The 142,326-nt window shown below is 45.0% G+C and overlaps 5 protein-coding genes across 17 annotated transcripts in view; 3 read left to right on the top strand and 2 right to left on the bottom strand.

The window, feature by feature from the left end:
* Positions 1-3,838: 3,838 nt before the first annotated feature.
* On the bottom strand, positions 3,839-28,592 carry PALB2 (partner and localizer of BRCA2). 8 transcript variants are annotated; one of them, XM_061401426.1, is made up of 13 exons: positions 28,377-28,592; positions 26,172-26,231; positions 25,934-26,036; positions 22,148-23,638; positions 19,160-19,974; positions 18,735-18,806; positions 16,647-16,808; positions 15,502-15,587; positions 15,083-15,244; positions 13,851-13,967; positions 9,635-9,722; positions 7,483-7,631; positions 3,839-4,346 (listed from the first exon to the last, which is right to left on the bottom strand). In XM_061401426.1, the coding sequence occupies exons 1-13, from the start codon at positions 28,449-28,451 to the stop codon at positions 4,139-4,141; spliced, it is 3,588 nt and encodes a 1,195-aa protein (XP_061257410.1). In that variant the 5' UTR covers positions 28,452-28,592; the 3' UTR covers positions 3,839-4,138. The 8 variants fall into 8 exon arrangements, with proteins under 8 accessions (XP_061257410.1, XP_061257414.1, XP_061257413.1 ...); XM_061401430.1 differs by having other exon boundaries at positions 28,357-28,380; XM_061401429.1 differs by lacking the exon at positions 28,377-28,592 and adding an exon at positions 27,185-27,267.
* An 83-nt stretch (positions 28,593-28,675) lies between these two features.
* DCTN5 (dynactin subunit 5) lies at positions 28,676-69,645 on the top strand. Of its 2 annotated transcripts, none has more exons than XM_061401443.1 (6): positions 28,676-28,856; positions 29,649-29,717; positions 45,529-45,647; positions 48,574-48,685; positions 54,508-54,610; positions 57,708-59,059. In XM_061401443.1, exons 1-6 carry the CDS (start codon positions 28,809-28,811, stop codon positions 57,803-57,805), a joined length of 549 nt encoding a protein of 182 aa, XP_061257427.1. In that variant the 5' UTR covers positions 28,676-28,808; the 3' UTR covers positions 57,806-59,059. The 2 variants fall into 2 exon arrangements, with proteins under 2 accessions (XP_061257427.1, XP_061257426.1); XM_061401442.1 differs by lacking the exon at positions 57,708-59,059 and adding an exon at positions 68,209-69,645 and having other exon boundaries at positions 28,700-28,856.
* Positions 69,646-69,747: 102 nt separating this feature from the next.
* PLK1 (polo like kinase 1) lies at positions 69,748-81,858 on the top strand. Its single transcript, XM_061401441.1, has 10 exons — positions 69,748-71,786; positions 72,458-72,626; positions 73,728-73,872; positions 75,109-75,202; positions 76,455-76,674; positions 79,259-79,414; positions 80,425-80,502; positions 80,692-80,846; positions 80,944-81,126; positions 81,365-81,858. The coding sequence occupies exons 1-10, from the start codon at positions 71,385-71,387 to the stop codon at positions 81,569-81,571; spliced, it is 1,809 nt and encodes a 602-aa protein (XP_061257425.1). The 5' UTR covers positions 69,748-71,384; the 3' UTR covers positions 81,572-81,858.
* On the bottom strand, positions 79,937-105,086 carry ERN2 (endoplasmic reticulum to nucleus signaling 2). 5 transcript variants are annotated; one of them, XM_061401436.1, is made up of 22 exons: positions 104,959-105,084; positions 102,661-102,766; positions 102,289-102,322; positions 101,991-102,063; positions 96,874-96,946; positions 96,627-96,734; positions 96,203-96,304; positions 94,402-94,666; positions 92,272-92,350; positions 92,032-92,179; positions 91,808-91,929; positions 90,970-91,125; positions 90,537-90,705; positions 85,676-85,760; positions 85,357-85,546; positions 85,176-85,275; positions 84,901-85,100; positions 83,254-83,401; positions 83,037-83,164; positions 82,403-82,526; positions 82,252-82,319; positions 79,937-82,161 (listed from the first exon to the last, which is right to left on the bottom strand). In XM_061401436.1, exons 1-22 carry the CDS (start codon positions 105,040-105,042, stop codon positions 81,949-81,951), a joined length of 2,775 nt encoding a protein of 924 aa, XP_061257420.1. In that variant the 5' UTR covers positions 105,043-105,084; the 3' UTR covers positions 79,937-81,948. The 5 variants fall into 5 exon arrangements, with proteins under 5 accessions (XP_061257420.1, XP_061257419.1, XP_061257421.1 ...); XM_061401435.1 differs by having other exon boundaries at positions 90,537-90,708; XM_061401437.1 differs by lacking the exon at positions 96,203-96,304 and having other exon boundaries at positions 90,537-90,708.
* A 33,065-nt stretch (positions 105,087-138,151) lies between these two features.
* CHP2 (calcineurin like EF-hand protein 2) overlaps positions 138,152-142,326 on the top strand; it is a 4,226-nt gene continuing 51 nt past the window's right edge. Inside the window, exons 1-7 of the mRNA XM_061401444.1 lie at positions 138,152-138,454; positions 138,879-138,951; positions 139,043-139,123; positions 139,250-139,380; positions 139,567-139,628; positions 140,592-140,714; positions 140,915-142,326. The exon at positions 140,915-142,326 is cut by the window's right edge and continues 51 nt beyond it. Of these exons, the coding sequence (XP_061257428.1) occupies positions 138,388-138,454; positions 138,879-138,951; positions 139,043-139,123; positions 139,250-139,380; positions 139,567-139,628; positions 140,592-140,714; positions 140,915-140,968 (591 nt within the window). The 5' untranslated portion in view covers positions 138,152-138,387 and the 3' untranslated portion in view covers positions 140,969-142,326. The remainder of the gene's footprint in view (positions 138,455-138,878; positions 138,952-139,042; positions 139,124-139,249; positions 139,381-139,566; positions 139,629-140,591; positions 140,715-140,914) is intronic.

A 142,326-nucleotide genomic window follows, 5' to 3' on the forward strand; every position in this document is an offset into this window, starting at 1 on the left:
TATTCATTCTTTTTTAAAATTAATTTTCATTGGAGTACAGTTGATTTACAGTGTTGCATTAGTTTCTGTTGTCAAGCAAAGTGAATCAGTTATACACACATATACACTCTCTTAGATTCTTTTTGATACTTTACAGAGTACTAAGTAGAGTTCCCTGTGTTATACAGTAGGTCCCCATTAGTTATCTATTTTATATACAGTAAGTATTCCCAATTTGTCCCTCCCCACCTCCTTTCCCCCTTGGTAGCCACAAGTTTTTCTACATCTGTGGCTCTATTTCTGTTTTGTAAGTAAGTTCATTTGTCCTATTCACCCTTGCATCCACTCTAATCTAGATTATACTTGACCCCCTACTCTCACCAGTGAAACTTCACAAACCTCACCACTGCATCTTAATTGAAGTCCAGTAGATACAACCTCTCTGACCATTCCTTTTCTGCCATCTTCATGGCCCTAATTCCTCTGCTCATTATTTACATATTGATCCCTGTGGGGGGTTTGTCCTTGACCCATTCTTGCCTTTAAATATATATGTTTTCAGAATTGATTCACTCTAGAGGCTTTAATTGCCACCTCCATCCATCCTGGCCTCTTCTTTGGGCTTCGTAGTCCTAGATCCAAATGCCTGTTGCCAGATGATCTAAAAGCACTCTTTCCCTCCTCTTAAACTTAGGGTGTCATGTTTCTCAGGGTTCCTGAGTAAATTAAATCTTTATGAAAATCCCTCTATTATCCATGATGTGCCTGCAAAGTTATTAACTCATTTGAGGTTACAGACCGTGAGGACAGAATTAGTATAGCAGAGAAAGTGAAATCTTTTATGCAAAGGTATTAAAGGGTTCATGGGGGTCGCAGAGTCGGACACGACTGAGCGACTGAACTGAACTGACTAAAGGGTAGTAATGAAATTAGCAAAACCCACCATAGATATATCCTAAAAAGGCATCTTTAAAAGAGAAGTAATGGTGCATGGGACTGCCCTGGTAGTCCAGTGGTTAAGACTCCATGCTTCCACTGCAGGGGATGCAGGTTCCATCTATGTTAAGGGAACTAAGATCCTGCATGCTGCATGTGGTGTAGCCCAAAAAAAGAGAGATCATGCATATATATTCTCAATATACTCGTTAGGAAAATAAATACTCGTAGACTGGGATGAAGTTTCCAGTGATACTACCAGATTCAGTTCAGTTCAGTTCAGTCGCTCAGTCGTGTCTGACTCTGTGACCCCATAAACCTCAGCACACCAGGCCTCCCTGTCCATCACCAACTCCCAGAGCCCACCCAAACCCATGTCCATCGAGTCAGTGATGCCATCCAACCATCTCATCCTCTGTCGTCCCCTTCTCGTCCTGCCCTCAATCTTTCCCAGCATCAGGGTCTTTTCAAATGAGTCAGCTCTTCACATGAGGTGGCCAAAGTATTGGAGTTTCAGCTTTAGCATCAGTCCTTCCAATGAACACCCAGGACTGATCTCCTGTAGGATGGACTGGCTGGATCTCCTTGCAGTCCAAGGGACCATCAAGAGTCTTCTCCAATACCACAGTTCAAAAGCATCAATTCTTCGGTGCTCAGCTTTCTTTATAGTCCAACTCTCACATCCATACATGACCACTGGAAAAACCATAGCCTTGACTAGATGGACCGTTGTTGACAAAGTAATTTCTCTGCTTTTTAATATGCCATCTAGGTTGGTCATAACTTTCCTTCTAAGGATTAGCGTCTTTTAATTTCATGGCAGCAATTACCATCTGCAGTGATTATGGAGCCCAGAAAAATAAAGTCTGACACTGTTTCCCCATCTATTTCCCATGAAGTGATGGGACCAGATGCCATGATCTTCATTTTCTGAATGCTGAGCTTTAAGCCAACTTTTTCACTCTCCACTTTCACTTTCATCAAGAGGCTCTTTAGTTCTTCACTTTCTGCCATAAGGGTGGTGTCATCTGCATATCTGAGATTATTGATATTTATCATGGCAATATTAATTCCAGCTTGTGCTTCATCCAGCCCAGCGTTTCTCATGATGTACTCTGCATATAAGTCAAATAAACAGGGTGACAATATACAGCCTTGATGTACTCCTTTTCCTATTTGGAACCAGTCTGTTGTTCCATGTCAAGTTCTAACTGTTGCTTCCTGACCTGCATACAAATTTCTCAAGAGGCAGATCAGGTGGTCTGGTATTCCCATCTCTTTCAGAATTTTCCACAGTTTATTGTGATCCACACAGTCAAAGGCTTTGGCATAGTCAATAAAGCAGAAATAGATGTTTTTCTGGAACTCTCTTGCTTTTTTGATGATCCAGCAGATGTTTGCAATTTGATCTCTGGTTCCTCTGCCTTTTCTAAAACCAGCTTGAACATCTGGAAGTTCACGGTTCACGTATTGCTGAAGCCTGGCTTGGAGAATTTTAAGCATCACTTTACTAGCATGTGAGATGAGTGCAATTGTGTGGTAGTTTGAGCATTCTTTGGCATTGCCTTTCTTTGGGATTGGAATGAAAACTGACCTTTTCCAGTCCTGTGGCCACTGCTGAGTTTTCCAAATTTGCTGGCATATTGAGAACAGATTATGGCTTTAAAAATTGTCATCTCTAGGGCTTCCCTGCTGGTCTAGTGGTTAAGAATCCAATGCAAGGGACATTGGTTCGATCCTTGGTCCGGGAAAATCCCACATGCCCTGGAGCAACTATGCCCCAGTGCCACAGTTACTGAGCTTAGCAGCTGCAACTACTGAAGCCCACACGCCCTAGATCCTGTGTTCCACCACAAGACAAGTCACCACGATGAGAAGCCCACGGTCTGAAATGAAGAGTAGCCCCGGCTCATTGCAACTACAGAAAGCCTGCAGAGCAACGAAGACCCATCACAGCCAGTAAATAATCTTGAAAAAAAAATTGCTGTCTCTCAAACCACTTAGGGAAAGGTGAAGATGATGTCCTCAGTAGTTGTGCTGTTGACTAAGTGACTCTTGTGAAAATGCAGGTACTGGTATCCCGGATGCATGTGAGAATGCAAATGAACAACTGCATTTCTAAATTAGCATTTGAAATAGGCTTTGTGTTACTTTTTGTAGGTATGTGAAAATATTACAAATTTCATAAAAGTATATTGCAGGACTTCCCTGATAGCTCAGTTGGTAAAGAATCCACCTGCAATGCAAGAGATCCAGGTTCGCTTCCTGCGTTGGGAAGATACACCTAGAGAAGGGATAGGCTACCCACTCCAGTATTCTTGGGCTTCCTTTGTGGCTCAGCTGGTAAAGAATCTGCCTGCAATGTGGGAGACCTGGGTTCAATCCCTGGGTTGGGAAGATCCCCTGGAGAAGGGAAAGGCTACCCACGCTAGTATTCTGGCCTGGAGAATTCCATGGACTGTATATAGTCCATAGGGTTACAAAGAGTTGGACACAACTGAGTGACTTTCACTTTGTTCCCTGGCAGTCCAGTCATTAAGAATCCATGTGCCAATGCAGGGGAAACGGCTCTGATCCCTGATCTGAGAAGACTTCACCTGCTGTGGGGCAACCAAGCCCATGCACCACAACTAGTGAAGGCTGAGAGCCCTAGAGCTTGTGCTCTACAATAAGAGAAGCCACACGGACGAAAAGCCCAAGTGCCATAACCAGAGAGTAGCCCTTGCTTGCCACAACTAAAGAAAACCCGTGTGTAGCAACGAAGACTTAGTGCAGTGAACAAAAGTATATTGCCTATTAGTACACTGAGTTAACTGAGATTTACTGTGCAAGTGTCACTGACTAAATATTCTAGCTGTAAAATAATTAGTTCTTGTTTCTGAAAATCATCTTTACAGGAGAGGAAAAAATATGCCAAACAGGATGTATCAAAATAAATATTTATTAACATTTCAAGCTTTATGTACATATGCCTTTAAAAGGAAATGTGCAAATGTGAGGAATCACAAAAATCCACTTATATACCCTCTCTCCCAACATAAGTACAAATGAGCATTCAAGATCAGTAGTGCCCCACCATCAGAACACAGTCTGTCAGAATGAACAGAGGTAAATACGTGTTTTAAAACTCTTTCAAATAGTCTCCTTTAAAGCAGCAACTCCAAAGAGTACTAAGAGGCCAAAAATACCCAGAACACTGTGTTTTCCAAGTTACCCTAACTTTTTAGAAGCGGTATACAAATATATTTCCATCTTTTTGTCCAGCCAACAAATGAGAATCTGTACGTGACCATTTAACAAAAGACCAATTCTGGCCAGAGACAGGAGGAAGGAGAGCAGTGCAGTGACCCAAGAGTAAGTCCCACACGGCAATGGTTCCAGAAGTCAATACTGCTGCTGCGAAATGGTCTTTCACGTCGCCTTCCAGGAACCTAGCAGCAAGCAGAGAAGAGACAATTCAAATCACATATCAAAAACAAAAAAACATTAAAACAAAAATAGGCCAAAACCACGGTCTCTAAAGCAACAAGAACAAAGACACGTGGGAACACGCGTGCGTCTGTGTGAAACCCTAGGACTGCTGGCCACGATCGCTAGCGGCCCTGCCTGTCTCTCTGATGCACCTCTGTATCTCCTCACAGCAGCTCACAGTGGCCTGCTTCCCACTCGTCAAACCAGCCGAGCCTGGCCTCACCTTGGTGTCTCTGCTTTTGCTTGTCCCTCTCCCTGACAGGTCTAACCCCAGGGCACAGCCTGGCTGGGTTCTGGTCATTGTTCAGGCCTGTCGCCCGCATAGAAAAGTCACACCTGTTCAGCAACCTGAGCGTGCACACACATATACACTCTGCTCCCTGTCTATCGCAGCAACTTCTTTTTACCATCACAGCAATGTGAGATTGGTTGCTTCCATATCTGTGAGAATATGAATGTGAGATTCTCGTTTCCATATTTGGGGGCTGTCTGTCCCACAGAAAATGTAAACATCATGAAACAAATCTGGCTGTCTTTTTTAAGACGGAGCTCTGCAGTCAGCTACCAGGCTTTGAAAGAGTACCAAATTCTAACCACTAAACCACCAGGGATGGTACTGGGATTTGAATTCTAACAAAGAGATGTGGGACCCCAGCAAGTTATTTAACTTCATCAGTAAAATAGAGATACACGATATGAGTATCTACTTCATAGGACTGCTTTGAACTTTAATAAAACAGTTGATATAAAAAGCTTAGTGCAGTACTTAAGAAATGCTTTGTTGTTCAGTCGCTCAGTTGTGTCTGACTCTTTGCAACCCCATGGACTGCAGCACACCAGGCTTCCCTGTCGTTCACCATCTCCAGGTTCTTGCTCAAACTCATGTTCATTGAGTCAATGATGCCATCCAACCATCTTGTCCTCTGTTGTCCCCTTCTCCTCCTGCCTTCAGTCTTTCCCAGCATCAGGGTCTTTTCTAAAAAGTTGGCTCTCTGCATCAGGTGGCCAAAGTATTGGAGCTTCAACTTCAGCATCAGTTCTTCCAATGAATATTCAGGAGTGATTTCCTATAGGATTGACTGGTTTGATCTTGCAGTCCGAGGGACTCTCAAGAGTCTTCTGCAGCACCACAGTTTGAAAGCATCAATTCTTTGGCGCTCAGCCTTCTTTATGGTCCAACTCTCACATCCATACATGACTACTGGAAAAACCATAGCTCTCACATCATACGTGACTACTGGAAAAACCATAGCTTTGACTAGATGGACCTCTGTCGGCAAAGTAATGTCTCTGCTTTTTAATATGCTGTCTAGGTTTATCATAGCTTTTCTTCCAAGGAGTAAGCGCCTTTTAATTTCATGGTGCAGTCATCGTCCACAGTGATTTAAGAAACCCTTAATACAAATTAATTATTCCTCACTGCCACATCACCAGTGCCTTGTAGAGGGCCTGGTACACAGTCAGCCCTACGTGAATATTGTGAGTGAAATGAATGATATATTTTATCCCTGGCTCACACCCAACTGTTTTTGTTTTTTTTTTTTTTTGCACCCAACTTTGTGTAGCTGTCTCTTAGCTCATCTTTTGAAAATCCATAACGTTTTCCTTGACAGTCTCTCCCCAACCCTCTACTGCCAATTAAAGTGCCCTTCCATCCCAAACAGTGCAAGCCTTCTGGCATTATGCACAACAAACAGCAAAGAAATTTATTTCTTTTTTCTTTTCTTTTTTGAGCAGAGAAGAATTTACTATAAGGGCCAAGCAAACAAGGAGAACAGGTGACTTGTGCTCAAACACCTGAGCTCATTATTTTCTAACTTCCATGAGATTAGAAACAGTAGTGTTTCCTACAGGACTGGCACCAAATAGGCTTTCAAGATTTGCTAAACAAACAGGTTTGAAAAGGAAATGCTTGACCATGCACCTGCAATTTCTGGGCCAATGACTATGCTTCTCTCTTTATATTCAAGAAAACAAGTTTTATGTAAGCACATATTACAGATGAGAGTTCCGAGGTTCTTATTGCGCCAAGAACACTTGCAGAAATGCCACAGCTGGCTACACACACAAGGAGAGGGACTTTTAGAACACGCACCACCTAGCAAGCTTTGCACAAGACTGAAAGAAAGAGAAATACACATATAACCATCAAGGCTGCTCACCCCTGTGAGTTACCAAAGCCAAACTTTGTGATCCTGATTTACTAGGTCTATTTTCATAAGTAGTGTTCAGAAATGATACCTTCGATGTTGCTTGCTTCACCTAAGAATATTAGCACTACTTCAGAGCTTTATATAGCTCAGAAAACTGTTGGGATGCCCGTAACTGTGGCATCAGTAAATAGATCTTCTCATCAGTCAACAGATAAAATATTTATCAAAAGATAAATATCAACTGCCTACATGATGGAGGTACAGTCAATATTTCAAAGTATATATATCTTCTTTTTTTAAATTATTTATTGATTTCATTTTTGGCTGTGCTGGGTCTTTCTGTTGCTACACGCAGGCTTTCTGCAGTTGCGGCAGCAGAGACTACTCTTAGTTGTGGTGCTTGAGTTTCTTACTGTGGGGCTTCTCTTGTTGCAGAGCACAGGCTCTAGGAAATGGGCTCAGTAGTTGCAGCACAGGCTTCACTGCTCCATGGCATGTGGAACTATCCCAGATTGAACTTGGGTCTTCTGTATGGGCAGGTGGATTCCTATCCACTGCACCACCAGGGAAGTCTAACAGATCTTCTTAAGTGCATTTAGAACTTCCTTAATTTAACTTTTATGGAAAGAACATATACGGTAAGTTTCTTGTAAAGAATATTAATTACTCTGAAGTGTTTTGGTGTGGGGAAAAATAAGGCTTGACTATACATAAAATACCTATCTGGAGCCATATTGGTGGGCAATCATAGGATGGCGGGAATTTGAACTTTGACTCAGATCTGGTAAACTTCACACTTCAACCTACTTCTTAGTATTCTTTACCATGATCTGAAGTATTCCATGTTTCCATTCACGTCAGTCACAGAAAAATATTTGGTTTCTATGTATGCACAGATGTTTCTCACAATGTCACACTCATTAGACGGCAATCACACACTTGCCTTCCAGCTTGCCCGTGAGGAAGGCAGTAGAGCATCACACCCCTACTCAGGGTTGTCTTCGGGTTAATCACAATCAGCTGAAACACAGGGCTTCCCGATAACTCGTTCTCTTCGGCGCAAGGGTGACTCAGAACAACAAACAGGAGCCCCTGATGTAGGAGAAAAATTAACGACCAAATAAATCATCAAGAGTATGTGGCGGGGGGGAAGAAAGCATTGGCAGAGACAAAACTACAGAATCACAGGAACGGCCAACAGACTCTTAAGTCTCGAGGCTTTAATCCCTGGATCACTCTTTTTCAGGCAGAACCTCTGAGGGGACCACTGAGCTGGACTTTGGGCTTCTCCAGCACAGGGCTCCCCATGACTTTACGGCCAGTCTTTGTAGGTGTGAATCTAGCTGACTTACCAGCTTCCTCAACTTTAGAGCCTACTAACATCCATGCCATCCACCTGGGGAAATGCTGGTGTTAAGAAAAGAGGGCATAGAAACACTTGGAGGGAGTCTTCAAACCAGAAATGCTCACCCGTAAGTTGGTTTTTGAAAATTTGGAGCACATTTTCCCATAAAAACAATCTTTTCAGTGGTGAGAGGATTTTCAGGACAGTTTTCAATAGCCTATTTACTTATAGACTAAAAATGACCCAAAAAAGGCACCGTCACCTATGGTTATTTCTGTGGGAAGATGTGTTACAGACCTCCCACGACTTTAAAATTACATGTTCTAATAATAACATCTTTGTGTATGAAAATATATATGTCACACATATGTATAAACACACATGTACATTGTTGAAAGTAATTATTTCAGGGGTAAAATGGGAAAGAAATTAGTTCGGGGGGTAAAATGGGAAAAATTAATTACTGGGCCTTAAAAAAACAACTGAAAGTCAAAAAACGTTAAATGCTATGCACTTAACTAGGGGTTGGCAAACTCTGGCCTACAGGTCAAATCCAGCTCAGTGCTTACCTTCGTATGGGTCATGAGCTAAGAATGATTTCTGCATTTTGAAATAGTTAGAAAAAAGAGGAAGAACATTTTGTGTCACATGAAAATTATATATGTAACTCAAGTTTCAGAAAGCTTTATTGTCCAAAATGTTTTATTGGCACAGTCACATGATTTGTTTATGTTACCTCTGGCTGACCTGGGGCTGTAGTGGTACAGGAGTTGTGACAGAGACCACATGGCTTGCAAAACTGAAAATATTTACTAACTGGCCCTTCACAGAAAAAGTTTGCTGATTCCTATACTGATCTATTAACTATTATTTCTGGAGGTTGGCTTCATGGTGACATTTTACTTCCTATATCATACATTTCTACATTAAATGTTTTAGTATCAAACAGGTATCAACGTAATAACAAAAATGTAAAATTATTTAAATGCTTAGTAGGGGTATTTAATCATTCCAGAGATGAACTTAACCCTCTTATTTTAGAATAAAGAAAGTCAGCCCCAAGATAATGGGATAGGTTATCTAAGATCACACAACTGTTGAGTTCATTTCCACAGAAGTTGCTAGGCTAGAGGGAGATGCACCCTGTGTGTTAAGAGCCTGTGCGTGCTGATGAGCGCAGGGCTGCCACTGCGCTGGGCAAGTCAGTCTCCACTCAGCGCTGAGCCGGCTGCTTCTGCCTCTGCTTGTGGCTCAGCAGTCCCTGTTACTCAGGCAGTTACCTCTGACTCCTGGACAAGTACCTTCAGCCTGTTCAGATGTTAAAACTGGACTGACACAGCCCCTAAGAAGCTGTGTTTGTTTCTATACAGGAATGCTAAAGCCTGAGAGAAAAACATGTCGAGGACCCTTTAATCACTCTCCCTAAGGGGATTCATTCACATCATAAATCATTTATGGCAATGTGGTTGGGAGCCAAATCTGAAAATCAGCATATTGTTTCTAGGTACAGTCTAGAAATCAAGGTTTGCCCTTAAGTCATACAGTCAGAAATTTTACCCAGTCATATTGTATGATCACTTGTATGCACTCATAAATTTCAAGAAAGAGCAAGAAGTGCTATCCAATTTTGAAAAAACAGGCACCAGAGAGGGCCTAGTAATTATGACTTACAAAGTTATTGCTCTCATTCAGTGCGACCAAAATAACACACAGACTAGACACAAAATGGTCCCAGCAGATCAAGACTTACCATTTCAGAGTAAGCTTTGTGACAGACTGAAGCTTGGTAGGAAGCATCGATGTGCATCTTTTTCAGGAGCTGACCAGTTTTTAAGTTCCTTGGACACCAAAAATAAATAAGCTCATACCATTCTCCCAACAAACTGGTTTTCACGTAATATTCTCTTATGTATCACAGCATCCTTCAGGAGGTGACCAAGGGAAAAACTAAGGGACATAGGACCTTAGTTCTGATTAGCCACTGATTTGGCTAAAAACAGAACTACAGTTTAACTTTGCCAATAGTGTAATTTGATAGTTTAGCTTTAGACTGAACCTGCTATGCCATTAGGGATAAATCTTTTCAAATTCAGGGGAAAAGTTTTCCAGGATCTCACTTCACTTGTACTGAAAGTAGGCACAGGGCATAGCTCTATCATTATGATTTTATCACGTTTCTTGTTATACGACTAAATTTTCCATGCAAGTCAACGGTCAGGAAACCAAATGTGGTTAGGAGAGAAACCACACCTAGAAGAGACTTGTAATTATATCTCTATAATATGTTAATATTAGAGCTAGACTAAGATAACAGAGAGAGAAGGGAAGACAGAGATGGAATAAAAAATGGAAAAAGGAAGACTGAAGAGGGTGAATATAAAGAAAAAAACGTTTGTTGGAACCACTCCTTAGTTCTATGAGGATGTGTGACACTGACTGACTGTTCTACCATGTGACTCCACTTATGAGAAACCCTGGGTTTTTTGGCCGTACCACATGGCATGTGGGATCTTAGTTCCTCAGTCAGAGATAGAACCCACACCCCCTGCAATGGAAGCCCAGAGTCTTAACCATTGGACCACCAGGGAAGCGCTGAGGCGTTGCAACAGAACTTAAAGCAACTGTGGGGCTGCATATACCCCTTAAACTTAGAACTTAAACTGATATTTAGAACCTCTAAGAATGGTCCCTTCCTGCCGGGAGCCGGGGAGAGGCATTCCACTCGTGACAAAGGTCATGAGGAAGGAGGCTCGGCATACACAAAGGCGGGATCGAGCCTCAGGAGTCCCCCCAGATATTCTCGAGCATCTACCCCCAAAAACCAGAGTCTGCCTACTTTATTGCTTTGTGCTCTCACCTCTGACTTTATTGGGGGCTGTACCCTACCACCATCTCGCTCTCTCTGACAAAGAGTTAACTTACAGCTCCAATTAATAAAAGTTCCTGGGCAATTAGGAGTGTTTAAATCCAAACCCCTCAGATAGCTCTCTAACTCGCCTGACAAGTTTACCCGGACTCCTACAGCTACGCATACGATTATTTACAGTCTCCCAGCCTCGAGAGGCACGGGAAGCTTAAGATATTCAAATAGCTTAGAGCCTCTCAGAGAGTTAGAAACTGTCAGAATAAAACTAGTAAAAGATTTCATTGATGAGCCAATGCTTGTTGCCAAGTTTTCACATCCCCTGTATTGTATCCTTGAATGTGTATTAATTAATATAGTTGGTATGTAGAAAAAATAAGTAGTGGCCTTGGTGTTAGTAACTTTAGACCCTTAAGGTAGTAAGTTCTTTCCTTTGTTGTAAACCCATTACACATCCGCCCTATAGGAATGCAATTTTATCTTCGGAAGATGGCGCCAAACCTTAAAATAATTACTCTTAGGGAAAATAAGTCTTTGTTGATAAGTCCTTGTCAAGAGTCATAAAATGTTAATAGGCCTTCTGGCCAGAAGATGATGTAAATCACCTAAACCATTTGTATATGATAAATTTACAGGAAAGAAACCCTGGTTTTTGATAAGAATCAAAAACTGCTGACTTTGCATCCCCTATTATCCTCTATGTGTAACTTAGGGTATATAAGCCCCTGCTGAAAATAAAGCTATGGGCCTTGCTCACCAACGCTTGGTCTCCCCATGTCATTTTACTCCTTAACTTCCAGCTGAGTCTCCATCTGGAGCGCGGATATCCTCTGCGACCATTTATTTGCCTGGGCTTCTAAGACCCACTCGAGAAGGTGTCTAAGGTGGGGCACCTTCCGCTATTCGAGAGGGCACCTGCGGCCTCCGTGGTCAGAGCTAACCTGGTGTCATGGGTTATATTGATTTTCCGTGTAAACCAAGCTACTCAGCTTCTTTTCTCCACTGAATTTTCCTACTGAGCTATCCTCATTCTATTACTCTTATATCTCTAATTAACATTTGAATAGGTCGCCTAAGCCGTCTCTCCTTCAAATACCCTGGATCAGCCAGGGCTGGTCCCCAGCACCTTCCCAGCCTCGAATTCCACTGTGATCCCTTATTTACAAAATGCCAAAAGGCTGTTATTAGAAAAAGAGGGAAACTGAAGGATAGAATGAAAAAAGGGAAAGAGTAGGAACAGCTGGAAAAGAATTTTTGTAATGAAACATCAGGGAAATGGAAGGTGGAGAAAGCAAACATGGACCCCATTGAAGGTTTTATTTGGTGGGGGGGGGGAGGGATGGGAGAATGAGTATGTGTAAAGTGATAGTATAAAATATAATCTGGAGGTTGAGTACTGAGACTAATCACTAGATTATATTAATAGTTTAGGAGCCAAACAATGAAGGGCCAGACTATAGAAACAGCAGACAGAACAGAAAAGACAACATTAGCAAAGAACATTGTCTGAAATAAGACCTGCGTGCAGAAACCCTGGGGCAAGTGCCAAAGATGGAAACCTGGTAGGTTAGGTCAGGGTCAAACTCCAGAGGCTCCCTGGTCGGTGGGGGGGGGGGGGGGGGCGGGGGGACAAAGTTTCTCTCGGGCCACACTTGCCTAGTTTATTCCTAGAGGGTTAGGGCTGAACGATGCAGAACGGGCGCGTAGGAATGACACTCATAACTTTCTCTCACCAAGACCCATTCTGGCCTCAAGGGAGTAATTACTGGAGGGTCTTCTGAGAAAAAAGATCAATCTCTCCTCCTACCACAAACTAACCTTGCAAGTGAAAAGGCCTGGTGTGGCCCTCCCCTGTGGTCAGGGAAGAGGTGGCTGGGGACTTCCACTGTCATTTCCCTATCACAAATTTGTTCCTGTGAATCATCTAATCAAACAAGTTTTACACATCCAGTAATTCTGGATTGTATTCTAGACACAATGACACATCATATAAACTCTGCATGCTGCTCCTCCGAAGAATACTGATTTTGTTTTTAACTCTATAGTCAACAGTTAAATTGGCTAAACTCAAATTCTAAATGCTGAAAACCCAATTCAGTTCTCTTTGCTTTACCTTTTGCTTCTGCATTAAAAACAGTATTAAAAATCAAGCCTTTTCTACCAAAGCAGTTTCTAAGCAGCCCTTCTGCATATTATTGAATAATCCATGTATGCAGTTTAAAGGTCAGCCAGATATTTAACTAGAGTTCAGGGCTCCTTCCGGAGAAGGCAATGGCACCCCACTCCAGTACTCTTGCCTGGAAAATCCCACGGACGGAGGAGCCTGGTGGGCTGTAGTCCCTGGGGTTGCAAAGAGTTGGACACGACTGAGCGACTTCACTTTCACTTTTCACTTTCATGCACTGGAGCAGGAAATGGCAACCCACTCCAGTGTTCTTGCCTGGAGAATCCCAGGGACGGGGGAGCCTGGTGGGCTGCCGTCTATGGGGTCGCACAGAATCAGACACAACTGAAGTGACCTAGCAGCAGCAGCAGCAGCAGCAGGGCTCCTTTTCTGGCTGTCTATTTTTCGAGATTTTTCTTTCTTGCTTTCTAGCTGCTGCAATCACCTTGATTTCTATCCTTTGGTCCTTCAAGGCAGTAGGATAGAAGTTTTTCTGTAACCAAGTGTGCAGACTGGGGCCTCACCTTCGAACAGGAAATTTGCCCAGTGACATTTCCTTCCTCTATGTATTGAATTTCCTCCAGTATATATTTTTTTCTCCCTCTTTAGTGCTTTCAGATATTTGTTCTCTATCTTTTGCACAGAATTCACAAGTATTTGAAGCAGAAGAGTTAATCTCAGAAAGCTACTCAGCCATTAACCAGAAAGAGTACATTTTTGACAGCAATAAAATTTCACTTATTTTAAAGTAGTCTGCTTGGACTATTTGAATTAATATGATGTTCTCATTAAGATAAGTATATAGCATCTGTTAGTAAACAAATGATAACACAATCATATTTACAGAGTTTCTTATTTAATCTTAATAATCCTATGAAATTAAGAGATATATCCTTATATTACAGATGAGAAAAATAGTGCTCTCAAAGGGAAGCTTACCAAATAACAATGTTGTTCATTATAGTGGTACCAAGCAGAGCTTCCTGCATCCCTTGAACCTCAGCAAAAGTTAGTATGGTCTCCTCAGGGGGCATCAAAAGCTGTTTTTCTTTGCTTCTGTATTAAAAACAGTATTAAAAATCAAGGCTTTTCTACCAAAGCAGTTTCTAAGCAGTCCTTCTGCATATTATTGAACAATACATAATAGACACTAACCTAATGACAGAAAAATTCACCCAGAAAACATGTGTATTCTAAATATTCTACAATGAACATATACTTTCACATTGTCTATGTGGATATATTGTAAGCACCTCATATTCATCATCTCCAAAATTAAACTTACCAGCTCTATCTTTAAACCTGTTTCTTTCAGCACTGCTATCTCAACTAACTGTTCCACCACCTACCCAGTGAGCAACCCAGCAACTTGGACTTTATTCTTATCTCTTTCCTCTCTATTTACTCAATCACCAGGTCCTAATGACTTTACTATCTCATCTCTCTCAAATCCACTGCTTCTCCCCACCTCCACTAACATTTTCCTAATTTAAGCAAACAATTATTTATTTCTTGCCTGTTTTATTGCAACGCAGTTCATGCAGTTGCAAACAGTTGGACATGACTTAGCGAATGAACAATTTACTGCAACAGGTCATGGATAAATAAGACAAATGAGGTTCATACCCTCTGTTATTAGGAAAGACAAATAAATCCAATAAAGTGTAATGAGTATATGAAAGACATAGAAGATGCTATGAGTTCTGTTTTTAACATGTTGAATTTGAGGTATCCATGAGATATCTAATAAACAGGCATGTAGGTCCAGAGGTTGGAAAGAGCTCAGAGTTAGAAATATGTTTGCAAGCAGCCAGGATTCAGATGGTACCTGAAGCAATGGAAACCAAGTATGTGGAACCAGGTAAGTGTATAGGATCTTGAGGTATCTGTAACACTTAAAGGACATACAGAGAGGTCAAGGGAGACTGAAGGAAGAACAGACTACACTTTCTGAGCCCCTCTGCTCCCTGCCCTCTTCCCTGCCACGTCTGGCTCCACCTCCCTACACTGCTTCTGTATAACAGCCCAGGACAGAGGCAGAACCTGCTGAACTACACATACAGCAGAGAAAACAAGATGCTACTGATTCAACTTTCTCTGAAGCCCTGTGATGAAATCATTTTTGATCTAATAGTAAAATCAACCAATGCTTTTCTTCAACCAATGCTTACCCTCCATCTTCGGCAAATGTCATCATTTCGACTTGCTGATCACAAAGGGTCCTACTGCTACTGACGAGCCTCCTCTTTGCCAGGCCAAGCACAGCTTTTATATTTCCAGAACTCAGGAGCACTTGCTTTTCACTTTTACCGTCGGGAGAACAAAGTAGTGCCCTAAACCACGTATAAGGGAAAATGCAGAGCAGACAGGAGCAAGCCTTTAATATGGAAGACTAGGCTCAAACTTTCAAAGGAAATTTCAGTCAGGGATGTCACTCTATTGATAGCTTTTTTCAAAATGAATCTCTCTTTGGACCTAAATTTAGAGTCTTTCAAGACCCAAGCCTAGGTTATAATTTGCACGCAAAACTCAAAACAAGCTGACAAAGATCCAGGTAAAGAAAAAAAAACACGCCTTGAGAATTACGTACCTGATTTCTCTGATTTCCAAATTTCCCAAAGCCACACACACAAGATTGCAAACATCAGGCACTGCAACTATCTGTAATACCGGAAACTAAATAAAACAAAGCAGCCCAAAATTATATTTGGTTATTTCATTTTTAATCAATCTAAATTTTCCAAAATTTGTCACATTTCTTTCTACTGTCACCGCATCTAGTTTCAAACACTTGAAACATTCAGCAAACATCCTCTTTTTACAAGATGTAAACTCAAATAAGCTACATGCATGATAATGTTTACCGTGGCATTAATTTAACATAATAAATGCTTCTAGCAATGGGAGAATAATTAAATTCTGGTATGTGAACGAATGGAACAATATGCAACCATTTAAGACAAGTTTATGCACTGAACAAATATTTATGAGCAGCACTCTGCCAAACACACTGCTACTGGCTGTGGGTATACTGGAGAACAAGAACGAAATTTGCTAAGACAGTCGATCTTAAGCGTTCTCACCAAGGGAAAAAAAGGAAACCATGAGGTGAAATGCTGATTAACCTGATTATGGAAACGCTTTCACAGTGTGTATGTACATCGAATCATCACACTATGCACTTTAAATATATTACATTTGTCAATTACACCTCAATAAAGCTGGAAAAATAAAATTAAACAAGTAAGTAGGAAGAATATGTAGAAACAAGCAAACATATTTATATGGTAAGAAAAGACAGACTTAAAAATTTTAAGCATATTCAGACTGCAACCATGTAAAATATATACCAAGGTAGACAAGGACAGAAGAAACTACAGCTAGAAAAAAAGCAGAAATAACGTTTTGGTGAGAGGTATCAGCAAGTTTAGAAGTCAGAATAGACATGAAATTTCAAGCTTCTCCAGCAGGTACAGTGTAAAAATCCACCTCTGGATAAACATATGATAAAGCATGATATTAACTTTAGAATCTACATGCTGGGCATATGGGTGCTCCCTATATCACTTTCCCATATATTTGGAAATTTTCATAATTAAATACTGGGGGAAAAAAACATCATTTTTCTGCTCTGTCTTGCATAGTCACAGATCCCATATTTTTGGTAAGCTGCCCATCTGTATTACCATGCAACTGATTGAAAAGCTCTCTTTCAGCTATAAGATTCTGATTTACCTCTGTGAAGTGCCAGGAATAAATTTTTTCCCACTGCCAAGCATCCAGAGGTTTCCAAAGAGAAACGACGTATTCACAAGCAGTTACGATACACGGCTCTTTGAAACCAGCTATTTCCCACCACGTGGCACTCATATCCACAGAACAAGAACCTGAAGGATTCTGACACAGAATGGCAACAACAATGGCGTTAAAGGGATTCTTGGGCGCAGAATAAACATGAACAGTGACGGATTACAAGGATTAGATGAAATACCAACTGAATGTAATTAAACTTTCATGCAGGTCAAAAGAGATTTGTGGGTCTTATGTAACTACAAAAACTGCCCATACACACTCACAATGATAGTTTTTAAAACGTGTAGCTCCAGACTGGAACAGATTCAGATTTAACCTTCAAAACAGACCATAAGAACTAATTGAAACATTAGTTCCTTAAGAACAGTTGGAAATGTAACATTCTAATGAAATACCCATAGGTTGAAGAGAGAATAAAACTGAAACAACATACTATTTCTAAATGAAGATGCAGAATGTGCTGGCCAAAGCAGTGCTTAAAAAACTCCTATAATTATAAAGGTGTTAATATTAAAAATTAATACTGATTAAAGTAAGCAAGCAGCTCAAGAAGTTAGTAAAAGAGTAATGAAATAAGCACAATGAAAAACAGAAGGACTTACTAACAATAAAAACAGGAAAAAAAAAAGAAAGAGGAAACCAAAAACTCAATTAAGAATCAACACAACAAAAAACTAGGTTTTGGGGAAGACTTACAGAATGGACAAACCTCCTAAGTCTGATGTAGGAAAAAAAATGCTTTCAGAGGGCTTCCCTGGTGGTCCACTGGTTAAGAATACATCTTGCAATGCAAGGGACACCAGTTTGATCCCTGGTCCAGGGTGATCCCACATGCTACAGGTCAAGTAAGCCCATGCACCCTAGAGCCCAGGCTCCACAATAAGAGAAGTCACTATAATGAGAGCCCACGCCCAGCAACTAGAGAGCAGCCCCCTGCTCAGTGCAACCATAGAAAAGCCTGTGCGTAGCAACAAAGACCCAGCACAGTCAAAAATAAAGCAAGTAAATTAAAAAAAAAAAAAACCACTTTTAGAAATGGAGAGTGAAGAGAGGCTTAACTGTACATACCCAGACCAAAAACTATAACAACAACTAACTTTTTACCTACAAATTTGAAAATATGAATGAAATGGCTGATTCCTTTCAGAAGCTGTTATTAAAATTGATTTAAGAATAGTTTAAAAACAACATAAGTGTATCTTTTACAGAAAAGGAATCTGGGACCCAGAGGCCAAACAGCTTGTGCCAGGTCACATAGCCAGTGATCCGGAGAAACAGTTTATGTGGATTTAAATCTTTTTTTCCGACACCAGTTGTTCTCAATTAGGGGTGGCGATTTCGCAACCCTCCCTAGGGAGGGACAGTTAGCAATATTTAGAGACACTGCTGTCATTACTGCTGGAGTGGCGGGGCGGTTATGACTGGTAGAGACCATGGCTGTTGCTGAATACCATACAATGCACACAGGCCAGTCCCTAAGAATAAAGAATAATTCAGCCCCAAATGTTAATAGTAGTAAGACTGAAGACCCCCGCTGTGTACCATCCTATTTCAAGTATAAAAAGTTAACCAGGACATGGGTCCAATTCACTTCACAGGATTTACCAGAATATTTATATTTCTCAGAACCATATACATCACACAGCCTATGGAAATTAACCATTCACTATGTTATAATCGAGAACTGTTACCCATTTTCTTATACAGTAAGTGATTCTTCTAGAAGTACTATATTATTTGGGTAGGAGAGTCATGAACGACCCCTCTCTGTCAAAATGCCTGATTTAAACTTAGATACAAAGTCGAGCTCCCAGCTTAAGCTTTTCTTGGCAATAGCTTGACATAAAAACTTCTTTAGAAGATCTCAGAATATATATAACAGGTAAATATTGTGAAAAAGAATTTAAATGTTTTTCTGAATCTATTTTATCAAGGATCAAATTCTTCTGAATTTTCCAACCAGTTCATTGCATTTTTCACATGTAAGACACAAGAGATAAGTCTTCTGACCTTTAAGTTTGAAACCACGTGTAGGGTGCCCGGGTGTAAGCTACCCCAAGCAGGAACCTCTGCTATTTCAGTCTGTGGAAACAAAAGTCACATCATTAATGTATATATTATACATGGTATCTGTCTGTAGCACTCATTCTTCAAACTATTTCCTTTTATTTATTTTCTATATTGTTTGTTTTATTTTCTATAACAGCAGCAAAGCTCCAAATGCAACTGCTTCATGAATAACAAAGAGAACAGCATCCCTTAAAAATACACATATTTTAATTAATCCTAACTTCCCCAGAATGAACTTAATATTTACAGTGAAGTCATATCAAAGAAACATGGTAAAACATTTTAAAACACTGAGGAACTGAGTCCATGTTCACTAAGACACTTCATTTCTTCAGAGAAAATTTCATGAAGGATGCAGTCTGTACCTGCTCAGCAGAATGTCTCTGTGATTCCTGGAGCTGACTTGCTTCATAGGTGAAAGACTCGGTGGGTAGAGTTGTTGCTTGGGGACCAGAGTCAGGGTCACAGGAAGGCTGTCCTGCTCTTCCTGCCACATGCTGGCTGCTATCTAATTTCGAGGGTCTGCTCCAGCTGTTGCCTTGTTTACGATTGCCAGCCAGGCTGACTGTGGCTTTTAAGTGAGAAAGACGGGGTGGAGAGCAGGTTTGTCCAACCACCTCTGCAGACACCTTTTCTCTGTGAGCTTGGGAGCCAAAAGCTGGAGTAGCGCCTAAGATGGGGAAAGCAGGTGAGCACAGCTCTGCTGTCAGTCTGTCATTATCATCAGAGGCAACAGAATTCAAAGGAGTAAAAAGTAAAATGGATGAAGAAAGGTCCTTTCCCCGAGGCTGGCTTCTTTGGCTTGGCATTTTAGGATGTGCCTTTCCTGGTAGGGTAATTAGTTCCTCTTCCATGCCCTCCTTTTCTATATTGCTTTGTTTAGGGCTTGGTTCCTCCACAACAATGTAACTTTCCCCTTTAAGATGCCCCTCTCCATGTACTTTTGATCCAAAAGTCTCCATCAGCTTTTTTGAGCAGGACTTCAGTTTTTCAAGCTTGAGAGACCCAAAGTCTTCGTCAGGTAACTGAAAGTCTGTGATTTTGAGAAAAGACGACAGATGCTTTAAACTTAGCATTCTGTTCTTACGAAATGGAGCACTGAAAGCATCATCATCCGAAGAGAAATAAACGTAATTACTGTAACAAAGGAAGTCCTCTTTTTGACAGTGACCTTCCTTTCCTAAAACAGAAAGCAACAACAAAAACAGATACTCACCAATTCCCAAGAAAGAGTGAGTTTCTAAACTCCAACATCATGCAGTGTTTTCCCACCCAGGACTCTCAAACTTCTGTGGACAGTTCAACAATCAGACATAGGTTAGTGCATACTGAGCAGCTCTCCCTCTGCAGGACCAAACCCAGTGTGGTGCTGACAGCGCTGGCTGGGACCAGTCTGGTGCCAGCTCCGCCACTGGTTCGCTATGTTATCCTGGGCAAGTCAAATTCACCTCATTTCCCCTTGTCCCTTCTGAGGGAGCTGGGTTAAGAATCTCTGAAGTCCTTTCTGATCCACAATTATCATTTCAACAGGCTATCAGAGTACAGTCTACAAAATGCTGGCTCTTCTCATTGAAGAAAACATAGTTCCCTTTTCAAACAAAGATTAATTTATTAGACTTCAAGCAACAGGAGCTCTGTATCATTCAAAATGTAGCTGCATCCAATACTTTATAAATGGATAAGAGAGCTGTGCTACATGTACACAATGGAATATTACTCAGCCATGAATATGAATGAAGTGCTGATATACATGCTACCACGTAGATGAATCTCGAAAACCAGCTAAGTAGGCGAAAGCAGCCAGACACGAAAGGGCACATACTGTATACTTCCATTAATATAAAATACCCAAAATAAGTAAATCCACAAAGACAGAATACAGATTAGTATTTGCCAAGGACTGTCAAGAGAGAAAATGGGGAGAAACTGCTTAACGGGTATGGGGTTTCCCTTTGGGATGATGAAAATGTTTTGGAACTACACAGGGGTCGTGGTGATAAAACACTGTGAACGTAACTAAATGCCAGTGAATTGTTCACTTAACTTAAAACAGTTAACTATGTTAACATGAAGGTTACCTCAAGAAAAAAAAATCTACTGAAATCACAGTAGATTATTTCAAAGTATACAAAACAACACTTCAAGCTTATTACTAGATTGTCCTGCTTTCCAATTCCTTTCTTGTTGGCATAAAAGATGATGATTAAAAGAGTTGTGATTATTATTTTTTAAAATATTTTAAATTTATATATTTGGCTGCACTGGGTCTTAGTTGCAGCATGTGAACTCTTTTAAGTTTACATGTGGGATCTAGTTCCCTGACCAGGAAATACGGAGTCTTAGCTAATGGACCACCAGTGGAGTCCCCATGATTATTATTTTTATTTAAATTAATAAATTGTGGCTCATAAGTCAAAGCCTGTCCAATGGTACAGAGCTGCTGGCTGCCTGTTTCTGTAAATAACGTTTTATTGAGACACAGGCACATTTACACATTGTATATGGTTATTTCCACATTACACTTGAATAGCTATGACTGAGCACAGACTGTATTTTCTATTTGGCCCTTTATAGAAAGTTTGCTGAGCTCTCACACAGAACTGGAGTGAATTATCTAAATTCTGTGCTCAGTTTATCAGATACATCTCCCGAGTAAATGAATAAAGAAGTTTAAATTATAACTTGTCACTTCATAGCCTCCAAAATCTTGTGTCCCATGAACCTCAGAGACACTATTAGACAGTTTACCTCCCAAAGTGGCTCAGACCTGTTGCATTTTATTACACAATTATTCCTAAGGGAATCTGTCAATGAATTCTTACTCTGACATTGATTTTATTTCAAATATACTTCCCTGTACTAGTTACTTCTCCCCATGGATAAAAGACTGTATTATAGTTGAATAAACACTAATTTCAGGTAAACATCCAACACATTTTCCCTCTCAGTGTCAACTTTTTCAACCATATTTGTGAACTCTGACACCATGCAGCCAGATTTGAACCTTGGTGGCTTTAAAGACACTTTGATCACCTGGCCTTCGATTCCCCATCTGTAAAGTGAGGATAAAAATATATTCTGGGCACTTCTCTAGTGGTCTAGTGGCTAAGACTGCACTCCCAATGCAGGGTGCCTGGTTTTGACCCCTGGTCAAGGAACTAGATCCCACGTGCTGCAACTGAAAGATTCCATGTGCTGCCAAATATATAAGAGTAATAAAAAAATAGATTCTGCCTCATGTACAGTTGGTGTGATGATTCAGTAAGTATCTATATAACATTTAGAAAGTGACGAGCATATAGTGTTAGCTACCACCATCACCAGCCACCACCGCCAACCACATCTCGATTTACCTTTAATTCTCTTCTTACTGTGAACAATTGCCTTTTCATTCTGATCTTTGTGCAAGGCAATTTCTTCCTTGGACTTCTTAACACCTGATGTGCCAGTAGTTGGCAAAAGTAGTTCATGGTGATCTAACAGAGAGGTGCACGCTGACTTTCTTCTTCCTCTGCATTTTTTACCTGATGGCTTGGTAACTGTCTTCCTAGAAAAGTCATCTTCTGTGGAGTCAGTGGAAAAGCTGACTTCAGTTAATGAGAGCAGTTTCTGGGGACTTCTTGAACTTGGTTGTTCTGCGTGTTTGTCAGACACCTTAATTTCACTTTGCTTAGTTTTTTCGTTGCAAACATTGAATTTTTTAGCAGATTTCATACTCTTATTTTTAAAGCCTTTTTTTCTGACACCTAAATGACTCTGAATTACAGCCTCCAGTGCTACTTTCCTCTGGCAACCTGACATGCGCCGTGTTGTCCTAACGTAATATTCTGCAGGAAAGAGAAGGCCTTCAAGCACTGTGCAAGAATGTATTTGATCTTCTGTAGAAACAGGAGAAATTACTTCCAGGCTAAGATTCTTAGACTGACTTAGAACTTCCTTTTCCAGAAGACTTTCATTTCTACCACCGAGAGCATCATTGGGAGATTTAAGAGACATCTCTGTGTGATTTTGTTCTTTTAAGTTTTGGTTTTCATTTTCCACTAAGTTATCACAAGTGAGTTCATTTATAAAACATGAATTATCTGCCTCTAAGTTAGGACTTCTAGCTGCCTGGCCACTTGTACTTCCAGCTTTGTTTACCTCTGGGTTATCTGTAGAGACAGTAATTTTTTTCTTCTGTACCTCTAAGTTTACAGGTGAAGCAGAGCTAATGTTTCTTAAGCTGTGAGTAGTAAGTTCACAGTTACTTTTAGGACACTTGTGTTCGAGGCGCTGACTGTTACTGCTATTTGAAGGTGTAGGCAGAGGAAGAGTAGTCGCGCTGGGGAAATCATTTCCTCTAAGGAGGGCATCAACATCTCTCTGTGGTTTGGTGCTTGGTAGAATTAATACACTCCCTACATTAGTTTCTGTAACTGGTGCTGGAGAATTTGGAATGGCACATTTAGGACTTGAAAGGGGGTAAGTTCTTAGTTCAGTTACAGGTGTTCTAGGATTTTCTCTATTCATTTTTTCCTGTTCCTTTCGTCTTTTTCCAGAGAGTATGAGCGAATCAATGTCAGAGAGAGATTCTCTCTCCTGTGAAATATATGTTCTCTCCTCTTTCTTTCTTCTCCCCAGCAGCTTATTCTGCCTTTTCTTAGCATCAGGGCCATTGACCCTGAAAGGAAAATGTTTCTGATTATCATCTGATCCTTGTATGCGTGATCCTTCCACTGAGACACGTCCAGAGCTAAACAACTCAGGCTTAATGTCAAGTGAGCTGGGTGTCTTTTCTCCAGTTTCTTCATCGACATGGGTGTTGATTTGCAACGTGTCACGAGGAGATACTGTATTTTTAGGTTCTGAAGAAGAAAAATTATATAGTTAATATTTTTAAAATGAAACAAAAACTACCCCATATTTATTTTTAATATTACATACAAATATTACCAAACATTTATTTAACATAGAGTCGATGGTATATCATTTAGGCAGATCAAAGTAAGTTTTTAATAATCTTACAAACTATAGTAATATTAAGTAAATGTAACAAAAATGGAATTGTGCTGGAAAAATGATTTTCAAACTAAACAATTATCTATTCTTGGGACTTCTCTGGTGGTCCAGTGGCTAAGAGTCTGTGCTCCCAATGTTAGGGGGCCCAGGTTTCATCCCTGGTCAGCAAACTAGATCCCACGGCTGCAACTAAAGATCCCACATGCTGCAACCAAGACCCGGTGCAGCCACATAAATTATAAATATCAAAAAAAGATTATTCTTTATTGCAATCATCTTTTCTTAGTTTTTCCTTCTTTAAAACTTTACTGAACTACAACTGACAGATAAAAATTGCACAGTTAAAGTGATGCTTTGATATATGTATACACTGTGAAATGCTGGCACAATCAAGCTAACTAACATATCCATCATTTCACATAGCTATGATTTTTTTGTGTGTGATGAGAAGACTTAAGGTCAGCTCTCTCAGCAAATTTCAAGTATATAATATAGTACTATTAACTGCTGTCACCACGCCGTACATTAGCTCTCTAGGACTTATTCATTCTGCATAATTGTAACTCTTAACCCTTTGACCAACATATCCCCATTTCTCCCATATCTCACCTGATTTTTTACTTCATGTCCCTTTTTGGGCTCAATTTTCATACCACTTTTCTATTTCATTAGTTTTTGATTTTATGATTATAAATTAGCTGACTTTTAACATGAAAAATGACCATTGTTTTTTATTAAAGTATTTCCAGCCAGACTTTCATCTTTGTGCACATATAAACACTTAACTAAAAAAAAAAACCATCTTTCCATATTTAAGCAATAAATATAATTTCTAAAAGTTAAAATAGAGAAAAAGAGCAACTAAATAAGCAATCCAAATGAAGTATAGTTTCTCACTCAGAGAATGAGAGAAAATATTTACAAACCATGTATCTGATAAGGGTCCAATAGCTAGACTATATGAAGAACACTTACAACTCATCAATAAAAAGACAAATAACCTAATAAAAATAGATATTTCTCCAAAGAATATATACAGGCACACGAAAATATGTTCAATATCATTAGTCACTAGGAAATGCAAATCAAAACCACAATTAGATACCATTTCATATCTATCAGAATGGTTATAATTTTAAAAATAGAAAATCACAAGTATTAACAAGGATGTGTAGAGATTGAAACTCTTGTGTGTTGTGGTAGGAAAGAAAAATGGTACAGTCACTGTAGAAAACAGTTCAGTAGTTCCTCAAAATTAAACACAGAGTTATCATACAACCCAGAAATTTCATTCCTAGGTACATATAGAGAGAACTGAAAATATATGTCCACACAAACAACTTGTACATGAATCTTCACAGCAGCATAAAAGCCAAAATTTATAACAGCCAAAAAGTAGAAGCAACCCAAGTGTCCATTAACTGATGAGTAGATATACAACTATATCATATTATATTATGGCTCATAGTTTCATTGAGTTACACAAGCCCCTTCACCACGACAAGGCTGTGATCCATGAAGGGGAATGAAATATTATTCAACTGCAAAAAGGAATGAAGTACTGATGCACGCTTAGATGAACATATAGATGGATGAATAAAGGTTGAAAACATTATGCCAAGTGAAAGAAGAGAGTCACAAAAGACCACATATTGTATGGTCCCATCTATATGAAAGGTGCAGAGCAGGGAAATCCATAGAGACAAAAAACAGATTAGTAGTTGTCCAGGGGTTAAGGGTAGGATGGGTACAGGGTTTCTTTTTCAGGTGGTAAAAGTGTTCTGAAATTAAGACAGTGATGATGGTTATACAATCTTGATGACAATTATACAAAGGAGCAATGAACCGTAGACTTTAAAGAGTCTACTGTTACTCCGTATCTTCTGATCGTGACAAAAAGAACCAGAGCTAGGAGATTTCCCTGGTGGTCCAGTGGTTAAGAATCTGCTTCTAAGGCAGAGGATGGGGGTTTGCTCCCTGGTTGGGGAACTAAGATTCCCCCACGACAGGGGACAACTAAGCCCGTGTGCCACAACTAAGACTTGATGAAGCCAAATAAATAAATATATTTAAAAAGAGAATCACAGGCAAATTTACATGGGAGATGAGTAATAAAGTGTAACAGAATGGGCTAGCTTTACCTGTGTGGGTTAGCTGTGTTGAAACTTCCTGCTGGAGTGAGGAGTCTTGTTCTTCCACTGTTCTCCTAAGAGAATTTTTAAACTTCTCGGCTCTTTGGGCACGCTAGAGAAAACAAAAGCAACTCAAAAAACAACTTAATGAAAAAGAAATAAATTTTTGTTAACAACTTAAATGAAGAGCTGTCTTTATATACTTTGTGGCATTAACACCAAGTTGAGAGAATGTGATTTTACTTACTTGAAGGCGGGCCAATGTCTTGGTGTATTCCCTTTTCAGGAATGCTAATTTTTCTTTCAACTGGAAGAGGAAAAACACCAAACAAAACTGAGCAGGTGGGAAAGAAGGCATTAGAGAGAAGGGATGCAGGGCCTATTGGATACCAGCGTGCAGTGGTCAGCAGGTCCCTCAGCTGGAGGTGGGGAGGAAGCAGCACTGCCTTACTCTACTTTCAGTTCTCACAAAACATCAAGTTCTCTAATGCATCGCTGCCTAACTTGTTCCTATCACCTGGAGCAACTCTCCCCAACTTACTTTGCTAATTCCTACTGATTCCTGAAGCCTCGGTTTAGATTTATTTTCTTGAGGGAAACTTCTAGGGAAGTTTCTAAACTTCTAAGTCCTTCTCCAAATCCAAGTTAGGACTCCACCTCTCCTCTGTGCTTGCTTTATCACAGTACTTACTATACATACTGTCTGTTCACTTCTCTGTTTCCTCCTACCTCACTGTGAGATCCTTGAGGGTAGCAGGGGCTATCATCCTCAGACAGTCATTCAACATATGAGTCAGTTATTGATCCAGGTATCTCCAGCACCAAGAACAATAACTGATGCCCACTATGTTGGTAATAGTTCCAGGTGCTACATCTACAGAGGGGTCAAGGACACTGCTTGTAGGCAGCTTACATACAGTGAGGGATACAGATAGTAAGAAAACAAACAGATAAGATGATTTCATGTGGTAATCAATACCTAGACAAACAGAGTGATGGGAGGGTGTCTGCGATGCAGGAGAATGGAATACTTTAGAGACAGTGGCCAGGGAAGCATTTCTGAGGAATACCATATGAGCTCCAACCTGATGGAGGAAAGAGCTAGCTTTGGAAAGATCAGAGGGAAGGCAATTTGTCCAAGATCACACAATTTAAAACCAGCACGACTCAAACCATGCAGTCTGGCTCTAGGGTCTGTGCTTGTAACCTCTTCTCACAGCTTCCTACTTATCACCACCCTTATCACCATCTGAGAATTACCTTGTTGATTTGTAAATGAACTTTTCCACCACCACTGCAAGGCAGGCTGGGATGAGAGGACGGATGAGTTATGGTGAATGAAGAGTTTTAGCACCATGCTTGGAAGAGCCAGTGCAAGATACATTCACGTTAATAACATCTGTCAGTTCCCTGGTGGCTCAGTGGCTAAGACTTTGCCATCCCGATGCAGCAGGCTGGGTTCCATCCCCGGTCAGGTAACTAGATCCCACATGCCTCAAGGAAGATATAAGATCCCATGTGCCACAACTAAGAGGGGGGCAGCCAAATAAATAAATATTTTTTAAAAACCACAACGTCTGCTGGCACAAGCACAAGTTGGCATGTATAAGGACAGTCAGAGCAGCACTGTCGTAGAAAGAAAACCTGCAAACAAAAGGCTCTCAGCAGAGAAACATGTAAAGAAAAGATGCCACTTCCATTTGTAGGATACTACACAGAATTTTAAAAATAATTTTAAAAAAGGTAAGTAAACATGACGCGGGGTCCATCCCTCGGTTGGGAAGATCTCCTGGAGGAGAGCACGGCAACCTACTCCAGTATTATTGCCAGAAAACTTCTATGAACAGAGGAGATTGGAGGGCTACAGTCCAGGGGGTTGCAAAGAGTCGGACACGACAGAAGCAGGAGCAAACAAGGACTCATGTGGATTTTAAACACGGAGAACCAAAACGGAAGTTGCAGAACCATCTAGATCATACCATTTATGAACATTTACCTTCCTCCAAAATACATAACTACTCTTTGGTGATTAAGAGAATACAAACACGCCCCTCCACACGTCCACCACCCGCCCAACATGCACACACAGGCACTCAAAAATATCTGAAGTCCAGATGGTTGAGAGATTTACTTAACGGGGCGGGGTGGGAGAAGCCAAAACTGAGAGTGTGCAGGGTCGGGTGGGGAAGATGTCAAAGGGGACCTTAGCTTTATCTACAGTTTTACATTTTGTACATTCGCATTTCTGCTGTAAAGAAAATTTGTTCTTTAAACGCCACTAAGGGAGCACGGCTCTCTCCCACACTTTAACTTCCTGTGCCCCCTCAATCCAAAGAAAAGCGTAGGTTAGAGGTCACTGCCGCCCTTGGACGGTCAAAGGAAGCAAAGACAAGCCTAAAATCCTGGGATAGGGGGTCAAAATCTGAGTCAACCTTTCCCGCATCCCCGGCACCTTTTCCTTTTCTTCACAGCTGAGGGTTTTCCCAGGAGGCTCTTCCATCTGACCGGCGGCCAACAAAAAGAGCATTCGTCGCTGGCCCCAGGCCTGCGGACAAAAACAGCCCGGCTAGCCCTGGGCCCCAAGGCAACCCGGGGAAGGTTTGAGGAGCCCGGGAGCACGGCAACACGGGGTCAGATAGCCCACGCCGCACGGGCGCGCCAATAAACCTGGCCAATCACAGCCGCCGCTCGGCCTGCGCACGCGCAATCGGAGACGGCAGAGCAGTGGAGTGAGGCCGCCTAGCGGAGAACCGAACTATGGATGATAACCCCGGCCTCCCAAAGCGGAAGTGGTGAAGCCGCCGGAAATTGCCTGAGTTCCAGTCAGAAAGACCGGCGGACGGACTTTGACAGGAGCCAGAGCTGGGCTTAGAAGTTGGTGGTCATGGAGTTGGGCGAGCTGCTCTACAACAAGTCCGAGTACATCGAAACGGTGCGCGTGTCCAGACATCTGCCCTCCCCTCTCCAAGCCTGCGTTCTCTGAGGCCTCCATCCTGTCTCTGCCCCACCCCTGGTTCTTTCGGCGTTAGTCCGAGATTACCTAATGAGAGTTCACGTATAGTCTGGTTTTGTTATTTATTCCTTGCATGGTCAGTTTAGGCTTTTTTTAATTTTAATCTACTCCTGATTTCCTCGTAGAGATAAAATGCCTTCCAGAAAGCAGGACAAGTCTCATTCATTCTGATACTGATTACAGCTCTGGGCTTCAGGCCTTGTAAAAAAAAAAAAAAAAATTTTTTTTTGTTAAACTAATATGTGGTGATTTATTACTATGTGCTGAGGACTGTTATTCGTTTTTTGTTTTTGTTTTTTGTGTGTTTTTTTTTATTCGTTTTTTTTTTTTTAATAGTCAATACATGATGTATGTAAATTGCTCGAAATGGGTTTAGTGCTCAATCAGCATTACTCTTATCTTTTCATTGAATTCTCACAACTCTGATATTGGTAAAGTCATTATCCTGGTTTTAGGTCTGTAAAACTGAAGTATAGAAATGAGACTCAATTCATGTCTGCTGCTGCTAGCCTATGTATGTACCACATACAACTTCTGGATCTGTTCCTTGAATCCCTAGTTTCCTGATTCATCCTTGCATTTTTGATATTCTGGACTCATTCCATTGCAGACTTCACCCATCTCAAGTCCTGTTCTCTGCAATATGAGCTTTCTTGGTGGAAATTTGTAGCCTAGAATCCACTGATTTTGCTCACCTCTGTTTTCTTTCAGGCATCTGGGAACAAAGTTAGTCGCCAGTCTGTGTTGTGTGGAAGTCAGAACATTGTTCTTAATGGCAAGGTAAGGGACAGAGTCAGCCCCAAGATGCATATTTCTGCTTTCTTTCCACTCATTATCAAATCAGCAAGGCAGATGAAATGTTGCCATGTCTCCTATTTATTGATGTACACTCTAAAATTCTGTTTTAAAAAGAATTCTCCAACTTGGATTTATTGGATACAAAAAAAGATTCAGTAAATGGACGCAGCAGAAAGCCTTTTTCCTGTTATTTCAGGAATAAAATACAATGGCTTTTTTTTCATCACCCAGAACTGAAATTATTATATAGTATTGTAGTGTGTTCTACATTACAGGACACAAAACATAAATTTTATTGTAAAAACTAAAGTGATACTGATATAATTATCTGTTTACTAATTAATGGTTCATTATTAATCAAAACTCTTAATTTGAGAATTAGGAAAGATAACTGAAATATGAAATCCTTTTGAAAAATGGAATGTGAAAGGCTTAGAACACTTAAGAACCAGAGAAAATATCAAGGTATATTTGAGCTTGACAAAAACTGAAGTCCATAGTTTCTTCCTGCCATTAGGAACACTCAATTTTCCTTGAAATATTAAATCTCTAACTTCTAGAGGTAAAATAATTTCACTATAGTCAAAAGATCACAGATATTTTCAGTACAGACACAATTACTGTCTCTATTACTGTCTCTATACCATGAGATTTAATGGAAATATAGTTTGGTAGTTAAATATAATTAATAATTATAGATGCACTGTTTCTGCACCAAATTAGAAAATTGAATTAACTCCATCTGACTCATTAGCAAGTATGTGGAGTTTTAAGTGTATGATTCATTGACATTTGTATGACATTAATGTAATTAATGACAAATTAATACAAAATTAATTTGTAATTAATGTAATCATATACTTAAAACTCCACAGTGTTGTGCAGTCATCACCACTATATCTATTTCTAGACTTTTTTCATCACCCAAACAAAAACTCTGTAAGGAACAGCTCCGATTCCCTTCTCCCAGGCCCTGGTAACCTCAATCCACTTTCTGTCTCTATGAATGTGCCTATTCTAGATATGTCATTTAAGTGGAATTATATAATACTTGTCACTCTTTGGACTGGCTTATCGCATTTAGTACTATATTTTAAAGACACATCCATGTATAAGAATTTTATTTTTTTGATGACTGAATAATACTCCATTGTGTCTATGTACATCTTATCTATTCATCTGTTGATGAACGTTTGGATTGTTTCTACCATTCTGTTTTTGTGAGTAATGCTGCCATGAACATTGGCATGCAAAGATCTATTTGAGTTGCTATTTTCAATTATTTTTGTATATACCTAGAGGTGAGGTGGCTGGGTCATATGGTAGTTCCATTTTTTAGCTTTCTGAAGAACTGTCAAGTTGCACCATTTTACAATCCCATGGCAATGCAAGAGAGTACCGATTTCTCCATATCCTCACAAACATGTTATTTTCTCTTTTTCTTGGATGTGAGTATGAAAGGTATTTCATTGTGTTTTTTTAAAGTTCATTTTTTATCGGTGTATCGTTGATTTACAATGTTGTATTAATTTATGCTGTACATCAAAGTGAATCAGCCATATGTATACATATATCCATTTTCTTCTAGACTCCGTTCCTGTATAGGTCATTACAGAGCACTGAATAGAGTTCCCTGTGCTGTATAGTAGGTTCTTATTAGTTATCTTTTGTATACAGTAGTGTGATTTGCATTTCCCTGTTGTCTAATGATGATGTGCATCTTTCATCTGATTGGCCATTTGCACATCTGAGGGCAGAAGTCTATTCAGTCCTTTGACCATTTTAAAACTGTGTTGCCTTTTTGTTATTGAGTTGTATTTCTTTATATGTTGTCCGTATTAAATCTTTATCAGATATATGATTGCAAATATTTTCTACCATTCTATAGATTGTGTTTACTTTCTTGATAATGTTCTTTGATGCACAGGAGTTTTTAATTTTGATGAAGTCCAGTTTATCTATTTTTTTCTTTTGTTGCTTAAGTTTTTGATGTCATATATCTAAAAATCCTTACCAAACCCAAGATCACGAAGATTTACTCCTGTGATTTCTTCTAAGAGTTTGTGATTTTAACACTTATTGAAATGGTCTCGATTCATTTTAAGCTAATTTTTTGTTTAAATTAAACTTAATTAATTTTTGCATATAATGTGAAATTGGATCCTATTTAATTAATTCTTACTGTGTGGAAATTTACTTGTCCCAGCACCATTTGTTGAAGAGATTGTTCTTTCCCCATTGAATGGTCTAGTCATCCTTACAGGAAATCATCTGTACTTAATCATTACTGTAGCCTTGTAGAAAATTTTATAATCAGGAAAGATGAGTCTTCCTTTCAAGATTGTTTTGGTTATCTGGGATCTTCTATTTCTTTTGTGAAAGGTGTTTTATTTGGCAATATTTGGTGCACACAGGAGACTGATGTATGATATATATGTTATGAAGCATAAAAATTGCATCAACACCATGAACCCACCACCCAGCTGAATAACTGGAACATAATCAATGCATAATCATACAGTACAACCTGAAGTTTCTCTCTTATTTCGTTCCTCCTTCCAAGAGGATAGCGCTATTCTGAATTTTTTGTCTTACAAATTCTTTATTTTTCGAAAACTTTTTTTTTGCCATATACATGCATGTATGCGTGCTAAGTCACTTTAGTCGTGTCCAGCTCTTTGTGACAGTATGGACTGTAGCACACCTGGCTCCTCTGTCCATGGGATTCTCCAGGCAAGATACTGGAGTGATCCCTCCATGGGATCTTCCTGACCCAGGGATCAAACCTGCATCTCTTATGTCTCCTGCATTGGCTTCTGGGTTCTTTACTACTACCACCACCTGGGAAGCCCCACCATATACATATGTATTTCTAAATAATATATTTTGTTCAGCTGTACTTGGTTTTCTGTGACTTACTATTATTACACTCAATTATTGTAATGATGACATTACACTTACTAAGTAACATTGTTCTCAACTCCTGTTTCTAAGATTCATTGTGATTTATGCATTTTCACTGTTGTGTACAATTCCATTTATCCCCTCTTCTATAGGTGGATGCTTTCTAAGGCCCACTTGACTTCACATTCCAGGATGTCTGGCTCTAGGTCAGTGATCACACCATCGTGATTATCTGGGTCGTGAAGATCTTTTTTGTACAATTTTGTACAGTTCTTCTGTGTATTCTTCTTAATATCTTCTGCTTCTGTTAGGTCCATACCATTTCTGTCCTTTTATCGAGCTCATCTTTGCATGAAATGTTCCTTTGGTATCTCTGATTTTCTTGAAGAGATCCCTAGTCTTTCCCATTCTGTTGTTTTCCTCTATTTCTTTGCATTGATCGCTGAGGAAGGAAAGTTATGACCAACCTAGATAGCATATTCAAAAGCAGAGACATTACTTTGCCAACAAAGGTTCATCTAGTCAAGGCTATGGTTTTTCCAGTGGTCATGTATGGATGTGAGAGTTGGACTGTGAAGAAGGCTGGGCGCCAAAGAATTGATGCTTTTGAACTGTGGTGTTGGAGAAGACTCTTGAGAGTCCCTTGGACTGCAAGGAGATCCAACCAGTCCATTCTGAAGGAGATCAGCCCTGGGATTTCTTTGGAAGGAATGATGCTAAAGCTGAAACTCCAGTACTTTGGCCACCTCATGCGAAGAGTGGACTCATTGGAAAAGACTCTGATACTGGGAGGGATTGGGGGCAGGAGGAGAAGGGGACGACAGAGGATGAGATGGCTGGATGGCATCACCGACTTGATGGACATGAGTTTGAGTGAACTCCGGGAGTTGGTGATGGACAGGGAGGCCTGGCGTGCTGCGATTCATGGGATGGCAAAGAGTCAGACAGGACTGAGTGACTGATCTGATCTGATCTGATCTGATGGGTGGATAGTTATTTTGTTTCCAGCGTTTTGTTATTATGAACAATCTTTTGTTTTGTTTTGTTTTTCCGCAGCCCCTGTCCCTTTCAGAACCTAGACATTTCTGTTTTCCTAAGCCCTTATATCAGGTGTCCCAGTGCCTGCAGGGAGAAACAGGGTTTATATGAATAAAGAGGACTAGTATAAACCAGAGAGAGTGGTGGGTCCTGGTGAATTGGAGAATGCAGGACCTAGCTAAGCTCAAGTGGATTGTTGTTGCTACATGGGAATGCAGACATATACTTCCAGAGCTTCTAACTGTCCCACACTGGAAGTCTGGATTTTAAAAAAAATGTAAAATACCCTACTATTTAAATAGCCTCTAGTTTAAATGATAAAAATGACTAAAGGGCTAAACAAAATGGTTTCTAGATGCAACCTTAGATCTCCAGCTTGCCACCTCTGCCTTGTCCTTGTTGAGTTCAGTGAACTCTGCTTTAGCACTGTTTTTCTCCCTTTAAGGTCTTTTAAGGCACTTCCTTTCATTTTAACACCCTTTTGCCCCTATTTTTCATCTGACTTCTCTTTAGCTCCGTTCTTCTGAGATAGGAACCAGAATTTGAATTCCTCTTGCTCAATCTCTTTGACCATCTGTGATATCATTTCCTTCTTATGTTTTTTGTGTTTGCTTCTTCAGTGCGAATGTAATTTAGGCTGACTGAGGGACTTATATGGATTTTCTTTATTTCCAAATTAAGATTGTTGTCTTTATTTAAAACACAATGAAACAGTAACGGCCATTACCAGATACTCAGAACTCTTGATACTCTGCTTTCTTCTAAAAGAAAAAGAAGTAATTTTCTCTGATTGTAGATGGAAACACAAGCAGAAAACAATGATTGAAGTAAATTAAAAATCTTAGATGAAAGAATTATGTACTAGAAATAGACATCTCTCTAAGGTTGAAGAAGATAGCTTTTTTTTTTTTTTTAAAGAAGATAGCTTTTAAAACCAAGAGAGGAATTCTCTAGCAGAGGAGTGGTGGTGGTGGTGGTTGTTCAGTTGCCCCATTGTGTTTGACTCTTTGCGACCCCATAGACTGTAGCACGCCAGATCCCCGTCCCTCACCATCTCCTGAAGTTTGCCCAAGTTCATGACCATTGCATCAGTGATGCCATCCAGCCATCTCATCCTCTGACACCCTCTTCTCCTGCCCTCAATCTTTCCCAGCATCAGAGACTCCAGTGAGTCAGCTGTTCGCATCAGGTGGCCAAAATACTGCTTTAGCTTCGGCATCAGTCCTTCCCATGAGTATTTAGGGTTGATTTCCCTTAAGATTGACCAGTTTGGTCTCTTTGCTATCCAAGGGACTCTCAGGAGTCTTCTCCAGCACCACAATTCAAAGACATCAGTTCTTTGGTGCTCTGCCTTCTTTACTGTCTGGCTGTCACATCCATACGTGACCACTGCAAAAGACCATAGCCTTAACTATACGGACCTTTGTCGGCAGAGTAATGTCTCTGCTTTTCAACACACTGTCTAGGTTTGTCATAGCTTTCCTGCTGACAAGCAGTCGTCTTCTGATTTCAGTCACCATCCTCAGTGATTTGGGAGCCCAAGAAGAGGAAATCTGTCACTACTTTCACCTTTGCACCTTCTATTTGTCAGGCAGTAATGGGGTCGCAAAGAGTCGGACACGACTGAGCGACTGATCTGATCTGATCTGATCTGAATGGGGCCAGATGCCATGGTCTTAGTTTTTTTTAATATTTAGCTTTAAGCCAGCTCTTTCACTTTCCTCCTTCACGCTCATCAAGAGGCTCTTTAGCCTCCTCACTTTCTGCCATTAGAGTGGTATCATCCACATGTCTGAGGTTGTTGATATTTCTCTCAGCAGTCTTATTTCTAGATTGTTATTCATCCAACCCAGTATTTCTCATGATGTGTTCAGCGTATAGGTTAAAGAAACAGGGTGGTAGCAGACAGCCCTGTCATACTTATTTCTCAATCCTGAACCAACCACTTGTTCCTTATTGGGTTCTAACTATTGCTTCTTGATCTGCATATAGGTTTTTCATGAGACTAATAAGATGGTCTGGTATTCCCATGCTTTCCACAGTTTGTTATGATTTGCATAGTTAAAGGCTTTAGCATAGTTAATGAAACAGAGGTAGATGTTTTTCTGGAATTCCCTTGCTTTCTCAATGATTCAGTGAATGTTGGCAATTTGATCTCTGGCTCCTCTGCCTTTTCTAAACCCAGTTTGAACATCTGGAAGTTCTTGGTTCACATGATGCTGAAGCCTAGCAGGCACAGTTTTAAGTATGACCTTACTATCGTGGGAGATGAGTGCAATTGTCCGATGGTTAGAACATTCTTTAGTACTACCCTTTTTGGGAATTGGGATGAGGATTGACCTTTTCCAGTCCTGTGGCCATTGCTGGGTCTTCCAGATTTGCTGACATATTGAGTGCAACACTTGGAAGGAAAGTTATGACCAACCTAGATGGCATATTGAAAAGCAGAGACATTACTTTGTCAACAAAGATCCGTCTAGTCAAGGCAATGGTTTTTCCAGTGGTCATGTATGGATGTAAGAGTTGGACTATAAAGAAAGCTGAGTGCCGAAGAATTGATGCTTTTGAACTGTGGTGTTGGAGAAGACTCTTGAGAGTCCCTTGGACTGCAAGGAGATACAACCAGTCCATCCTAAAAGAGATCAGTCCTGGGTGTTCATTGAAAGGACTGATGCTGAAGCTGAAACTCCAATACTTTGGCCACCTGATGCAAAGAGCTGACTCATTTGAAAAGACCCTGATTCTGGGAAGGATTGAGGGCAGGAGGAGAAGGGGACGACAGAGGATGAGATGGTTGGATGGCATCACCGACTTGATGGACATGGGTTTGGGTGGACTCCGGGAGTTGGTGATGGACAGGGAGGCCTGGTGTGCTGCAGTTCATGGGGTCGCAAAGAGTCGGACACGACTGAGCGACTGAACTGAACTGAGTGCAACACTTTGCTATCATCATCCTTTAGGGTTTTGAATAGCTCTACTGGAATTCCATCGCATCCACAGTTTTATTAACAGCTGCTGCTGCTGCTGCGTCGCTTCAGTCATGTCCGACTCTGTGCGACCCCATGGACTGCAGCCTACCAGGCTCCTCCATCCATGGGATTTTCCAGGCAACAGTACTGGAGTGGGGTGCCATTGCGCCCGCTTGACTTCACATTCTAGAATATCTGGCTCTGGGTGACTGAGCACATCATGGTAGTTATCAGGTTCATTAAGATCTTTTTTGTACAGTTCTTCCATGTATTCTTTCCATCTGTTCTTGATCTCTTCAGCGTTTACTAGGTTTCTACCATTTCTGTCCTTTATTGTGCCTGTCTTTGGACAAAATAGTCCCTTGATATTTCTGATTTTCCTGAGGAGATCACTAGTCTTTCCCCTTCAGTTGTTTTCCTCTTATTTTTATGCACTGTTCATTGAAGAAGGCCTTCTTGTCTCTCCTTGTTATTCTTTGGAACTCTGTGTTTAATTGGATGTACTTTCACTTCTTTCTTCAGCTATTTGTAAAGCCTCCTCAGATAACCTCTTTGCCTTCTTGCTTTTTTTCCTTTGGGATGGTTTTGTTTGCTGCATCCTGTGCAATATTATGGACCTTTGTCCATAGTCCTTCAGGCACACTGTTTCCTAGATCTAATCCCTTGAATCTGTTTGTCACCTCCACTGCATATTCATAGGGGATTTGATGTAAGTCATACCTGGCTGGCCTAGTGGTTTTCCCCACTCTCTTTAGTTTAAGCCTGAATTTTGCTGTGAGAAGCTGATGATCTGAGCCACAGTCAGCTCTAGGTCTTGTTTTTGCTGACTTTATATAGCTTCTCCATCTTTGGCTACAAAAAAACGTAATCAGTTTGATTTTGACATTGACCATTTGGTGATATCCATGTGTAAAGTCATCTCTTGTATTGTTGGATAAGGGTGCTTCCTGTAACCAGTGCATTCTCTTAGCAGAATTCAGTTAGCCTTTGCCCTGCTTCATTCTGTATTCCAAAGCCAAACTTGTCTGTTACTCTGGGTATCTCTTGACTTCCTACTTTTGCATCCCAATCCCCATTGATGAATAGAACATCTTTTTTTTGATGTTAGTTCTAGGAGGTCTTCATGCTATGCTAAGTCACTTCAGTCGTGTCCGACTGTGTGTGACCCCATAGACGGCAGCCCATCAGGCTCCGCTGTCCCTGGGATTCTCCAGGCAAGAACACTGGAGTGGGTTGCCATTTCCTTCTCCAGTGCATGAAAGTGAAAAGTGAAAGTGAAGTTGCTTAGTCGTGTCTGACTCTTAGCGACCTCATAGACTGCAGCCTACCAGGCTCCTCCGTCCATGGGATTTAGAACTGATTACCTTAAGGTTCTTCGGCATTGGTGGTAGGGGCATAGATTTGAATTACTGTGATGTTGAATGACTTGCCTTGGAAATGAACCGAGATCATTCTGTCATTTTTGAGGTTGTATCCAAGTACTGCATTTTGGACTCTTGTTGATTATGAAGACTACTCCATTTTTTCTAAGGGATTCTTGTCCACAGTAGTAGATATAATAGTCATCTGAATTAAATTCACCCTTTCCAGTCCATTTTAGTTCAGTGATTCCTAAGATGTCGATGTTTATTCTTATCATCTCCTGCCTGACCGTGTCCAGTTTACCTTGATTCATGGGCCTAATGTTCCAGGTTCCTATGCAACATTGGATTTTGCTTTCATCACCAGACACATCCACAACTGAGCATTGTTTCTGCTTTGGCCCAGCGGCTTCATTATTTCTGGTAGTTGTCTTCCACTCTTTCCCAGTAGCAAATTGGACACCTTCCAATGTGGGGGACTCATCTTTCAGTGTTACATCTTTTTGTCTTTTTAGACAGTTCATGAGATATAAACAGGAAGTATACTGGAGTGGTTTGCCATTCCCTCCAATGGATCACATTTTGTCAGAACTCTCCACTATGACCCTTCTGTCTTGGGGGGCCCTACATGGCATGGCTCATAGCTTCATTGGGTTACACAAGCCCCTTCACCATGACAAGGCAGTGATCCGTGAAGAAGGGACCAGTGGTTAGGACTCAGCATTTTCACTACTGGGGCCAGGGTGCAGTATCTGATCAGGGAACTAATATCCCACAAGCTGTGAGGCTCAGCCAAAAAGAAACAAAAACCAAGAGGAAGTGTAATACTTTACAATCAGCAGCAGATGTGAAAGTTTCTTTTTACAGATAGGGGTTTTATAGGCTGAACATATGCAGGTCAGATTGGTTAGCTCTTTCAGGTGTGAGTGCATTTCATTTTTAGTATCTTCTCAGAGCCTGGTGTTCTGGCCAGTGATTTATCTAAATTCACATATATTTGAGGTATTTCCATCTACCTCTCTACCCTGACCCTCTATCTTGGGCCCCAGACCTTTATTCACAGCTGCCTGTTGGTCATCCCATAGGACCCTCAAACTCCACATTTCAAAATTGAATTTATCATCAAATCCCAGAATTGCTCACCTCATCCTAGATTCTCTTTTTCTTGTCCAACATCTGAACAATGACCAAGTCATATAGAATCTCTTTTTTTTCTTTTTAAATATTTTATAATGGAATATTAAAAATAATTTTTATTTAGGTGTATTATGTACAATAAAATGTACCCATTTTAAATATGCAGTTGGATGAGTTTTGGCTGATGTGGACATCTCAGCAACTAGTACCACAGTCATGATATAAAATATTCCCATCACTCTAATTCTTCTGCCTCTCTGCAGTCAAGCCACCTGGGTAACCTGTGTAAAACTAATATAGATTAGTTTTTCATTTTCTAGAGTTTCCTATAATTGGAATCATGTACTATTTTGGGAGTCAGGCTTCTTTCACTCGGCATAATGTTTTTGAGATTTATCCATGTCATTGGATATATTCAAGGATTAGTATTGGGTTGGCCAACAAGTTCATTTGGGTTCTTCTGTTACATCCTGTGGGAAAACCCAAATGAACTTATTGGCCAACCCAATAGTTGGTTATTTTTTAACTTTTTTTTTTTTTTTGCTGCGCCGTATGGCTTGTAGGATAGGCCACGGCAAAGAAAACCTGGAATCCTAACTACTACCACCAAGGAACTCCCTCATTACTTTGTATAGACGAGCAGTGTTATTTTGAACTTTGGGACAGTAGAGAAAACGCAGAATGAGGCCGTATGTGTTTATTCACCGGCTTCTACAGTTAGCGGTATTCTGGCGTTCTTCTTTTGTCTCTGTACTCACGTGCCAAATTCAAACCAGTTTCAGAGTGGAATATTTTGAAGCAAATTGCAAGTGTAATTTTGTTGTTGTTGTTCAGTTGCTAAGTCATGTCTGACTCTTTGCGACCCCATGGACTGCAGCACTCCAGGCCTCTCTATCCCTAAGCATCTCCCAGAGTTCATCCAAGTTTATGTCCATTGAATCGGTGCTGCTATCCAACCATCTCATCCTTGCCTGCCCTCTTCTCCCTTTGCCTTCAGTCTTTCCCAGCATCAGGGTCTTTTCCAATGAGTTGGCTCTGCTTCCTGAGTAATATTTCTAAAATGAAGATTCAGTTGTGTTAATCCTTTGCTTAAAATCTTTCATTGATTCCTTATATCCTCTATGGAAAAGAAGTGTAAACTTCTATAATCAGCATATGTAATTCCTCATGATCTGGTCCTTGCTTACTTTCTCAGTTGCAACCCCAGCCACATGCACTCTTTTTAGATTTTTTTCTTATTTATTTTATTTTTTGGTTATGGTGAGTCTTCACTGCTGATGTGGGCTTTCTCTAGTTGTAACGAGCGGGGACTACTTTCTGGTTGTGGTACGTGGGCTTCTCGTTTCAGTGGCTTCTCCAGTTGTGGAGCACAGGCTCTAGGCATGTGGGCTCAGTAGTTGTGGCTTGTGGACTCTAGAGTGCTGCTGGCTCAGTAGTTGTGTCACATGGGCTTAGTTGCTCTGCAGCATGTGGGATCTTTCTGGACCAGAGAATGAACTGGTGTCCTTTGTACTTCAAGGTGGATTCTTAACCACTGGACCACCAGGGAAGCCTCTCATGCACTTTTTAACCTTATTTATTCAACAGACACTTCAAGAATGCCTACTCTTTACCAAATATGGGGCATTAATTCCCCCCAATTTCTGGGAGAAATTAATAATCCCCCATAATTAATTAATTATGTTATTCAGTCCCTCCTGGCAATGTCTAGGGAAGCCATGTGTCACATCCTGAAGTGAAGCATTTAATCTGAGTCCAGAAATTGGGAAAGGAAAAAGAACGTCAGTGGATTCACCCTGAGAACATGAAGCTGGAGGCAGTGAGTAGTGTTAGGAGATTAGACAAAGGTGGGGGCAGCTGTGAGTTTCCCTGAGCAAGCAGCCAAGGCAGGAGGGCAGGTGGAATGAGTGCATCTGAGAAGGTGCATAGGCCAGGTCTGCTGCAGGTATTCTCAACAAATGTTTGTCCATCCATTGAATCCTATTCATGGAATTATAAGGGCAAAGCTTGTGAGGTACTGGGAACATCTTGGAAAAACTTTAATCAACATTATGAAGGCAATTCTCTTCACCTTAAAAAGTTTTCCCTTTTGACAGAACATGTGATTCAGTGGAGTATAGCATAACTCTCAGTGTCTTGTTTCCTACTCTTTTGTTATGTTTTAGGCTATGTAAAATATGCTTTGTTTCCTCTTTGACCCCCCACTCCTAGAGCAATGGAAATAAAAACAAAAATAAGCAGATGAGACCTAATTAAACTTAACAGCTTCTGCACAGCAAAGGAAACTGTAAACAAGATAAAAAGACAACCCTCAGAATGGGAGAAAATAATTGCAACCAAAGCAACTGACAAAAGATTTATTTCCAAAATATACAACCAGCTCGTGCAGCTCACTATCAGAAAAACAACCCAATCAAAAAATGGGGCGGAAGACCTAAACAGACATTCCTGCAAAGAAGACACAAAGATGGCCAACAAACAGAAGGAAAGATGCTCAACATCACTCAGTATTGTTATTCAGTCACTAAGTTGTATCTAGTTCTTTGCAACCCCATGAACTGCAGCATGCCAGGCTTCTTTGGCCGTCACTCTATCCCTCAGTTTGCTCAAACATATGTCCATTGAGTTAGTGATGCCATCCAACTATCTCATCCTCTGTTGCCTCCTCCTCCTCTTGCTGTCAATCCTTCCCAGCATCAAGGTCTTTTCTAATGAGTCTGCTGTTCGCTTCAAGTGGCCAAAGTACTGGGGCTTCAGTATCAGTCCTTCCAACAAATACTCAGAATTTATTTCCTTTAGGATTGACTGATTTGATCTTCTTGCTGTCCAGTTGAATCTCAAGAGTCTTCTGTAACATCACAGTTGAAAAACATCAGTTCTTTGGTGCTCAGCCTTCTTTATGGTCCAACTCTCATATCCATAGATGACTACTGGAAAAACCATAGCTTTGACTATACAGATCTTGTCGGCAAAGTGATGTCTCTGCTTTTTAATACACTGTCTAGTTTGTCATAGATTTTCTTCCAAGGAGCAAGTGTCTTTTAGTTTCACTGTCCACAGTAATTTTGGAGCCCAAGCCACTTTTCCCCCCATCTATTTGCCATGAAGTGATGGGACTGGATGCTATGATCTTCTTTTTTTAAATGTTGAGTTTTAAGCCAGCTTTTGCACTCCTCTTTCACCTTCATCAAGAGGTGCTTTAGTTTCTCTTTGTTTTTTACCATTAAAGGGGTATCAACTGCATATCTGAGGTTGTTAATTTAACTCTCAGCAATCTTGATTCCAGCTTGTGAGTAATCCAGCCTGGCATTTCTCATGATGTACTTTGCATATAAGTTAAATAAGCAGGGTGACAGTATACAGCCTTGACGTACTCCTTTCCGACTTTGGAACCAGTCTGTTGTTCCATGTCTGGATCCAACTATTGCTTCTTGACCTATATGCAGGTTTCTCAGGAGGCAGGTAAAGTGGTCTGGTATTCCCATCTCTTGAAGAATTTTCGAGTTGCTTGTGATCCACATAGTCAAAGGCTTTAGTGTAGTCAATAAAGCAGAAGTAGATGCTCTTTGGAATTCCCTTGCTTTTTCTATGAGCCACGGATGTTGAAAATTTGATCTCTGGTTCTTCTGTGTTTTCTAAATCCAGCTTGTACATCTCGAAGTTCTCGGTTCGCATACTGCTGAAGCTTAGCTTGAAGGATTTTGAGCCTAATCTTGCTGACATGTGAAAATGAATGCAATTGTATGATAATTGGAACTTTCTTTGGCTTTGCCTTTCTTTGATATTGGAATGAAAACAGACCTTTTCCAGTCCTGTGGCCACTGCTGAATTTTCCAAATTTGTTAACATATTGAGTGCAGTACTTTGACAGCATCATCTTTTAGAATTTTAAATAGCTCAACTGGAATTCCATCACCTCCACTAGCTTTGTTGGTAGTTAATGCTTCCTAAGGCCCACTTGACTTTACACTCCAGGATGTTGGCTCTAGGTGAGTGACCGCACTATCATGATTATCCAGGTCACTAAGGCCTTTTTTGTACAGTTCTTCTGTGTATTCTTGCCCCCTGTTCTTAATCTCTTCTGCTTTTGTTAGGTCTTTGCCATTTCTGTTGTTTATTGTGCCCATCTTTCCAGGAAATGTTCCATTGTTATCTCCAGTTTTCTTGAAGCAATCTCTAGTCTTTGCCATTCTATCATTTTCCTCTATTTCTTTGCACTGTTTGCTTAAGAAAGCTTTCTCATCTCTCCTTGCTATTCTCTGGAACTCTGCCTTCAGTTGGGTATATTTTTCCTTTTCTCCTTTGCCTTTTGCCTCTCTTCTTTTCTCAGCTATTTGTAAGACCTCCTCAGACAACCACTTTGCCTTCTTGCATTTCTTTTTCTTGGGGATGGTTTTGGTCACCACCTCATGTACAGTGTTACAAACCTCCATCCATAGTTCTTCAGGTACTCTGTTTACGAGATCTAATCCTTTGAATCTATTCATCACCTCCACTGCATAATCATAAGGAATTTGATAAAGGTCATACCTGAATGGCCTAGTGGTTTTCCCTATTTTCTTCAACTTGAGCCTGAATTTTGTAGTAAGGAGCTGATGATCCAAGCCACAGAAAGCTCCAGGTCTTGTTTTTGCTGACTGTACAGAGCTTCTCCGGCTTGCAACTTCAGCTGCAAAGAATATAATCAGTCTGACTTCGGTACTGACCATCATCTGGTGATGTCCATGTGTAGAGTCGTCGCTTGTGTTGTTGAAAGAGGGTGTTTGCTATGAGCAGTGCCTTCTCTTGGCAAAACTCTGTTAACCATTGCCCTGCTTCATTTTGTATTACAAAGCCAAAGCCTGTTAATCCAGGTATCTCTTGGTTTCCTACTTTTGCATTCCAGTCCTCTATAATGAATAGGACATGATTTTGGTGTTAGTTCTAGAAGATGTTGTAGATCTTTATAGAACTGTTCAACTTCAGCTTCTTTGGCATAGTGATTGGGGCATAGACTTGGATTACTGTAATGCTGGATGTAAACACAATGAAAAGGCAAAAAGATATGACACCAGAAGATGAGCTCCCCAGGTTGGCAGATGTCCAGTGTGCTACTAGGGAAGAGCTGAGGAACAGCTCTATAAAGAATGAAGGGGCTGGGTCAAAGTGGAAACAGCGCTAAGATGTGGATGGGCCTGGTACTGAAAGTGAAGTCCAGTGCTGTAAAGAACAATATTGCATAGGAACTTGGAATGTTGGGTCCATGAATCAAGATAAATTGGTCAAGCGGGAGATGGCGAGTGAACACTGACATTTTAGGAATCACTGAACTAAAATGAATAGGAATTGGTGAATTTAATTCAGATGACCATTGTATCTACTACTGTGGGCAAGAACCCCTCAGAAGAAATGGATTATCCCCTCATAGTCAACAAAAGAGTCTGAAATGCAGTACTTGGAGGCAGTCTCAAAAACGACAGAATGATCTCTGTTTGTCTCCAAGCAAACCATTCATTATTAGAGAACTGCAAATCAAAACAACACTGAAGTATCACCTCACACCAGTCAGAATGGCCATCATCCAAAAATCTACAAATAATAAATGTTGGAAAGGATGTGGGAAAAAGTAATCCCTCTTGCACTGTTGGTGGGAAAATAAAATGATACAGCCACTATGGAGAATAACATGGAAGTTCCTTTAAAAGCTAGGAATAAAACTGTCATATGACCCAGCAATCCACTTGGGCATATACCTTGAGAAAACCATAATTTAAAAAGACACATGTATCCCAGTTTTCATTGTAGCACTGTTTACAATAGCCAGGACATGGAAGCAACCTGGATGTCCATCAACAGATGAATGGATAAAGAAGTTGTGGTATATATTTATATAATGGAATACTACTCAGCTATAAAAAGGAGCAAAATTGAGTCAATTGTAGTGAGATGGATGTACCTAGATTCTGTCATACAGAGTGAAGTAAGTCAGAAAGAAAAAAACAAATAGCATATATTAATGCATATATATAGACTTTAGAAAAATGGTACTGATGAGTCTATTTGCAGGGTAGGCATAGAGACACAGATGTAGAGAACAGACTTGTAGACATGGGGGAAGGAGAGGGTGAGATAAATTGGAAGAGTAGCATTGACATACATACACTACGATCTGTAAAATAGCTAGCTAGCGGGAAACTGCTCTATAACACAGGGAGCTCAGCTTGGTGCTCCGTGATGACCTAGAGAGGTACGATTTTGAGCGTGGCAGGGAGGCTCAAGAGGGAAGGAATGTATGTATGCTTAGAGCTGATTCACGTTGTTGTACAGTAGAAAGCGACACATTGTGGTAAAGTAATTATCCTCCAATTAAAATACATTTTAAAAATGTGCTGCTTTGTTTTATAGACCATTGTGATGAATGACTGTATTATCCGAGGTGATCTGGCAAATGTAAGAGTTGGACGTCATTGTGTTGTAAAAAGTCGGAGTGTCATAAGGCCACCATTCAAGAAATTCAGCAAAGGGTATGTAATTTAATCATTTGTTTCAGTCTTGAGCAAGATGCTGCTTCTGGTGGTGAAATGCATGTGTGGAGTCATGGGAGAAGGAGCGGGTCTATACTTTTTGGAACACTGAGAACACACCATAATGAGCACAATTGGTGGCAGTTGTCTTAGTCTAGTTGGTGGTTAGTTGCCAGAAACAATCCACTTAAGCTGGCAAAAACAGGGGCGGGGGGGGGGGGGGCTTCTGATTAAACAGACACAGGTGTATTTGACGGAGTTTCAGGGTAGAAAAAGGGGGCCAGGTTTCACAAGGGACTGGAACCTGGAGCTGGACAGCTTGCCAAAATAAAGACCACTATTCTGTCTGTCTGCTACTCTACCACTGAGACAGTTTCTTATCTGTCCTTCTCTCTGTACTTCTTCTTCCCTCTTTTTTCTTCCTGCTGTATCTTCCCACTTTTCTCCTGGAGCCAACTTTGCTGCCTCAGCCCTTTAATTATATCACGTCTTCTTTGAGGTTTCCAGCCTAAATACCAATCAGAGATTTTAAATTGTCCTATTAACAAAATCTTTGGTTAGAGTGAATCTGATTGGCTTAGTTTGCAGTTAGGTGCCCACCCCTAGTCTACAAACAGCTTTGACCCAGAGGGTATGGTCAAGTCAGGCTGACTGATCTCTCAGTGGGAATAAGGATTGTCAAAGAAAAATTGTGGGCAGGGCAGGAAGACTGCCCTCTATGCTTGATATGGAGTATTCTCTTTGCCTCCCTCTCTGCTTGCTCTCCTGGCTCCTACCCATGGCACCATCTGCTTCCCATCCAATAATTCAACAATCATTTATTGAGTGTTTTCCTTACGCCAGTCACTAGGTTATAATCTGGGCATATAAAATATGGATAAAATGGGGTCTCAAAACCTAGTGTTAGAAATAAAACAAACAAGTGAATGTAACAAAAAAGAGAGATTCACAGGTGTATAGAACAATCTAGTGGTTACCAGCGGGAGGGTGAGGAGTGAGATAGGGGATGGGGATTAAGTACAGACTACTGCATATAAAATAAATAAGCAACAAGGATATATTATACAGCACAGGGAATATAGATAATATTTTATAAACCTCCAGAATTGTGAAATACTATGTTGTATGCCTGAAACTTATATAAAATGAGCTACACCTCAGTTCAAGCAACAGCAATCACCACCACCTTATGGTAGAAATTACTGACTAAACAGCTACTATAGCATATAACGCTGCAACAGGATAGCCACTATGTCCTAGGGTACTGCTGACCCTGGGGTATGGGCATGGCTAGGGAGGAACAGAAGAGGGCAGTTGATTCAGACAATAATACTCGGATATATATCATGCAGGAGTCGTCTGCATTTCTTGTAGTGATGCTGGACTCGAGGATTTCATTACATACAAGAATTGGAGCAGGGAGTCATTGTATATCATACGAAATTCGAATGAAAACTTTTGCTCATTAGTTCAGAAGGTGCTTGAGGGGGAGCCAGAAAACCTTTTCATGATTTCATACAGTAACTGATGCTCTGCTGGAATTGTTGACTCCACCTCCTGATAAAGGCATTATTGGGCTGGATATGGTCCAGGAAGAAGACTGAAAATGAAGTCTTTTCAGTGACTGGAGGGATGTATAAGTAAGAATAGTCCACATGTGGCAGCCTGGATGGGAGGGGAGTTTAAGGGAAGAATGGATACATGTATGTGTATGGCGGAGTCCCTTTGTTGTCCACCTGAAACTATCACAAAACTGTTAATTGGCTATATTCCAATATAAAATAAAAAGTAAAAAAGTAGTCCTCATGAGAAATACAGAAATACAACACAGGCATAGAAGGTGAATGTCGATTTCCTCCCCTGTATGTCTCAATACCAGAACCAGAGAAGAGTAAAGAGTTTTCAGTTTAAAATTGAAGAGTTGACAGCCTGCTATAGACTATGATAAAATTAAGGAATCCACTGTTACCCAAGGGGTCTAGACTAAAAATGCAAATAAACTAAGGAAGATTTAACTAAGTTATAGGTGTGTGGAAGACAGGTATCATCTCTGATAAAATATTTCTAACAAAATAGAACACAGGACTGGAAAGAGCCAGTGAGTATCCAGCTGCTTTGTATTAGTTCTAGTCCCAATATTTTACATCCAAGAACTGAAATTTCTTGGAAGTATGATCACAGACCACTGTCAGTTACATTTGAGGAGTCCTGGAGAATGCGAATCATGTCACAAGTCTAGAGAAACCCTACTAACTCCTTAAGTCTTGGCTTAAATGTCATTTTCAATTAAGCTTTTACCAAACCTCCAGTCTGAATAAACTCTTTTTGTCATGCCCTCATGATGTGTTATTTTTCCTCTGTAGCCCTTATCACAGTTGTAACTAATTACTTATTTAATCATTTATTTAATCTCTCTTCTCCTGATTGTAATCTCCTCATGGGCAGGATCAAGTCCCTTTTGCTCACCATTGTATTCCCCAGTTCCTAGCATAGTCAGGCAGTAAAACCAGACAACATATAAATTTTCAGCATGTTGGGAATTATATCCCATGAACATTACATCAGTCCCCTGAAGCATTATAGAGAAGATTAATGAAAATGTGATCTGTGGGCATTTTCAGAGGAGGCTGGAATGAGCAAAACGTTCATTTGTTTTTATTTGATGCTAGCTTTTCTAACTTTGAAGGTCTTGCCCTTGCTCTTTTGCTATTTGCTTCACATTTCTGTAGTCTAACATTTCTGATTTCGGTTTAGTAGTCACATGCATCTTCTTCAATGTTGCAGAATTCCTCAAACGTGAGGATTCTTTCCTTTCTAGGGGCAGTCTTATTAAGACAAGACGGAGTTGCAGTTATGATGTTTAGTTTTATAAACCTTGACCAGAAGTACATCACCTTGACTGTTCTTTGTTCTCTTTCTTCTATAGCGTTGCATTTTTTCCTTTACATATTGGGGACCACGTCTTTATTGAGGAAGATTGTGTGGTCAACGCAGCTCAGATTGGCTCTTATGTTCACGTTGGCAAGAATTGTGTGATTGTGAGTATGCTGACTTGGCTGGCTGAGCAGCCTCACTCCCCTTTGAGCTCCTGTCCCTCCCATCAGTGGGCCTTTGCTTCTGTCATCAAGCAGGGTAGAAGTTTTTTCTGGTCTACTAGTTTACCAGAATTGTCATTAAATTTGGAATTCTTCCTAGGCACTAGTAATCATGGCTAACCTTTATGGACTCTTTTGTATATGATGTTAAACTCTTGCCTTTGGTTATTTCATTTAATCTTCACAACCATCCAAGGATGATAGACTGTAATTATCCCTATTTTCAGGTGAGGAGACTGAAGACCTCTGATATTAGGGGATTTGACAAGGCTAGTAAATGCTAGAGTTGGAATTTGAACCCCGGTGGTGTGAGTAGCCATGCCACTATGTGGCCTCCCTGTCACCTCACCTTGAGAATCTTAGAGTCTAGTGGGGTGAGGGGATCTTGAAGGGTGAATCAAAATTGGCTCATAGACAAGAGGAGAGAAAGTGTTTCAGGGGAGAGATTGGCATGTGTAGGGGTCACAGTCACCAAAGGGCATGACGTCAAAGGAGCTGCACGTGGTTCAAGATGCTGGGCCTGCCAGGTGCTAGTGGGCCTCTCGCTCAGCAGAACCTGTAGGACACAGGTCCACAGGCGCCATGGCATTAGTTTGTTAATGCCAAACATTAACCCAGCCAAAGCTTTCCAAGGCTGAATTTCTTGATATTTCTTAGATGAAGAGGTTGATTTCAGTTAGGATTTCTGAGTCCATCCTGATTGAGAATGATCAGAGGCAAACTCCCTAAATTTTCAGGGAAAATATTTCCTACATTTTATATTTGTCCCTCAGATTCTGGGAAAACCAAGACCCCTCTCCTGTTTTTATTTTTTTCACTAAAAGCCATTTACTTTTATTAATAACCATGTATTAATTTCACACATAGTTGAAATAAAACCTTTTATAATCCACGGTATGATCCATGATTAAATACACATCAAAAGTACAGAGAAAGATATTCATTTTTTGATATAATGATGTGAGATTTGTGACTTTTAAGGCTTACCAAACAAAGCCTAGGAAGCACTTAGCAAGCATGATATACACTAATTCCATGCCTTTTCCAGGAAGGGTTTCTAATACATTTCTAGGTTGCTGCTAAGTCGCTTCAGTCGTGTCCGACTCTGTGCGACCCCATAGACGGCAGCCCACCAGGCTCCCCCGTCCCTGGGATTCTCCAGGCAAGAACACTGGAGTGGGTTGCCATTTCCTCCTCCAGTGCATGAAAGTGAAAAGTGAAAGTGAAGTCACTCAGTCGTGTCCAACTCCTAGCGACCCCATGGACTGCAGCCTACCAGGCTCCTCCGTCCATGGGATTTTCCAGGCAAGAGTACTGGAGTGGGGTGCCATTGCCTTCTCCACCCTTTCCTGTTTTTAAATGGCTGCTCCTATTAACACAAAGTCAGCTCTCTGCTCTGGATAAAACTCAGACCCTAAAGTATGAGAAAATCTGCAGAAACCATGCAGTCACTTTCCAGGAGCCATGAGGCTACAGCAAAGGTGGACAGTGCAGAGAACCATGTTGCTGAGAAAAACATTCCAGTCTGACTTGTTACTCAAAATTAAGGGGAGCAGTTGTTTTGCAAAATATTCTCTGGAGGAGTTCCTTAATATGTATTAGAGACAGAATGTCTTTGGTTCAGCCTGATGTTGAGGAGAGGGAGAAGATAGTGAAATCCATCCTCTTTCCTCACTAACTGCTTGATTAGAGGAGGCTTTCCAAGCCAAAGCTGAATTTTTCTGATATTTTCCTCAGTAATGTGAAGACATCAGCATAGTAGCCTAGTCCTTTGGGTCCAGAGCCAGATGTCTGAATAGTTAATATCCAAATGCTATTCCCAATGCTTAGGAAATTTTAGTCCTATTGTTCAGTGTCTGCTTTTTATATCACTTTTCAGTGCATCGACTCCTGGTATTGTCATTGTTTGGCACTGGCTGTACTTATTTGCTGAGCCTTTACAAATTCTCAGGAGAAAGATGCTTTGAGAATCTCAAAGCTAGTAGGAACTCTTTAGAGTCCAGCTGTCCCCATGACACACAGATCCTTCCTGCAGCATCTCATGTAGTACTGTAACTTCTGCTTGGAGATGGGAAGGTATGAGTGTTAATCAGAATTGCCCAAAAGTCTTCAGGAAAAGCCTAACAGGCATTACGGGTCAACTGTTACCATGCCTTAAGGTTTACATATATCTGTAATCTTAATAGCATCCTGGCAGGCTTGGTTTTACATGCTGTTTCACAGGATGGAAGAAATTTGCTAAATAACTGGGTTAAAGAGATATGGGACTTCCCTGGTAGTCCAGTGATTAAGACTCCACACTCCCAATGCAGGGGGCACGAGTTTGATCCCTGGTCAGAAAACAAGATCCCACATGCCATGCAGTGCAACCAAAAAAAAGAAGGAAGAAAAAAGAAAACAGCAAAAAAAAAAAATAGGAGATAAGGGTAGGTGTAATACCAGCAACATGTAGTTCTTAACTCCTTCTTGAAAAGTTCTCCAGGAAAGAATAAAGAAGCAGTTACAGCTGTTTACCTCCTCAGCTATTGCCAAGTCATTCATGCCTAAGAAGTACCTGCATTTTTTATTTTGCTGCTGTGGAATCGACCAGTTTACCCAGAATTCTCTGAAACCCAAATGAGCACATTTCTCTGAGTGGGCAGAATGGCTAACTAGACAAGCAGGTGCCCTCCGGCTGTTTGGTAACCGAGGTACACAGTGGGAAGGCTCCTTTCCACTGCTCTTCTTTTCCAGGGCCCTTTGTCTGTGGATCCCTGTCTGTGAGGGTATCCTGCCACATGCAGCACCTCATTTCCTTTTGCTCAGTGCCCCACGTGCTTGGTCTGGGTTTTTAGGAGCCTCAGCATCTTAGGGAATCTTTGAGTTAATTTGGGAGTCACCAGGGGAGCTGGCCATCTGCTCCATTTTTGATATTGCCAATAACAGGTGATTCATGGAAGAGAGTTTTCCAAGGAGAAATGAAGATATGCAGTCATAACTTGCTTCTGACCTAAAGATGTTGCCCAACTTGGCTATTATCCACCCAGCTGGAGACAACTGAAGAAATTCAGACCTTCGAAGTATAAGCTTTTTAAAAAATTCATTTGGCAATCTACCCAGGAGCTCTTGGACATACATATGATTTAGGTACTTAGTATTGGGGGAAATTTTGAACACAATGAAATCAAAGTGTTTCCTATTCTTTGGTAAAGTCTGAGATCTAGATGGGTTAGCATTATCTTGGTATTTGTTATGTGTTCCACATCCTCAGCCCAGTATGTTTTATCTGATATTCTGACCAGAACACGAGTGAACTATAGGCTTGGATGATGCAAATGCAACTGGTAAAGACCAAGACTTGCATTTACTCAGCAAGTCGTCTGAGACACATTGTTGTTCAGTTGCTAAGTTGTGTCTGACTCTTCCCAAAACCGTGGACTGCAGTACACCAGGCTTCCCTGTCCCTCACCATCTGAGTTTGCCCAAGTTCATGTCCACTGAATCGGTGATGCCATCCAACAGTCTCATTGTCTGTTACCCTCTTCTCTTTCTGCCTTCAATCTTACCCAGCATCAAGGTCTTTTCCAATGAGTCAGCTGTTCACATCAGGTGGTTGAAATATTGGAGCTTCAGCTTCAGCATCAGTCCTTCCAATGAATATTCAGGAATGATTTCCTTTAAGATTGATTGGTTTGATCTCCTTGCTTTCCAGGGGACTCTCAAGAGTCTTCTCTAGCACCACAGTTCAAAAGCATCAATTCTTCGGCACTCTGCCTTCTTTATTGTCCAGCTCTCACATCTGTACATGACTGCTGTAAAGACCGTAGCCTTGACTAAATGGACCTTTGTCAGCAAAATGATATCTTTGCTTTTTAAACACACTGTCTAGGTTTGTTATAGCTTTGCTGCCAAGAAGCAGTCTTTTTCTAATTTCATGGCTGCAGTCACCAACCGCATGATTTTAGAGCCCAAGAAGAGGAAATCTGTCACTGCTTCCACCTTTTCTCCTTCTGTTTACCATGAAGTTTCGGGACCAGATGCCATGGTCTTAGTTTTTTAATATTGGGTTTTAGGCCGGGTTTTTCACTCTCCTCCTTCACCCTCATCAGGAGGCTCTTTAGTTCCTCTTCACTTTCTGCCATTAGAGTGGTATCATCTGCATATCTGTGGTTTTTCTTGCTAAGGGAGATGCCAAGTGGAAGGCATCTGAGATATAGCTTTAACCATATACAGAAGCATCTCCTTTTCCTTAAGTCATGAAACACGTGACTCTCCCAAACCTTATTTCTTGCCCCCAAAATGCTGTGGGTGATGGCAGAATTGAATGACTACCTAATAACTACCATTTACCCATGGCAGAATAAATGAACTGTTAACTTCATACTCAGAAGAATTTCCCAAGACTTGTCCAGTTGGAGTTTACAAAAGAACAAACGGGCTTCCCTAGTGGTCCAGTGGTAAAGAATCCACCTGCCAATGCAGGAGACACGGCTTCGATCCCTGGTCTGGGAAGATCCCACATGCCGCAGGGCAACTAAACCCACGAGTCACAACTACTGAGCCTGTGCTCTAGAGTCATGAGCCACAACTATTGAAGCCCATGTGCCTATAGCCCCTGCTGCACAACACAAGAGAACCCACTGCAATAAGAAGCCCATGCACCGCAACTAGAGAAAGCCCACACACAGCAACAAAGACCCAGTGTGGAAAAAAAATAAATGAGTAAATAAATAAATCTTTAAAAAAAAGAAGAGGATAATAATAATATACCTTAAAAAAAAACAAAACCAGACCTTAAACTGGTAGGTGCAAAACAAACATACTGGCTAATGTGAACCACAGTCACAGAAGTAGATCCTAATTTCATACACAAATGGCTCCAACTGACATCTCAGTTGATGTCATGTGAATTAATCTCCTTCCTGTTTTTAGTTTCCTCTGGAAGCCTCTCAGGCAGGTCCTTTAGTGATGGAAACCAGTGGCTGGTTCAAGATTCTGTTCTATCCTCTAGAATCCTTACTAGAAAGAGCTTCTTTTCCCAGTAGTCCCAGCAGAAGCCCTGACGTTGAGATTCATCACGGTTCATACACCAATTCCCTAAACCAATGGCTGCAGCCAGGCTTGGGGTTTAGAGTTTGGGATGAGAGATGAAGCACATGAACTGAAATAGGGATGGAGTGATATCCAACAAAAATATAAGTTCTGTTACAAGAAGAAAGGGAAGTGGATGTCGGACAAGCACAACAACAGATATCCACTAAGTAAAAGCAAAGAAAATTAAACAGAATTCTTGAAGATCAAATTTCATATAGTCTGAAATGCCTAAGATAGCCTGAACTGTCCCTAGTGTACAACCCCCACTTCAAATTTAAACACACACAGGACTCACACACACACATACACACACACACACACACACACACTAATGTTTCTACCTCACGTTTGTCAGGTACCATCTGCGGTAGGGATTGTGGCCAACACTTTTGTCCCTGACCATGACGATTATAGGCTTCCCTGATGGCTCAGACAGTAAAGAATCTGCCTGCAATGCAGAAGACCTGATTTCGATCCCCTGGTTGGAAAGGTCCCCTGGAGAAGGGAACGGCAACCTACTCCAGTATTCTTTCCTGGAGAGGTCCATGGACAGAGGTACCTGACGGGCTGTAGTCCATGGGGCTGCAAAGAGCCAGACATGACTGGAAACTAAACAACAATAACACAGCACACAAGACAACTTGTACTCCCATTTCCTGGTCTGTTTCCTATTAACAAGATTTTAATTTCAGGGGCGCCGGTGTGTGCTGAAAGACTGTTGCAAAATTCTCGACAACACAGTATTACCCCCAGAAACTGTGGTCCCACCGTTCACCATCTTCTCAGGCTGCCCAGGTAACCCGCGGGTGTTAATTATTAAAACTAAAGTTTATTTTCTTTCACAAAAGTCATGCATGCCTTTTCTGTCTCTTAACTAACTGAAATACTCTTCTGATACGGAGTACCTATAAATGCTATCCAAAATAGAACTTGTATCTTTTTACATGCATAATTGGATTCATAAGGAAATTATTAGGAATCAGAAGCAAAGTGGAAACTAAATGCAGACTTTCAAGGATGCTTCAGGTGATGCCATCTCTATAGTTGTATGGTTTAGGATTTGATGCTCATGTGGGATGAGAGATAAAGCCTCGGATCCACACAGGGCAATGGGATCCTCTTGAAGGGCTTTCCCTCAGTAAAAAGTTGATGGAGGATGAATCTGCCCCCAACACAGGAAGAGTACAAAGAAGAGTGTCTGTCTTGGCCTGGGCTCTGGGTGGAAAAAGAAAGTCTCTCCAGATGATGGCCTTACCCTCACAATGGTTGGGGGTTTGAACTTGTACTTCCTGCCTGCTCAGAAATGCCCTAACTGAAATATTACCATAAAACATGGCCAAAGACCAGTGAGAGCTCTGGGATACCCAAGAAAAGCAAATATATTATCATTTGACCTTGGTTGATGGAATGCCCACAGGCAAAGTCCTTATGAGCTTAAGAGATGCAGATTATAAATGTGGGGAGACTAAAGCAATCCATGCTCATTGTTGAAAGCTTGGAAAACACCGAAAAGCAAAAAGAAAAAGAAAAACCTCACATTCCCCTACCCCTACCTCAAGACAGTCTCTTTTCTTCTACCTGTTGTTTCACTCAGTGGAAACCTCCTAGAACATACAGAGGTACGTGACAGATTCACAGATGGAAGATGATATGAAGAGAGAGGATTTGACAGTATATGGTATCTAGCCACTGGGTGGTTTAATTGTTTTTCCAATATAAAAAAAATCTCATTACTCAGATCATTGAATATGAATTTCAAAGAGATACATAAATCATCCACTAAGATTCTTTGGGGAGGAAATGAGCCATTCTGCACTTTCATGCATCTCTACATTTGCAGAGGAGGAAGAGACTCATTTAGTAATTCTCCCCATACTGAGTTCCCACTGTGAAACAGCTTAACAGTTCTTAGCAAGTGCTAGATCAGAACAGTCTTAATTGTTTTGTGTGGTTGTGAGACAAACATCTGATCTGAGGTGAGAAGTATGTTGTTGGAAAAATAATTTAATCTCCTCTAACTTATTCAAGGCCCTTAGAACCAACTTATGATCTTTGAACATTGATGGCAGATTGCAGGGAAGCACTTCTAGGTATTTGAAATCCCAGTAAATTCTGTGTGTGGAGGTTCTGCCTGGGATCTTAGAGATCATTGTGTAGGTGAGGAAACTGAGGCCTGGAGAGGTTGAATTGTCCAGGGTGTCAGTGCTGGTTAGCGGGGAGGCTTTGACAAGCACTTAAGACTCCTTGTTTATTTATTTATTTATTTTTATTTGACTACTCAGCTTATGCAATCTCAGTTCCCCAACCAGGCACTGAACCTGGGCTAGGGCAGTGAAAGCAGCAAGTCCCCTAGACCACCACGGAGCTCCCAAGACTCTTTGTTTAGAGTCTAGTACTTTGCACTAGCAGGGTACTTCTCATGTTTATTTGTGTAGTTTCACAAACAAATGCTAACCATCTAGATACTACTGTTGACAACCTCCCTCTTTAATCAAGAGGCGTAGGGTGGCAGGAAAACTAGCATATTTTTGGAAGGCTCCCCAGAATGAAAGGCGAGGCATCCAGAAAGATTCTGTTAGGAACCAAAAACTCAGAGGCCCACAGGAGCCAGACAAAATATGTAAATAGTTGAAGAAATTGCCTATCATAGCTGTTTAAGCATACAGGCATGATATTATGTGAACTTCTGGTGTTTCATGAGGAGCTAAAAATCTGGATTTTTATGTGTTGAGTACCAGTTTTTTTAAGAAGATTAAATACTGTACAGATTCAATATATATTTGGAAATCTTAATGCACTGCTAATTTGTAAAAGATGCCTGCGAGAGTTGTGTATTTTTTTAAGACCATTTTTTCATTCCTGTTTTCTCTGTATGTATACAAGAGTATATGTGTGTGTTTTTGTATGTTTATGAGTGTATGCATATGTGTGTTTATGTATGTATATGTATTTATATATATAATATGAAACTTTTTATATATATAAATAGACTCACACTCTCTATTCTGTTAGGAAACTTGCTTCCTTAGTATATCTTGGGCATCTTTTCTTGTCAGTATGGAGCAATTTACTTCATTCCTTTTAATGGCTATAGGGTTTGCATTGCATAATTATCCCATGATATAACCAATCATCCTCTGGTTTAATGGATCAAAAAATGTTATACTTGGTTTTTTATAATTAGAGACTTCGCTGCATTAATGCTTTTGTATCTATATTGTGCAATTGGGCAAGATTATCTGTGGAATAAATTCTTAAAAGTTGGATTATCAGATCACAGGGTATGAACTTTTAAGTTATGCTAGTTATTCCTACATTGCTCTTCAAACTTATCTGTGTGAGTTTATACTAATACCATACTGTGTGAGTGCCTCTTTCCTGGAAATTCTTCATTAAGTTTCCCCCATCTTTTGTCTATTTGGGCATTTCTGTTCTACTCCCATCTATGATTCGAATATAACTGCTCAGGCCTTGGATTCAGTTTCATTGTATGAATAGCAGGGCAGTTTCTCCCCTGAAGAGCGCTCACCTTGGCTTGCCCCACAGGCATCACCCCAGAATCCAGGGAATAGATGAATCCTTGCCTGGAACAGCCTCTGATGTAGTCAGATTTCCTTAACTCTTCAGTAATGTACTAACTTCTTTTACTTGGAGTATATTTCTGCATTTTGAGAACAGTATTATTCCCCACCCCACCCCCAACTCCCTCTACACACAGATTCATATTATCTTGAATATATGGTCAGGAAATATTCTGCTAGCACCAAAGATGGAAAACCTAGTATTTAGACATTTGCAGCTAAAGAAGGCTTCTAGAGGTTTCAGCAGAAGTCAGAGCTGCATGTGGGCCTCCTCTGGCTCCTTGTGGTTGACCAGGTCTTTCTTTCCCCAGGACTCTTCTCAGGGGAGCTCCCAGAATGTACCCAGGAGCTGATGATTGACGTCACCAAGAGCTACTACCAGAAGTTTTTGCCCTTGACACAGGTCTAATGTCTCTGCCTTGTGTCTCGAATTTGCTTGAGCTCTGAGATGAACTTGGGGACAAAGTGAGCCAGACAGCATCTACAAAGAGCTCTTGTGTCTTTGACACCTCCCACCCTCTTTATTTTTTATTTTGGTTTCATTCTTTAGAATTTCTCAGTCCTCCCAGGCTCTAAGTTCTTAAGACTTTACTAACAGAATGACTGGAGGGTTGTCTCCAAATGCTGTGCTTAAACTGTATCTATTCACTGTCACTCTGTACCATGATGTGGGGAGCACAGACTCATCTGTTCCCAGCACTCCCACCCCTTGGCCCTGCGGACAGCCGGATGGAGCAGGGCATCTGTCCCAGCGGGGAGGTTGTGTGTGGCCCGTGGCCATGAGCTGCCACAGTGAGCATCACTGTTGGCGTCCCTACTGCTCATGCAGTTGGCCAGTTGCCACAGCTGCTTGTCATCTGCAAAAACACTATTTGCCACTTTTCAGAGCCCAGATTCCTCTTGGCTACTAAAACTTGAAGGGAGGGTGGTTAGTATTTCTCTTCTTTCCAAAATAACCTGATCATCTTAATTCGGGGTGAATAATTAAAGACTTTCTAGCCTTCTATTCTAGGGCCTTGGCTTTCACTAAAAGCTTAGTGAAAGCATCCAGAAAGCATCCCTTAGCATCCAGATTTTATTTTTGCAAAGTCCCAGGTTTAAGTCTCCCATGTGGATGGACTAGACTGGCAGCCACTCCTTGTCTCATGGTATTTAGGGGAAGCAGTGTATGCCTTATTTCACTGGAGATGTAGCATTTTTGACACTTGCTCCTTGGCCTGGAACCATTCAAACCACACTACATTTGCCATAAACCTCACAGTTCAGACCAAAATATCTATACTTGGGCCCAATCTCATATGTACATGGGGGCCTCTTAAAATCATTCTGGGGGGGCATGGAACCCCAAGGAGTAGACAGAGTTGCCAGTGCTATCCATATCTTCTAGGTAATATCTCAGCCCTTCCCATTCTGCTCTAGTAGGAAGACTTAGAAGTGAAGGCCTGAAAAGGTTGGCCTTGCTCGATGCTCTAGTGCTGCTGTGAATGGGGTAGGACAGTTCAGCCTCAAAGGTTAGAATCTAGCAGCAGCTGTCTTGACTTAACATCGGTCTGGGGTTTGCAAAAAGAACTGTATGTAGTCATCTTTGCTAGTTGAATGTAAGACTGCTTTCTGGTTTCTTATTTTTTATGTTTGTACATTAAAGGCGTGGCACATGAAACAAGTCATTTGAAGATGATCACTGTTCACCTCCAGCAATGGCGACCTGTCTTCCTTGGGCACCTCACTGTGTTCCCGGTGTCCTCCTACAGACTTTGTAGTCACTTGCCTACTTAGAGCTTACACCAGCCCTATAAGCTGGATGTTATCGCCACTTCACTGGTGAGGATAAAAACTCAAAAATGTTAGATAACTTGGTCTAATTGGCATGGTGAAGGAGTCACACTCGTGTGTTTGGCTCCACAGCCCACGTTCTTAAGCTCTGCCCCAGTGAAATGGGACAGTCCACTGCATCCTGTGTCATGCCAGCAGTCTGTGATGGTTGCAGCTTTTTGGGGAGCCATATACCCTAGCTCCTTTCTCTTTTTGGACCACCAAAAAGGAGGATCTTGGAGTTGGCAGAGCTTAGATGTGCCCTTAGCTAACCTCTTGCTCCCTAGAGAAATTTTCCAGGGCGTGTCTGATAGATTCCCTTCCAGTGCATGATTGAATACCTCCAAAAGGAAGCTTGCCACTTGACATGACTAACTGTCCGTTTTCTTCTTTTATTTACTTACTTTATAACTGACATGATTTTTTGACTATCCATTTTGTTGATGAACAACCAAAATTAACAGAAAGTGGGGTGTTTCTTTTCCTGAGCCTTCTAAAAATCTTTAGGTAATTTGAGCTGTTGTCGCTAAGTCGCTAAGTCATGTCCAACTCTTTCGCAGCCCCGTGGACTGTAGCCCGCCAGGCTTCTCTTGTCCATGGGATTTCCCAGGCAAAAATACTGGAGGGGATTACCATTTCCTTCTCCAAAGGACCTTCTTTCTCTTCCTGACCCAGGGATTGAACCCGCATCTCCTGCATTGCAGGTGGATTCCTTACTGCTGAGCCCCTAGGGTAGCCCAAGTAATTTGAGTACACAATTCCAAAAATCCTATCCAGTTACTAAAGAAAGGACATACAATGTAATAGATTTTGCCAATCCAGAATCCAGTCCTATGCTCTACTTCCCACAGGCAACCACTCAGAATAATTTTCAGACTGTTGTACCATTAGTCTGTTCTTGACATGAACAGATACACACGTCCACACCAGCCTCTGTGCTCATACGGATGCACTATCCCACATCTTTCTCCTTTTACTTAACAATATATCTTAGAGGTCGTTCCATTTTGGCACATACAAGTGATAAAAATGGCAGTTGTTAACATATATGTTGTTTGCCATATACCAAGTACTCTTCTGAGTTCTTTTTTTGGCTCTGCCGGGTCTCAATTGCAGCGCGCATGTGGGATCCTCGGTCTTCGTTGCAGCACGTGTGGTTTTTAGTTGCAGCATGTGAACTCTCAGTTGTGGCATGTGGGATCTAGTAGTTCCTGACCGGGAATTGAACTGAGGCACTGTGCATTGGAAGCTTGGAGTCTTAGTCACTGGACCACCCAGGAAATATCCCTCTTTTGAGTTCTTTACCTTTATTGACGCCTTTAATCCTCACAGTATCTATGAGATAGGTCCAGTTTTTCTCCCTAAGGAGCAGAGATAAATTGTCCAAATTTCTACATCTACAATGGTGAATTTAGGCATTCTGGCCCTAGAGCTCATACTTTAAATCATTATGCAGAATCCTTCCATGTTCTAATAACTTTTGCAAGTGCAAGTGAAAATCACTCAGTCGTGTCCAACTCTTTGCGACCCCCTGGACTATACAGTCCATGGAATTCTCCGGGCCAGAATACTGCAGTAGGTAGCCTATCCCTTCTCCAGTGGATCTTCCATACCAGGAATTGAACTGGGGTCTCCTACATTGCAGGCAGATTCTTTACCAATTGAGCTATCAGGAAGCACAGTACCTTTCATTGCCCCAAATGGAATCATTTGGCGAGCCTTTGCTGCACAGAAAGCATTTCAGGCAGGCAAGGAAAAGAGGGTTGGGACTGGGTATTGTTGGCCCATCTGCAAATATCTGCCATAGGCAGGAAGCCTAGTGCCCCCTCTGAGAAGATGGTCTCCTGGCCCTGGGCCCTGTTGTAGCTACACCTGTGTTCTGACTAGTTAAGTGGGAGCTGGTTTCTTGAAAGAATTGTCCTGCTTGTGGCCATTAAATGGTGTCTTACAGTTCTGTAGCACAAGTTAGCAAGCTATAAAAGAATATACAAACTAGATTAGATAAAAATCAAATTTCAACGCTTTGTTGCAAGTGGCAGAAATCCAGCTTGAATCAATTTAAGCAAAAAAGGGGTTTTATTGACTTACATAACAATCACAGAAAGGACCAGCTTGAGAAGCAATGTAGTGTGAACCCTGGGCTTAATCTCTCTGTGCTTTCGCATCATAGGCTATACAATGGGGATCATAGGCTGTAACAGTGGGGATCCACAGAGTTGGAATGGATTAACGGAGGTTTTTACTACCTCAGTTAATGGATTAACTGTAGTATTTACTACGTGTAAACAGTAAGGGCAATTCCTGGTGCTTAGAAGCACTCTGTAAGTGATCAGCTATCATTGTAGGGACAACCCTATCCAGAGATACAGGGCTCTTTCCTTTTATATGTTTTTCATCTTTACTTTAGTGGAGGTATAGACTGCGCTGTGGTGACAAAGAAACCATCAAAATACAGAAGACTATTTGAATATGAGAGAGAAGGTAATTTCGCTGACCTCACAGTGCAGGGATAGGCAAGTGGTGCAGCAGAAGTAGGTGGCTGGGCTCCACAATGTCATCAGGTACCCAGGCTCCTACTTTCTTGTCACATGACCACATGTAACTGCACAGGAGGCTGTAAATTTAGTGTCTAGCTGGGCAGCCAAAACTCGGAGGAAAAAGGTTCTGGTAGTAGAAGAGGGAGAGAGTGGACCTTGAGAGTCAGCAGGCAGACTCTCTAGGCCTGTGTGTTGGTTCCTTTTCTCCTGCTGCACATGGTCTTGCTCCACACATTAGGGCACATGGCAGCTGACAGGCCCAGCCTTGCATCCTCCCAGCTTGGTGGCCCTGAAAGGTTTCTTTCCTCGAGTTCTAATTTGGACGTGAGTCGGAGTGAACTCTGGGAGTTGGTGATGGACAGGAAGGCCTGGCTTGCTGCGATTCATGGGGTCGCAAAGAGTTGGACACGACTGAGCGACTGAACTGAACTGAAAGAAACTTTCTCATCGGGCTGTCATGAGCCCCCTGTGACCAAGAGTGTATAGCACTATAATTAACCTGATCTGAGTCATGACCTTTCCTCCCCTCCCGTCCTCAGCATTACAGAGAAACAGCAAAGCGTATTTCCAAAACAAGGTGCTGGCAAGACAAAACACTAGCTACTATAATTAGTAAGTGAGTGTTTAATTACGGACTGATACTGCTTTAAAGGTGTTGACAATCCTGTGTATCCTAGGAAAAGCCAGCTGGACTCTGTCTCCATGGTGGCTCTCACCTCAGGGGCAATCTGTCACCAGACAATTACTTTTTTAACCCCAGAGAAAAAGTCTCTTTGTCCTAAGAATACTCCCAGAAGAGCGAGCAGGTGGAAGAGACATGGGTTGGGACGCTTTCCATTTGACTTAGGGCAGAGAGGGGATTATCGGCTCATGTAGTTGATGAGGCCAAGTCTAGAGCTGCCATCGATCCTGGATCCCAGGACTCAGAACTCACAGGGTCACCAGGGACCTGACTCTCTTCAGCTCTTGACTCTGCTTTCCTTTGAGTTGGCTTCATTCTCCAGGCTTCACAATGTGACCCTGCAGCTCCAGTTATTGGTAGAAAGAGCTCTCCTTCTCCGATAAGACCGTGGACCTGACTATCACTAGCCCAGGATGGAAGTGTCCAGCCTCAAGTAACCACTGTGGCCAGAAAGGTGGAATTCACTGATTGGACAGGCCCCGGGGCACGTACCCATATGGATTGGGAGCTGGTGCCTGGTGGCTGTATTTTACCAGAACAGGAGATAAATGGGTGCTGGGCCGGAAAGATTCTGAGGTGTCTAGTTCAGACCTTTTCCCCTTCTCCAGATTTCTTTCTTGCCCAGCCTTACCTCCTGTCCAATCTCTCATTACTCTTGGTCTTGGGAAATACCTCCTGAGGGGTATCTTGGCCTGAACTGGGGGTACTGTTGCTTAGCCAAAGTGGAGTGTTCAAGAAAGAGCCATTTGGAGGATGCTCCTCAGCCTGGATGGGCTTCCTAGGTGGCTCAGTGGTAAAGAATCCTCCTGCCAATGCAGGAGATATGGGTTTGATCTCTGGGTCAGGAAGATCCCCTAGAGGAGGAAATGACAACCCACTCCAGTATTCTTGCCTGGGAAATCCTACGGACAGAGGAGCCTGGCAGGCTACAGTCCATGGGGTTACAAGAATCGGACATGACTTAGCGACTGAGCGCATATGCACTTCTGCCAGAAACTGCTTCCCCGTGAACCTCACGAAGGGGCCTTTTTCCGAGTCTAGGTAGAATTTTAATTACATGCCTGTGCTCTTGTCTGAACCCACACTAGCTGTGAGCTCCTGAGGAGTCAGGCGTGAGCCTGTGGTTTTCCAGCACATGGGGTGATTACCTGGGTTTGAGTCCCCCTACCTCTGGTCCCCACCCCACCCCAGAGAAGTCTCATGTTGCAGGATCCTGGGTGCAGGGAACAAGGTTGACTGACTGACTTATGAGCCTTCTGTTGGCCAGTTCTGTTTCACATGGCTGCACAAGGCCCTTGTGGTTTGTTGGGGTCTGTGGTGGGTTCTGAGTTAGTTACTTCTGCATGAGCCAGTTCACTCAGAGCTGAGACCACAGTTACTTTCTTAGTCACTTGGGCCCATCTGGGTGATAACAGACTTGGAAATGAATCAGACAAACATTGCTGCCTTTTCCACATCCTTGGAAATTTCTCAGCTATAAAGCAGGGATCTTGGTGGCTCGGGAAGCTTTCCTTGGTGTCTGGATCTGGCTGGTGAGCCCACAGGGTATCCAGAACATGGAGCTCCAGTCCCATTCTGACTCGCTCTCAGCCATTAAGGACAGATTGCATCTAACAAAGCTGAGTGGTTCTGGGTGGTCACATCAAGCTGGCTGGTCTCCTAGTGGTAGCTGCTGTAGGGCTGTAAGGCCCCTGTAATGGCAATGACAATGTTAGAACAGTGTGTTCAGAGGCGTGGTTATTTCAAAACAGGTGTCGGCAAAATGTCCTGCCAACTTGGACCAGTTCCCATAAGTCCGTGATCACTGAAACACTTCTAGAGCCCCAGTGATGGGCTGTGCTTTCGTGCTTTTGCTGCCCTTTAGGGCTGGGGGCGGGGCCGGGGGGAGGGGGGCCTGACCACATGCTGCAACACTTATTTATTCATTTAACAAATACTCACTGAGCCACGACTGAGTGCCAGGCGCTGGCCTAGTGAAGAATAAGACAGAACCAGTCCCTGCCTGTAGGGATCTGACGGCTTAGCCTGGTAAACAGAACAGTTCTCCAGTGGAGGCATGAGGGGCTCTTCTTGAGGGTCACCATAGTGGTGAAGTGTGGGTGTTGGGGGCAGCAGATTGAATCCCAGCCCTGCTGTTCTCTAGCCATGTGAATTTGGGCTAGTTATCTCACCTTGTGGAAACTCACATTTCTCATCCTTAAAATGGGGAAGATTCATAGGGGTTATTATAAGTAAATGCATTCATACATGTAACGCATGTGTAGGGACTCAGGGTGAGCACTCAGTAAATGGTAGTTATAACTAGTATTATTAGAAATGATACATCTTACAGTATATGGGTGTGCCATACTATTATGTACGCCTGTGAGCATGCTGGTCACTTTAGTTGTGTCCAACTCTTTGTGATTCCATGGACTGTAACCTGCCAGGTTCCTCTGTCCGTGGATTCTCCAGGCAAGAATACTGGAATGGGTTGCCATCCCCCGCTCTGGGGGATCTTCCTGACCCGGTGATCTTGTGTCCCAGCCTCTTATGTATGTCTTACACCGTTGTTAGGAAGTGAACCCTTTATAGTGTAAGGTGCAGCATTCCTATATATTTTTAAAAATTTAAAGTGAAATTAAGACCATCTTTCCCTATCATCTTTCCCTTCATCACAAAGAAAAGGCGGGGCAAAGAAATCACCCTTCCTTGCTTTGTATCTATAGGGTGGCAGACGCTTATTAGAAAACCTTTACTCCTCCCAACTGTCAAAAAAAAGTAGGGATTTTTACAACCCATCATACAGTGTCAAGGAGGCCAATCTTAAGAGAGGTTAGGTAAATTTGCCCAATATCACATAGCTAATAAATGGCTGAGCTGGAATCAAAGCCAAGTCTTATCTGGCTGCAAAGTCCATGTTTTATGCAGCAAAGCCCTTACCCTGAGGACTGCACTTGCTGCTCTGTTGGTTATCCCTTGCTTTCTTGAAGTTTCTGCTGCATGTTGGCCACACCTATTCTCGTTATGCACTCTGACCTGGATCCTACAGTGAGAAGAGGCGGCCCAGGACATCCTGCTTCCCCAAGGAGACTGAACAGCTTGTTCTGTACCTCCAAGGCCATTGGATACCAGGCAGATGGTTGTGCGTACGAAAATCATTCAAGAAAGAGACACAGGAATGGCGTTCACTCCTCTCTGACTTTGATCCTAAGTCTGAAGCCTGTGTGGGTTTTCTTGGCCCTGCCAACTTTTCTTTAGCTACATTCATCTCAGCCTTTCATATCTGCTGGTTGGACTTTCTGGTTTTTGATGAAAGTAGCAAGAGGCTGAGGAAACAGTATGACCAGAGGAGAGGGGAGAAGTATGGAAATTCGAGAGGCCCAGGAACTGGAAAGTCCTGTTGAAGACTCCGAGCTCCCTGGGATTAGGTACAGGTTCTTTTTATTTCAGTAATAATAACAACATTATTCTAAGAGATTCCTCTTAGAATTTCTCCACGAAAACCTTAGGAGATAGGCATGTCTTCTCCTAGATAGAATCCTGGGAGAAAGGCACCGTAACCATCCCTGTTTTATAGACCTGGAAATTGAGGCAGAGAGAGGTTCAGTCACTTGCTGAAATCACATGGTGTTTGAACCCGGGGTTTCTTCAGACCATGAGTTTAAGCATGTCATATTGCTTTTTGGTAGGAGTGAATGAGTGAGTGAGTGAGCTAGTGAACCAAAGGAGTCTGGGATTTGGTTCTTTTTAAAAATAATGTTATTTATTTATTTTTGAACTGTGCTGTATCTTTGTTACTGTGCACGGGCTTTTCTCTAGTTGCGAAGAGCAGGGCATCTACTCTTTGTTGCAGTGCTCAGGCTTCTCATTTCAGTGGCTTCTCTTGTTGCAGAGCATGGTCTCTAGGGCACACGTGCTCAAGTAGTTCCAGTTCCTGGGCTTTAGAGCACAGGCTCAGTAGCTGCAGTACACGAGCTTAGTTGCTCCGAGGCATGTGGGATCTTCCTGGACCGGGGATTGTCTCAGTGCCAGTGTCTCATGCATTGACAGGCAGATTCTTTACCGCTGAGCCACCAGGGAAGCCCTGGGATTTGGTTCTTGCCAGAACAACAAGGCCCTGAGAGGCAGTGTGCCAACAGGTATGCTTTGGAGTCAGCAGAATTGAGTTGGAATTCAAGCTTGCTACCTCCTGCCTGCATGACCTTAGGCAAGTAACCTGATGTAGAAGTGCTCATTTCCTTATCTTTAGGTGGGAAAAGTAATCCTTTTCTCCTAGGGTCTTTGTGTGGATTAAATGAAATCATCTCTATAAAGCTCTTAGCCCCATACCTGGAATATAGTAAGTTCATAAAGGCTCACTATTAGTATTACTATTACTGATACCATGCAGATAGATTGTATTAACATGAAACAGTTGCAGCTATATAAATTTGAAACTCCCTGTTGATAAGGACTAGAAGGGAATATGAAAACAGTTGTTAAAGGATGGCTGAAAGGGAATTAAAAGTTTCTTTAATGCTTCATAAATTTTTTAGTAAGTGTTCCTGAATGAAATAAATAAAACATACATGCAGTGGGTGCTCAACAGGCCTTTGCATGTATGAATGAAAAACAGTCTTAACTTTTTAAATTAAAAAAAAAATTTTTTTTGACCATGCACTGAGGCTTGTGGGATCCTAGTTCCCCGACCAGGGATTGAACCTGTGCCCTTGGCAGTGAGAGCTGGGAGACCCAGTCATTGGACCACCAGGGAATTCCCTAATTTTTTTTTAATTGGTTGAATCTGTTGCTTAAAAATGTATGATAGTGGATACCCTTGGTGGGGGCGTATTACTGAAAGGGGGCCTGTGCAGGAAAGAGTGAACACTGCTGGCCTGAGATGATAACCCTGTACCTTGCTGAATTTACTACTAGGGGTTTGAGTACATTTGCAATGAGAAAAAAAGGGAAGTTTTTAAAAAATGGCTTTGTATTTTGTGGCCATTTTATCTGGAGATAGGATAAAATTGATTTATAATGTTACATGCTTGTAATTCCATAAGTGCTAGTGGAGCCATCTCAAACATACAAAATTTAAATTAAGAAGGTATTGGTGGGGTATAGCTTCCTTGCTTTTCCTATCCATAGGTAGGTTGGAATTTAAATTCTTTGGATTTTAGAACCAGAACAAGTCTCCATACCTGATGATTTTTGCTATGATTTGTGTCTGTTGAAACCTCTGCAAAGAGGGTGACAACATAAGAAGAGAGGCACTCTCTGAATAGAAACACACATTTGGATTTTGAAAAAGCAGTTAGTTAAGTTTCTCATTGGCCCTTGTTGAAATCAGATGTCTGACCCTTAGAGGCTGATGATTGTTCAGTCTGATATGCATGTTTTTGAGTGGGTCAGTTTAGACTCTGAGACTGACAAAAGGGGTACCATGCTGTCTGGCACTGCAGCACGCCTTTGCTGAAGAAAAGTAGCCACCTTGATTGGAATCCCCAGTTCACTGACCCTCGTTGCCTGGACCTCACTCTAAGCTGAAACCTGATGCTGGCTGTCAGTACACTCTCTCAGCTTCCCAAGGAGCAGTGCTGAACTGAAAGCAGACCCAGGCTCCCTGCGCAGAACTCAGGCGGACGCTGGGACCACTGGAGATTTAGGGGCCCCTCTCTGGAGCTCTGAATGATGACAGCGTACATTGTGGATGCTGGCTGTACCAACCGTGTCACATACTAATGCCCACAGGAAGGAGCCATTCTTTGATGGGACCGTCTAAAATCAAGCTGCTGATCAGCTCTTTTATGTCTAATGCAGAGGCTGATTGCATCTTGACTTGTGATCTCTGCCAAAACCTGCAAGTTGGAGGAGGGCACATCACAGGGACTCTGACCGCCGGCCGCCTCCTGCTTTTGACATATCAGATCTGGGCCTTCCCTGGGGGTGGCTCGATGCTTTTGATTTCTGTGCTCAGCCTCCTGGGTGAGCTGCAACTTTACTACTACGGGTTGATAGGCTTACTCCGCCTCCTCACTTTCCCCTCTGTACACACACCTTGTAAGGTAGAGTGACTACTCCGGTGTAGCTGTCTCTGGAAAAGGACTGATCTTTTGTAGGCTGTCTCTGGGGAAAAGGGGTGGAAGGTTATATAAACCCACTATGAAAATTTTTACATTGAGGACTTCATCCTCTATTAGTGTGCTAGGGCTGCAATAACAAAATAGCACAGACTGGATGGCTTAAAAAATCGAAATGTATTTTCTCACAGTCCTAGAGGCTAGAAGTCCCAGAGCAAGCAGTTGGCACGTTTCTCCTAAGGCCTGTCTCCTAGGCCTGCAGCTGGCAGCCTTCTCACTGTATCTTCACATGGTTGCCCCTCTGTCTGTCTGTGTCTTAATCTCTTCTTATAAGAACACCAGTCATATTAGATAGGGCCCACCCATTTTACTTTAATCACCTCTTTGAAGGCCATATCTCCAAATACAGTCACATTCAGTACTGGAGGTTAGGACTTCAGCATATAATTTGGGGAAAACACAGTTCAGCCCATAGCATATCCTGATCAATTCCTGAATATTTTTCTGGTTAAATTATATTAAAATATTTATCTTCAAAATTATTCCCACGTCTCTTGCACACAGCCCTTCTGGATGAAAGGCCTGGATGAGAATAAAAGATTATTGAAAAAATGTCAGGTTAGTACTGCTGATCAAAAGCCTGGCACCCAGGGAGCTTTGGGGGGCGGGGAGAGCATTTATGATCTTCATTTCTCAGGAATATTCTGGAAACTTTCCCCTTTTCCTGAAGGAAAGCTCCCAGTGCCATCAGCTGGAAGATTGGCCCTCAGCTGGCATCTGGGTTCTTGAATTTCAGGAGAGTTCTCACCATTCCCTAAATGATAGGAGTTGCTTACTGAACTTAAACTGTGTAAACAGTGTGGTTTATCCTGCATGCCTGCTTTCCTTCCAGGAATGTAGAATTTTGGTGTGTTACAGGCAGAGGGTGCCTGTATGACCAAGCCCCAGAAAAGCCCCGGGCTGGAGTCTCTAATGAGCTTCTCTGGTAGATAACATTTCATACATGATGTCACACTCATTGCTGGAGGAATTAAGTGTGTCCTGTGTGACTGACTCCACTGGGAGAAGACTTTGGGAAGCTTGTGCCTGGTTTCCTCTGGATTTTGCTCTGTGCACCTTTCCCTTGGCTGATTTTGCTTCATAACCTTTCACTGTAATAAATCCTAGCCATCTGTGAGTAGGACTATATGCTGAGTCCTGTAGGGGGATGGTCTTGGGGCCCCCAACACAGGGCACAGGGGGGACTTATGGGGTTGTTGGTCCTGTACTCTTTCTCAGTCTGGGTGCTGCTTACATGAGGTGTACCCATTTTGTGAAAATTCACTGAGCTGTCCAATTAACAGATATATACTTTTTTGGTACATAGATTCAACTTTATAAAAAGATAAAACAATATTACACACCACAGGGATTAAAAAATAATAATTAAAAAAAAACTTCCTTTTTTTTATAAAGCATTTTAGTCACTCCTTTTTGCCAGGCATTGTGCTGAGAGCTTGGGACATGGGGTAGGAAAGATGTCTTCATTGTCTCTGAGTTTATTGGGAGTTATGTAAGAGATAACTGCGATATGACTGACTTTTGCTGACTCCTTGCATTGGAGAAGGAAATGGCAACCCACTCCAGTGTTCTTGCCTTGAGAATCCCAGGGATGGGGGAGCCTGGTGGGCTGCCGTCTATGGGGTCGCACAGAGTCGGACACGACTGAAGCGACTAAGCAGCAGCAAAGACATCATAGGATGCTGGGCTTATAACTTGAGTGATTCTCAGGGTTGCCACTTAAGTATCTGTGGAAGCCAGACAGGCAAAGGGGCAAAGGAGGGTTAGCAGGGAACTCTGACAAACTGGGAAGGTATGTTAAGCATAGAGTTGCAACAGCTAATAGTTTTTTCTTAAGGAAAAGCCACAAAGCTTAATTTTTATGTGAGCTCTCTTGATTTTTTCAGTCCTGTCTATGAATCCAAATTTTAAAAAGTGAAAGACCAAACAAAACACCTCTGCAGCCAAATTTGACCTTGGCTTACCAGTTTGCCAGGCATTCTGCCAACCTGACATCTTTCCCTCTTACAAAACAATTGAGGGTCCATTATTTTAGGCACTGGGAGATAGAGCAGTGAGCCAGCCAGACAGTTTTCTTGCAGAATGACCCTGGCGGGGGTGGTGGGGTTCTGGTACTGTACTTCTCAAACTTCAATATGGGTGGGAATCACTGGGTAGATTCTGAATTGGGGGGGGGGGGTCTGCATTGAGGCCTGAAGCTTTGTCTTTCTAACAAGCTCCCAGGTGTTGGTGATGCTGGTGGCCCCTGCTGTTATTTGAAGTAGAGTAGGGGGTTTGCCTGGAAGGTGCGTTTGCCTGGCAAGCATCCTCTTTATACTTCGATTTTAGTTTATGGGGTGATTTGGAAGAGAGCTGGTGACTTCCGAGGCGGATATTAGGGCTCCCCCATACAGTCTCTCATGCCAGGCCTCTGTCTTCAAGAGTTTATAATCTAGAAGGCGAGGTGGGGGTGGAGGAAGGTGCTGGGAAAAGCTTCCTGGAGGAGGTACTCGCGAACTGCAGGCACTTCCCCTGCCGCCGAGAAAGGAGAAACCCTGAACTCCCCCTCTTCTGGGGCGGGGTCTCAGCAACCCCACTGCAGCTTTGGTTTCCCAGGCATCCCACGTGTCTTCCGTCCGCCATCCCTGCCAATCAAGCTCCTCCCAGGGGCTGGGTGAGAGTTTAAAGGCGGCCGCAGTGCCGAGCGCTCCCAGAGTGCCGCGCGGCGGGCGGGTTTGGATTTTAAATCCCCGCGGCCAATCAGTAGCGCGTAGGCTCTTGTAACGTTCCCGGCGCCGCGTTTGAATTCGAGGAGAGGCAGAGCCGTGCCAAACCTCTGCCTAGAGCCTGCTAGGTCCGCTGGGCAACTCCGGGAACATGAGTGCGGCGGCAACTGCAGGGAAGCTGGGGCGGGCACCAGCCGACCCAGGGAAAGCGCCCGGAGTTGCAGCTCCCGGGGCTCCGACGGCCGCCCCGCCGGCGAAGGAGATCCCGGAGGTCCTAGTGGACCCTCGCAGCCGGCGGCGCTATCTACGGGGTCGCTTTCTGGGGAAGGGTGGCTTTGCCAAGTGCTTTGAGATTTCGGATGCGGACACTAAGGAGGTATTCGCGGGCAAGATTGTGCCTAAGTCGCTGTTGCTCAAACCGCACCAAAAGGAGAAGATGTCCATGGAGATATCCATTCACCGCAGCCTCGCTCACCAGCATGTCGTCGGCTTCCACGGCTTTTTCGAAGACAACGACTTCGTGTTCGTGGTGTTGGAGCTCTGCCGCCGGAGGGTGAGTGTCACTGCTGGGGAACTGGAACTGCCCTGGGGGCAGGGGTTGGGGCGCCGGGAACCGGAGCTGCTGGGGAAGGGGCGCCCCGGGGCTCGGAGCTGCTGGGGAAGAGGTGCTGGGAACCTGGAACTGGAAATTGAGAAAGTCTTAGGGAGAGAGAAGGTTCTTGGCACTTGGGGTCTCTAGGGAAGGCGGCTTCTGGACGCTAGGAGTTGGGCGGATTGGGGGAGGTGCGGGAGAACCTTGCTTATGAACGCCAGGGCTTCCGGAGTTGCTAGGTAAGGGGTATTGCGGACCCTCACTTTCCGGAGTGGGGTTGGGTCAGGCAGAGGGTAGTTGGAGCCAGACTTCAGAGCTTCCGGGAGAGGGGAGAGGTAGGAAAGGGACCTGTTGCTGCCAAGAGTTCCGGGACCGGGATACTGGGGACTCAGCTTCCGGAGTGGGCTGAGAGAGGGGTCCCAGGTAAGGGACTTGGGAGGGAGCCAGTGGGAGAGGGTTGCTATGAACTGTTGCTGCCTGGTTTGGAGGGGAGTCTGGATCATAGTTGTCCTGGAGAAGAAATGGGTAGTAGGGTCCTGGCTGCAACCTACCTAATGTCCTACCTAATGACACCCCGTCCCTGCCTTGGGTCTGAGCACCGGCTCCCATTTCTGCTTCCCTCCTGCTCCCAGTCTCTCCTGGAGCTGCACAAGCGGAGGAAAGCTCTCACGGAGCCCGAGGCCCGCTACTACCTGCGGCAGATCGTCCTGGGCTGCCAGTACCTGCACGGAAACCGCGTTATTCACAGAGACCTCAAGCTGGGCAATCTCTTCCTGAACGAGGATCTGGAGGTGAAAATAGGTAAGGAGCTGGGCCTGCAGGGGCACTTGACATGCAGTGGGGATGAGGAGGAGCTGGGAGGGAGGGTGGGGGAGAGGAAATTTGGAAAGAGACAAGGGAGGGAGGAAGAGGATGGTAGGAAGTCTGGGCTGTTGATTGCCTCTAGAATCCTCTCTTTAGGACGGGAACTTGAGCCACAAACCAATGTCTTGTCTGCAGATGCGCTTTGGGGGGTGTGTTCTTCTATACAGTTTTTTTTTTTTTTAAGAATTTGGATTTGTTTTCACTTTTTAAAAATATTTTTTAATTTACTTATATTTGGCTGCACTGGGTCTCCGCTGCTGCGTGCCTTTCTCTGGTTGCGGGGAGTGGGGGCTGCTCTGCGTTGCAGTGTGCGGGTTTCTCATTGCAGTGGCTTCTCTTGTTGTGAAGCACAGGCTCCAGGTGTGCAGGCTTCAGCAGTTGTGGCTCCAGGGCTCTGTGGTTGTGGCAGGTTCAGTAGTTGTGGCACATGGGCTTAGTTGCTCTGTGGCATGTGGGGTCCTCACCGACCACGAATGGAACCTTTTCTCCAGCACTGGCAGGTGAATTCGTCGCCACTGAGCCATCACGGAAGCCCCTCATTTTCACTTTTTTAGACTGAGCGCCTTGATGTAAAATTTTGAATTTGGAGCTCCTTTTAAACACTCCAACAGTACAGGGGTAGCGTTCCCTCAGGACAGCTCTTTGCTGTACTGAACAGCAGTATTCCCTTTAGATGCCCTATGGTTTGCCACAGTCCCCACCCCTCCGTATCACTTCCTCACAAACTTGCCAAGTAGCCATCTTGACATCTACTTGCTTAAGCCCTGTAGGCATTTGAGTTTTGCTATCCTTGTCAGTTCCCTTTTCGAAGTAAACCCCCCCTTTCTAAGGAGAGGGGTGAAGAGGGTCTTTGGGAGGCCCCTCCCTAGGGCCAGCATGGTGGGAGGATTTCTGGGTAAGCCTCGCTGCACACAAGGACTAGAGGCTTTGAGAGATCACTTGACCCTGGGTCTTGATGGTTACATCTGAAGCAGCTGTCTGCATTGACAGACGACAGAAGCTGGCATCTGAGCCTCCATCTTCCTCCCTCTGTCCCAGGGGATTTTGGACTGGCAACCAAAGTGGAGTATGACGGGGAACGGAAGAAGACCCTGTGCGGGACTCCTAATTACATAGCTCCTGAGGTGCTGAGCAAGAAGGGGCACAGTTTCGAGGTGGACGTATGGTCCATTGGGTGCATCATGTAAGTTGGGAGTTGTCTCAGGACCCACCAGTCTCAGCAAGGGGCTTTCTGGACATTTCTCACTTGATAGACTTTATCCTGCAGACCTTTCCGCCTTTGGAAAGGCTGCTCCAGAGGACAGATGGCCTCCGAAGGAAGCCTCATTGCTGAATTGGTATATCCTGTAGGATTCCTGCAGCCTGGGCTGTGGGTTCAGGGAATGAGGGAGGGAATGTCTCCACAAACTTGCTCTGCTGCTGCTAAGTCGCTTCAGTCGTGTCCGACTCTGTGCGACCCCATAGACGGCAGCCCACCAGGCTCCCCCATCCCTGGGATTCTCCCGGCAAGAACACTGGAGTGGGTTGCCATTTCCTTCTCCAATGCGTGAAAGTGAAAAGTGAAAGTGAAGTCGCTCAGTCATGTCCGATCCCCAGCTACCCCATGGACTGCAGCCCACCAGGCGTCGCCGTCCACGGGATTTTCCAGGCAAGAGTACTGGAGTGGGGTACCATTGCCTTCTCTAAACTTGCTCTAATCCCTTGCTATTCAAAGTACGGCAGACCAGCTGCAGCATCACCTAGGAACTTGTTACGCAGAATCTCAAGACCCAGGCTAACTGGATCACAATCTGTATTTTAAGACCCTTGAGTGATTTCCATGCACAATAAAGTATTAGAACCACTGATCTAAAAGCAGCATTGGGTGGGAAGAATTAGGCCAGGAGTGGTGCTGGCAGGAGGAGGTCCTGTGGTCCGTCTGGGTCAAGGCCATCAGAGGTGGGTGGTGGGCAGAGGTTGGCCTGTTCAGGTGTTACCCCTTTTGTTGTTTCCCTGGATACTGGAGAGTTAGAAATGGCTTTCCTACTTCTTTGCATTGGAATTTCCCACATGAAAACTTGTAGCCTAAAGTACAGAACTGTTAACTGTGGGGCTGCCTCTGAAGGAGCAAGTGGCCCCTGCTTGGACCTGTTCCATGTTATCCAGCAGCCTCTGGCTCCTAGATTACCACAGGCTATAGCTAAAAAGTCACTGATCCATTAGAACCCAGTCTCATCACCTGTATTCTGCCGAGGGCACCTCCCTGCCAGTTTGTGGCTCCTGGGACTGGTTAGTGAACTTGTGAATTGTCCTCTGGGGCCCCAGAGTCACAGTGAATGCCCAAAAGATGTCTGACTTCCTTTCTGGCCCTGGGAGGATTCCTCCCTGCATCTGGGTTTTGGTTGGGAGCCTTGAGCCAAATCCCTCCTTGTGCTTACAGGTATACCTTGTTAGTGGGCAAGCCACCTTTTGAGACCTCTTGCCTAAAAGAGACCTACCTCCGGATCAAGAACAATGAATACAGTATTCCCAAGGTGACTAAAACCACTTTAAGTTTACATTTGTTTTATTTAATTCCCTCCCCCACCAAGTGATTTATGGAGCCCAGCCATATCCTGGGGAAAGAAGTGGGTCAGTGCCACCCCCAGGGTAGGCGTAAGAGCTTTAGAGGGTCCTGTCTGAAATTGCATAGAGTCTGACGTATGTGCACAGAAACAGGTTTTCTTGGGATGAGAGTTTGTAGGCTCTCAACGGTTGGGCAGATAACCCAAAAGACGTGTAAAACAGAGAGAAAGAGCTGGAGTAGGGGGCAGACGGAGAAGTGCTGCTTAGCCTGGCAGTGGACTGTCTTGCTTCAGGTGGGCTCTGCCACTTTTTAGCCAGAGCACAGTGGACAAATGGCCTGAGTCTTCTGAGCTGCAGTTTCCCGTCTGTAAAATGGAGTCCCTGCCCCAGAGCATCTTGCACACAGTGAGTGCTCACAGAATTGCGAGCCACCGTGAAGGCAAAGTGGTGTGCTTTTGCAGCCACCAGCAGGAGTGCATTGAGAGGGATAGTCTGCAGCAGTCTGGCACACAGCTGCTTCCCGGTTCGGCATCTTTGTCTTAGGTGAAGCCAAGAGCCCTGTCTCGAGACATCAGGACAGATGGGCTGAATCTGTTACAGAGGGTCAATTATTGGGCCGAGCAGAGTGGTTCCGAGTGTGGGGGTTGCCCCTGACTCTGCCTCTGTGTGGGTACTGGCTCCACCACTCACTCGGGATGTATCTTAGGCACTTTAACTTCTCTGTGCCTGTTTCCTCATCTGCAAAAGAGGGGTGGTACTAGAGAGCTTCACTCCTTGGGTGTTTCTCTGAGGGTTAAGTGAGTTCATCTACATGAAGTGCTTACAGTATTTTGCTGGTAGGTAGTAAGTACATAGTTGATGCTAGGCTTACTGTGCATTTGACCTCCCCTGGGTTGGGTCTCCTTACCAGGGCTCCAAGCTTGGTGCTGTGTCCCCACTTTATAGATGAAGATACAAAGGCCCAGAAAGTTGGGTTGGTTGACACAGCTGGTGTTAAGGGACAGAACTGGGACTTAACACCAGGTCTTTATGACTTCCAAGCCTTTGTTTTCAAGTGCTGTTCTAGTGGTGAGCAACTTGTCAACTTAGGAAAGCTGCCAGTGGAAACTTGGGACATTTATAGCCACTGAACATGGTGTATTTGAGGCTGGGTAGGGGGTGGTGGTGCAGCAGCCAGGTCCTGTGTCATATCCTGCTTATGACTCCCCATCTCCCTTCCAGCACATCAACCCCGTGGCCTCCTCCCTCATCAAGAAGATGCTTCAGCCAGATCCCACTGCCCGCCCAACCATTCACGAGCTGCTCAATGACGAGTTTTTCACTTCCGGCTATATCCCTGCCCGCCTCCCCATCACCTGCCTCACCATTCCACCGAGGTTTTCAATCGCTCCCAGTAGCCTGGACCCCAGCAATCGGAAGCCTCTCACCGTCCTCAATAAAGGTAAACCAGAGTGTGGGTAGACAGCCTTGCCTGCCTCAGTGTGTGAATGGATGGTCCCCAAAGCTCTGGTGTGCAGTAGGACAGGCCCCAGTCTTTGAATCCCTGGTCCCCATCCTCATATGGCAAACGCCTTTCCCCATAGCCCTGTCAGGAAAGACAGACCTTACTGTGACTGAATCAGACCTGTCATGTCCTGAGAGAAGAGAGGAGCTAAATGCCATGCCTGAACAATTCTTAACAGTTTGTTTTTTTAAATCACTGATATCGCCCTGCATGGTTCATTGGGAAAAATGTTGAGAAGCTTCAGGTACACACATGGAGCACAATGTACGTGGGACCCACATCGCCACCAGAGTCAGCACTTAACTAAGATTTGTAATGTATGCTTGGTTCCTTTGAAGTATTTTTGAAGTTAATTCCATAAGTCTTGCCATTTTACCTCCAGGAACTTCTGTGCGCATCTCTCTAAAAGGATGGACATTTTCTTACAAAAGCGCATTTCATTGCTTGGTTTGTCATTGTTTCTAGGTCTCTTCAGAGAGCAGAATTAGAAAATACATAACTGGAGTGGGGGGTGACCTTAGATTTATGCCATTTCTGATTCACATTTTTGAATGTTTTATTTTAGTATTATTTCAAAATATGAAAAGTATAAGAATAGACAAAATCCTCCTGTATCTTGTACCCCCTTTTCTCCACCAATTAACATTTTTCAACATTTACTCTATCTCTCATTGTATGTGTGTGTATTGTTTTTGTCCCAAACATTCTGGCCTTTACTACTTAGTACTTCAGTGTGTATTTCCTAAAAACAATTCTTTTACGTAACCACAACACAGGACATAGTTATCAAGTTCAGGAAATTGAAATTGATGCAAACTTGTCTTACAGCAGTCTTTTTCTCTGCTGTGAAATTACAACTTTAATTCTCTTTTGGTAATTTGTAAGTGTCTAATTTAATATTATAGGGTTTTACTTTAATTTTATGCTTGTATTTCTTTTTCTCTCACAATGAAAACCTTGTTTGCTTACACGGTATACATGAATTTTCAACGTATATAAAGTATGTTATGAAACTGTGTTTATTTCCATGCAGTTCTTTTTGTCCTTAGACTATATTTCTCTCTCTCTCTCTCATACACACACACACACACACACCCCCTCCAAGAAAAGCCACTTGAAATACTTTATTTCTCTGTATGGATATAGCACAACTTTATGAGTTCGTTTCAGTTATGACACTGCTGTTTTAAGGATAACTTTTTCTTTTTGCTTTAATTTTTGATATTTTCTTTGATTATATGAGTATTTCCTTTGAATGGTGATCACTGGTTAAGGTGGTGCCTCCACTGCATAGTTACCGTTTTTCCTTCGGTGATTAATTTAAGCCCCATGGGGAGCATCTCTGAGAGAATACTGCTTCTCAGACTTCAGCTCACTGATGTTAGCATCCGTGGTGAATGTAGCAGCAGTTATTACTGTGGTATTCTCATGGTGATTTTTCCCCTTTTCTTGTTCCTTCTACATCTATTAATCAAAATTCTTCGGTAAGGAAGAGCTGTCACTTCTCTCCCATTCATTTATTTGGTTGGTATGGACTTACGGATATTTAGTCTTAGAGCTATAAGATAACATTGTTATTTTAAAGGATTGCTTTTTTTTTTTTTTTTTTTTTAGTTTTAGATTTTGGACATAAAGCAAAACCCAGAAGTAGAATGAACTTTTTGGGGAATACATAAATTCCATTTTTCATCATCTGTTTTTAATAATTATCATTGTCTGCCTATACTTGTTTTTATCGTTTCCACCTTCTTCCTTTTCTTTCTGCTAGATTTTTTGGGAGGGAGGTTTTGTTTTGTTTCCTCTTCCCTGGTTTGTGGGTCCTCAACCAGGTACTAAACCCACGGCAGTGAAAGAGCTGAGGGAAACTAGAAACTAGAAACTCGCTCTAGCAAGAGAGTTTTTAAAGCAAGTCTCAAATATTCTATTCTTTCAAACTTAAGTCTTTATCATAGCATAGATTTTCTAAATTGAAAATTCAGATCTTTAAATATTTTAAGAATTTCATGTTGGTGGGGAAAGAATTAAACTTTTAAGCATAAAAGGCAATAAAAATCATCCATGATTCCACCACCCAAATACACCTAGTCTTAAAATTTCAGGGTGTATCTTTTTAGATTTCAGTCACATACAAATACATAAAGCAGATTTTAGGGGGGAAAACCTCTTATGTTTTCATTAAATGCCTGTTAGGCCATCTTATGGACTGCAATTTACTGAGCCCTCCCATTTTCCTGGATACAGAAGATGCTTTTAATTCTTAGATTGAAGCCAGGCAGCTCCAAGCTGCTCAGGACCAGAGGTTCCCAGCAGGGCCCAGCATTGGGTCAGAGGCCTGAGTGTCTGAAGCATTATGGCTGTGTGTGGCCATGAAGCCAGCAGGGCAGCTCCTGCTCTAATAACCTGCTGCTTACCTAAAGCAGTGGCAGCGTAAAGAGCTTCTCGAGCTGTGGTTGGGGGTCCCAGGCCCTCACATCCTGCAGCCTTTGTGCCTAACTAATGACCATGTCTCCTCTCCTTACAGGCATGGAGAACCCCATGCCTGAACGTCCCCGGGAGAAAGAGGAACCAGTGGTGCGGGAGGCCAGTGAGCCCATCGACTGCCATCTCAGCGACATGTTGCAGCAGCTGCACAGCGTCAACGCCTCCAAGCCCTCGGAGCGGGGGCTGGTGAGGCAAGGTGGGCGCCAGGCCAGGGCACCTGGAAAGGGCAGGGAAGTCTCAGCCGCAGAATGCTGGCAGCTTGTCCAGGCCCCCAGCTCCATAATGCCTTTCCTTCTCCCATTTCCTGTACATTACAGTCCAGGGAAGTTGGCCTGCTGGCTCAGGCCTTCCATGGTCAGGCCTCTCCTTTCTTTTTGTGACTCATCTGTTCTGTCTCCACAAGTGCCCCACCTTTTAGCAGCTCCATATGCTGGCTGTGTGCTTCTGCAAACACTGTCTCTTCTGCTCAAGGAATTCCTCTGTGGCCTCAAGACAGTGGAAATAACAGACCCAGGCATGCTCCAGCTTCAGGGCCTTTGCTCACACCGTTCCCTTCCCCCAGCACTCGCTTCATCCAGATCCCTGCATGGCTGACACTCACCCCTTCACGTGCTTCTACCAGCATTACCTCTGTGAGCATCTCCCTGCCCCCAACCCCTAGCATTTCTCCTCCCCCTTACCTGCTTTATGTTTTCGCCACACCACTTCCCATCTAACATAAAGTTTCCACATTTGTTTATTGTATTTGAAAGAGGGGATTATAGCATGCATGGAACATCACATTTTCATACATCTGAAATTAGCTTCTCTTATAATTTTTTAATCACTCAAAACTCACTGATTCTCACCATGATAGTTATAAATAACTTACATTTCTGTGCATATTTATTTTGATTGGTCTCTAGCCCTGGAGCCAGTTTGCAGGCTCCGGGAAGTAGGTTTTGTCTTTGCTCACTATGTCTGTGATGGCACCTGGCACACAGTGGGCCTTTGCTAAACGGGTCAGCTGAACGCACGGGTAGACTCGGCTGCACTGTGACTTTCTGCCTCAGTGCTGCCTGTCTAAGCTACTTGATGGCAGAGGCCCGGCTCTGCTCTCCTCTGGGGCCCCAGGCCTCTGGACCGAGTTCCCTGGTGTGGGCCACCCGAGCACATCAGAGGGGAAGAGGCTCGTCCTGACTGTTGTCTTGTCTGTTTCTGTCCCAGAGGAGGCCGAGGACCCTGCCTGCATCCCCATCTTCTGGGTCAGCAAGTGGGTGGACTATTCGGACAAGTATGGCCTCGGTAGGTTTCTCCCAGGTGGGTGGGTAGCTCGAGACCCTCCGAGTTGTTACAGGCACTTGCTTTTCTTGACTCTCGGGTCCTCTTCCCTCAACACTCTTTTGTCTGCATCCCAGGCCTCCTAGTTCCAGCTTCCAAGGCCCTCTCTGCTCCCCCTCCCCCTTTCTGAGGTCTCCTTCCCCTCACCACTAGGGTATCAGCTGTGCGACAACAGCGTCGGGGTGCTCTTCAACGATTCCACGCGCCTCATCCTCTACAGTGACGGCGACAGCCTACAGTACATCGAGCGCGATGGCTCAGAGTCCTACCTCACCGTGAGCTCCCACCCCAACTCCTTGATAAAGAAGGTGAGTGCTGGTTGGCCTGTGCGGTCCTGTGTTGCAGAGTGAGGGCTGTGCCCGGGGACAGGCTCTAACTCGACTCCCTCTCTCACCCTCCAACCAGATCACCCTCCTGAAGTATTTCCGAAACTACATGAGCGAGCACTTGCTGAAGGCGGGCGCCAACATCACGCCTCGGGAAGGCGACGAGCTGGCCCGGCTCCCCTACCTGCGGACCTGGTTCCGTACCCGCAGTGCCATCATCCTGCACCTCAGTAATGGCTGTGTGCAGATCAACTTCTTCCAGGTGAGCTGGGCCCTGGAAGGCTGGGGTAGGGTGTCTGTGCCTCTCTGCCAGCCCACGGAGTTGGGTGGAGAGTGGGGGGCATGGACCCATCCTTGGCAGCAGCAGTAGAAAGAAATGAAACGTGTCCCCTCCCGCCAGCCGGCCCATCTTCCCTCTACTCCTGCCAACACACAGTAGCAGCTGGGGTCTTCAGTCACCAGTAACCCCTCTGTCCATCTTCTTGCCCTCTCCCTCACAGGACCACACCAAACTCATCCTGTGCCCACTGATGGCCGCCGTAACCTACATCGACGAGAAGCGGGACTTCCGCACATACCGCCTGAGCCTCCTGGAGGAGTACGGCTGTTCCAAGGAGCTGGCCAGCCGGCTGCGCTACGCCCGCGCCATGGTGGACAAGCTGCTGAGCTCGCGCTCGGCCGCCAACCGCCTCAAGGCCTCCTCATAGCCCCCCACCCCCCGGACTGGCGGCTCCTCCCCAACTAGCACCTTGGCCCACGCTGGTTAGCACCGTGGTGCCACTTTACAGTGTGTCCCCAGCCCTGGGGGCCGGGGCGAGACCTTCGTCGTCCCTGCAGGTGGGGGCTGCCGTGTAAGTTATTTTTGTACATGTTCCGTGTGGGTTCTGTGGCCTCTCCCCTTGCCCTCAGGCCCACCCTATGAATTGTACAGAACGTGGCTGTTGAATTCGGGACTGTGCTTGCCTTTATACACATTAAACATACGTGAATCTTCCTTTCCTTCTTGTGTTCCCTGAGGGGCACACGCTGTTGCTCCGGTGGCCCCAGCGGCCTGGCCTCTGCTGGTCTGTCGACCCGGGCGGGCTCAGCTCCCCGCTGCCCCCGGGCTCGGCCCCCTCACCCCTGTGGCCGGTGGATAGTAAGGCAGGAAGAGGCTCTCGGAGGCGCAGCTTCTCATGGCACCGTGCGTGTGTAGCAACAGCCGTGGGAAGCGGTTGGTAAAGTACTGGACAAAGCTGTCAGGGACAGAGCCCAGCGTCCGCCGTACCTCCTCTGGGAGCTCCCTGTAGTGGTGCTTCTGGAGGGTTGGAGCAGAGAGCTGGGCCTCAGCCGGACCAGGCCTCAGGCCTCCCCACCGTCCAGGCCCCTCCCGAGCCCTGGAACACACCTTGTTTCTCACAGCACGAAGCAGGTCTCGCACCGACGTCCCCTTGTACGACCGGAACCTTCTCAGATCTGTAGGCAGGCAAGGCGTTGGCACAGCCATCCCTGTTGGGGCGTCCCTTTGACCTCCCGGGCCCCTCGAGTCTGGCCTCTACCTGTCTGCAATGGCACCGAGATGTGCTTGTGCCAGTCACTCCGGACCACCTCGGAGCCTCCTGCCTCGAGCGCCATCACCAGGGGCCCTTGCTCAGGCTCCTTCTCCAGCCAGTCACTGACGTCCTAGGACCCACAGAGCTGCTGAGCCTCCTGACCGGGATTGGAGGCCACAGGCCAGGAGGGTCCAATGGCTGGGGGCATGCAGCAGCCAGAGCTGCTCGGCTCAGGGTAAAGGATTGTTGCCTCCTGTCGAGTGGAGCGTCTCTGCTACACAGGGTCTAGTCCAACCTGTGACAGAGGCGCTGTATTCCCCATTTTACAGATGAGCAAACAGGCTCAGTGACTCAAGGTCACAGAAGTGGAATGTGCTGTCTGGGCATGGGAATAGCATGAGAGATAACTAGGGCTGAAAGGAATGGGGTATGTCCTCACACCAGGGGCAGCTGGGCTTGGAAAACGGTGCTGAGACCATGCAGGGCTGAGAGGGCAGCGTTTGGGAGTCTGGGCTCTGTCTTAGTTTAGATCAAGGAGCTGGGCTGCCTGGAACACAGATGAGTCTCTATCCCCCAGCCAACCTGGTTTCCCTTGCTCAGAACCCAAACTTTCTGAGGCCTCTCCATATTTCCAACTGACCTGGAAGAACTGGAGCTGCTTGGCTCTGCTCCAAAAGAAGGGGTGGGCCAGCACCTGGTGAGCGGAGGGGCGAGCCTGCGGCAGGGGGCTGAGCATGGCCTCCACCAGGTTCCGGGCGACGACCTGGTCTGCAGGGGCAAGAGGGAGGGGTGGCTTCAAGCCTGCCCAGCCTCTGCCTTGCTTATCCCCCTCCTCTGCCAGCCCAGGTCACCCTCACCGTGGGCCTCTTCCTCCAGGTGAGCCAGACAGGGAGCCCCCACAAGGATGTTTGCCTGACGATAAAGACTCTCTCCGAAGGGGTGGCTGCCACCGGAAAGCACATAGTAGAACACGCAGCCTGCAGAGAAGATGTCCACTGCGCTGGTCTGGGGGCCAGAGGGGCAAAGATGAGGAGGAGGTCTCTGCTCCAGGAAGTCTGCCTGGCTGCACTCTGCCCAGGGCTGGTGTGGCAGCAGCCTGGGATTTGGTTCAGGCTAGAACTCAAGGATGCTTCCCAAGATGCATCTTCGTGGCCCTACATTCCCTCCCCTCTGCACTAGTGGAAGGGATGTGTGGTTTTCATCCAGAATCTTTGCGCCCACTGAGCCTCTAGTTTAGGTCTCCACGCGTTATTCCTCCAGGTCTGGTGGGTGATGCTGACATGTCCGAGTGAAGCTGGCTGGGCATGAGGCAATAAGGCAACAGTGGGGACAGTGATCTGGTACCGTCCCCATCCATAGCTGGCCTCTGGCACTCAGCTGCAGCTGGTTGCCTCCAGGGGACTTTCTCGGGTGGCAGAGCTTTTGATTTTGCAAAAGAATCCAGAAATCTAGACTTTTAAGTGGAATTTCTCAGAAGTTAAAATGGTGGCCGCAAATTTAAAAAATCAAAGCCCGCACAGGCTCCTAACATCAGTGCCCTGGTTCTTGGGTCTCCACGTTGCCACTTCTAGCTCTCGCTCGACTTCAGGGGTGGGGGTGACTCTGTCTGTTCACCTGTGTGTTACTCTCATCCATGCCTATGATGTCCCCCTGAACACTGACTCAAAAATCTGTGATCCTGGGTCTCCAAGTGCCTCCGGGGTTCAGACACTGCTCTATGACTCAGTTACATTAGCTCATGTGTGTGTGCGCATGCTAAATCACTTCAGTCGCGTTCGACTCTGCAATGCTATGGACAGTAGTGCGCCAGGTTCCTCTGTTCGTGGGATTCTCCAGGCAAGACTACTGGAATGGGTTACCAATTATTCCTCCAGGGGTTCTTCCTGACCTAAGGATTGAACCTGTGTCTCTAAAGTCTCCAGCATTGGCAGCAGGTTCTTTCCCACTAGCACCACCTGAGGAAACCATTAGCTCATCTGATGCTCCCCCAAACCCTCCAATCTGGGTGGCTCTCCACTCTGGCTTCACAGTAAAGTCTCTGGGGGTCAGTTACTGGGTGTAGGGCCTGGGCACTTGGATTTTTTCAAGCTCCTCAGTGACTACACCACAGTAGAGATGAAAACCATTTTCTAGCTCAGTGCTTCTCAACCTCGGGACTGTTGACATTTTGGACCAGATGATTCTTGGTCCCGGAGGACCGTCCTGTGCATTGGGTGTCTCACAAGCATCCCTGGCCTCTGCCCACTAGGTGGCAGTAGCAACTTCCCTTTCCCTGCCAAATGGACGACCCAAAAGGTCTCCAGACATTGCCCAGTGATGGCAAAAGTCACCCCTGGTTGAGAACCACTGCCCTAGGGGAAAAAGGGAGGAGTTATCCCCACTTTACAGATGAAGAAACAGGCTGGGAGGAGTCACTGAAGGCCACAGAACGGGTGATCCAGAGCCCAGGCAGCAGAGACACTGGGTGGGGAGGCATGCCTGCAGCCTAGGGTAGCGGGACTCACAGGGCTGTCCGGAGGCGGGACCTGCAGGAGCTCGGGCGCCATCCAGCCTTCTGTGCCCGGGATGCCCGAGCGGAGGCTGAAGCTGCAGCGGCCGGCAGGCAGCTTCTTGCAGAGGCCGAAGTCTGAGAGGACCACTCTGCCCAGGCCCTGGCTGTCAGGCCCCGCAATGAGGACGTTGCCCGGCTTCAGGTCGCGATGCACTGTGAAAGCAGAGCAGAGCTGAGAGCTGAGGGGGGCAGGCAGGGGCTCGGAGGGAGGCCGGGAGGGGCTGGTACCTATGTGTAGGGAATGCAGGTGACCCAGGCCCGCCATCAGCTGCTGCAGCGCCATCCCGGGCTCCAGGCCCCAGCTGTCCGGCTCCGGGTGTTCCACGTACTGGGGAGCAGTGAGGGGCAGAGCATCACCCTGCAGCCCAGGACCCCCGGCCCTGCTCCCACCCCTGAGCGCAGGCCTCACCTCCCGCAGTGAGGCCCGGCAGAGCTCCAGGGCGATGTAGTGGAACTGAGGTCCCCGCTCGGTGCAGAAGTAGCGGAGCACGTTGGGGTGCCTGTCCGACTCCTGCAGCAGCTGCACCTCCCGCCGGACAAGACTGAAGCACTCACGGAGGAGCCGCTTGACCGCCACCGCCCGCCCCTCAAACTGTCCCCTGGGTGGAGGTCCAGAGGGCAGACGAAAAGGGAATCGTTAGGATCCATACCCACCTTGGGGGTTCTTTGAAAGAGGTGCTCTCCAAGGGATAGTGGCCACCTCAGCCCAGCTCCTGGCTGCCACTCACCGGAAAACAAAAGTCCCACCGGCCCCGCGGCCCAGGACGTCCTTGGGGTTGAAGGAGATCTTCCCCACCACGGTGAGCTGCTCAGCTGGGGGGAGAGGAGAGGGGGTCTCAGGGGGCCTCTGCCCATGGCTGCCACCCCGCCCAGTCCAGACCCGTCTCCCCAACCTCAATCTCTCTCCAGCCTCCGGCTTCCGTGCCCCTCCGGGTGCCAGACAGGGTACAGTGCCTCAGGCTACCACTTACTCCAGGCAAGTGACCTAACCGCGGTGCCCCGGTTTTCTCATCTGTAAAGGGGGACTATGTCGAGGATCCTGCATAATATTACTGAGGATTAATGGAAAAAAGGGTGGGGGGGGAGGTCTGCTCTGCTGTCCTCTTTTATCATTTTTCCCTCTTCTGGCATTTCCTGCCCAGGTTTCTTTCCTTTCCCCACCTCCACCAGTTACTAATATAATAAACCCTTTCGACTAAGGTATTGGCTTCAAATAGGAAAGTGAATTTTGTCAGCCGGAAGCATGATGAAGGTGAAGGCTGTGGCAGAAAAGACTGTCCTGGGCGGGGGTCAAGGTGGGCGGGGAGCAGTGGGCATGTGGATGCTGAACTGTCTAGAACTAGTTCCAGGGAAGCAGGGAGCCCCCAGAAGGCCTTGGCTTCCCGTTACAAAGGGTGGGTTTGGATTTTCCTGGTGGTCCAGCGGTTAAGAATCCGCCTGCCAGTGCAGGGGACACGGGTTCGATCCCTGGTTTGGGAAGATTCCACACGCCGCAGGACAACTAATCTCAGACTCTGCAGCTACTGAGCCCATGTGCCTAGAGCCTGTGCTCTGCAAGAAGAGAAGCCACTGCAATGAAAAGCCCGTGCATCACAACTAGAGAGGTAGCCGCCCCCCCCGCCCCACCCCCCCCACCCCCGGCCTTGCAGCAACTAGAGGAAGGCCTCAGGAGCAATGAAGACCCAGCACAGCCAAAAATAATTTTTTTTTTTTTTTAAGAAAGGGTGGGTGGGATTGGCTCAGGTGAGTGGAGGAATTGGGCAGTTACTGCTCTTCCTTTCGGGTCACCTGGGAGAGACCCCTCACAATGACCGAGGCACAGGGCAGGCTCCTGCTCAGCACCCAGGGGGCCCCATGCACACAGCTAAGTGCATCTTGTGTTTCTAGAGTTGTGTGCCCCTCCGTGGTCCTGAGAACACTCTCCCTAGGAAGAGCTGGCAGCTTTAGTCTCTAATCGGCTCTAGGAAAAGCAAATGAAAATCAGCGTCAGAGATCTGCGAGCAAAGTATTAAGCTGTCCCTTAGCACTGCTCTAGGTTATTTGCTTAAAAACTCTCTGCTGATGAGATGCAGGCAGTAAGTGAAATGTGTGTACCCTGAAATGTGTATACTCCACCCTCAGGACTGTGGTCTTGGGGCCATGCTGGAAGCACATCACACACAGGTAAGCTGGGCCTGTCTCTCCAGCAGCTCAGAAAGCAGGGACAGAGTTGCCGGAAAGCCTGTTTGGACAAGCCCTGCTCAGCTGGCTCCAGGCGAGGGTCCCTGAGCGCTTCCAGCTCCTCTTTTGTACCGCTCTGTACCACTCGCTTGGTTCTTTTGGTTTCCTGTCTTTTTGCATGTCTGCCTCCCCTGCCTGGATGCCCTCGTGAACACTCACTACGTGCTTTCTGAGTTAGATTCAGAACTAACTCTAGATTCAGGAGGACCCTCAGTGCTGGGATGGAGGCCAGACTTCTGGCCATGAAGTTCTTGAATGCAGAAATAATGAATCAGGAGGCTCAGTTTGCACAAACATATTCACCATCATTTGCTCAGCCTTCTATATCATGATAACGGAGAAGCAACAAACACAGGAGAATTTCTAAAGGAATCAAAAGTTGTCATGTGGTGGGGACATGATGTATGGTCAGAATCCCCTCTGAGATCCCCAGAAATATGTGAGGTACTGCGTTGCTTCTTTTACACGGCTTGGGAAACCATTCAAGCCGGTTACCTACTTCATGGGCACTGCCAAAATTCAAACAGAGATACCATCCCAAAGTTGACCTGCTTTTGAGTTCCCGGGCTGCTACATACTGGCTTTGTGAGTCCGGGGTGGGAGTGTCATGAACCTTTCTGCCTTCAATTTCCTCTTCTATAAAATCAGCATAATGATAGTATCTATCTTGTGAATATGACTTCATACATGCACAATATTTAGAACAGGGCCTGGTGTACAGTAAGTGCTATATAAATGTTAGCTCTCAGTTTTAGCTGGTTGTGCCAGCTTGATTGTGCCCACTTGCTGCTGAATGTACCATGTAGCCAGCAGTCCTGGAGGACACCCTACCAAGCACGTGTAGATGCATTGGTGGAGGTTAAATGAGAGTGGGGCAGGGCTCCACTGCAGATTTTGTGAACCATGAAAAGGTCCTGAGGAACGTTCCTTTCCCTGCACTGAGAGGAGGACCAAAGGTTCCAAGGTCAGAGTTCCTGACACAGACGTCCTAAGAACAGCCCCTAAGGCAGTTAGGGGCTGCCATAGGAGTGGAGGGCTTTTTTGGAGAGTGGTTCTCGAAGCTTTCCTGCCATCTGCCACATGTGTTTATTTGACTCTCCCTGCATGAAAGATTTCGATACACTGGACTCCAAATTGCTGCATATTGAATGGGCAAGTCCTAGCCATTTACTCTGCCTATACCTCATACCTGCTTAGCACATATTCACTCTGCATATATTTATTAAGAGTGCTGTCTAATCTAAGAATCTCTGGTGGCCAGTGTCAGTCACTAACTCAACAGATAATTCCTGAGTCAAGCTCTGGTCCAGATTGCAGCAGTAAGCAAGGCAGGCTTAGCCCGAGCACCTGTTCTCCAGCTGGCCACAGTCCCCACCACTCCCTATTCTCTCTCCTATGTGACTGCTTCGCTTCTCTGCTTTATCCACCTGACCCACCCGGAAGCATGAGTTTGCAACCCTCTTCTCAGCTTCCAGAATGTGCACCCTGCTTTCTCGCATCTCTGAACCTTCACCTGTGCTCTTGGGGCCACCTGGAGGGTTCCTGCTCCACTCTGCCCTGCTCACCTGGGTAATTCCTTCTTCTCTTTGGGATCACAGCCTAACTTCACTTTGAGGACACTTCCTATGTCCCCACATCAGAGCTCCATGACCCTCCTCTGTGTTCCTACAGCTCCCTGTATCCTTCCATCCCCATCACAGCAGTTATCACAGCACTTAATAATTACCTGTCCCTTCCATGCTTTCCTAGAAGTTATGAAAATACCAAAGTAAAGCTTATTAAGACTTTAAAGAAAGTAAAAGAAATAGAAAGGTTTCTTTTAAAGTGCAGAGGGAACTCAATATTATATAGAGATTGTTACCACTGAGTTTTGTCACAAAATGACCATGCTCTAGCTGGGTATTTTATTTTCTAGATGTCCTGAAGCACTGATAATACTTTGATTGTTTTTTCACAGTGAATAAAGAAGTTTAAGTATTTCATATAACAGGGGAGCCTGGATGAGCCAGGGTTGGAATCCAACATCCTCTTTTCTCTTCCTCTGTGGGTTAGTGGTATCTTCAGACCCACGAGGGGACTGAGAAGATGTCTGGGGGAAGGAATTCCATCCCGTCAGTAACTGGGTCTAGTAGACCGTGGTGGTGAGGGACAGTAAGGTCTTTTGACAAGAACCACCTGGGACAATGTGGTGTTTGGGTCATCTGGGGAGACTCGGCTTGAGTCAGAAGGTCCAAGAAGAAGTGTTTCAGGGTGCAATGGAGTGTTGTGTGGACCCACCCAGAGCCAGGAAAGTGACCGGAACTGCAACCTTCAGGGCTCAGGCAACTCTGCGGTGGGGGGCTTTCTACAGGAGCTTAGCCCCCAGGAAGGAAGCTGCTTTCCTCTCAGCACAGGGTGGGGGTGCCGAACACAGAGGGGAACTTCGGAAGCAGCATGGGAGCATCCTACTAAATATGGGGCGGACTTCAGGCTGAGTTAGTGGTGCAGCAGAGTAGCTCCAAGGTAGGAGGCAGTGGCTTGAGCAGTGCCAAAGAAGCAGGAGAGAAGCAGCCTGGACTGACCAATAAAAGCACATGGAAGCTCCCCTGGGGCATCCCACAGGTTCCAGAGGAAGCCTGAAAGGGCTTCTTTATAGGATGAAATTGAGAGAAGAGAGGAAAATGTTAAAAAAAAATAAAAAGCTCTAAAGAGAAAAGGAACCAAAGGGTACCTAGGTAATTTACTACTACTATTATTATTACCAAACAGGATATTCTTTTAACACATATTAATAACACCAGCTTGGCATGATTTAATAATAGTGGTGATGGTAAACCGGTCATATGAGGTGATGTAATGGAGTAGGCGGTATCATTCCCACTTGACAGATGAGAAAACTGCAGCTCAGAGGAGTCAAGCAATTTATCAAAATTAACAGTGGACTTAGATCTATACCAGTTCTATCTGTATCCAGGGTCCCTGAACATAATGACAACAGCAAAAATGATGGCAAACATTTCTAGAGGGCTCCACTTCACAGCAGGCACTATTCAAAGTTCTCTCCTGTTAACTCATTTAGGGTGGGCTTCCCTGGTGGCTTCATGGTAAAGAATCCACCTGCCAAGGCAGGAGATGTGGGTTGGATCCCTGGTCAGAAAGACCCCTTGGAGAAGGAAATGGGAAACCCACTCCGGTCTTGTTGCCTGGGAAATCCCATGGACAGAGAAGCCTGGTGGGCTACAATCAATGGGGTCACAAAAGAGTCAGATACAACTTGTTCAGTTCACAGACTGAACAACAGCAGTTGTTCCAATAATCTGATTCTGGAGCTAAACCTGCCTCTGTCTTTTCTGTCCCTGACTCTGACCTTTCTTGCTCATGTGAGCTCACCTTCAGGGTCTTCCAGTGGCTGGCCTTGCTCTGGGGGATTCTGAAGCTTCTTCTGGCTCTGAAGGGTGGCACTGGAGGGCTGGGGCTGAGCATCCTGTGAGATGTCAGAAGGGCCTGCAGGTGCCAGGGGAGCCTGGTGCTGCTGCTTCTCTGCCAACTGCTGCTGCTGCTGCTGAAATATGGGGGCTGAAGAGGGCTCAGCCCTGGCCAGCCCTGCCCCATGATGGGCCCAGAAGCTGTGCCTGAGATGGCCGGTCCCTGGAGCATTGACATAAAGAGCACAGTATCGAGGGCCTTGGGAGCTGATAAGAGGAAGGCAGGGGATAGAACTGGACCTGGGTGAGGGAGAAACTCGCTAAGTGGTCTTGGAGAGGAGCAGAGTTCCTCTAGGAAGACCATAAAATGGACCTGAGGTCAGAGGTGATGGGCTTACCTGCCTCATTAGGAAGAGAATCCATCCTCCCAGGAGGAGAGCAGTGAGACTGGCTGCCAGCAGGTCTTGGGATCCCAGGCCTGGATACAGCGCTGAGGTTTTCTTCTCAGGATGCAGCTCCAGGTCCGGAGGTTCCTCCCGACTCAGGCTCAGGAGCTGAGGACAAAGGGGCTTCCACTATAAGCAGCCCCTCCTGCTACAGAACCCCTAACCCTTATTCATCACGCAGTACAGGGCTGGGCTTAGCTGAAGGGGTGGAGAGTGGTCTACATGATGGCAAACCTGGCGCTCTCCGTGGTGCTGAAAATTGTGGTGCCCCAGGAAACCTGGGGTGTCACTAAAAAAGCCAGATACTCTTGGACATCACCAAACAATACAAGTGTCTGCCTTCAGAGATTCTGAATTCAGTGAGGTTGGAGTGGGCTCCTAGGTGATTCTGATAAGCAACCAGATTTGAGAATCATGTCATTCTGAGAACAGAGCATGCCTGTTCCTTCTAACCTTGAACTACTAGCAACTCTTGTTCAGTCCTCTCCCAGGAGGGCATACCTTTATAGTTTTTCCATTTTCATTTTCTCACTTGATAAATCTTTTGCCACCTCTAAACTGAAGAATAAAGAAAACCGTGACCCGTGTTTCACAATTTAGATAGCCAATACCGTTTTGACACTTGTAACGCTTTTTTCTGGCAATAACAACAAAAAAAGTTTTTCTTCTGAGAAACTGTGAGGTCAGGTGACCCACCTCAAATGTTATGCCTAGAAGCCTGAGGAAAAGGTCCAGGGCTGCCCACCCCTGCAGCATCTCCCCACAGGCCCTCTGCCTATCGAACACTGACCTCCAAGAAGAGAGTTGGAGCCTGGATGCTTTCTGAGGGTCTGGTCCCAGAAGCCCCACTCCCTGGGGTGGGATGGACTCTCAGCATGGTGGTGTGCAGGACTGGCGGTGGCTCATGGTGTCCTAAGGGGCAGGGACAAGGTCAGGGGGCTGAAGGTGACCTCAGCCTTCTAGCTCAGAAGCTGGGCTCACAGGTCCTTTAAGTTTGGGTGGAAGGGGTCTCACCAATGAGAAGCCACTGACTAGGGAGGGCCACGCTGCCCGAGGGGTATCTGACAGCAGTGCTAGGTGAGCCCTCTCGCTCTCCTGAGACTTGCAGTGTCACCTCCTCTGTGGTGGGGCCATCGGTGGGGGCCAGGGTCAGGCCACGAGGCTACGGCAGAAGATGGAGAGTCATGAGTGGTGGCGGGGGGCTTCTCTCCTGCTTCATCCCCTCTTTCCAGCCCCTCAGAGGCCCTTTCTCACCACTAGGGCCACCCCAGTGTGAACCAGTGCTTTAGAGACATAGAAGCCAGCTTCATCCTTTCCCACATACAGGGTCATCCTAGTGGGGGAGAGGAAAGGGGAGAAGAATGAGTGAAGGTGGCGGGCAGTTTCAGTCCCATCGTACTGGTGTCCTTCTATTGTTCCAGCCCACACGTACTCTGGCCTGGGTCATGTGACTTGCTTTGACCAATGAAATAATAGCAAATGAGACAATCAGAGGCTTGAGAAATGCTTGTGCATGGGGACTTGCCTTCTCATGGGGTTCTTTGGAACCTGAGACCACCACAAGAGGAAAACAAGGTTACTGTGCGGGGGTATGAGAGACCTTATTTGATACCCCATAGGCCAAAAAAACCCACTAACTATGAGATAGGTGAGTGAAGCCATTCTAGATTGTCCAGGCTCAGCCAAGCTGCCAGCTGGCTGCCCAGACCAGAAGACCACTCAGCTGACCCACAAAATCTTGAAAAATAAGAAATGTTCATTCTGAAGCCCTAAATTTGGGGAGTGATTGTGATTGGTTATATAGCAAAAGCTAATGATACAAACTCTACAGTCATTGCTTCTAAATCTGTTTCTAGCCCAGACCTCTTCCAGGAGCTCAGTTTTCTAAATCTGAATTCATCACCTCATTCCTTACCTGCTTCTCTTCCTCCTCCCCTCTTCTTCCTCCTCCTCCTCCTCCCCCATTTCCTCCTCTAGTGCTCCCTACCTTTGAAAACAACAGCACTCATGTGCTTCTAGAAACCTGATGGTAATTTGTGACTCCTTGCTCACAATCATCAAACTTTCTAATCACCAAATACTGTCTTCTCCTCTTAATATCTGTTACCCTCCACTTATTTCCATCTCCATTGTTTCCGTCCTAGTCCAGAGTGTCTTCTGCCTGAACTAAGGCAAGGTTCTGTGCCTGCTTCCTCCCCACAGCACTAAGATGACTTAACACTGTAGCCAGTTATCTTTCCAAAATGAAAATATGATCAAATCACTTCTTTATCTAAAACCTTCCAATGCCTTCTTCTTAACCTTATCCTAAACCCTTCAAATGACCTGATAAGATCCCTGTTTAACAGCCTCAGACCTTCTTCTCCGCTCAGAGTTGTGCTCCAGCCTTGTTTTATTAACTTACTCTGTTTCCTGGTTGCCATGATCTGTCTCTCTTGTTTTCTCTTCACCCTTTAGGTTTCAACTTGTATGTCCCTTCCTCTAGGAAACTTTCTATGATTGCCTCCTGCCCCCAGTCTTGATTTAGGTGCCCTTTTATACATTCCCATGATACACTATACTTCTCTTATCTCTTCCCTTATCATACCGTATCGTGATTACCTCTTTACACCCCTGTCTCTTGCACTAGACTCTGAGATTTCTGTAGGTCAGAACACTGGCTATATTACTGTACTCCCAGAGCCTAGCAAGTGATTGCTATGTAGCAAATGCTCAATTAATATTGGGAGAACCAACTGAATTAATGGGTAATCCCTGATTTTCCCAGTCTGTCTCCTGGCTCCCCAAGAGGGGGATACTAAGGTATTTGGTGTTATAAGGAAGGGTCATTTTTAAGGGTTTTAAAATTCAATAAACACATGTGCCTGTGCACTCAGTCGCTTCAGTTGAGTTCAACTCTTTGCGACCCTATAGACCGTAGCCCACCAGGCTCCTCTGTCCATGGGATTCTCCAGGCAAGAAGCTGGAGTGGGTTCCCATGCCCTCCTCCAGGGGATCTTCCTGACCCAGGGATGGAACTCGCACCTCCTGCATTGCAGGCAAATTCTTTACCACTGAGCCACCGGGAAAGCCCCAATAAACACACGGTACCTACCAATCAGAACAGATGCCAGCTGTAGCACGGGGGTGGAGATACGGAGGCCCTCCCTTGGCCAGATTTTACCCTACCAGTTGCTGAACAGTGAGGCTATCCAGGGGTCCTGGGAGCACATGGTGGGCACGCAGGGCACTGGTTATTTACCAAACTGTTTGAAATACTGTGACCCTTGGTCCAGCTGTACTGGTCTGTCATGGTTGGACATCATACCTGCCCATTGGACCTGGGCTACACTGGACAAAATACTTCCAGAAGCTCCTCCCTGGCCCCCAGACATGGGTACTTACAGCAGCTGGGTGTCTAAGGCAGGGAAGTGGGTGGCCGTGTCCTGGGGGCCTGAGGCTGGCAGTCGGATGTGGCCCCAGCGGAGGGCGAGGAAGTGCAGGGTGTCTCGAGCCAGTGTGAGGTGGGGTAGCTGGCGCAGGTTCTCCTGGTGCCATGTGTAGATGCCCACCACAGGGACACCCAAGTCCTGCGTCCATAGCACCGCCCCGCTCCCTGGGTCCACGGTCAGCAGCAGACCCATCCCACAGGATGCAAGGTAGCTCATGTCTGCCAGGAAAGATGGTGAGGAGATGTGGTCAGGGAGCCCTGCCCTGAGGCGCTTTGGAGCATCTTGGGGTAGGGAAGCTGCTTTGAGGGTGGGCTGTCAGCAGGGCCCCTCAGGTGTGTGGAGGTCAGGTGAGATCACTGGAGGGTTATCAGGACATGGGAAGTTCACTGAGTCACTTTGATCAGGCTCAACGGGACAGTTGTGTAAGATGTAGGGGTAAGCTGAGGTCATCCAAAGGCAACTCCGGTGTGCAAATAAGTCCTTGTCACTTAGGATGTGGGGAAGTCAGTCATGGTCTGGCTGTTGGTCAGTCAGGGTGGTCTGGACACATGTGGGTAACATGGGAGTCATTTAGAATGTGAAGGGGGCTCAGTTAGGGGCCTTGTGGGTGTCACCTGTGATGTGTCAGGGTCGCCTGTATGAATTCTCAGGTGGAATGGTGGAGTCAGGGTCTGGGAGTGGCTTAGGGTACCTTTGGGGTCATTCAGGCATTTAGAAAGGGCAGTTACGATTATTTTTTTAAACACAACATGATTATATTTTAATATACAACCAAAATACCGAATACCAGAGTAAATTGATGGCAATAAAATACAGTGTTTCATTTATACTGCATGACAAATGGTTGACACCTTTAGTCATAAATGAGTTCTTAGAAACCAGTAACAAATATATTGATATACTAAGGGAAATGAAAAAAAAAAAAACCCAAAACAGAAGGAAATGAAATAACACAAGTGACTACTATGGATTAAACATATATGAAGATGACTGAGCTGAACAATAACAGAAGAAAAGCAATTTCTTTGTAATATTATATTACCCAAGATCGCAATGGCACCCCACTCCAGTACTCTTGTCTGGAAAATCCCATGGACAGAGGAGCCTGGTAGGCTGTGGTCCATGGGGTCGCTAAGAGTTGGACACGACTGAGCAACTTCACTTTCACTTTTCATTTTTATGCATTGGAGAAGGCAATGGCAACCCACTCCAGTGTTCTTGCCTGGAGAATCCCAGGGATGGGGGAGCCTGGTGGGCTGCCGTCTATGGGGTCACACAGAGTCGGACATGACTGAAATGACTTAGCAGCAGTAGCAGCAGCAGGAAGCATACCCACACAGGAAAGGGCACTCATTATATCAAGGGGGGTGGTGACTCTAGGGGCAGTCACTCAGGGTCATCTCTCATCTCTGTCAACACTGGGGGTCAGTTGGGACACATGGGGACTGCTCAGGTGTGCAGGAGTTGCTTGGGGGTCACTTGGGGTCTGGGTAGCACCCAGGGTGACCTGGCTGAGCTCACTGCAAGTGTGAAGGAGTCAGGATGCTGAAAGCTCTCAGGGTACAGGAGGGTCAGAGGCTGTGTGCTGAGTGGGTGACCTAGGCTGTCCATCAAGAGGGTATCATTCAGTATGTGGGGTCCCTCAGGGGATCAGATGGGTCTGAATGTGGTGGGGCTTGGTCGTGGATGCCACTCAGGGTTCCTTGAGTTGGAGACCTTGCTCTAAGGTGGAGCCAGGGCAGGGAGACACTCACATTTACCAGGTGAGCCATCCACAGGGGGTGCGGAGTAGCGGCGGAAGGTGGTGTTCCAGCGCAGGGCTGGGGTCCTGGGGTCGTGCATGGTGACCGTGTACTCTGGGGACACCCAGAAGCAGGGTTACCAGGAACACCCACGTGACGCTCCTCCACCCCCACCCGGGAGACCTCATTTTGCGGAGTCAGGGGCTTCCCGAGCACCCAGCCTGGAGGCCAGACTCTGTGAGCATCACCATGGCCCGACCAGGTTTGCTTTGTTACTGCCGTGTCCCTGGCTCCTTCTTCAGTGCTCAGTGACAAGTTTGTTGACTGACAGAGTGATTGACTGGCTTGAACTCAGCGTGGAGAGCAACTGCCAGGCCTGGGCAGAGCCAAAGCGGGGGCTGTCCAAAGCATGGGGAGCAGCTGGGGTCTGACTCACGCGTCCGGCCGATGTAGAGGCGGGGGGTAGAGGGTCGCTCTGTGGTCAGTGTCATCTGCGTCTTCCCTGACTCAGGGTCCACCACAAACCAGGCATCCTGCTTCCGGCCTGTGGAGGTAGAAAGGGTGCCCGCTCTCTAGATGGGATAGATAGGGCATGCAGCCTGTCCGCGCCATGCCCCGCTGGCCTGGCTGGACCTCGGTCCTATCCCTGCTGGACTAGGACCCCAGGCTGGAGGGATGCTTACCTGTGTAGAAGACGCCATCAGAGCTGCGACATGGGGAGGCGTGAACCAGCTCAGGGATGGTGAAGGGCAGCCTCTGGGGAGCAGGAAGAGCAGAGAAACACATGCAACCTATTCGCTGGGCACAACGATGATCATATCCATTTCCCGAGAGGCTGAGTCACTTGGCTAATGTCACACAGCTGTAAGTAGCAGAGCCAGCTTCCAGAACCTGCACTTTAACCACTCTGCTACATGACCTCCGAAGGAGCTGCAGTAAATCCCACCCCCAGCACCAAGATGCCACCTGATCATGCGCTCCTGGACTAACAACCTCAGAAACACTCGCTGAGACTTGAAAATTTCAGTGGCCATCATGGCCTTGGAGATGCTGGATAACTGTGCCAGATTAAGAGACACCCGGGAGACAAGGCTGGCCTCCTTGGTGGCTCAGATGGTAGAGAATCTGCCTGCAATGCAGGAGACCCAGCTTTGATCCCTGGGTCAGGAATATCCCCTGGAGAAGGGCATGGCAACCTGCTTCAATATTCTTGCCTGGGAAATCCCATGGACAGAGGAGCTGGTGGGCTACAGTCCATGGGGTTGCAAAGAGTCGGACGCAACTTAGCGACTGACACTTTCTCTTTCAAGAGACATGAGGACCAGATGCAAGGGGTGGTCTTAGTTCAAGTTCTGGACAATAAAGCACACCGTTGGGCCACTTGACAAAATTAATGCGGGACTTCTCTGGTGGTCCAGTGGTTAAGAATCCATCTGCCCATGCAGAGGATATGGGTTTGATCCCTGCTCTGGGAAGATCCCACATGCTCCACAGTAACCAAGCCCGTACACTGTAACAGCTGAGCCTGAGTGCTCTGGAGCCTGTGAGATGCAACTAGAGAGTAGCCCCTGCTTGCCACACAGCCAAAAACAAATAATTGATTAAGTAAAGTCTTTTAAAAATGAAACATTAATATGGATGTGGATTAGATAACCCTATTGCCTCAATGTTAAATCTCCTGATTTTGAGAATTTACACTCAGGTTGTATAAGAGAAAGTCCTTGTTTAGGAATACACAATGATGCTTTAGGAATAAAGGGGAAGAATGTCTGCAACTCTTTCTCAAAGAGTTCAGAAAAAGAAATTTTATATATACACATGTAATAGTATCTGTCTATATCTATAGGTAAACACATGTGGAATATTATCTATCTATATCTATTAAGATAGAATAATATAAATTATATATACATGTTTAATATTATCTATCTATATCTATCTATTAAGATAGAATAATACAAATTTTATATATATGAAAGTGAAAGTGCAAGTCACTCAGTCATGTCCGATTCTTTGCAATCCCATTGACAGTCCATGGAATTCTCCAGGCCAGAATACTGGAGTGGGTAGCCTTTCCCTTCTCCAGGGGATATTTCCAACCCAGGGATAAAACCCAGGTGTCCCGCATTGCAGGCAGATTCTTTACCAGCTGAGCCACAAGGGAAGCCCAAGAATACTGGAGTGGGTAGCCTATCCCTCTCCACCTGATCTTCCCGACCCAGGAATCGAACCAGGGTCTCCTGCATTGCAGGCAGATTCTTTACCAACTGAGCTATCAAGGAAGACCTTTATATACATATATATATATGTATATATACACATATATACACACATACATGTAATATTATCTATCTGTATCTATCTACTAAGAGAGAATAATAAAGTGAAAGTGATAAGATGTTAAAAAAAATCGATGCAGCTGGGCAAAGGGAATAAACAATTGCTCTGTACTATCCTTGCATTTTTTTCCCTTAGGTTTGAAATTATATCAAAGTGAAACAAAAAAATCCCCAAACTCCACATACAGAGCTCTTAGAAGATAGCGCCCCAGGCACAAACATGTACTGAGTCAGGACGGACAACAAAAGAAGGCAATACAACCTACAGTTGGCGTGTAAGGTTAGTGCTGTGATAGGGGAGCACAGAAGCTGAGGGTACCTGATGCAGGTGGGCGGGACGGAAGGACTGAAGGAGGATATTCAGTGGTGCGTTCATTCATTCAGTCATTTCACCTATTACTAGCCGGGTGCTGGGGCCCAAGTGCCTTTCTGCACAGAGTTACATTTCTGGTGTGTATGATAATAAACAAACAAAAACACATAAACGACAATGCCGGGTAATAGTAACTGTTATTAAAACAAACTCAGAAAGCTAGGATAGAGTGATTAGAGGCGCTATTTCACATAGGGAGGCTAGAGAGTAAGAACTCAATCCAAGGGAGCAGTGAGGCTCAGGAGCACGTGGAGGGCAGAGGGACAGAATGCTGAGACCACCAGCAGGGCCACCTACTGACGAGCCCAAGTGGCATGTTTGAGGAACAGCCAGTGCGCTGGGAGTGGGGATGGAGAAGGGCAGACGGAAGTAGAGGCAAGCTGGAGGCAAGATCATGGGCTGGAAAGGAGTTTGGGTTTTAAATTGGGCCTTGGGGGATGAATAGGAACCAGCATGGGGAAGGGAAGCATGTTTCACAAATATTCTGGTTCTCCTTCTGGGCTCCTGGTGAGATTACCCGACTTTTGTGCTTAAAGTGGGCACAGCCATGAAACCCAATTTAGCCGAAGGGAGGGTGCAGAAGAAACCATGTCACTTTCCAAACTCTTTGCTGCGGGAGAAGCCCAGGTTGAGACGGAGCATCTGACAGCCTGGGTCTGCAAGAGACCATAGTGGACAGAGCGTCCGAGGATCCACGTGAGTCACATGGTGTGAGCAAGATAGCAAGCCCTGTGGATCCACGGGGATGTGTGTGCTGTTACTGCAGCAAGCTGGAACCCAGGCAGTCTGGAACTCTATGGGGAAAATCTGGGTGAAGCCCCAGAGCTGGCATATTCAAGAAATTAATCAGTGTGAGTGTGTGCACGTGTGTGTGCACATAGGTGCCTGTGGGTGAGTGAAGATGCTGCAGGAGTGAGCTGGTCCTGATGTGCTTTGTTGGGACAACTGGACTTTATCCCAGATGCAGGGGAGTGATGTCACCGACAGCCACACCTGCCCCATGAGACCCGACGGCGGACACACAGCTGGATGAACAGGAGGTCTGCTTTCTGCCTCTCTCCTGGGAGACACACTCGTGTGGATCCCATCAGTGGCTGCCCTGTGCTCTGGCGTCCAGTGGGGCTGGGATAAGGGAAGGAGCAGGGACAGGGGGAGGGTTCCCTGGGCTCCTCTCCCAGAGTCATCGTGGGCTGGCTGTGCCTCTCCCCCAAAGGCCTCCTGTCACGTGGTCCTCTCCCCTAAGCCCTTCCAGCTCCAGGTAGTGATAACTGCTCCGCCCACGGTCTTACAGCTGATAAATAGCACCCCACGGTACGGGCCATAGCACTTGGCACCCTGCCTTCCGGTCTCCTACCCTCGGCCCCGTGGGTAGCTCAGCTGATAAAGAATTTGCTTGCAAAGGATACCCCAGTTCAGTTCCTAGGTCGGGAAGATCCCCTGGAGAAGGGATAGGCAGGGCTACCCATTCCAGATTCTTGGACTTCTCTGGTGGCTCAGACAACAAAGAATCTACCTGCAATGAGGGAGACCTGGGTTCTATCCCTGGGTTGGGAAGATCCCCTGGAAGAGGCCATGGCAACCCACTCCAGTACTATTGGGGCAAACTTCGGGAGACGTTTTGGAGAGATGGCGAGGGACAGAGAAGCCTGGAGTGCTGCAGTCCATGGGGTCGCGAAGAGTCAGACACGACTGAACAACAACAACACTAGGCCCCCATCTTTGTAAGTAACCCCATTAATAAAACGTCCTTAAGCTCTCCAGTAGGAGGGTGCTGTCTATTTGCTGGGGCCTGCCTGTGGGACACACCATGAACACACCAACATCTCTTATCAACTCAGTTTCCTAATCACAGAGTAAGCCCGTCCTGGCAGGCCTCCCATGGCACAGTCAGAACTCTGACACTGCCGGCCTCTGCGCTTGGCCACGTGACCAGCTTTGGCTGATGAGACATTAGCGAATGTGATACAGACAGCCTCCCTATCCAGGGGTTCCGCACCCACAGATTCAACCAATTGCAGATTGAAAATATTTTTTTGGGGAAAAAAAAAAAGCTTCAGAAAGTTCCAAAAAGCAACACTTGACTTTGCTGCACACCTGGCAACTGCTTACATGACATTTACATTGTATTAGGTCTTATAAGTAATCTAAGATGGGTTAAAGTATATGGAAGGATACCTTTAGGTTATATGCAAATACTGTGCCGTTTTACACAAAGGATTTGAGCACCCTCTAATTTTGGTGGTGGGAGCTTGACCTGGAACTGATCCTCTGTGGATAGTAAGGGATAAGAGAATAAGCAAAGCTTGAAAACTGCTCATGCCCTGGCCTTGCCCCCTCCTGCTGCTTCTGATTCCCTTGTTGATACCATGTGAACAAGTCCAGGCTTGTCTGCTTAAAGATGAGAGACCCCTGGGCCAGGGGCCCCTGTCCAAAGCCAGCCAACTACCAACCAGCTTTCAGAAAAAGAGCCAGCTAACCGACAGCTGACCATAGATGTTGAGCAAGACTGCCCAGCTGAGTCCAGCCTCAAATGTCATCCCATGAAAATGAGTTAAATAAACTGTCTGCATTTGAAGTTTGAGTTTTGGGGCGATGTGTTATTTAGCAAAAAGTAACTGATACATGGGCTTCCCAGCAGTAAAGAATCCATTGGCCATTGCAGGAGATGCAGGTTCGACCCCTGGGTAGGGAGGATCCCCTGGAGAAGGGCGTGGTGACCCACTCCAGTACTCTTGCCTGGAGAATCCCATGGACAGAGGAGCCTGGTGGGCTGCAGTCCACGATGTTGCAAAGAGTAGGACATGACAGCAACTAAACAACTAATACATAGCTTTCCCCTAAAAACCCTCAGAGCCCCTGGAGAAGCTCCTGACACTCTCAGAGACCTGACAGTCAGCCTGCTGTACAGATACAGCCAGAGTCACCCCCCAACTCCCAACCTCAACAGACAGCCTCCAGACAGCCTCGCCATAGTGCTCTCAGACTTCATCCTCCGCAGGACACTCAGATTCTGGCCCTACAGCCCCCTCGGTGCCCTGGGTAACAGAAGTCCTGATCCTCGCTCATCCAAGCACAGTACGAAACACACCATTAATCCTTGTTGCTTCTGGGTCCCCAAGATGTACAGGCTGCCATCAGCTGGGTCTGAGAGAAAGACGGTCCTGTGGGGCAGAGGAACGGGGGGAAGGTTCGTTCACGCCCCCTGATTCCAAGAGGGCCCCTTCCCTCCAACTTCCCTGCCAGTAGGAGCCCACCCCCGACAGGAGGCTCCACAGAGCTCCAGACCCGAATTTCTTCCCTTCCTTCCAGCCCACGTGCCCCTCCAGGCAACCCTGGCTTCCTCATCTCCCAGCTGTCCGTGCCCTGAGAGAGCCCAGTCCACTTACTCTGTGACGTACGTTGGCCCCTGGATGATGGGATCTGCAGGGACAAAGACACGACCATGAGCAGTCCCCTCCAGACTCTCCGTTGAAAGGCATACCTCACATTGGTACTTACCGTGTGCCGGACACCAAGCGAGCATTTTGTCATGAGCTAATGTAATACCTCTCCTGTAGGTAGGGTCGTTACCCTTGGCCCTATTTTACAGGTGAGGACTTGAGGCTCAGAGAGGTGAAGTGACTTTTCCAAGGCCACACAGCCTGGGTAAATGGTAAAGCTGACTGAAGACACCTGAGTATTGGATTCTAGACCCCATGCTCTTATCCTGAGATGACCTCCCCCAGCTCGAGGTCCAAGGAGTGGTAGCCCTTCTTTACCATCTTTCAGCGTCCACTTCAAGTCTCCTGTCTGCTTGCTCAGGGCGTGGAGACTTCCATCCAGGGTGGACACAAACAGGAGGTTCTCTGGCGTGAAGCTCTGAACCTGCAATGGAAACAAAGCCTTCTGAGAGGCCTGGGACCACCCTAGTCCTTGTTCCAGGCAGGGACTCCCTGTCCCCCAGAGGGAAACAGAAAGAAGGATGGATGATTGGGAAAGCTGTTGGCTCCACCTCCTGATCTCCAAGACCCTAGAGAGGGGCGACAGTGGGAGCTGGGAGCCTGGCTCCTTTACAAAAGGACATCAGTGGCTCTTACAGCCTCCCTAAGAGACTGATGCTTTTATTAAAAATTTTTATTTGGCTTAGCTGGATTTTAGCTGTAGCATGAGATCTTCCCTGGTGGCTCAGACAGTAAAGAATCTGCCTACAATGCAGGAGACTCAGATTCAACCCCTGGGTCAGAAAGATCTCCTGGAGAAGGAAATGGCAACCCACTCCAGTATTCTTGCCTGGAGAATTCCATAGACAGAGGAGCCTGGAAGATTATAGTCCATGGGGTCGCAAAGAGTTGGACATGAGTGACTAACACATTCACTTTCACTTGAGGGCTCTTGGTTTGGCATGCAGATCTAGTTCTCTGATCAGGAATCGAACCCAGGCCCCCCGCCGTTGGGAGCACAGAGTCTTCAGCACTGGATCACCACAGGAGTCCAGAAAGAGGTGCTATTATTCTTAGCACTGTACAGGTGAAGGAGACTAAGGCTCAGAAAAGTTAGGTAATCAGCCTAAAGCCACACAGATAAATGGCAGGACTGGGACTTGAACCACCATCTCTCTGGTTCCAGCACCTGGTCCCTTTCTCCTTGGCTTCACTGTCTGCCTCTCTGGGGAAGACCCATTCTGCACCCCCGCCCCCCAAACCGGCCCAGCTACTTTTGGTGCCAGCCTGCAGGGGGCCCCCTGGACCAAGGCTGGGGGTGGCCACGGTAGGGAGGCTGGCCCCCACTGGGCTAACTCACCTGCTCCAGCCCTTCCTTGAGCAAACAGGGTGGGGCTGAGCTCCTAGCAGGAACTCTAACATCCGGGTGGCCCTGCCGCACCTCTGCAAAGGCCACATCCTGCCCCCGGACTCTCAGGTTTGGGGGCAAGCCAATGGTTTTGGAGTAGAGTCAGGAAGCTGCCTCTGAGCCCTCTCTTTTTCTGCCCTGTTTTGTGATCTGCCACATGGCAGGAGGGAGACTGTCCTGGGCAAGAAGCTGCAGACTGAGTCCACAGTCAAGTTTTGTTTGACCATCAGGGGGTTTAAAATTTTGTCTACAGTTAGCTACCAATTTCTAAAAATTGGAAAGATTTCACTTAAAAAGTCAAGTTTCTAATTTTTGTCATTTCTAGCTTTTTTTCTCATTTTTTTCCCTGGAAACACCCAATCTGGCCACACTGTGCTCACATTCCTAGATGGCAACCATGGGGTGGGTCTCAAGCTGGAAGTGGGCCTGGGGTGGCACGAGCAGTTGCGTGTGTGTGTATGTTAGTTGCTAGTGGTGCCTGACTCTCTGTGACCCCATGAACTGTAGCCCTCCAGGATCCTCTGTCCATGGAATTCTCCTAGCAAAAAGACCGGAGTGGGTTGCCATTCCCTTCTCCAGAGGATCTTCCCCACCCAGGGATCAAACCTGGGTCTCCCACATTGCAGACAGATTCTTTACCATCTGAGCCACTTGGGCACAGTTGCTCCTGGGAGCCCAATAACTGTTCTGGGGGTTATAGGTTAGACTCCTGGGTTGTAGTCCTGGCTTTTCCCTCTCGCTGCATTTCTGTAAGACTGGACTTTTCCGCTCCCGGCACGGTTGAACCAGATTCCCATAAGTCCAGCTTACTTATCCCAGAGGTTGTAAGTTCGGGGTCCAGTCACTGGTAAGGGGGAGCGCTGTGATCCCCCTGAATTTGTAAAAATCGGTGTGTGGGCGCACTTCTCCACAGGGAACCTTTCAAGTTCCAAGGAAGCCGGGTTCCAGAAGTTTTAAGAGGCCTGGCAGGAAAGCGAGGGCCCCCTCCCTCGGTCTGTTCCCTCTCCCCACACCCCCACGCCGCAGGAGGGGCGGGATGCTGGGTCCCCTCTGCAGCTCGTGGAGCAACTGACAACTCCCCCAGACGAGGAGGTTTTCTCCGGCTAGGGGCTGACTTGGGGCCACCCGGACCCGGGGGAGGGCGAGGCGCCCCCTGTGGCCCCGCCGCACCCCCGGACGCCTGCGCCCCCGACCGGAGCTTGGAGGCTCCGCGGCCGCCCGCTTCTCACCTGGGGCCTGAGCGTCCCGAGGAGCGCCACGAGCTGTAGCAGGAGCCGGGGCCACGGGCCGGACCGCCGGGCCGCGCTCGCCATAGCCCGCGTAGACGGCCGCCGCACGGCTGGCCCGGTCCCTCTGTGCCTCCGGGGAACCGCCCGGCCCCCGCCCGCCCGGAGGAGACTCCGCCCCAGGCTGGGCCAGCTGGGTGCTCGGGCCAGGACGCAACCTCAGCGGCTGTTTCCCTCCTTCCCCTGCCCTTCCCATCGCACTCACCCCCGCAACCCCCGGACACCCCGCGAGGGATGGCTCCGAGCTTTCCTGGGAAAGGCATTTTCCCAACGGAGGCCCTTATGGAGAATTTCCCACCTGCCAAGTATTGTACCAAGTGCTTTTACATCCGTCATTAACTCACTGACTCTTCACGGCACTTCCAAGGTAAAAGCTGAGGCTCAGAACTCGGACTCGAACTCAGATGCCTGACCTCAGAGCCTGTGCTGATTGTTACTATGCTAGAGGCCTCTACTGAGAGATGATGAAATACAAATCAATTACTCGTTCAATAAATATTTATTACGTTAAATTAATTAAATTAAGTATGTAATCTCAGCCTGGGAAGCAGGAAAGATAAAGTCCCTGTTTTTACAATACTTACAGATTCCTAAGCGTTAGATGGGCCTCCCTGTTGGCTCAGGAGTAAAGAATCCACCTGCAATGCAGGAGATGTGGGTTAGATCCCTGGGTCGGACAGATCCCTTGGAAAAGGAAATGGCAACCCACTCCAATATTCTTGCCTGGGAAATCCCATGGGTATCCCACACTGCCTTCTCATATAATTTCCCCATCCCCAGCACTTGAGCAAGAATTCCTGTCTCTGGCTTTGTTTTTAAGAACCTACCAGATCTAAGACATCCTCTAACCATCAACATGGTTAGCTTTGGAAAACCCAACTGCCTCATGGTGCAAAACTTCTTTTAGAAATAGGTACATCATGAATCCTTTGGTTCACTTGGTTACTCCCTCATGCTTAGCTGGTCCAAGACCCCCAAATCAGCATAATAAACAACTTCATAACAAAAGTGGTTGTTATTCTAGAAACCAACACAAGCTACTGAGCCAGTGAGTGAGCCTGCCTTTATGCTTTATATTTTGTACTCTGTACATCTGTTTTAAAATGCTCATTGTGTTTCTTAATTATGCTTGGGTTCATAGGACTTTCTCATGCGATAAATTTGATTTACATAGAACACAAACAAGTGAACTGGTTTAGGTAATTTGTGTATGTGATGATATAAGTAACACATTCTACAAACTTAGCAAAATTTTAAAAAATATATAAATTAGAAAACTCATTCATGTTTTCACCTCTCGGAAGCACAGCATCTCTGTTAACATTCTGTTTTTATTTCCCCCAGTGTTTTTTTCCCTGTGCCTATATGTCTGGTGGGTACTGTGTTGAAATATGTGTTTTCCCCACCAGAGTTTCTTTTTCCCCTGACAGCCCTTCTCCTGTTTGAATGAAGCTGCCCTGACTCTATTGCCTCAGAGAAGGGTTGAGGAAGCAGAAAGAGAGAAAAAGAAGCTTCTTTTACCTTTTGAGTATTTCTGTAACTCGTGGCATGAACCTAGATTTAAGAGAATGAACAATGAGAGTAGAGCAGAGTCTCCAGACACGAAGAGGAAGGAGGAGCAAGGGATGAGAAGATGCTGCAGGCCTCTGGGAAAGGGGGATCACTCTGTAGCCCCTTCACTCAAGGACAGGACCCCACATAGACACTTGGGATCCAAGTGCAAGGGGATCTGTGTCTTAATTCCTGGATGGAAATGGTGCGTGCTGTGTCTGGGCAGAGGGGGGGCTAGGGCGGTTCCCACTGCCTAGTGTGTGATACAGAGGTGTGGGCGTGTGTGTGCTCAGTCATGTCCGACTCTTTGCAACCCCATGGACTGTAGACTGCCAGGCTCCTCTGTCCATGGATTTTTCCAGGCAAGAACACTGGAGTGGGTTACCATTTCCTCCTCCAGGGAATCTTCCTGACCCAGGGATTGAGCACGCGTGTCCTGCGTCTCCTGCATTGGCAGATGGATTCTTTACCACTGAGCCACCTGGGAAGGGGAAGCCCGATGTGGAGGTGGTGGGGGAGGAGTTTTCTAAATGCCGGAGGGAGGAAGAGGGAGAGAGACAGAGAAAGAGGCGGAAAGACTTTTCAGAAAGAAAAGGGACAATGCAGCACAGGCCAGTAAGGATAAGAGACAGGACGCAAGGAGACCGTGGCTGTCTCGGGGGATGGCGGCTGGGACAAGGACTCGATACCCTCTCACTTCCTGGCACTGTGTCGACTCTACTGAATTTAAACCCATCCTGGAGAAAAGCTGGGAAAACCCAGATGGAAATGAATTTCTTCCACTTGGCACAAAGTGAACATTTATTCACCACACCTCGGTTTGTGCTCTGCTTCTGGACACATACATAAACCAATAGCCTTCCTCCATTCTAGCAAAAGAATGGAGGAAACACGGTTAGTAATGGAAAAATATTCCAATCATGATAGCAGTAAGAAGGAAGTCCTTAGGAATAAATTTAACTAGAAAGGTACAGTAACTATATGAAAACTGTAAAATCTTATGAAGCCTATAAAACAAAATGTGAATAAATAAAAAGGTATGGCTGTATGGGAAGGTTTAAAATGATTAAAGTATCCATTCTCTAAATTAAATTGTAAGTATAATGAAATTCTATTATTGCTATATTAAATCTATTTCATGGTCTTTAAAACTGGGCTAAAATAGAGATTATATATAAGAATAATGCTTGAGAATAGTCAAGAGAAGTGTGGCAATGAAGAGTAATGAGAAGGGGGACTTGTCTTACCAGATATCAGAACATACTGTAAAACTAGAGTTATCAATATAATTTCAGCACAGGAATTGACAAATACAAAAATACGCCAATGGGATCAAATAGAGAATCCAGAAATATATATCAGCATATGTGGGAATTTAATAAATGATAAAGATAATATTTTAATTCATTGGAAAATGTAATAAATGCCATGGCATAATTATCCATCAGGAAGAGAGTAAATTTTTTTCACTCTTTTTTGAAAAATAGATTTTATTTTTTACAGCAGTTTTAGGTTAATAGCAAAATTGAAGAGAAGGTCCAGAGATTTCCCATATACTTCTTACCCTTACAATTGTATAGCTGTTCCCATTATTAACATCCTCCACTAAAATGGTAAAAGTGATAAACCTACATTGACCCATCATTATCACTCAAAGTCCACAGTTTAGAGTTGACACTTGCTTATATATTCTATGAGCTTGGACAAATGGATAGTGACATGCGTCCACTGTTAAAGTATATTTTCACTGCACTAAAAGTCTTCTGCGCTCCACCTATTCATTTCTCTCTCACCTCCCCACAATCCCTGGCAACCTCTGATATTTTTACTGTCTCCATAGTTTTGCTTTTTCCAGAATGTCATATAGTTGGAATCATACAGTATGTAGCATTTTCAGATAGACTTTTCTCACGTAGTAATATGCATTTACATTTCCTTACATCTTCTCATGGTTTGATAGCTCATTTCTTTTTAGTGCTGAATAACATTCCTTCGTCTAGATGTACCACAGTTTATTTGTCCTTTTACCCATGGAAAGACATCTTGGTTGCTTCCAGGCCTTGGCAATTATGAACAAAGCTGCTGTAAAGATCTATATGTGCAGGTTTCCAAGTGGATCTTGTCAACCTTCTACTGAAATACTTCATACTTAGAGAAAAGTGTGCAAGTCATAGCTCATAAAGTGAACACATGCGTTTAACCTGTACACAGACCAAGAAACAGATTGTGACCAGCAACACCACAAAGTCCCTTATACCCCGTTCTAAGAGTAACCTCCACCCTGACTTCTACCACCATATGTTAGTTTCCTTAGTTTTGATATTTATATAAAGGGAATCATACCATATATTCTCTTCTATGTCTGGTTTCTTTTTCTTTTCTTTTTTTTTTGGCCATGCTGCATGGCTTGCAGGATCTTAGTTCTCTGACCAGGGATTGAACCCAGTTCCCCCTGCAGTGGAAGCTAGGAATACTAACCTCTGGACTGCCAGGGAATTCCCTGGTTTCTTTTTCGATACTATTTTTGTGAGATTGTCCAAGTCATCAAGTGTAGTTGTAGTTCATTCTCATTGCTGTATAGTGTTACATTATATGAACATACCACAATTTATTTGTCTATTCTAATGTTGACCAGCATTACCACTTTTTCTCCCTATCGGCTTTTGGCTATGATGAAGTGCTATGAATATTCTTGCACACGTCTTTGGGTGACCACATCTACACATTTCTGTTGTGTATATACTTAGGAACAGAACTTCTAGGTCATAGGATATCTAAATGTTCCTCTTCAATAGATTCTGCCAAACAACTTTCCAAAGTGGTTGTACCAGCTTACATTTGGTAGTGGTGGTGGGTAAGTTTCTTTTGTGATATAGAAAATATAAATGCTGTAAAAGAAAACAAAACATACACTTAAAATATATAAAAAATTTAAAATCCTTAGAAAGGCAAAAGATATTATAAACAAACATCAAAAATATTGGCAACACAGAATACAAAGATTAACATCTATAATACAAACTGCTCCTATACATTGACAAGAAGAAAACAACCAAGAAATATACAAATGCAACAAATAGGCACTTACATAAGATGAACTCCAAACATGTGAAAAATGTGCTCAGAAACACTAGCAGTTAGAGAAATGCAAAAACAAGATTTTTTAAAAGTAGCAATTATATCACTTTATGTCCATAAATTTGCAAAAATTATAAAGAAAGCTATAGTAATGTCAGAATGTTGATAATTGCTGAAGCTGAGTTGTGAATATTTGGGGGGCTCATTATGCTATTTTATTTGGTTTCAAGATGTTTGAAAATGTCCACAATAAAAAGAAAATCCTCAAACAAACAAAAATAAGAAGGCAAAGCTGACTACTGCCAGGGATTTGGAGAAGAACATGCTCTCATATGGCGTTGGCGGAAATATAAATTGTAACAGACTTTTTTGCGATGCAATCTGGAGACAATTGTTTAAAATAAGAATTGCATAATCCCTTTGACCTGAAAAACCCATTCTCAGGATCTTTCCCATAAAAACAAAAGATCTTTATATAAAATTATTTTAAAATATAGTTTAAAAGGTTTGTGATGGTAGCAGTATAAGGGGGCTTATTGGACCACTGTTCTTAGTACAAACAAGTATAGAAGCCAAGCGAGTAGCCTTTAACTGAGATTTAGCTGACCTAGTTACAGAACATCTATACTTTGGAGTATTATGCAGCCATTAAAAATGGTAGAGTGTATTTATTAACTCAGAAAGATTTTTATGAGTTGTATTAAGAATAACAAGATTCAGGGGGGAAGGGTAGTTAGGAAGTTTGGGATCAATGTGTACACACTGCTATATTTTAAATGGATAACCACCAAGGATCTACTGTATAGCACTGTATAACACAGGAAACTCTGCTCAAGGTTATGCGGCAGCCTGGATGGGAGGGGAGTTTGGGGTAGAATGGATACATGTATATGTATGGCCGAGTCCCTTTGCTGTCCACTTGAATCTATCTCAGTATTGTTAACTGGCTATACTCCAATACAAAATAAAAAGTCTAAAAAAAGAAAGAATAGCAAGGTGCAGAAAGAGCATTACAGGAACCTATTTTTGTAAAGCCATATATATGTATATATATGTAAATTATCTTATATGAATATGGATAATAACACAGAATGCAATATATTGGTTTGCTAACAAGGATTATGTGATGTGCTAGAGATAGTATGTTATACTAAGAAAGAGGTAAAACCAGCAAAAAAGAAAAAAAAATTAAAGCTGATTGAAAAATATCATGTATCTATCCCTTTTATGTAAAAGTAGATGTATGTATGTGGAATGTGTGTAGACATTTTAATGTGCATTTAACTCCTTGCACAAATGAAATAGCTGTTTGTATATTATTCAGAGCAATTTTAATCCCCATATTTCCACACTCAGTTCTGTGCATAACGTTCACAAACAAAACAGAAGTCTCCTTTTCATTCTGATACTGAAAATAGTACTTCTGAAAAAAACACATGACCCTCTCCTTGCTTCATATATAGTATCTTACCTAGTCTTCAACTGAGCAGCAAGGAGGGTTTTATCATTCCTGTTCTGTAGATGAGCAAACTAAGTATCAGAGAGGTAAAGTAAAATCCACCCAAGTTTAAAAACCTAGTGAGTGAAGAGGCAGTGATTCAAGCCTAGCTTTGTCCCACTCCCTGTGAACTTCAACTCTGTTATACTTCCTTTCCCCTGTTCTCTCGACCTGCTTTCCCACGGGTTCACCTGGTCAGCTGGCTCAGTGATGACCCAGGAGGAAGCAGTCCTCGTTCATTTGCCCACTGGCTCACTGGCAGACCACACTAGGGTTCGAGGACAAAGCCCCATTTGGGACTCCTTGGCCAGAACTTGGTCCCTACATACCCCCTGGGACGTTTGTGGCCCCAGATGTTCTCCAGAAACTTACCAATGCTCAGATTTATCACTCAGTTGTTTCTCTATTTCCTCCCACCCTGGGTTGTGAGTAACAGAAGGTCCTCTTAGTGGAGAGAGGTGAGTAAGTGCCAGGGGACTGGGTTTGGAAGGAGCTTTCGAAGTCCTGCAGGCAGGGCATTCTGTCTGGGCCTCACAAGAGTCCTCTAGTGGTAACATTTCAAACTGCAGGCTTACAATTCCGTTGGTGTAACCTGCAATGGAAACAGTGACAGACTTTCTTTTCTTGGGCTCTAAAATCACTGCAGATGGTGACTGAAGCCATGAAATTAAAAGATGTTTCCTCCTTGGAAGAAAAGCTATGAAAAACCTAGACGGCATTTTAAAAAGCAGAGACATTACTTTGCCAACAAAGGTCCGTATAGTCATAGCTATGGTTTTTCTTGTAGTCATGTATGGATGTGATAGTTAGACCATAAAGAAGACTGAGCACCAAAGAATTGATGCTTTCAAACTGTGGTGCTGGAGAAGACTCTTGAGAGTCTCTTGGACTGCAAGGAGATCAAACCAATCAATCCTAAAGGAAATCAATCCTGAACATTCATTGGAAGTTGAAATGAATTGATGCTGAAGTTGAAGCTCCAGTACTTTGGCCACCTGATGTGAAGAGCAGACTCATTAGAAAAGACCTTGATTCTGGGAAAGATTGAAGGCAGGAGGAGAAGGGGACGACAGAGGACTAGATGGTTGGATGGCTTCTCCGACTCAAAGGACGTGAGTTTGAGCAAACTCCAGGAGATATTCAAGGACAGGGAAGCCTGGTGTGCTGCAGTCCATGGGGTCGCAAAGAGTCAGACATGATTTAGCAACTGAACAAAAACACCAACCTACAACGCAAGCAAACAGATTCAGTGGTTGAAAGTCAGGGTGTTGGCGATCCACCGAGGCTTCTGGGGAAAGGAGTCCAGTGGCGACAAGGAGGGCCGAGGGAGTCTCCTGGAGATCCGATTATGCTGTGTATTCTTTCTTTTCATGGGTACTGGTTGCGTGCTTCTTTGTGCGTATTTCATAGGTGGGCTGGAGTCCGTTCATGAGAGCAGACTGTTACATTTTCCAGAATTTTGAGAGTTGTCAGTTAATCACAGCCTTTGTAAAAAATGAAATTATATTAACTTACAATGAAATATATATTTTTCAACAAATACAATAAATACTCAGAACTCATGACTTCCTAACTATTCTACTGTTCTCTCTGCCCTTGAGATTATTTACAACTTTGGTATGTGTATGGTGGAACTACTACATAATGGTTGCTACCCGCATCGAATCGGCCCAGCTCCACTGTCATGAACATCACATTAGCAGCTTGTAGTCATCCATAGCTGGAGTATTTACACCATGGAAATCAGCAGATGCGCTAAACCAGGGCTTGCTTTATTGTTCTGTGGATTGCCTAGAAAGAAAATGTTCACAAGGCATGTTAAATTTGAAGCTGTTCTGCATCTGTGAATAGTGTAAAAGAAATCAAGGAAATATTCTTCCTATTTGAAGTGTATTATCTGGTTCAGCAAAGAAGACTGAGCGAAGTTACGAAACAGGTCTTTGCTACTTCATTTCCCTCTTCCTTGTTGTTCGTGTAAACAAGAGTATCAACCAAGGTACACGTCAGAACTACATTTAGAGAGCCGGTTGTTAAAATTTTATCAGCACACCACTGCTGATACTTCAATAAAAAGTTAAAAACAAACAGAAAAGCTAGCTCTACGCTCTTATGGTCAAAGTGTGATGGGTCTCATTCATAGTAGTTTTGTTTAATTTCCTTAAGAAAATCTAATAATACTGTAAAAGAAAACCCCATTCCCAGCAAAAAACAAACCTTTGCAGTCTCCACTCAAGGTTTGCTGAGCACCATGCTGCTGAGCAGTATCTACTTGTGGGGTCAGAAGACGTTGTCTTGTGTAGCAGACACTGTGATGTCCCACTGCTGCTTCCCTAAAGCAGCGAGCGGTGGCTGTTTACAGATCACAGCTGTCTTCCTTCTCCAGAGCATCGCTCTGGACTCCTGGGAGCTGCCTCTCCGGAAAGTCACCCCACCCCTCAGCTCTCTGTTGCCCTCCTGGCCTCAAGGAGGGACCATTCTGCAGTATTACTTATGCTCCGCCCCTCCCCACCAACAGACCACATCTTTGCTTCACCTCTTCTCAGGCCTTACCCTCTTTCTCACTCCCTGACAGGTTTCCCTGCACGAGATTCCCTCAGTGACCCCCTTCTCTAAGCTCTGACCCTACCTAAGATTCCCCGGATGTTCAGTCTTTGGGAGTAGTAGCACTTTTTGAGGGCAAGCTCCCAGCTCAAGTGGGCTGTGTGTGCTCAGTCACTCAGTCGTATCCGACTTTTTGCGACCCCGTGGACTGTAGCCCACCAGGCTCCTCTGTCCATGGGATTCTGCAGGCAAGAATACTGGAGTGGGTTGCCATGCCCTCCTCCAGGGGATCTTCCCAACTGAGATCGAACCCAGGTCTCCCTCATTGCAGGCAAATTCTTTACCATCTGAGCCACTGGGGAAGCCCAAGTATACTGGAGTGGATAGACTATCCCTTCTCCAGGGGATCTTCCTGACCCAGGAATTGAACTGGGGTCTCCTGCATTGCAGGTGGATTCTTGACCCACTGAGCTACTTCAACTCTTGCAAACTGATTTGTCTCCTGGGACTTGTTTCTAGTGCAGAATCTGAAAACATGTCACGATGATCAATTCTTCCCGCCCCCGCCCCCCTCCCCGGACCTATTGAATCAGAAATTCCGGGAATTTACCTGGTGGTCCAGTGGTTAAGAATCCACCTGCTAATGCAGGGGCATGGGTTTGATCCCTGGTCCGGGAAGATCCCACATGCCGCAGAGCATCTAAGCCTGTGCGCCACAGCTACTGAAGCCTGTGCACTTAGAGCCCGTGCTCCATGACAAGAGACGCCACCGCAGTGACAAGCCCGAGCACCACAAGGGCAGAGTAGCCGCCACTAGCTCCAACCAGAGAAAGCCAGCGCACAACAACGAAGACCTAGCACAGCCAAAAGTAAACAAACAATTTAAAAAGAGAAATTCTGAGGGCAGAGCCCAGCAAGCTGTGTTTTAGCAAACCCTCCTGATAATCCTGAGGCACACTAGGGTTCAAGAACCATGGTTAAGTGTGTAAGACATCACTGGCTTAGAGAGATGATACACCCCATGGATAGTAGATTTTCTTTCCACCTCATACTCAGAAGAAGAAGGAATTAACCACTTAATGGGGGATATCCCCCATGAATTTAAAGTCAGAGGTGGGTATATTAGGACAATCGGCTTCTTGGCAAAGCTAAGAAAGCAAGAAAGCATCTCCTCTCCTTTCTTTCTTCTGTCTTCTTTGCCTACACACTTTCCCTCAGGCTGGCCACAGCAACATGATTTGAGATGTTTAGATCAGGGAATCTTGCTTTGGGGTTGGAAAATGCTACCTTAGGGAGGAGTCAGTGATTTGATTTTAAGCTGCTGCTGTAGTCAGTTTAGGTCCTCATATTTGCTTGTGTTTTCTAAATTTTGGGGTGTCATGAGATATCCTTCTGGAACCTACTGACTTCTAGAACTTTGAAAAAGTGAGGCAGGTAAGATGCTGGTTGAAATAAATAACTTGATCCCGGAGGTGTTGATGGATCCACATGGTCCAAGCTGCCTCCTGAAGAGGAAATGAAACCCCTGAGTAAGTCCTTCCAGCCGTCAGGACTGGAACTGAGAGGAATGAGAAGGGAAAGCGGAGAGCAACACGACAGTAGTAAAGACACTGAGTGTGAGGCATGCTGGCCACATACAGGATATTACATAGTTCTTGACTAGACACACTGTACATTTCGTACCCTGGACTCACTTATTTTGCATCTGTAAGTTTGAATCTCTTTCTCTCCTTCACCTATTTCTTTACTTCCCTCACGCCAGGTCTCTTTTTCAAGCACCTACAGGATTGATTTTCATAGTTACCTTTTCTTGCCCCCTTGCCTGACAAGAGGCTTGGTTTTCAGTCTTTGAGTGGTCCTGAGAAAGGAGAAAGGGGGCTGGCCTCGAGGGGAGCCCAAGACCCCTCTCCACCCCCATCCTCCCAGTGGAAGTGTTTTGAAGCTCAGACTTTGGCAAGATTATTTCACTTTTGTTTTTCTTGTTCATAGCTTTGAATAGTTCCTCTTTCATGTCCCTTGAGGCTGGTGTGGTAGAGAGATCTGGTACTGCTTCTTGATGTGTGTGTGTATGGGTGTATATGTGTATGCATGGGTATACATGTGAGGGTTTTGTATGTATATATATGAGTGTGTATACGTGGATGTGCATATATGTGTATATATGTGAGTGTGTATATGTGTTTGTGCATATACGTGTGTATTATGTATTTGTGTGAGTGTGTATATGTGTATGTGGGTACACGTGTATATATGTATATGTGGGGACACGCGTGTATATATGTATATGTGTGAGCGTGTATATGTGTATGTGGGTACACGTGTATATATGTATATGTGGGGACACGTGTGTATATATGTATTTGTGTGAGTGTGTATATGTGTATGTGGGTACACGTGTATATATGTATATGTGGGGACACGTGTGTATATATGTATATGTGTGAGCGTATATATGTGTACGTGCATATATGTGTGTATATATGTATATGTTTGTGTATGTGTATTTGTGTATATGTGTATGTGGGTACACGTGTATATATGTATATGCGTGAGCGTGTATATGTGTACGTGTATATATGTGTGTATATATGTATATGTGTGTGTACGTGTATTTGTGTATATGTGTATGTGGGTACACGTGTATATATGTATATGCGTGAGCGTGTATATGTGTACGTGTATATATGTGTGTATATATGTATATGTGTGTGTACGTGTATTTGTGTATATGTGTATGTGGGTACACGTGTATATATGTATATGCGTGAGCGTGTATATGTGTACGTGTATATATGTGTGTATATATGTATATGTGTGTGTACGTGTATTTGTGTATATGTGTATGTGGGTACAAGTGTGTATATGTGTGATGTGTATTTGTGTATGTGCATATACTTGTGTATATAGGTATATGTGTGAGTGTGTACATGTATATGTGGGTACATGTGGGTATATATGTATATGTGTGAGCGTGTATATGTGTACGTGCATATATGTGTGTATGTGTGTATGTATGTGTATGTGTACATGTGTATGTGGGTACACGTGTGTATATATGTATATGTGTGAGCGTGTATATGTGTATGTGCATATACTTGTGTATATATGTTTGTGTGTGTGTATTTGTATATGTGTGTGTGTGTGTGTATATATGTATGCACTGTATATGTTTGTGTGTTTGTGCACTTGCGTATGTATGTGTGTGTCTGTGTGATTTAGAAGAGTTTGGTTATAGATAGAGTTTTGATAAAAATTCTTTGCCCCTGGAGTCATCTTTCCTGGTCATTAACATCTTGGTAGCTGCTCTAGTCACTTAGTCGTGTCCGACTCTTTGCGATGCCATGGACTGTAACCCGCCAGGCTTCTCTGTCCATGGAATTCTCCAGACAAGAATACTGGAGTGGGTTAAGGGTGGCTACAGCACCGACGAACAGCAGGGGGCAGTAGAGTGTAGCGGTTAAAAGTGAGGGCTTTGCCACTGTAGTTGGGTTTAACCCTGGCTTTAAACAGTCATTCCCCCATGCATCTGTGATCATGCGGTTCTCTCAGTGAGGAAGTTTTTGAATATGCACCCTCAAATATATGTAAAATTATTGATAATTATATACATAACTCCTGTCCTTATAGAAGAATTGTACATACTATAAAATATAACAAAATTGAAATTAAAAATAGAGAAAAATGGTGAAAACAACTTTTAAAAATGCTTTATTAAGATGTAATTGAACAGGGACTTCCCTGGTGGCCCAGTGGTTAAGAATCTGCCTTGCAATGCAGGGGACACAGGTTCAATACCTGATTAGGGAACTGAGATCCCGGATTCCCCAGAGCAACTAAGCCTGTGTGCTGCAGCTACTGACATGGAGTGCTCTGGAGCCTGCAGGCCACAACTAGAGAGTCCACGTGCCGCCAGGAAAGACCTTGCATGACTCCACGAAGATCCTGCCTGCCGCAACTAAGACTCGATGCAGTAAAATAAATAAATATTTTTAAGATGTAATTGACCATAAATTGCACATGTTAAAAGCACACAATTTTATTCAGTTAGGTTCAGTTCAGTTGCTCAGTTGTGTTTGACTCTTTGTGACCCCCATGGACTGCAGCGTGCCAGGCTTCTCTGTCCATCACCAACACCCAGAGCTTGCTCAAACTCATGTCCATCGAGTCACTGATGCCATCTAACCACTGATGCCATCTAACCATCTCATCCTCTGTCATCCCCTTCTCCTCCTGCCTTCAATCTTTCCCAGCATCAGGGTCTTTTGTAATAAATAGTCTCTCTGTATCAGCTGTAAAGTATTGGAGCTTCAGCTTCAGCATCAGTCCTTTCAATGAATATTCAGGACTGATTTCCTTTATGATTGACTGGTTGGATCTCCTTGCAGTCCAAGGGACTCTCAAGAGTTTTCTCCAACACCACAGTTCAAAAGCATCAATTCTTTGGCACTCAGCTTTCTTTATAGTCCAACTCTCACATCCATACATGACTACTGGAAAAATTTTACAGGTTTTGACATAATTCTCCAGGCCAGGCTTCAGCAATACATGAACCGTGAACTTCCAGATGTTCAAGCTGGTTTTAGAAAAGGCAAAGGAACCAGAGATCAAATTACCAACATCTGCTGGATCATCAAAAAAGCTAGGGAGTTCCAGAAAAACATCTATTTCTGCTTTATTGACTATGCCAAAGCCTTTGACTGTGTGGATCACAATAAAATGTGGAAAATTCTGAAAGAAATGGGAATACCAGACCACCTGACCTGCCTCTTGAGAAATTTGTATGCAGGCCAGGAAGCAACAGTTAGAACTGGCCATGGAACAACAGACTGGTTCCAAATAGGAAAAGGAGTATGTAAAGGCTGTATATTGTCACTCTGCTTATTTAACTTATATGCAGAGTACATCATGAGAAACGCTGGGCTGGAAGAAGCACAAGCTGGAATCAAGACTGCCGGGAGAAATATCAATAACCTCAGATATGCAGATGACACCACCCTTATGGCAGAAAGTGAAGAGGAACTAAAAAGCCTCTTGATGAAAGTGAAAGAGGAGAGTGAAAAAGTTGGCTTAAAGCTCAACTTTTAAGTTGGCTTAAAACTCAAATCAGAAAACGAAGATCATGGCATTCGGTTCTATCACTTCATGGGAAATAGATGGGGAAACAGTGGAAACAGTGTCAGACTTTATTTTGGGGGGCTCCAAAATCACTACAGATGGTGACTGCAGTCATGAAATTAAAAGATGCTTGCTCCTTGGAAGGAAAGTTATGACCAACCTAGATAGCATATTCAAAAGCAGAGACATTACTTTGCCAACAAAGGTTCGTCTAGTCAAGGCTATGGTTTTTCCTGTGGTCATGTATGGATGTGAGAGTTGGACTGTGAAGAAGGCTGAGTGCCAAAGAATTGATGCTTTTGAACTGTGGTGTTGGAGAAGACTCTTGAGAGTCCCTTGGACTGCAAGGAGATCCAACCAGTCCATTCTAAAGGAGATCAGTCCAGGGTGTTCTTTGAAAGGACTGATGCTAAAGCTGAAACTCCAATACTTTGGCCACCTGATGCGAAGAGTTGACTCATTGGTAAAGACTCTGATGCTGGGATGGATTGGGGGCAGGAGGAGAAGGGGACGACAGAGGATGAGATGGCTGGATGGCATCACTGACTCGATGGACGTGAGTCTGAGTGAACTCCGGGAGTCGGTGATGGACAGTGAGGCCTCGCATGCTGCAATTCATGGGGTCACAAAGAGTGGGACATGACTGAGCAACTGAACTGAACTGAACACCCACGAAACCACCACCAATCACCCTCACACCCCAAAGTGTCCTCGTGTCTCTTTGTGATGCTCCTTTCCACCCTCTCTGATCTCCGACCCCCTGATTTGCACACCACAGATTAGTGTGCAGTTTCTGGAGTTTAATATAAATGGCATCACACAACATCCATTCTATTTTTGGGAGTCTGGCTTCTTTTATTCAGCATAATTAATCTGAGTTTCAAAAAAATCATGGATTAAAGCATTAGGGCACTTTAAGAATAATGTTTTGTTCATATCCTGGCATGAAATACTTTGCACTCAGACTGTAGAGGTTTGTCTTCATGTTCTGGATGCTAGACTCTTTTCCCTTTTTACACTGAAATTTTAAAAACTTGCAGTTAAATATTGGAACAGGGAACACATTCTAACCAGATAAAAAGGTAAAAGTGAAAAGTCCCCCTTCAGCCAGTACCCACCCATCTAAGTTGCTCTGTGTCTTCCCACCTTCCAAGTCACTGCTTTGATTAGTTTCTTCGATGTCTTCAGGATTTACTTATGCAAACGTGAATATATTGTTGTTGTTTAGTTGCTAAATCACGTCTGACTCTTCATGACCCCAAGGGCTGTAGTGTGGAGCCAGTCTCCTCTGTCCATGGGATTTCCCAGGCAAGTATACTGGGAGTGGGGTGCCATTTCCTTCTCTGGATCTTCCCGACCCAGGGATCAAACCTGCATCTCTTGCATTGGTAGGCAGATTCTTTACCATGGAGCTAGCTACCTGGGAAGCCCAAATATGAATATATATATGCACATATCTTTTTGGATTCTTTCATATTTTTACAGAAAAGAGAACATGTTTATTCACAATGAGACACGTTGTTTTGCAACTTACTTTCTTAACTTGCTCTATCTTGGTGATCTCTCTATAAATGTTTGTTGGAAGTACATTTGTTTTTTCACAGTTTCATTGTGTTTCAGAGTCCTGTAACTTATTAATCTGATGGATACTTGGGTGGTTTCCAGGGTTATTTTTTTTTCTGGGAAAAACAATGCTGCATCAAATAACCTTGTGTATGTGCTATTTTACAAGTGTGCAAATGTATTTGTAGGGTGAATTTTTAGATGTTGGATTGCTGGGCCAGGAGTGTACAATTTATAACTTTGATAGGTAGCACCTTCATAATCTTCACAGAGGTTATGCCAAACAACACACCCAATTTCTGTGGGATACTCCCTATAGTCTCACAGAGTTTAACCAACTTTTGGATTTTTTCCAATCTCAAAAATGAATGTATCTCAGGGTAGTTTCGGAGAAGGCAATGGCAACCCACTCCAGTACTCTTGCCTGGAAAATCCCATGGATGGAGAAGCCTGGTGGGCTGCAGTCCATGGGGTCGCTAAGAGTCAGGCATGACTGAATGACTTCACTTTCACTTTTCCCTTTCATGCATTGGAGAAGGAAATGGCAACCCACTCCAGTGTTCTTGCCTGGAGAATTCCAGGGATGGCGGAGCCTGGTGGGCTGCCATCTCTAGGGTCATACAGAGTCGGACACAACTGAAGCGACTTAGCAGCAGCAGCAGCAGCAGGGTAGTTTTAACTTGCATTTATCTTCATGAGACTCCAGTTGAATTAGATGCTTAGTTTTTAAACGTCTTGCTAATTGTGATGATTTCATAACATTATCTAACATCTCAAGGCATGAATCATGTCAAGTGCCTAGCTTTTGTGGTTTACCTGAGCTTTCCATGTGAAAGGAGACGCTTGGAAGAGTTGAGATTCTGATCTACTGCAGTTGAATCAAGCGCGTGTTTACTTAACTTCTTTGAATCCAATTATATACCTAGAAAAGAGGGAAAATAATACTTTAAGTGGTGTTGTCATGAGACAAGGAAGATAATCCACCAGAGTGTATAGCACTCTTTTTTTCCTTACTCATCTTATGACAAATATCATTCACCTAGTTGTACTTATCAAACAAGGTCATAGACAAAAACCACATCTATGGAGTTTCATGGTAATAGATAATTTTGTCTGTACTTGATTTTTGAATTCCGTGTTGACTTAGGAACTGAATTTCCTGCCTGAAAGTAGCCTATTGTCTTGGTTATGAGAGTCTGTTTCCCTTAATTCTTAGCATGGGAGAATTGCATGGTCAGATGAGACAGTATGCTGAATTCTCTGCTTCACGCCTTCTTGTGCTGAGGGAGGAACCACTAGTGCATTTGTGTGAGACTGGTAATGTCTATTTGGCATGGTGTCTTGTGCTTTAGGGGCTTCCCTGGGGGCTCAGCTGGTAAAGAATCTACCTGCAAGGTGGGAAACCTAGGATCGATCCCTGGCTTGGGAAGATCCCCTGGAGAAGAGAAAGTGTACCCACTCCAGTATTCTGGCCTGGAGAATTCCATGGACTGTATAGTCTGCCGCTGCTAAATCACTTCAGTCGTGTCTGACTCTGTGCGACCCCAGAGACGGCAGCCCACCAGGCTCCCCCGTCCCTGGGATTCTCCAGGCAAGAACACTGGAGTGGGTTGCCATTTCCTTCTCCAATGCATAAAAGTGAAAAAAGTGAAGTCACTCAGTCGTGCCCGACCCTCAGCGACCCCATGGACTGCAGCCTTCCAGGCTCCTCCGTCCATCGGATTTTCCAGGCAAGAGTACTGGAGTGGGATGCCATTGCCTTCACTGTATAGTCTATGGGGTCGCAAAGAGTCAGACATGACTGAACAACTTTCTCTTGTGGTTTAGGGAGAGAAAAGGTGAGTGTGGAACATGCTTTGGGGTCACAAGTCTCATGCGTAATTCTTTCTGTGAAATTGACCTCATGGTCCCTGCAAAAGGAGTGGACTTAGGGAGTCATGTTTGCCTCAAATTGGCCAAGACTCTTAGGCTACAGCTGAGTGGATCAGACATGGATACCTGATCCTGGTGAAGCCTTAAAGTTTGAATCAAAGAAAGGAAAGTTTAGGGGCATTGGATCTGTGATCTACTGAAGGATTTGGGCCACAGCTGATGCCATGGGACCCAAATTCAAGGGCAAGTCTAAATTATGGAGGAAAGAGACACTAGGAGTCTTTCAGAGGATACTGATCTGCAGAGGGAAGAGAGGATACACAGAAGAGGAAAAGAAGAGGTGGGAGATGCTTTGTCCCCGGAGAGGAAAAAAAGCCAGACTGTCTGGGAGCTGAATGCCTCACTCCAGGTTTCCATGAGATTCCTCAAATCCTGACACTAAAATTCCTTTTCTTTAGCCATTTAATTTCCTTTCAACAAATCCTGAGCCTTTGGATTATAAATGTCTAGGACAGGTGGCAATAGCTGTAAAGAACCCACCTGCCAATGCAGGAGACTTGAGAGAGGCAGGTTCGTTCCCTGGTTGGGAAGATCCACTGGAGGAGGGCATGGCAACGTACTCCAGTATTCTTGCCTGGAGAATCCCATGGACAGAGAAGCCTGGCAGGCTAGAGTCGGGTTGCAAGAGTCAGACACGACTAAGCATGCCTGCATGCATATACACAGGATGCTAAGACTCTGCTGGAGAAGTGTAAAATCACAGCCAACACTTTTCAAAAAGAGTTTGATTTTATCTCCTCATGTTGAATATTCGCATATTCTGTTACCCAGAAATTTCACCAAGAAAAACTCTTTCGCCAAGAAAAACTCCTGCCAGTGTAAACAAGGATGTTTGTACCAGCATTGTTTACAGGAACTGAAATCTGGAGGCCCGTCAACGGGAGAGAGGGTGGATAAACTTTGGCAAAGTCACGCTATGAATGTTAGCAGTCAAAATAATGGATTACTGAACAATACGGCTGAATATAAGCCCTGTGATATTAAGTGAACAAAGTGCACAGCCGGGACCATGTCTGTTTTGTTCCCAGCTCTAGTACTCCATCCAGCACACGCCTGCTCGGTAAATATTTCTCGAATGAATTGGAAGAGCGATCTCCTAGGGAGACTGTCATTTAAGCCCACCGGAGGTGGGGGACATACGCTACTTCTCTCCCAGCCTCTCATTCCTCCCTTTTTTCACCCATTTTGTCCTCTTCTGCTCTCTCTCTTTGCCCCACCTTTTCTTCTTTTGGGGCAGGAGATGATCAGTCCCAGTTTTTAGTTTTGTTGACATTGGTCACTGACTCAGCTTCTGATCTAATTGGCCTAAAGTTGGGCCCCCAGCAGCTGACACTTGAAAAAATGACCTGGTGGTTCCCATGGGCATCCAGAATTGCCCATTTGCCTTGCCAGTGTGTTTTGGTTTTGTTTTGTATGAGCGTGTGATGTAACCTCAGCTGATGAGATGAAGAGGAGGTCTGTTGAGGGACACTTCTGGTTCCTCTTAGCAGGAACACCCCACTATCCACCCATCTTTACTTGTGTGTGTATATTTGAACAACTCAGAAAGAGTCACATGAAAGAGGGGAGGTGGTTGTTACCTCTGGGGATGAGGACTGGGGGATGGGAGCTGTCAGGAGAAGCCTCACTGTTGTCCAGGAATGCCAGAGACCAAGCCTTGAGTGTTGTCCCAAGATGCCTCCAGCCCTTGGGGTGCCCGAAGGCTGTGGGCTTCAGTGGAGAAATGGCAAGAATGGCCTCGGCCTTGACTCTGGGTCACGCTTCACTGACACAAACTGAGCTAAGAGAGACATGAAGCTCCCCGCGACTGGGGACACCGCCTCCCGATTCTGCCTCCAACCACAGGATCCAGGGAGGACAAGACCTCCCCTACCCTCCCCTTCGTCTTCGTCTCTGCTGGTCCCTCCTCCCTGCCCAGCCTCACTTCTCTGTTCTGTAAGGCTCCAGTGTTAGGCCGAGTTCTCTGGAAGCAGAACCAGACAGGGACTCTTGTTCAGCTGATTTATTTAGGATGTGAGGGAAGCAGGGCAGGGCAGAGAATACAAATCAAGGCAAGAAAGTGACCTCAGCTGAAGGCTCGCTACTTTTTGATCCCACAGAGAAGCTCTGGAGTGTAAATTCAGGACAGAGCAAATCCCCTCTGGGGGCAAAGGGGCTGGCCCATGGGCTGAGCTCAGCACTGGAGTGAGTGTGAGTGTGTGTGTGTGTGTGTGTGTGACCTCTCGGGAAGGGCGGCTCATTTCCTTAACCCTTTTTTTTTGCCATATCCGGTGGCAGGTGGGATCTTAGCCCCCTGACCGGGATCGAACCCATTTGCCCTCCACAATAGAAGCGTGGAATCTTAACCACTAGACCGACAGGGAAGTCTTAAAGTGGCTTGTTTTTGACCAAGCACAGTTTTCTAGAAAATGGAGGCTTCCTGAGTTACCAGCCAATACAGAAGCTGGGGTTTGGGGTGCACTGGGGTCTAAAGGGGAGAAGGCAATGGCACCCCACTCCAGTACTCTTGCCTGGAAAATCCCATGGATGGAGGAGCCTGGTAGGCTGCAGTCCATGGGGTTGCTGAGGGTCGGACACGACTGAGCGACTTCACTTTTCACTTTCATGCATTGGAGAAGGAAATGGCAACCCACTCCAGTGTTCTTGCCTGGAGAATCCCAGGGATGGGGGAGCCTGGTGGGCTGCCATCTATGGGGTCGCACAGAGTCGGACACAACTGAAGTGACTTAGCAGCAGCAGTAGGGGTCTAAAGGGAACCGAGAATAGCTACTGCGGTTCTCCCTTCATGGACGCAGACAGGCATATAGGAAGGTATGTGTGAGTGTGTGTGTGTGTGTGAGAGAGAGAGAGAGAGAGAGAAATTGAGTGTTGGAAATGGAGAGATGCACATTGTCATGTGTGCATGCTCAGTTGTTCAGTCGTGTCTGACTCTTTGTGACCCTTTGGACTGTAGCCCACCAAGTTCCAATGTCCATGGGATTTTCCAGACAAGAACACTGGAGTGGATTGCTGTTTCCTCCTCCAGGGCATCTTCCAGACCCAGGGATCAAAGCTGCATCTCCTGCATTGCAGCAAATTCTTTACCACTGAGCTGCCAGGGAAGCCCCGTAACTGTCATAAACGAGACAAGAATTCTCTTCTTACATTGTCACTTGCACAGGACTTAGCCTGCCCCTTCAGTCCTTTCGCTGCCTAAGAGGCAGAGGGGGAGGACATTCTTTTAAAGCCAGGGTCATTTAAAAAAAAAAACACAGCTTTATTGAGGTATAATTCACATACACAATTCATCCATATGAAATGTACTATTCAATGATTTTTAGTGTATTTACAAAGTTATGCAACCATCACCACAATTTGAAGTTTACATCATCCCAACAAGACGCCCTATGCCCTTCATTAGTCACTCCCCACCTTCTGTGAGCAGCCCCACCTTATCCGCAGGCAACCAAGGATCTACTTCTGTCTGTATGGATTTGTCTGTTTTGAACATTCCATACAAATGAACTCTCATGACATGTGGTCTTATGTGCTTGGCGCTTTTCACTTAGCATAATGCCTTCAAGGTTCATCCATGTTGCAGATGCATTGGGTACTTCATTTCTTTCTATTGCGGAATAATATCCCATTGTGTAGATATACCATATTTATTCATTCATCAATTGTTTCCACCTTTTGGTTTTGGGTGAATATATATTTTTTCATTTCTCTTCTACGTACCTAGGAGAGGAATTCCTGGGTCAACCAGTCATTTTTGCACTGTTTCTGTGATGGCTTCTGCTGTCAAGCTCTCCAGAACTGTCTTCTCGCCTTTTTCCAAACTCAATTCTTTAGCCTTCTTCCCCCTAAACCAGTTTGGTTTTCATTCTGAGATTTCCTCCCCGGATGAACAAAATTTTCCTGAAGGTCTATGAAAACAATGGCTTGGAACACTTGGGTTAAAGCCAGTGTTTCCATTGGCATTCATGAGGCATGGAGGTGCTCCAGAGTGAATGCCCCCTGGGTCCTGGTTTGTTTCAGTCTTCATGCAAAATTCTATTTTCCTGGAGAACTCTGAAAAGAAAACATGTCAGTCTTTTACTGAGCACTGTCTGTAGAGAACGCAGAAGTTATAAGCACATTAGCAAACAATGGTCTGTGTGCTAAATCCAGCCTGTTCCCTATTTTTGCCTTTGTTTTCTTTTAACTTTTTATTTTACATTAGGGTAAAGCCAATGAACAATGTTGTGATACTTCCAGGTGAATAGCAAAGGGACTCAGCCATATGCATATACATGTATGCGTTCTCCCCCAAACTCCCCTCCCATCCAGGCTGCCACACCACATTGAGCAGAGTTCCATGTGCTATACAGTAAGTTCTTGTTGGTTATCCATTTTAAATATAACAGTGTATACATGTCCATCCCAAACTCCCTAACTATCCCTTCCCCCATTCTTCCCTCCAGCAACTACAAACTCATTCTCTAAGTCTGTGAGTCTCTTTTTGTTTTGTAAATAAGTTCATTAGTATCATTTCTTTTTAGATTCCCCATATAAGGTATATCATATGATATTTCTCTTTCTCTGTCTGACTTATTTCACTGGCTATGACGGTCTCTCAGAGAAGGCAATGGCACCCCACTCCAGTACTCTTGCCTGGAAAATCCCATGGATGGAGGAGCCTGGTGGGCTGCAATCCATGGGGTCGATAAGAGTCAGACACGACTGAGCGACTTCACTTTCACTTTTCACTTTCATGCCTTGGAGAAGGAACTGGCAACCCACTCCAGTGTTCTTGCCTGGAGAGTCCCAGGGACAGGGGAGCCCGGTGGGCTACGGTCTCTGGGGTCGCACAGAGTCGGACACGACTGAAGCGACTTAGCAGGACAGTCTCTAAGTCCATTCATGTTGCTGCAAATTACCTATTTGTGTATAAAGCTAAGAATAGATTTTACATTTTCAGATCATTGAAAAAAGGACTAATGTTCTGTGATGCGGGGCAAACGATATGATTTCAAATTTTAGTGTCCATAAATAGTTTTGTCGGGATATAACCAAGTCCATTTGTTTAAACATTGTCTATGGCTGCTTTTTCACTGCAATGGCATAATTGTGTTGGAGGAGAAGGGGGAGACAGAGGATGGGATGGTTGGATGGAATCACTGACTTGATGGACATGAGTTTGAGTAAGCTCTGGGAGTTGGTGATGGACAGGGAGGCCTGGCGTGCTGCAGTCCATGTGGCTGCAAAGAGTCAGACAAGACTGAGCGACTGAACTGAACTGAGCTGATGGCTGCTTTTTCACTACAATGGCAGAATTGTGCGGTTGTGACAGAGCCTGTAGGATGCACAACACTGGAAAGATTTACCTTCTAGCCCTTTACAGAAGTGTGCCAACACTTGATGGTGCCAAGACCCAACTGCCTTGCAGCACTCAACCTGGCCTTTTAAGCAAAAGGAGAGGTGAGTGTTTTCAGTCCTCATTTAGAAAAGCACTTCATACGCACAATCCCCAAATTTACCTTATGATTATCCACATTTGAACCACAGTTATCCACAGTAACTCCAATTTAAGAATATTATACTGACTCTTATTATCAGACTCCTGTTCTTCACTTAGCTGGAAAACCACACTCCTGATTTTCCTTCTACTTCACTGGCCACTCCTTCTCAATCTTCTTTATCAATTCCCTCTCTCTTCCCAAGTTCTCAATGTTGGAGCATCTTCGGTGATTAGTCCTGGACCTTCTTATCGTCTTCCTTCATTCACATCACAGATGATCCTATTCAATTTCCTTTTTTTTTTTAATTTATAAAAAGTTATTTATTTCTGGCTCTGCTGGGTCTTCATTGCTGCTCGGGCTTTTCTCTACTTGCGGTGAGTGGGGGCTACTCTCTAGTTGAGGTTCACAGTCTTCTCATTGCGCTGACTTCTTTTATTGAGGAGCACCGTCTCCAGAGTACAGGCTCGATAGTTGTGGTGGAAAGGCTTTGTTGCTCCAAGGCATGTGGGATCTTTCTGGATCAGGGATGGAACCCGTGTCTCCTGCATTGGCAGGCAGATACTTTACCACTGAGTCTCCAGGAAAACCCTCAGTTTCATAGTTTTAGCACCATTTATTCAGTGATAATTCCCAAATGTGTAGTTCTGTCAATTCTTCAAGGAAATATAGCAATGAGAAAGGCATATATACCAAATAACAGAACTCCCGAATAGATGAAGCCAACATTTACAGAACTGAAGGGAGAAACAGACAGCTCTATAACAATACATTGTGATGTCAATATCTCATCTTCAATACTGGATAGAACATCTAGCCAGAAGATCAATAAGGAAATACAAGACTTGAACAACACTAGACCGACTAGACCAAACACTCAACCCAACAAGAGCAGAGTACACACTCTTTTCAAATGCACTTGGAACATTCTTGTGGATAAATCATACATTGGGGTCCACAAAACAAGTCTCAGTAAATTAAAAAATACTGAAATCATACAAAGTATCCTTTCTAATTGCAGTGGAAGGAAACTTGAAATCAATGAGAAGGGAAACTGGAAAATTAACAAATATGTGGCGATTAAACAATACACTCAAACAAGCAAAAGGTCAAATAAATCTCAGAGGAAATTAGAAAATACTTCGAGATGAATGAGAATAAAAGCACAAGATAGAAAGCATATAACCCTTGTTTCAACTTCTCTCTTGGAATCCAGTTTGCCATACCCAATTAGCTATTTAACATCTTTAGTAGGATGTATAATAAGCAGCTCAAGGATTTTAAAAATTTCCCTCTTTAATATGCACTCTTTTCCTTCTATTCACCATCTCAGTTAGTGGTAGCTTCCAGTTGTTTGTCACCAAAAGCTTGGAATTATCCTTGACTCTTGTTTTTCTCTCACACCTTATATTCAATATATCAGCAAATCTTGTGGTCTCTTCTTGCAAAATAGGACCCACATTTGATCCCATCTCACCACTTCTGCTTCTAGCACCCGGATCTACCATTGTCGTCCATCCAAATTATCTGCAGTATCTCCCAGTTTCCATGTTGCCCCAGTTAAGTCTACACATAACAGCCAGAGTGATTCTTGTGATGTTATGAAAACAGAAATTGGGTTATCTTGTTCTCCAGCTTAAATCCTACCATCATTTCCTATCCTGAAGCTGAAGCTCCAATATTTTGGCCACCTGATGTGAAGAGCCAACTCACTGGAGAAGACCCTGATGCTGGGAAAGATTGAAGGCAGGAGGATAACGGGGCAATAGCAGATGAGGTGGTTGGATAACATCGCTGACTTAATGGACATGAACTTTAGCAAACTCTGGGAGATGGTAGAGGACAGGGAAGCCTGGTGGGCTGCAGTCCATGGGGTGGCAAAGAGTCAGACATGACTTAGCCACTAAACAACAGCAGATGTCCTATCACACTTAAAGCTCGTGTCCTAAAAGACTCTGCAGGACCCTGCAAGATATGACTCATACCTACTTGATGTTCATGACCTGTATCCTTGCCATCCTTTTTTTCTTTGATCTCAAGGCTTGTGGGATCTTAGTTCAATCCCAACTTGGACCCTTGGGACTGAAGCGTGGGGTCCTAACCATTGGACAGCCAGGAAATTTCTTGTATCCTTGCCATCTTGAGCACATCAAAGACACAAACAGTCTCTTGTTTTAAAAAGTGCTTTCACTCTGTGTCTTTTTTTCCCCCTAGAGACAATATATACTTTGAAACTTCCTGAGGTTAGGCATCTTCTTATGCCATTTACCATTTCTATTTCACATCTTATCCAATTTTTTTTTTCTAATGAGAAAAGTGTGGGGAGTTTTGGGTTTTCTTTTTCTGTTGTTTTGTCATTTTCCTTTTGGTCTTTAACAGACCTTTGTATTCTAAGGAAATCATCTTTTGCCTTTTATATAGACTGTGAATATTTCCCCAGCTAGTCTTTTTGACCTTGAAATCTCTCTCTATATATATATCTTCATACAGAGACTTTAACTTTCACATAGGCAAATTAGCAAATCTTTTCTCTATGATTTCTGTGTTTTGTTTCATGTTTAGAAAGGCCTTCTTCAGTTCAAGGTTATAACAAAATCTAATATTTCTTCTCAAATTGTTTGGTTTCATTTGTATTTAAACCTTTATTCTATCTGGAATTAATTTTGGAAAGTAGGGGTACAGCTTTATTTTTTCCCCCAAAAGACAGATGTTCCAAATGACATTTATCCAGTAATCCACATTTCCCTCACTGATTTGAAATGTCATTTTTATCACATGCCACATTCCCACGTGTATTTGGGTCTATTTCTGACTTTTTTGTCTGTTTCTCATCTGTCTATTCTTGCCCTATTACCACAAAGCTTATCATAACTTTATAATATTTACATTTAAAAGATATGTTAGAATTAATTTGTCATCATTACTTTTTAATTTCAAGAACATCTCTTGCTATTCTTGGTTTTTGATTGTAAAAATCTTTTGTTCAGTCACTAAGTCCTGTCCAGCTGTTTGCGACCCCATGGACTGCAGCACAGCAGGCTTCCTTGTCCTTCACTATCTCCCAGAGTTTGCTCAAACTCATTGAGTTGATGATGTGAGCCAACCATCCCATTCTCTGTCATCCCCTTCTCCTCCTGCCTTCAATCTTTCCCAGCATCGGGGTCTTTTCCAATGAGTCAGTTCTTCTTCGCATTAGGTGGCCAAAGTATTGAAGCTTCAGCTTCAGCATTAGTCCTTCCAATGAATATTCAGGATTGATTTCATTTAGGATTGACTGGCTTGATCTCCTTGCTGTCCAAGGGACTCTCAAAAGTCTCCTTTAGCACCACAGTTCGAAAGCACCAATTCTTTGGCGCTCAGCCTTCGTTATGGTCCAACTCTCACATTGCACATGACTACTGGAAAAACCATAGCTTTGACTAGATGGAACTTTGTTGGCAAAGTAATGTCTCTGCTTTTTAATATGCCATCTAGGTTGGTCATAGCTTTTCTTCCAAGGAGCAAGTGTCTTAACTTCACAGCTGCAGTCACCATCTGCAGTGATTTTGGAGCCCAAGAAAATAAAGTCTGTCATTCTTTCCATTTTCTCCCCTTCTATTTTCCATGAACTGATGGGACTGGATGCCATGATCCTGAATGTTGAGTTTTAAGCCAGCTTTTTTCATTCTCTTCTTGCACCTTCATTAAGAGGTTCTTTAGTTTCTCCTTACTTTCTGCCATTAATGTGATATCACTTGCATATTTGAGGTTTTTGATATTACTCCTAGCAATTTTGATTCCAGCTTGTGCTTCATCCAGCCCAGCATTTCGCATGATGTAATCTGCATATAATTTAAATAAGCAGGGTGACAATATACAGCCTTAATATACTCCTTTCCAATTTTTAAACCAGTTCATTGTTCCATCTCCAGTACTAACTTTTGCTTCTTGGCCTGCATACAGGTTTCTCAGGAATCAGGTAAGGTGGTCTGGTATTCCCATCTCTTTCAGAATTTTCCACAGTTTATTTTGGGTATATACCTAGGAGTGGAGTTGCTCATATGGTAATTCTGTTTAATTTACTGAGAAATCTCCAAACTGTTTTCAGTAGCAGCTGCACCATTTTACATTTCTACCAGTAATGTATGAGGGTTCCAATTTCTCTACATCCTGGCCAAGACTTATTATTTTCCATTGTTTTGTTTTGTTTTAAATTCTAGTCAGTCTAGTGGGCGTGAAGTGAAATCTCATTGTGGTTTTATTTGTGTTTCCCTGATGACTAATGATATTGAGCATCTTTTTCATGTGTTTCTTGGCCATTTGCACATCTTTGGAGAAATGTCTGTTTAAGATTTTTTTTTTCTCACTTAAAAATTGGGTTATTTGGGGGCGGGGAGCTTCCCTGGTGGATCAGCAGTAAAGAATCCACCTGCAATGCAGCAAACTTGCAGGAGACACAGGTTCTATCCCTAGGTCAGGAAGATCCCCAGGAGAAGGAAATGGCAACCCACTCCAGTATTCTTGCCTGGGAAATCCCATGGACAGAGGAGCTTGGCAGGCTGCCATCCGTGGGGTCCTGAAGTGTTGGACACAACTGAGCCCAGCACAATAAAACTTTATTTAAGAGCACGTGTATACCTGAAATTAAAAAAAAAAAATTAAAAAATTAAAAAAAAATTAAAAAAAATTAAATTAAATTAAATTAAAAAAAAAAAAAAACTGGGTTATTTGGAACCTGCAGATTTTAGCCCACACATGGCTGCCCCATATCACAGAAGTTCCCAGCTTCCTCTGCAGGTAGGCTGGTTGTGAGACTAACTCTCCCTCCAAGATGGACTGGGAAATGATTTATATGACTTCTAAGGATATTTCCTAGGAGAGACAGGTCCTTTTTTCTGCTTCTTCCTTTATCCTGCTGCTGTTCTCAGAGCTCTGTGGCTGGAGGTCCACCCTGGCTGGTGTGCATCCTGGGTGAGGGCAACTCTCTGGGGATGGTAGAGCATCCAGGGAGAGGAGTTTCCTGGAGCAGCCCTGCCAGAACAGCCCAGGGCTGTTTGCCTCCAGACCCGACCATGAGACAGATGAAAACATCAATTTGCCGTTCTTATGTGAGGGTTCTTTGTTACAGCTGAACCTTAACCAAACCAGGACAGTAGCTATCTTTTTAAAAAATCAATTAATTAATTTCATTTTATTTTTGGCTGCATTGGGTCTTCATTGCTGCAAGAGGGCTTTCTCTAGTTGCGGTGCTCGGGCTTCTCACTGCGGTGGCTTCTCTTGCTGCAGAGCACATGCTCCAGTTGCTTGGGCTATAGTAGTTGCAGCTCCCAGGCTCTAGAGCACAGGTTCAACAGCTGTGGCTCATGGGTTTAGTTAGTCTGACACATGTGGGATCTTCCTGGCCCAGGGATTTAACCAATTGTCCCCTGTATTGGCAGGCAGGTTCTTATCCACTGTACCACCAGGGAAGTCCAGGACAGCTGTCTTGGAGGGAACTTCTTATGTAGTTACCTTGGGTAGCATTGCTCCAAGAACCACAGCTATTTGAAATTCTCAACTCTCCCTTCCTCGTGGTGACAGCCAAGCTCAGCTTCAGCCCACTCTCCTTTCCAAGTACCTCTGGAAATCTAACATGTGAAGATCCTTGCTCCCAACTAAACAAGCCTGGAGCTAATATCATCATCCAGGGGCTACGTCTTGTTTTTCCTCCCCCATTTGTGCACTCCACCCCTACTCTCTCCCAAAGAGGTAGCCTGTTTTGAAATATGCTTTCCCTGTGAATATCCATAGATTCTAATTAAATAACTCAGGAAACAGGCCACCTTGTGTGTGGTGTAACTTGATTATTGCTAGAAAGATGAGTTTGGAATGCATAAGTTCCCTGCTAAGCTGACAAATTTAAAAAGCTTAATTTCAAAAACTAACCAAGTTCCACTCATAGCATTAGGGCGGAAAGTTCGATTTGGTCAAGCCTCAGCCTGAGCTCTCAGCCTGAGGACACAGATATTTGGACTTCACAGGTATCTGGCCTTGTCTATATAATATCTTATATGCTCTCCACCTTTAAGTGGCCTGCAATTTTATGGGAAAAAAGAGCTCTAACGTATTTTAAAATATTAGGACTTCCCTGGTAGTCCAGTGGCTAGGACTCTGTGCTCCCAGCGCAGGAGGCCCAGAGTTCGATATCTACTCAGGGAACTAGATCCCACATGCCATAGCTAAAAAGATCTCGCATGCTTCAACGAAGAGCAAAGATCCCAAATGTCACAACTAAGACCTGATGCAGCCAAATAAATAAAGATAAATGTTAAAAAAATATTAAACTCATTGTGAACACTGTAAAAACAATTTGAGTTTTTTTATTATTGAGTTGAAAGCACTCTATATTTCCCCAACTATTTTTTTATATTTCTGAATTTGGAACAACAGACTGGTTCCAAATCTGGAAAGGAGTACTTCAAGGCTGTATATTGTCACCCTGCTCATTTAACTTATACGCACAGTAAGTACATCATGTGAAACGTCAGGCTGGATGAAGCACAAGCTGGAATCAAGATTACCGGGAGATATATCAATAACTTCAGATACGCAGATGACACCACCCTTATGGCAGAAAGCAAAGAACTAAAGAGCATATTGATGAAAGTGAAAGAGGAGAGTGAAAAAGTTGGCTTAAAACTCAACATTCAGAAAACAAAGATCATGGCATCTGGTCCCATCACTTCATGGCAAATAGATGGAGAAACAGTGGAAACAGTGGCAGATTTTATTTTGGGGGGCTTCAAAATCACTGCAGATGGTGACTACAGCCATGAAATTAAAAGACGCTTGCTCCTTGGAAGAAAAGCTGTGACCAACCTAGATAGCATATTCAAAAGCAGAGACATTACTTTGCCAACAAAGGTTCATCTAGTCAAGGCTATGGTTTTTCCTGTGGTCATGTATGGATGTGAGAGTTGGCCTATAAAGAAAGCCGAACGCCAAAGAATTGTTGCTTTTGAACTGTGGTGTTGGAGAAGACTCTTGAGAGTCCCTTGGACTGCAAGGAGGTCAAAGCAGTCCATTGTAAAGGAAATCAGTCCTGAATATTCATTGGAAGGACTGATGCTGAAGCTGAAACTCCAATACTTTGGCCACCTGATGGGAAGAACAGATGCATTGAAAAAGACCCGGATGCTGGGAAAGATTGAAGGCAGGGGGGGAAGGTGATGACAGAGGATGAGATGGTTGGGTGATATCGCTGGTTTGATGGACATGAGTCTGAGCAGGCTCCGGGAGTTGGTGAGAGATAGGAAAGCCTGGCATGCTGCAGTCCATGGGATGGCAAAGAGTCAGAGACGACTGAGTGACTGAACTGAACTGAACTGATTCTTGCACATGCATTTTTCCAGTCAGACCTCTGTTATACTGAAGTTGGAAGTATTGCTTCTTCAAGAATGGCTAGCAACTCTTATGCAGCTTAAAAGCAGGAAATAAGCATTCAGCCTGAATCCTGTTCAACAGATTCTTCAGATGAAATTCTCCCCAGAGCATCTCTCCTGTAAATGCCCTGAAAAGATGTGGCCAAGTATATATATGAAGTTGACTGGAATGCTACTTGTATGCATGAAGCAAGAAGGAGTTCTAACAGAGTGTTTTCCTGGAAGCTTGTGATGGTGTGTGGACGCAGGTTGTTAATGACTCGCTGACCTGATTTGCATCAGTGTAGCGCTGACTCAGAGATTAAGGCTGGAGGAGCTCTTTCCAAGATCAGCAGCCCAAGCTGGCCTGAGGTGATTATTGCAAATTCCCAGGGACTGTTATCACCTCCTGGGTTCGGAACCTAACCTGACCTACACTCCTAGGGATGCACTGCAGTGATTGCTGGGCTTCATTAGGGAGCAGCATGGTTTCCCGCATGCTTTAGTCCTCGGGGGGCGCTGAAAGGGAATCGAGAATTCTTTGTGCCAGTTGTCTAATCCTTGGGGTATCTGAAAAAGCAGAATGCACTTCTTAGATCAATATTTTCAAGGCTCATCTGATGTGAGACTCTGCCTGGGGCTGGAGGCTTGATTGTTTCCCTCTCTCCAGGGTGGGTATGAACTTGAACCCTTGAAATGAACAGCTAGCATCTTTTCCCCTTGGGAAATCTGTGTATATGTGTGATTATGATGGGGGAATACAGGGTAATGATACGTGCAAAGTTGAACTTGCAAAGTGGTGCTTGTTCCTTTACAACATGATTTTCTCAACTTTTTTTTTTTTAATTATCATCCCCATTGAACGAGCATTGTTAGATTTTTTTTTCCTTAACTACCCCTCTCCCATGGAATTTTAATATTACAGATATGCTGTTGTTGTTCAGTAGTTAGTTCAGTTCAGTTCAGTTGCTCAGTTGTGTCCAACTCTGTGTAGCTAAGTTGTGTCTCTTTGTGACCCCTTTTGAGGACAGATGAAAGTGAAAGTCACTGAGCCATGTCCAGCTCTTTGCGACTCCATGGACTATACAGTCCATGGAATTCTCCAGGCCAGAATACTGGAGTGGGTAGCCTTTTCCTTCTCCAGGGGATCTTCCCAACCCAGGGATTGAACCCAGGTCCCCCACATTGCAGGCAGATTCTTTCCTAGCTGAGATATCAGGGAAGCCCACCCTTTCCCCCCCTCCCTGACCTTGAGGATAGATGATCTGTCATAACTCGTGACTTTTTAAATGATGGCAGCATCCACCATAAAAAAGTGGGAAGATGGCCGTCTAGCCAGTGTGTGAGTTAGTGCATTTAAAGGGCTTTGCAAAGTGCAGGGTCTGTGGTGAGTGCTCAGAAAAATGAGAGCCCTTGCTGCTGTGGTCATTATGTTCAGGGTGGTCACAGTGGGATTTGTAACCCTCCCTCAGGCTGCTGTGGATTCTTTGGTACTTGAGGGCTGGTCAGAGGTCTAAGTCAGTTCCAGGCTGGAGCTTCTACCAGAGCCGACAGGGTTCATGGGGGAGCAACTGGGCTGGGAGGGGACTGCAGCAAGAGGACCCCCAGGACGCCCCATCGAAACATGGCCGCTGTTCCCAGGTGTATGCTCATGGTGCCAGGCAGGAGAGAGGGCCTAGTGGTGTCAGATCTCCTGATTTCTCAGAAAACAGGAATTTTGGAATTTTGGTTCTATATCTGCCTACGATGCAGGAGACCTGGGTTTCATTCCTGGTTCGGGAAGATCCCCTGGAGAAGTGAATGGCAACCCACTCCAGTATTCTTGCCTGGAAAATTCCATGGACAGAGAGGCCTGGGTGGCTATAGTCCATGCGGTGGCAAAGAGTCGGACATGACTAACTAACACGCAGAGCTATATTCTGATTTTTAAGCACTGACTCAATTAGACATCAACAATGTTATATGGACCAAACAAAACAGATGAAACCAAGAAATGCTGACTTGTCCAGAGTTAGAAGCATAGCTGGGATTCCAATCCAAGTCCTCCAAACCCAGTGCTCCTTCCACTTAAAAGAGCCCTTCATCTATGCCTCACGACCCTCCCCACTCCAGCCCTCTTTGGAGCTCCTTCAAGGCCACTCCCACTGCCTGGGGAGGGGGCCCAAGCTGGGGCCTTCCAATATTGGGACGAGGGTGTCTCGCTCCCCTCCCCAGCCGCCACCCACTTCCCAGAAGGGCTTGGATTCTCTCTCCAGATGAAGAAGGTCGGGACCTCGAGCCTTGCTCTTCAGGACCGGGGAGGCCTCGGGCTGGGAGGGCCGGGCCGGGCGGGAGATGGCAGGTCGGTGCCCCAGCGAGCGTGGGAACGCGGATTCGCCGGGCGTGTCGTGGCGGGGAGGCGGACTCGGGGGATGGGAGGCGAATCCTCGGGCGGGGTGCGGATCCTCGTGAGGGGGTACGTCGGACGGTGGAGGAGGGGTGGACCCGGGAAGGGGGACGGACCCGCGGGGGGGGGGCGGGGGTGGACCCAAAGTGGGGAGGAAGACCCGCGGTGGGCGGGCAGGAGGACCCTCGCGGGGGAAATGAACCCGCGGCGGGGGAGGTGGGGACTGATCCTTGGTGGGGGGCGCCGGCCCGCGGGCGGGGGGAGAAGCGGACCCTCGGGGAGGGGCGGAAGAAGACCCGGCGGGGGTGGGGACAGACCCGCGGGCGGCGGGGAGAGGCGGACCCTCGGGACGGGGCCGGGCCGCGGCGGGGGGCCGGTGGGGAGTGGATCCTGGGTAGGCGGTCGGGCCCGCGGGGGGACGGACCCTCGCAGGGGGAGGAGGACACGCGGGGGGTGGGGACAGACCCGCGAACGAGGGGGAGAGGCAGACCCTCGGGAGGGGGAAGAGGACCCGCCGGGGTTGGGGACAGACCCGCGGGCGAGGGAAGAGGCGGACCCTCGGGAGGGGGCCGGGCCCACGGCGGGGCGGGCCCAGCCCTGCCCAGCCCCTCCCCGCCCGACTTCAGAGTCTAGGGATGAAACCGCCTGTTGTTCGCGCCCGCCCTGCTGACCCCGCCACCCTGGGCCCGGCTTTCCATTCGCCCGGGTCGCTGGTGGGAGGCAAGGAACGCCGGGGTTCAGGAGCCTGGCTCCCCGCCAAGGCTGCGGCCTTCGGCCCCGGGGCCACAAGGCGGCCGCGCCTGGGCGGCGGAGTTGGGGGGGGGAGGACAGCGGTCCGGCGGCAGCTCGGCCATGGGCTCCCGCAGCTCCCACGCCGCCAGGATCCCCGACGTGGACAGCCTCCGGCAGGAGACCGGCTGTGAGTGCGGCGCGCCGCGTCCGGGGGCCCGGCGGGGTCCCGGGCGCCTCCGGTGGGGATCCCGGGGCCTGGAGAACCTAGGAGATCCCGGCAGCCCGGCTCGCTGCGGGGTGGGAGGCGCGTTCACCCAGGGGTCCCGGCTCCCGGCTTGCGGGCCCCCGAGTGGCCCCGGGCCGGCATTGAGGCGGACGGAGGTGGATGGAAGCCGTGGCTTTGGTCTCACGGATCTCCCGGGTCTCGTCACGCCCGCCCCCTCCCTGCCCTCTCGGCCCCTGGGAGCCCTCCTTTCAGCCAGCCCTCCGCCCCCCGCCCACCCCCTGCTGCCGCCGGGTGGACGGCGCGCGCCCCGGGATCCCGGCGCGTCCCCAGCGTCCACCTTACTCCCCTGACCCCCTTCTTTCCGCCCCTCCTCCCCGGCCCGCAGTCTCGCAGGCCAGTCTGCGCCGCCTCTACGACCGATTCAACGCTCTGGATAGGACCGGCAAGGGCTACCTGAGGTGAGCCGGAGCTGGCCTTCTGACCTCTCACCTCTGCTTTCTGACTCTGTCCCCTCCCTGGCCATCTCCTCTTTGAACTTTGTCTTTCCAGCCGCATGGATCTGCAGCAGATCGGGGCGCTGGCCGTGAACCCCCTGGGCGACCGCATTATAGACAGCTTCTTCCCAGACGGGTGAGCCTCCCGGGGTGGGAAGATGGAGGTGAGAGCTTGCCAGGGGAGGTCAGGACCAGAGGCAGAGGGATGGTCACGGTGAGCACCGCTTCTGCCCCATTGCCCACCTGCCCTCTCCCCTCCCAGGAGCCTGCGACTGGACTTTCCAGGCTTTGTCAGAGTCCTGGCTCATTTTCGACCTGTGGATGAAGAGGACGATGGAAACCGGGACCCCAAGGAACCCGAGCCCCTCAACAGCAGAATGAACAAACTTCGCTGTGAGTTTGTGCCCCCCTCCCCACAGTGAGACCCCAGATTTACCACGCCCCATGACAGGCCCCAGGTCCCTCCTACTCCCTTTGGGAGCTCCGCCCCCGCCCCCCCCCCCCACTCCCCCAAGATGAACTTTTGAGGGAAGAGAACCAGGGAAGACCCATCCTTTCCCTCCTCCACTTTCTTCCCAGTTGCCTTTCAGCTCTACGACTTAGATCGAGATGGAAAGATCTCCAGGCATGAGATGCTGCAGGTTGGAAGAACGCAGGGGCAAGAGATGTGACCCAGTTGTGGAAGATGGGGAGATGGTTTGTGGGTGGGAGATGCAGATGACTGGGGTCTTGGGTGGGCAATGGGAATGAGTGGTGTTGGAATGTGGGTTAGTTGGGAGATGGAATGGGGAACATTTTGGTATGAGGTTAGATATAGATCAGTGGCTGTCAATGTGGGGGTTGGGGGGGGGGAGGTTTTGCCCCCTGAATGATGTTGGCAGTATCTAAAAAGCATTTTTGGTTGTTGCGAATGAAGAAGGGGAAGGGGAAGAAGGGGAAGGGGCAGTGCTCCTGACACTTAGTAGGCAGAGGTCAGGAACTCTGCTGAACATTTTACAATACACAGGGTAGCCCTCTGCCCCCATGACAAGGGGTTATCTGGCCCCAAATGTCAATAGTGCTGAGACTGAGAAACACTGTGATGGAGCGGAGGATGGATTTGGGACTAATTGAAGGATGAGGTGGGGAAGAGGGTGGAAGATAGACGGAGGTTGGGTTAAGAACCCGCCTGCTAATACAAGAGACCCAAGAGATGTGGGTTCAAGCCCTGGGTTGGGAAGATCCCTGGTGAGGGCATGACAACCCAGTCCAGTTATTCTTGCCTGGAGAATCCCCTGGACAGAGGAGCCAGGTGGGCTACATTCAGTAGGGTCGCACAAAGTCAGACACGAGTGAAGCAACTTAGCATGCATGCAGTGAGCTTGCTGTATGTTGCTGAGGTGAATCTGGGATAGTGAAGGCCACATGGGGGGTTGGATGGAGAATTGATGAGAATTATTGGGGGTTGTGGGAAGTGAGTGGAATGGGGTGAAAAATGAAGGAGGAATGGATTGCAAAATTGGTACTAACAGTTGGGGTGATGTGGACAAGGTTTGGGGGTTGGTGCTCGTGGTCCTTGTGCCTCCTCTTTATGGCTGTCTCTGTCTCTTCCTCCAACATCCCAGGCACTCCGACTGATGGTTGGGGTACAGGTGACAGAAGAGCAGCTGGAGAGCATCGCCGACCGCACAGTGCAGGAAGCGGATGAAGATGGGGATGGAGCTGTGTCCTTCCTGGAGTTTGCCAAGGTTAGGGTGCCCTCAGGCCTGGGGAGCTGAGATCAGGAGTCCCTGGGACAGGTGGACATGGGGGATGATGTTGGAAGGAGGAGGGCATAAAGAGAGGGGTCCCCAGGAAATCATGGGGCCTCAGGAATGGGAAAGGAGGTTGGAAGCATAGAGGTTTGGAATTCAAGCCTCTTGACTACCACCCATCTCGCCCTCCCCAGTCCTTAGAAAAGATGAACATCGAACAGAAAATGAGCATCCGGATTCTGAAGTGACCCCCGTTGTGCCTTTGGGTATCTTACATGGACCGGTTCTGCTTGGGATTCATCCGGGGAGGCACAGCCCCAGTGAACTGTATTCTTACGTCTACACTGAGCTCTATTTAGGGCCAAGGAGAGAAAACCGGAAGGGTGTGTAATAACTTACCTGATCTCAGATCTGTGAATGGGCCAGAAATCTTGGCGGTTTTAAGTGACCAAAAACCTAAATCAAAGTTAAAGAGGAATTTTATGGGCTCATACATTGAAAAAGTATGAAAGTATCTTTAGAAAACTGGGAGTCTGGAAGTGTCTCAGGCACAGCTGGATCCAAGGGCTCAAAAGATGCTATTGGGACTCAGTTTTTCTCTGTTTCTCATCTCAGCTTTCTTTTGTATTGGATTCATTCTCAGGGGGGCTCTTTCCTTGTGGTGGAGGATGGTCACTAGCAGCTCCAGGCTTCCATCCTCCTAGCAGTGGGAAGAGATTTTCTTTTTTCAACAATTCCAAACAAAGAATGTCCTTAGCCCCACAGGAGCCTTGTCCCTTCTCCAGGGGAATGGAACTCCCTTTGGCCAGGACTGTGTCGTGTGCCAACCGCCAAAGCCAGGAAGTAAGGCCTGAGGACTCCAGATAGGGTAAGGGGTGGTTGCTTCAAGGAAAATGAAAGGCTTTTATCAGAAGGGGAAAAGATATTGGTCAAGCAAAACAAGAGATCTCCATTACTCTTGGGTTGACCAAGTGGAGGGATTCTTAAAGTCTGGTTTCTTAAATGGGTTTTCTCTGATCTCATAGGTATTTACCAGTGTGATGAGGATGGGTAGCTGGGGAAGAGGTGATGTAAAAATAATAAAGAAGACATCTTCCTAGAGTATGAGATAATTAAAAGGTTTGGGGAGTACTTCCTTTTTTTTCATAGTAAGATGTTCAAACATTGGCATTTCACAGAATAGAGTATAAAAGTCACATAAAATCTGGAGATCCTATGTCTGTCATGAAGCACTCTGGCTGTACATATAGGAGATGCCTGTATCCCTTCCCAAGCCTGTGCTGAAGTTGTCTTGTATCAGCGCATGGGAGGCAATTGTGCTTCGGTCTTCCTGACTCTGGCTTCAGTGATGTCAGACTTGGTGGCTTCAAACTGCTGTGTTGGGAGTCTTTACATCATAGAAACTGGCAGATGCAACAGTCTGGGGCTTTTCTGCTTAGAAGAGCCTGTTGTTAAACATTTATTAGCATATCAGCTGCCTGGCATTAACCATTACTGTGTATGCCAATGGCTTTTCCCCAGATTTATTGAGGTATAATTGGTGTACAAAAAACTACATATAATTAATGTATGCAATTTGGTGAGTTTGGACATATGTATACTCTTG

This window comes from Bos javanicus, chromosome 25 (assembly GCF_032452875.1).
Source record: "Bos javanicus breed banteng chromosome 25, ARS-OSU_banteng_1.0, whole genome shotgun sequence".
Taxonomy (NCBI): domain Eukaryota; kingdom Metazoa; phylum Chordata; class Mammalia; order Artiodactyla; family Bovidae; genus Bos; species Bos javanicus.

Bases quoted from the DNA above. Each gene is read 5' to 3' on its own strand.
- PLK1 (XM_061401441.1), top strand. From the start codon at position 71,385: ATGAGTGCGGCGGCAACTGCAGGGAAGCTGGGGCGGGCACCAGCCGAC. The intron at 79,415-80,424 runs GTGGGCGCCAGG...TTTCTGTCCCAG, and splicing joins GCGGGGGCTGGTGAGGCAAG to AGGAGGCCGAGGACCCTGCC. The intron at 80,503-80,691 runs GTAGGTTTCTCC...CCTCACCACTAG, and splicing joins TTCGGACAAGTATGGCCTCG to GGTATCAGCTGTGCGACAAC.
- ERN2 (XM_061401435.1), bottom strand. From the start codon at position 105,042: ATGGCGAGCGCGGCCCGGCGGTCCGGCCCGTGGCCCCGGCTCCTGCTA. The intron at 102,064-102,288 runs GTAAGTGGACTG...TCTGCCCCACAG, and splicing joins GGGCCAACGTACGTCACAGA to GACCGTCTTTCTCTCAGACC. The intron at 83,165-83,253 runs GTGAGGGTGACC...TTGCCCCTGCAG, and splicing joins CCTGGAGGAAGAGGCCCACG to ACCAGGTCGTCGCCCGGAAC.
- DCTN5 (XM_061401442.1), top strand. From the start codon at position 28,809: ATGGAGTTGGGCGAGCTGCTCTACAACAAGTCCGAGTACATCGAAACG. The intron at 45,648-48,573 runs GTATGTAATTTA...TTTCTTCTATAG, and splicing joins TTCAAGAAATTCAGCAAAGG to CGTTGCATTTTTTCCTTTAC. The intron at 48,686-54,507 runs GTGAGTATGCTG...TTTTAATTTCAG, and splicing joins TTGGCAAGAATTGTGTGATT to GGGCGCCGGTGTGTGCTGAA.
- PALB2 (XM_061401426.1), bottom strand. From the start codon at position 28,451: ATGCTCTTTTTGTTGGCCGCCGGTCAGATGGAAGAGCCTCCTGGGAAA. The intron at 19,975-22,147 runs GTAAATCGAGAT...TTTCTGTTTTAG, and splicing joins CAGTAAGAAGAGAATTAAAG to GAAAGGAAGGTCACTGTCAA. The intron at 13,968-15,082 runs GTAAGCATTGGT...TTTTTAATACAG, and splicing joins ACATTTGCCGAAGATGGAGG to AAGCAAAGAAAAACAGCTTT.